The sequence below is a fragment of the Macaca fascicularis genome, chromosome 19 (assembly GCF_037993035.2).
Source record: "Macaca fascicularis isolate 582-1 chromosome 19, T2T-MFA8v1.1".
Taxonomy (NCBI): Eukaryota; Metazoa; Chordata; class Mammalia; order Primates; family Cercopithecidae; genus Macaca; species Macaca fascicularis.
This window is the reverse complement of record NC_088393.1, coordinates 17,923,668-18,026,876: the sequence shown is the minus strand read 5'-3', so window position 1 is coordinate 18,026,876 and position 103,209 is coordinate 17,923,668. Positions and strand designations below refer to the sequence as shown.

At 51.9% G+C, this 103,209-nt stretch overlaps 1 protein-coding gene across 10 annotated transcripts; it reads left to right on the top strand.

The window, feature by feature from the left end:
- Positions 1-4,006: 4,006 nt before the first annotated feature.
- Positions 4,007-96,768, top strand: UNC13A (unc-13 homolog A). 10 transcript variants are annotated; one of them, XM_065535183.2, is made up of 43 exons: positions 4,007-4,189; positions 16,329-16,358; positions 17,614-17,713; positions 19,665-19,782; positions 23,578-23,701; positions 25,602-25,675; positions 28,008-28,062; positions 31,166-31,201; positions 37,829-38,036; positions 40,304-40,816; positions 41,318-41,426; positions 43,574-43,620; positions 47,216-47,294; positions 47,818-47,889; positions 48,150-48,369; positions 49,436-49,663; positions 50,795-50,936; positions 51,063-51,232; positions 54,132-54,247; positions 55,567-55,730; positions 56,460-56,610; positions 57,218-57,286; positions 57,581-57,670; positions 57,885-58,019; positions 61,035-61,168; positions 64,288-64,373; positions 64,570-64,696; positions 67,053-67,149; positions 67,517-67,660; positions 68,481-68,561; positions 69,801-69,878; positions 70,145-70,233; positions 70,877-71,029; positions 72,623-72,746; positions 75,705-75,743; positions 76,850-76,879; positions 78,894-78,950; positions 79,353-79,433; positions 80,005-80,152; positions 81,393-81,449; positions 86,575-86,667; positions 88,325-88,484; positions 91,760-96,768. In XM_065535183.2, the coding sequence occupies exons 1-43, from the start codon at positions 4,168-4,170 to the stop codon at positions 92,058-92,060; spliced, it is 5,151 nt and encodes a 1,716-aa protein (XP_065391255.1). In that variant the 5' UTR covers positions 4,007-4,167; the 3' UTR covers positions 92,061-96,768. The 10 variants fall into 10 exon arrangements, with proteins under 10 accessions (XP_065391255.1, XP_065391254.1, XP_073882448.1 ...); XM_065535182.2 differs by having other exon boundaries at positions 68,481-68,564; XM_074026347.1 differs by having other exon boundaries at positions 16,048-16,358; positions 68,481-68,564.
- Positions 96,769-103,209: the final 6,441 nt, after the last annotated feature.

Below are 103,209 nucleotides of genomic sequence, written 5' to 3'. Positions count from 1 at the left end.
GGATCACCTGAGGTCAGGAGTTTGAGACCAGCCTGGCCAACATGGTAAAACCCTGTCTCTACTAAAAATACAAAAATTTTCACTGCAACCTCCGTGGCCAGGCGGGGTGGCTCATGCCTGTAATGCCAGCACTTTGGGAGGCCCAGGTGACCAGATCACCTGAGGTCAGGAGTTCGAGACCAGCCTGACCAACATGGAGAAACCCTGTCTCTACTAAAATTACAAAAAAATTAGCTGGGCATAGTGGCACATGCCTGTAATCCCAGCTACTCGGGAGGCTGAGGCAGGAGAATCGCGTGAACCCGGGAGGCGGAGGTTGCAGTGATCTGAGATCGTGCCATTGCACTCCAGCTTGGGCAAGAGTGAAACTCTGTCTCAAAAAAAGAAAAAAAAAAAAATCCAGGCAAGGTGGTAGGCACCTGTAATCCCAGCTACTTGGGAGGCTGAAGTAGGAGAATCGCTTGAACCTGGGAGGCAGAGGTTGCAGTGAGCGGAGATCGTGCCACTGCACACCAGCCTGGATGACAGAGTACAGCTCTGTCTCAAAAAACAAACAAACAAACGAACAGACTAGTAAAGAATGTGAACAAGGTCAAATGAGGTGGCTCACACCTATAACCTCAGCACTTTGGGAGGCCAAGGCAGGCAGATCATTTGAACCCCAGAGTTCAAGACAAGCCTGGGCAACATAGTGAGACCCTCATCTCTAGGCAGGCATGGTGGTGCATGCCTGTTGCTCCAGGTACTTGGGAGGCTGAGACCGGAGAGGATTGCCTGAGCTCAGGAGCTCGCACCACTGTACTACAGCCTGGGTGACACAGTAAGACCTTGTCTCAAAAAAGTAGAAACGTGCAAGAGGTAACCATGTATTGTTTGCTGACAAGCATGTGGTAAACTATAAGGAAAAGGAAGGAAATGAAAAGCAAAATTTGTGCTAGTTCTTCCATCTGCAGAGAAGGATGATGAGATTGGGGAGAGGCACACAGGGGTCTTCTATTTTTTTTTTTTTTTTTTTTTTTTTTTTGAGATGGAGTCTCGCTCTGCCGCCCAGGCTGGAGTGCAGTGGCCGGATCTCAGCTCACTGCAAGCTCCGCCTCCCGGGTTCACGCCATTCTCCTGCCTCAGCCTCCCGAGTAGTTGGGACTACAGGCGCCTGCCACCGTGCCCGGCTAGTTTTTTGTATTTTTTAGTAGAGACGGGGTTTCACCGTGTTAGCCAGGATGGTCTCAATCTCCTGGCCTCGTGATCCGCCCGTCTCGGCCTCCCAAAGTGCTGGGATTACAGGCTTGAGCCACCGCGCCCGGCCAGGGGTCTTCTATTTGATGGTAATGTTTTTTTATCCAAGGCTGTCTTTGCTGCTCCTTATAGTATACCTACATCTCATTGATGTTCAATAAAAATTTAAGACCGGGCATGGTGGCTCACGAGCCTGTAATCCCAACATTTTGGGAGGCTGAGGCAGGAGGCTCACTAGAGCCCAGGAGTTTGAGAAAGCCTGTGCAACATGGTGAAACTCTCTCTACAAAAAATAGAAAAATTAGCTGTGCTGATTTTTTAAAAATTTAAAGCAGTGACAGATACAAACATAGTTACTATTAGGCATTAAGATTACAACTGGGGCCAGGCGTTTTGGGTCATTCGTGTAATCCCAGCATTTTGGGAGGCCAAGGTGGGTGCATCACTTGAGGTCAGGAGTTCAAGACCAGCCTGGCCAGCATGGTGAAACCCTGTCTCTACAAAAAACACACAAAAATTAGCCAGATGTGGTGGTGAGTGCCTGTAATCCCAGCTACTCAGGAGGCAGAGGCAGGAGGATCACTTGGAAGTGGAGGTTGCAGTGAGCTGAGATGGTGCCACTGCACTCCAGCCTGGGCTACAGGTTGAGATTCTGTCTCAAAAACAAAAAACAAAACAAAACAAAAAACTGGTTTTCACATGTTTTGTTTGTTTGTTTGAGATGGAGTCTTGCTCTGTTGCCCAGGCTGGAGTGCATTGGCGCCATCTCCGCTCACTGCAAGTTCTGCCTCCCAGGTTCATGCCATTCTCCTGCCTCAGCCTCCCGAGTAGCTGGGACTACAGGCGCCTGCCACCATGCCTGGCTAATTTTTTTTTTTTTTTTTTTTTTTGTATTTTTTAGTGGAGATGAGGTTTCACCATGTTAGCCAGAATGGTCTCAATCTCCTGACCTCATGATCTGCCTGCCTTGGCCTCCCAAAATGCTGGGATTACAGGCGTGAGCCACTGCTGCCGGCCTACAACTGGTTTCATATGTTTTTTTTTTTTTTTTGAGACGGAGTCTCGCTCTGCCACCCAGGCTGGAGTGCAGTGGCCGGATCTCAGCTCACTGCAAGCTCCGCCTCCCGGGTTCACGCCATTCTCCTGCCTCAGCCTCCGGAGTAGCTGGGACTACAGGCGCCCGCCACCGCGCCCGGCTAGTTTTTTGTATTTTTTAGTAGAGACGGGGTTTCACCGTGTTAGCCAGGATGGTCTCGATCTCCTGACCTCGTGATCCGCCCATCTCGGCCTCCCACAGTGCTGGGATTACAGGCTTGAGCCACCGCGCCCGGCCTGGTTTCATATGTTAACTCATGTAATACCTCCAGCAACCTTGTGAGGCAGGACTTGTTATCATACTCATTCTACAGGTGGGGAAACTGAGGCACAAAGAGGTCACATGACCTGCCCAAGGCCATGCTGGTGATGAGAGGCAGAGTTGGGTTTTGAACAATGGCCTCACTCAACTCCATGCACATTCTGCATTTATGAAGCTCTTTCATGTGGGCTGGGGGCAGGAGGCCCTGTGGGGCTCAGCCTTTCTTACTATTTTAGGTGCCAGTGATACAGCGAGCAGGTTGCAGGGCAAGGGGCCCACATGGAACTGCCCAGTTAGGTATGTGGGGAGGGGGCCAGGCACGGTGGCTTAGACCTGTAATCCTAGCACTTTGGGAGGCTGAGGTGGGCGGATCACCTGAGGTCAAGGGTTCAAGACCAGGTTGGCCAACATGGGGAAACCTCGTCTCTACTAAAAATACAAAAAAAAAAAAAAAAAAAAAAAAAAAAAAAGCTGGGCATGGTGGCACGCTCCTGTAGTCCCAGCTACTCGGGGAGGCTGAGGCAGGAGAATCGCTTGATCCCAGGAGGCAGAAGTTGCAGTGAGCCAAGATGTGCCACTCCAGCCTGGGCTACAGAGGGAGACTCCAACTAAAAAAAAAAAAAAAAGAGGGGAGGAATGGCAGAGTTTCACTGGGGTCAGGGCCCAATCAGAGGAAGGGATAGGGGCTGGGGGACTCCAGAGAGGAGAAACAAAGGCTCAGCTTGGGGCAGTCAGGGAAGGCTTCCTGGAGGAGAGGATATTCAGACAAGACATTGATGGATGAATAGGAGTTTTCCAGTTACACAGTGGCATGAAGGGTGGGATCCAGTCAGAGTGTGGGTAAGGACCCATGGGCTGGGTGGCTTAGAGACACAGAGAGAGACCTAGACAGGATGCAGTAGACCTGCAAAAAGACTGTGCAGAGAGAGGCTAAGAGACACATGACTGAGAGAGAGCAGTGGACAGAGTCAGAGGAACAGAGACCCAGGGAGAGAAAGAGACCAGTCAGCAGAGTCAGAGACACCGAGAGGTAGAGACAGAGGAAGAGAGATACTCAGGAACAGGACGATCTGCTTCGTGCTGGTGCCGGGTGTACACACAAGAGCTTGCGTTTGCCTGTACTTGCTTGAGTATTGCAGGGAGGAGTTTGCCTAGGTTACCAGGGCAGGAATGTCCATGCATAGGTCGGGGGGACACGTGCACCATTTCAGTGCAGGTGGGGGTCTGCACGGGAGGAAACCTGCTTGGGGGCCGCCCTCGCCCCTTGTCCCACCTGCAACGAGGAGGTTTGGGGCGGGGCGCCCCTTTCCGGAGCCAGGCCCTTTAACGCCCCCCCAGCCCGCAGCGCCCCCGCCCCATCAGGCGTCCCTGGGCTCCGCCTGCCCGCCCCGCATCGGCGCCACGTCAGGCGCTGTCCGCGCCCCCGGTGCTGAACCAAGATGGCCGGTGGCGGCCGGGCCCCGGCGTGAGCCAAGCGCGGGCTGCAGCCGGGAGATGCCCCAGCCCAGCGGCCGCTGAGCCCGACCCGACAGAGCCGGCCCGGCCGCCTCCGGTCCGCCTGCGAGCCCGGAGACATGTCTCTGCTGTGCGTTGGAGGTAGGAGGCGAGGCTGGGGGTCGGGGTACCCGTTTGGACGCGGGCTGGGCTCGGGGTCCGCATGGATGCGGCTCCTAGGGGGATCCTGGGGGGTGGCCCGAGTCCAGGCGGCTGGACTTTTGAGAGGGGTAGCCCTTGTCGACGCAGCAGGGCCCCGGAAGGGATGATCCGTGTAGACACGGCAGGGCTCTCGGGGGTCCTGGTGGCCGCTGCTGGAGGGGTCGTGTGGATGCGGCTGAACGCGGAGGCCCGTGTGGACGTGGACGGGGATCCGGGGTTCTACCTGGAAACGATTTAGACTGGGGCGTCTGTGTAGACCGGGTTTTTAGAGGGTCAGTGAGGAAGAGTATGGGCTGGGTGGTTTGATTGAAGCCTGCAGGGGTACTTGGAAGGGATCTGGTGTTGTGGGCTGGGTTGCGGGTCCTCATGGACGCGGACCCGGCTGGAAATTCGAAGGAGAGTGCGGCGGGAGGGTTCTCCAAGCCGTGGGGATGTAAGATATGGGTAGAGGGGCTTGGCCATCAGGACATCCACGAGTTCTAGGACTCTCCCAGCCCTGGGTGTAAAGAGGACTGGAGTGGGGGGAGTGTGGAGACAGGAGACCCCTCCCAACGTCCAGAGAGGGCTGTGACTGGGGGTCTGGGGGCGCTTTTCCAGTTAACTCTTTGGTCTCCCGAGTGAGGGGGTTGGAGGAATGGCCAGAAGGTCTTCCCGCTCCCTGCCCCCTCCGGTTCTCCCAAACACGTTTCAGGGCCTTCTTGGCAGGGAGCCTACTTCTTGGAAGAGCAATGTCCCCTGGTCCCCCTCCCGGCCCATCCTCACCTCACCCACTTTGCGCTGGAGAGAGGGAGGGAGGGAGACGTGGGGTGGCGGGGGGAGCTATTTTGGGGCCAGAACGCCATCTGCACAGAGGCCCACGCCCAGGCCCACGCTATGCGTTGGGGTTGGGGGAGGGAGGGAGACGTGGGAGGGGCATGACCCCCTACCCCACACCTTTATGGCTCTGGGGTTGGGGAGAAGCCAGCCCACCCGAACCCAGGCGTTCTGGGCACTCCTGTTTGAGAACTCAAGCTCTGGGAGACCTTGGGCGGCAAGGGTGGAGGTGGACCGCCGTTCAACGCTTACAGAGCTCTGAACCCCTGGTTCTTAAGGACTGGGGTCCCCCCATCACTCCCACCTACTTCAAGAAGGCTGGGGTGGGGGAAGGGGTGTGTCGGCCAAGCCTGAGACGGCAGGCTTCGGGAGACCTGGAGCGACAGGAAGCGTGTGTGTGCTGAACTCCTGCTGCCTGGACCCAGGGTGGGCAGGCCTGGGATCCGGGAACCGCCCCCGCTGCCCCTCCTCCTCCCTCCCCTCCCCCTCGGCCGCTTCATTCACAAACCCTGCCCCGCCCGCCCGCTCCCCGCCGCGGCGGCTTCCGAGTGCAAATCAGGCCGGGATGGGCCGGCGTGGACGCGGGTGTTCTTAAAGGGACAGGGGCCTCCTTTCTCTAAGCTCGTTTCTGCTGGACGGGGCTGGGGGTGGTGGAAGAAGGGTCCCTAGAGTCAAAGGTCAACTCTTTCAGCCCCTAGCCTCCAGGCTTATGGAGTTAAGGGAGTAGGGAAGTGAAGGAGACCCCTAGGTGGCCTCCACCGCCTAGGCCTGAGGACGGAATGGGAGGAGAACTTGAATGTCCAGACCCCCTACTGACCTCTCCCCCTGCCCTAAGTAGCCGGGCTCTTAGAGGCGGCACTGGAGGAGGTTCCGACGTGGGTGTTCCTGGCAGACTCCTCTGTCCTCTCTCTTCTCCCCCCAGCATCCCGCCCCACCCCGCCTCACATCCTTCAAGTTGGGCTTCTCTGGAAGGTTTGCCTAGTGGAGTGAGGGGGGTGGGGATCTCACCCTTAACTCTGACGCAAACAGGAGGCTCGGCTGCGGGGGTGGCATTAAGGGGGGGCAGCAGGAGGCAAGAGGGATGAGGCTTCCAGAAACAGAGACGTGGGGGGAGGACTGTGCTGGATTCTGTGGACCTTATAGAGAGGGACACAGCTGAGTGGAGAGGAATTGCTGGGAGGGGCAAGGCTGGGGAAGAGGTTGACGGGGGTGGGAGGTAAGGCCCTGAGGTGTAAAGGGAGGTGTGAGGTTGGAGTGAGGAGGAGTAGGAGGCAGGGAGGGGTGGGGAGAAGAAGAAGTGCTGGGTGAGGCCAGTCTCCCAGGAAGAGGTGGGACGGTGCCCAGAGAGAGGAGGGGCTGGGATGGTTGAGCAGGAGAGATGGGGAGTGTTGGGGTGGGCTTGGCAGGAGTAAAGCTAGGCTGAGATGCGTTGATGTGTTGCCTGAGCTCAGTTGAGGAAATACCTGCCCCGCCTCCCCTCCACCGGGGACCCACAGGCGTTTGCCAATCCCTACACACATTCATACCCAGACTTGTTCCTGTGTGGACACAAACGCTTAGGATGCACGAAGGCTCCACGCAGACCACGTGCCTGGGAAGGCGCATTCCATAGGCACACGTGTGTACTCAAACGCCTGTGTGAACACAAGCATATACATGTATATAGGACACAGTCTGCCACTACAGATATAGTCCTGGCAACACATGTGTGAGTGTGTGTGTGTGTCTGCCAGCACGCATATAGATGTATCCACGTGTGTCTGATGAATGTTCACAATATACATGTCACATAAAGATCCATTCATGTCCAGCTGAGCGCAGTGGCTCAGGCCTGTAATCTCATCACTTTGACTTTGGGAGGCCAAGGTGGGCAGATCACTTGAGGTCAGGAGTTCAAGACCAGCTTGGCCAACATGGTAAAACTCTGTCTCTACTAAAAAAATACAAAAAATTAGCCAGGCTTGGTGGCGTGCTCCTGAGGAAGGAGAATCACTTGAATATGGGAGGTGGAGGCTGCAGTGAGCTGAGATCCTGCCACTGTACTCCAGCCTGGGCAACAGAGTGAGACTCTGTCTCAAAAAAAGAGATTCACTCATGTCCTAACGCTCAGACATGTACCCATAAATATCTGTTAAGGTCCCCAACCCCATGAAGCACACATATATTCATATAAGCATATGTCAAAGCCATGTGTGTACGCACATGACAACACTTGCCTGGACATTCAAACCACCCCCTTTCAACAAGTGGATGATGATGCATACAAGTAAATACACATTTGAGTATTTCATTGCACACAAGTGCATACATGTATGCATATAAACAAATACAGCTGCCACAGAACTGCATCCATGTACACGTGCAAACATCAATATGTGTGTTTTCCACCTATCACCCACAAGCTCACACACACCAGTGTGTCTCTGATGTAGTGACACCCCACTCCCAGACACACATGTGCAGACTCCCACCTGCACTGAAATGGTGCACATACCCTGCACACATGCACGCTCATATCCATGTACAGGCAGGCGCCTGCCTGCTCTGGTAAGATAAGCCAACTACTGCTGCAAATATCCAAGCAAGTATAGGCAAATGCAAGCTCTTGTGTATACACCCAGCACCAACACATAGCAGACCACCCTGTATGATTCATGGGCCTTATTTTTGCCCCCTTCATTTACTTATCCACGTGGAGTCCCGCTGCTCCCCAACATTTTAATCCACTCGCGAGGTCCTGGCAGGATCCTGAGGCTGTGAATGGCAAATGCTACCTGGTTCCTTCGTGGAGTCACTCATTTTATTTATGCAACAAGCATTAATTGAGCATCAACTGTATACCAGCCACTGTTCCTGGCTCTGGGGACCCAACCCTATTCCTATTCACCACCCATGCACCTCCCATGGAGTTAGAATGAAAGAGGTGAGGGAGGGCTAAGGGAGCTGAGGAGTGGGGTATCCAGGGCTCTCTTCCTCTGGGAAGCCTGCCCTGATTGCACCACCACCACCATTTATTTGAGTCTCAGAAGATGTGATGAGGGAGAGATTAGCAGGAGGGAGATGATGCTCTGGGTGGAGGGAACAGCATGAGCAAAACCATGGTGGTGTGAAAGGTCAGTTCCAGATCTTCCTATGTGCTTCACAGCATTTTGCACAGACCACTTGATGTTTTGTTTTGTTTTGAGACAGAGTCTCACTCAAAACTTGTTACTCAGGCTGCAGTGCAGTGGCACGATCTCAGCTTGCTGCAGCCTTGACCTCCAGGGCTCAAGCGATCCTCCCGCCTCAGCCTCCCAAGTAGCTGGGACTACAGGCATGCACCACCACACCCGGCTAACTTTTATTTTTATTTTTTTATTTTTTGCAGAAACAGGGTTTTGCCCTGTTGCCCAGGCTGGTCTTGAACTCCTGGGCTCAAGTGATTCGCCCTCCTCAGCTTCCCAAAGTGCTAGGATTACAGGTGTGAGCCACCACACCAACTGATGTTTTAAAGGCTCTATAAACATTTTATGAATAAATGACATGAACAAATCAGTGAATTTAGGTGAGGGCAGGTTTGCTTCACAACTTACAATAATATCAACAACAAACTCCATTTATCCAGCTTTTGTTTGTTTGTTTGTTTTGTTTTTTAGAGACACAGTCTCACTGTGTCACCCAGGCTGGAATGCAGTGGTGTGATTTCGGCTCACTGAAACCTCCACCTTCTGGGTTCAAGCGATTCTCCTGCCTCAGCCTCCCAAGTAGCTGGGATTACAGGCATGTGCCACCACGCCCAGCTAATTTTTGTATTTTTAGTAGAGATGGGGTTTCTCATTTCTACTAAAAATACAAATACATCTCTAGTGGCCAAGCTAGTCTCGAACTCCTGACTTCAAGTGATCCTCCTGCCTTGGCCTCCCAGTGTGCTGGGATTACAGGCTCGAGCCACTGTGCCTGGCCCAGCATTTCATAGGCACAATGTTGAGGATTTTTATGCCCATGCCCTCTTTAACTCTCACAGTAGCCCTATTGTACAGATGAGGAAAACTGAGACTCAGGGAGCTTTAACAACTTGCCTGGTGTAACAAAGCCAGAGGTGGAGCTGACTGACTCCAGAGCCTACTGGGGTTGGCAGAAGAAGGTTGAGCCTTCTGTCAGCCCCCAGGACCTGGGAGACAGCCAAGTCCCTTCTGTGGGGTGAGGATCTGCCCTGGGATAGCCTTCTTCTATTTATTTATTTATTTATTTATTTAAGAGAGAGTCTGGCTCTGATGCCCAAGCTGGAGTGCAGTGGCACAATTTCAGTTCACTGTAACCTCCGCCTCCTGGGTTCAAGCAATTCTCCTGTCTCAGCCTCCCGAGTAGCTGGGATTACAGATGCCCAACACCATGCCCAGCTAATTTTTTGTATTTTTAATGGAAATGGAGTTTCATCATGTTGGCCAGGCTGGCTTCAAACTCCTGTCTGTCAAGTGATCTACCTGCCTTGGCCTCCCAAAGTGCTGGGATTACAGGCATGAGCCACCGTGCCCAGTCAGGATTGCTTTCTTCTTTCATGCATCTAGTAAACAGACATGTCACAATCTCTCCATTCATCGGTGCTGTTCCCCTGCCCCTTGCCTAAGAAGCCTTCACACATCCCTCTGTTCCTGGCTACTCAGTCTCTGATACCCTCCAGGTAGGAGGAGCTGCATCTAGGTCTTAGCTTCTACCGTCCTCGTGGGATGCCCTCCAGAGTTGCATCTTCAGGACTGCAGCCTAACCCTTTCCCTAACCTGGCCTCACTTTTCTTCCACACACAATGAACCTCTTCTGCAAGGTGCCAATAAGGGCATTCTGGGTCCAGCACGCCTGAGTGTGAATTCCTAAGTCCACCACTTCCTGACAAGTCCTACATCCTCTGCATTCCTTGCTGTGCTCATCTGTGGAATGGGCACAGGAGTAACACCCACCATCTATGTTTGTCAGAACTCTCCAATGAGGCTTGCAGAGCCCTTGGCACGACGCCCAGCCTACGGGAAGGCCCAATAATCATGAGCAAAAGACATGAAAAATCAATGATGGGCCGGGCGCGGTGGCTTACGCCTGTAATCGCAGCACTTTGGGAGGCCGAGGCGGGCGGATCGCCTGAGCTCAGGAGTTCAAGACTACCCTGGGCAACATGGTGAAACCCCATCTCTACTAAAATACAAAAAAATTAGCTGGGTATGGTGGCGCGCGCCTATAGTCCCAGCCTTTCAGGGGGCTGAGGCACGAGAATCGCTGAAGCCCCGAAGGTGGAGTTTGCAGTGAGCCGAGATCGCGCCACTGCACTCCAGCTTGGGCTACAGAGTGAGACTCCTTCTCAAAAAAAAAAAAAAAAAAAAAAAAAAAAATCAGTGATGATGTTTTCATTAATGGGGACTAAAAGCTTTCTGGAAGGCGGTTCTAAGTGTAGGACATTTCCGAGAGTCCACTGCATTCTGCGGCCTTAGGAGCGCTCCAAGAGACTTCCCCAGGCCCACTCGCAGGAGGGAGCCAAGTTCATTGAGGGTACAAGGGCGGGGACCGAGCATTCAGCACCGTGGACAGCGCCTGCCGGGGCCACTGGCGGACAGCTCTTAGCTCAACCTCCCAGGGCTGCTGGAGGAGGTGACGTCATTCCTTCCATGAATTACTATTTAATGAGCACCTACTATAGGCTAGGCCTAGTTCTAAGTGGTACATGGTAAACAACACACACAGAAATTCCTGATTCCTGAAGCTCTCTGGAACTCCATGTTCTTGGTGTTTTTTACACTGAAGGCTCAGTCTGGCTCTGGTCTATTTGTGTCAACGGAGGATAAGGGTCCTCATTTAGTCTCTCCCAGATGCGAAACCAGCAGAGCTGAGGTCTTTTATCCTAAAGCCCATCCATCTCCCGCTGAAATGCCCTCCACCAACATCACACACAAAACGATCAAATCTCCTAGAATCTATTTCTGGATTCTCTACGCTTCCTCCCCTCCCTCAAGCTAATCCTGGGGCGGGTGGGCTTTCAGAAGCCCTAGACAGCTGGATCTCCACCTCCTGTCTCCCCACCCCATTCCACGTGGCAGGTCAGGGAACGAGTGCCCCCAAGAGTCCCTGGAGTCCCCCTTAATTAGAATCAGGGTCAATCAGCCATGTGGTTCATGCCTGTAATTCCAACACTTTGGGAGGCCGAGGTGGGAAGATCACTTGAGCCTTGAAACCAGCCATGGCAACATAGTAAGACCCCATCTCTACAAAAAAATAAAATAAATAAAATAAAAAGGAATAGCCAAGCATGGTGGTGCGCACCTGCAGTCTGTGTTACTCGGGAGGTTGAGTGGGGAGGATTGCTTGAGCCTGGGAGGTCGAGGCTGCAGTGAGCCATGATCATCACACCACTGCCCTCCAGCCTGGAGTCTGGGCAACAGACAGAAACCCTGTCTCAAAAAAAAAAAAAAAAAAAAAAAAAAAGGAGAGAAAAGAAAGAAAAAGAAAAGAATCCAGGGTGTTCAAATCCTAGAATCCAGGCCAGAGACACCTTTAGAACACAACCAAATAATAAAAACAGTAATGATACCAGTAATAATAATAGTAGTATATACGACACTACAATCATGATTCTGCAGAAGGGGTGAGGGAAGAAGAGGAGGGAAGAAGAGGAGGAGAAAGAAGAGGGAAGGGAGGTCAGCCACTCCGTCTCCCCATTTTCCAGATGCAGAAACTGAGGCGCCGAGCCAGGCTGCAGGGGTGTCCCGCAGCCTGAACTCCTGCTTCAGCCTCCCGGGTTCAGCCACTACATTCATCAGTCAGCGCTGCTGGGGGGCCCCAAAGACCTTTGAGGCCGCATGACGCGCTGGGGACGGCAGTGGGCACCCCCCTCGTCCCCGCCCCCCTGCCCGCCGGCGCGCCGCCCACGCCCTCCGCGCGCCCACGCTATAAATAGCCTCGTGCGTGTGACCCGAAGCCCGCTGGAGCCCGCTGGGGAAGGGTGGTGCTTCCGCCCCGCTGACCCTGATACCGCAACCCGGCGCGGGCGCGGAGGTGGCGGGATATGACGACGAAGACGGTGACTCAGGGACCATTTACTGACCGGGGAAGACGGGGAGAGAGAGTCGGTTCCTTCTCTGAGCACCCTTCCTCCTCCAAGCCCCTCCCCCGAGACCACCCTCCTATCTGCGCCTATCCCCTTTCCCGAATCCCCTCCCCCACCGCGAACCCCCTTCCCTCCTGAGGACCCTCTCTCCACTCTCGGCCCCCTTCCCTGTCCCCTTTTCCCTCTGAGACCCCTCTCCCACTCGGAGCCCCAGCGATGAAAAATCGTGGATGTCCTCACCCTGGACCTCGGCAGGGCGCTAAGGGCCGGAGCCTGGCTTCAGCTGTCAGAGGGTACAGCCCTCCAGCCGGTCCCCCACTGCCTGAGGACCCCAACGGAGATCATTCCCCTCCAGCCAAGAGAGGCTGCGGGAAGGAGCTGAGGCTTAGGGAAGAGGAGCCAATTGACCAAGGGAGGGGCACAAGAAGGGCAGAGACAGTCAGAGAGAGAACGGGAGAACAGAGAGGAAAAGAAGTCGACCAGAGTGGAGAGAAATAGAACAGGGAGGAGGGAGATGAGAGACAGGGATGGGGAAACAGAGAGAGGCTCACACACACAGAAAAGATCAAGGAGCTACTGGGCTCCCCTCTGAGCCTAAATCCATGGTTTATAAAACGGGGCACAGTTGGAGGAGCTTCAAGTGAGCCCAGCTCAGGCTAGACCCCAGTGAGGCCCCCCCAGAGCCTGTCACTTTCCCATCCCCATACGCATCCCCACCCTTCTCCCCCAATTGCCTCTCCTCTCCCCAGTGTCTCCTCCACCTGCCTGCCCCCCCAGTGGAAATCTTTCCCTCTCTCTCTTTTATTAATAATAATAAATAATATTATTTTATTTTATTTTATTTTATTTTTTGGAGACAGAGTCTCGCTCTGTCACCCAAGCTGGAGCGCAGTGGTACGATTTTGGCTCACTGCAACCTCCACCTCCCGGGTTCAAGTGATTCTCCTGCCTCAGCCTCCCGAGTAGCTGGGACTACAGGCGTGCACCACCACGCCCAGCTGATTTTTGTATTTTTAGTAAAGACAGGATTTCACCATGTTGCCCAGGCTGGTCTCGAACTCCTGACCTCATGTGATCCACCCACCACAGGCTCAAAGTGCTGGGATTACAGGTGTGGGCCACCATGCCTGGCCTCTTTCTCTCTTTTAAATTATTATTTTTAGACATGGGATCTTACGACATTGGCTAGGCTGGTCTTGAACTCCTGGGCTCAAGGGATCCTTCTGCCTTAGCCTCCCTAGTAGCTGGGATTACAGGCATGTGCCTCTATGCCTGGTGCTCTCGCTGTCTCCTTGTGTCTCTATTTCTCTCCATCTGTCCAGACTCTCCTCTCTTGCTTTCACGCCCATCATTTCTTCCTCTCTCCTCTCCCTATATGAGTCCCTCCAGCTATGGGGGCCTTTCTCAGCCTCTGTCAGCGTCCCCTCCACCCCCAACCCCGTCACCATTCTCCCTCCTGCCCCTTCCCCTGCCCACCCCTTTCACAGAGAGTTCCCACCCCTCCAGACTGGACCTCCTCCAGGAGCCTGGCCCAAAGCTCCTGCTGGGCTCATTCCTGAGTGTTCCTGAGCCTCTTTCAGTCCCAGGGGTGAGGTGCTGGGTGGGTGCGCTCCCTGGGGGTTAGGTGGAGCTGAGGATGTGAGAGAGAAAACCAGACCTAGAAAAAAAAAAAAAAAAAAAGACAGAGATGGAACCAAACTGAGATGAACCAGAGAGAGGGATTCACTTGCCTACGGTCACACAGCTCTGGAATCTGAACCCAGCTCAAACCAGCACTCACCTCTCTCGAGGCCCAGCCAAGGGCTGCAGTGCAGTTGCACAGTCTCGGCTCACTGCAACCTCTGCCTTCCAGATTCAAGCGATTCTCCCGCCTCAGCCTCCCGAGTAGCTGGTATTACAGGTGCGTGCCACCACGCCCGGCTAATTTTTGTAGTTTTAGGATAGACGAGGTTTCCCCATGTTGTTCAGGCTGGACTCGAACTCCTGACGTTAAGTGATCCGCCTGCCTTGGCCTCCCAAAGTGCTGGGATTACAGGCATGAGCCACCGCGCCTGGCCAGGAACAGACAGTCTTCACTGACATGTGTTTAGGGCCATCACACTTCCCCCGCTCTTCATGAGAATTATCTCTTCACTGGCTCCACTCAGGTGCCTTTTGTGAGACAGAAATTCAAGAGATGAGGACAGAGATACAAACCCGGGATGGGAGGCTGTGACATCTGCCCATAGAAACACAATTCTGTTTCTAGGAATTTATCCTTCAGCTCGCTAGTACACACTCTTCAAGACATACTGAAAAAACATGAAGGATTAGAACAGTGGGTGTCAAATGCTGCCATTTGTCTTGGAAATCAAGCAAGACGAACGTGGGTATGATTGCCGACGCATGGACCATCTCCAGTGGTACAAGGAACTGCCAACGTTGATTGCATCTGGGAGGGAGACGAAGAGCTGGGATGGAAAGAGCTTTATTCTCGGTGTCTAATCTTTTGGTTGTTTTGGATTTTACAACATGTGCATGCACTGCCTACACAAACAAAGACACTAGTTTGAAAAGGAAAAAGGGAGAAGAAAAGAGGGAAGAAACAAAAGGGGCAGGTGTGGTGGCTCACGCCTGTCATCCCAGCACTTTGGGAGGCCAAGGCAGACGGATCATCTGAGGTCAGGAGTTCGAGATCAGCCTGGCCAACATATAGTGAGACCCAGTCTCCACTAAAAAATACAAAAATTAGCTGGCCCGTAGTCCCAGCTAAATTGCTTGAACCTGGGAGGTAGAAGTTGCAATGAGCTGAGATGGCACCACTGTACTCCAGCCTGGGCAACAGAGCAAGACTCGGTCCATCAAAAAAAAAAAAAAAAAAAAAGAAAGAAAAAGAAAAAAATAAAGGAAAAGGAGGGAAGAGCTCAGTGTGGGAGAAGATTGGGGGTGGGAGTAGAGAATTAGTGGAGGAAAAAGATGTGGAGGACAAAAGCAAGGTGTGAGAGGTGTTGGCAGTGGAAACTGAATACCCGTTGAGAAGAGCCAGGATGGGGTGAAATGGCTTATGAATCTCTTGGGGCTGTGGGATTATGTGAAATGTGAGAAGACTGGACCTCGGCGGGGGCGGGGGGCGGTGCCTGACATATATTCAGGTTGCACTTCCCACAAGCAAGTGGGGCTGGACGATCTCTGTCAACCCTCCAGCCAGGACCCGGGTGTCTCCATGTGCATTACTTTTGGTTGTTTTTGAGACAGAGTCTCACTCTGTTGCCCAGGCTGGAGTGCAGTGGCATGATCTTGGCTCACTGCAACCTCCACCTCCTGGGTTCAAGTGATTCTCCTGCCTCAGCCTCCCGAGTAGCTGAGACTATTGGCGCCCACCACCACACCTGGCTAATTTTTGTATTTTTAGTAGAGACAGGGTTTCACCATATTGGCCGGGTTGGTCTCGAACTCCTGACCTCAGGTGATCCAGCTGCTTCAGCCTCCCAAAGTGCTAGGGTTATAGGTGTAAGCCACCGCGCCTTGCCCTCCACAAGCATTTTGACAGCCAGCTCTCTGGGTTGCTACGTTCCACCTCACCCAGCCTTCTTTGAGGCTTTCCCAAACCCTAGGAGCATTTGACATCGCAGACTGAGCTGGACAATTGAGGGAGAGGTCTTGCTGACCTGACAGGGCTGGTGGAGTCATCAGAGATTGTCTTTATCCTCGCCTTCTTCCTCTCCACCTCCTCAACTTCCCCTCTTCTTCTGGGGCAATCATGGAGGGCTTCCTGTAGGAGGCCTTTCCCACCATCTGCCCAGCTCTTTCTTTCTAATCTTGTTCAATTGTGGGTAAAGGCACAGCTAGTTGGGAGCTTGGGGAATTTGATGAGGACAGGGGATGCAGGGAGGGGACAGGTAGGGAATGCTCTCAGTGTCCAAATTTCCTTCCATTCTAGGGTTGCCTGTGCTCATCTGTCTGATGGCTTCTCTCTCTCCCTCTCATCCCTGCCTCCTCTTTCCTACCTCTCCTCCTCCCCTTGTCTCTGTCTCTGACATTGTTTCTATCTTTATCTTTTTTAACATCTGTCTCTTTTGCTTTTTATCTTTGCCTGTCTCTCCTCCGTGTCTCTCTCCTTATGTCTCTATCTTGATGTGTCTCTGAATCTCTCTGTATCTTTGCCTTTCTTCTCCCCACATCTCTCCCGTCTCCCTTCCCTATCTCTGTCTCTCTCCACAGTCAAAAAAGCCAAGTTTGATGGTGCCCAAGGTAAGTAGCTTCTTTTGCTGTCCTGTCCGGTGTTATCTGTCTGTCTGTCTGTCTCTTGGAGAAACTGGGGAGGGGGTCCCAGCCCAGACTTAGACTTGGGCTTTATGTCTTCGGAGCATCAGGAGAGGGGTCAGAGGATTAAATAGGGGGAGGGGCAGCCCTTGGCCTGGGGTCCCTGCAGTTTGTATGGGGGTCCGCGGGTCTCCCCAGCCATCCTTGGAGACTCTGTAAGGGGTGGGGCTTGCCCTGAGCCAATGGCTCTTCCCAGGGTCCTAAGAGGCAGAATGGGGACTCTTAGATGGGGCTACAGGTGGGAAAAATGAAGCTGAGAGTCGAAAGGAGTTTCTTTCTTTTCTTTCCTTCTTCTTCTTCTTCTTTTTTTTTTTTTTTGAGACAGAGTCTCCTTCTGTTGGAGTGCAGTGGTGTGATCTCAGCTCACTGCAAACTCTGCCTCCAGGTTAAAGCAGCGATTCTCCTGCCTCAGCCTCCCAAGTAGCTGGGATTACAGGCGCCTTCTACCACGCCCAGCTATTTTTTTTATTTTTAGTAGAGATGGGGTTTTGCCATGTTGGCCAGGCTAGTCTCAAACTTCTGATCTTAATCCGCCCGCCTCGGCCTCCCAAAGTGCTGGGATTGCAGGCGTGAGCTACCTTGCCCTGCCTTTTTTGTATTATTATTATTTTTATTTTAAATTTTTATTTTTTGAGGCTGCAGTGCAGTGGTGCAATCATGCCTTACTACAGCCTCAACCTCCCAGGCTCAAGCGATCCTCCCACCTCAGCCTCCTAAGTAGCTGGGACCACAGGTGGGTGCCACTCTACCCAGCTAATTATTTTTTGTATTTTTAGTAGGGATAGGGTTTTGCCAAGTTGCCCAAGCTGGTCTCGAACTCCTGGGCTCAAGCAATCCTCCCGCCTTGACCTCCCAAAGTGCTGGGATTACAGGCGCGAGCCACCGTGCCCGGCCTGCCAAGGGGGTTTCTTACGGTCAGTGTTGTTCCCCTTTTCTGGGACCTCAGTCTTTTTAGCCGAAAACCAATGACATGGTCATTTCGAAGCAGCTGGATGAAGTATCCCAAAATTCCACGTCTCCCGGCACTGAGGCCCCTCCCTTGTGCCCTGAGGGTTAGGGTTGTGGGTTAGGGGGTGAGTGGCCCAGAAATTCCCGAAGAGATCATAGCAGATCGTCTAGAGCTTGGGAAGGGCATTGGAGAGTCCCTGAGCCCCAGCGCTGACTGCTGCTCTCACTGCCACAGAGAAATTCAACACGTACGTGACCCTGAAAGTTCAGAATGTCAAGAGCACGACCATCGCGGTGCGGGGCAGCCAGCCCAGCTGGGAGCAGGATTTCATGTTGTGAGTCTGCAGTGTCTGGCATGACCTGGGCCCCTGGCACAGCCCAGCACCTCGCTGGCCCCTCAGGCCAGAGCTGGACACCAGGGAATCCCGGGCGACTCCCCTCTGTCCTCCCTCTTCCCATGTCCACCTTATCACCCTCGCCTCCAAAGCACATCCCCAATCCAATCCCTTCCCTTGGTCTCCGTGGCCACCAGCCAAGTCCCCGCTGCCCGCCAGCCTCCGCCCTGGCCTCCTGTGCCATCCACCTCCTACAATCTGTTCTCCAGGCAGCCAGGGGAATATTTTTAAAACTGCAAATCACATCCTGTCGCTCCCATGTTCCAAACTTGTCCATGGCTCATCGACCTCACCATAAAACCCACCGCCTTCCCCGCACTTCCCACCAGCTTCTCGCTCTGTCTCCCTCACCTGCCCCAGCCACACCCACCTCTGCCCCTTGTCTCCAACACCTCCCAGCTCGTTCTTGCCCCAGGGCCCTTGCACTTGCTTTCCTGTCCCCAGCTGGCTCTTCTCCTTCAGGTCTCAGCTTGTGTCACCTCCTCAGTGAAGCCCTCCCTGACCACCACCCCCCGAGCTACAACTTCAAGGCATCATGCCTTCCCAGGCCTTGCCACCAGTTTTGTTTGTTTGTTTGTTTTGAGGCAGAGCCTCACTCTGTTGCCCAGGCTGGAGTACAGTGGCGTGATCTCGGCTCACTTCAACCTCCACCTCCCAGATTCAAGTGATCCTCCTGCCTCAGTCTCCCAAGTAGCTGAGATTACAAGCGTGTGCCACCACACCCAGCTAATTTTTGTGTTTTAAGTAGAGATGGTGTTTCCCTATGGTGGCCAGGCTAGTCTCAAACTCCTGGACTCATGTGATCCGCCCACCTCAGCCTCCCAAGGTGCTGGGATTACAGACGTGAGCCACTGCGCCTGGCCAACAGATTTTTTTCCTTTTTTTTTTTTTTGTCTGAGACAGAGTCTCGCTCTGTCCCCCAGGCTGGAGTGCGGTGGTGCGATCTCGGCTCACTGCAAACTCCGCCTCCCGGGTTCATGCCATTCTCCTGCCTCAGTATCCCGAGCAGCCGGGACCACAGGTGCCTGCCACCACGCCTGGCTAATTTTTTGTATTTTTAGTAGAGATGGGATTTCACCGTGTTAGCCAGGATGGTCTCGATCTTCTGACCTCATGATCCGCCCGCCTCAGCCTCCCAAAGTGCTGGGATTACAGGCATGAGCCACCGCACCTGGCCTGATTTTGAATTTTTAGTGGAAACGGGGTTTCTCCATGTTGGTCAGGCAGGTCTTGAACTCCCAACCTCAGGTGATCCACCTGTCGCGGCCTCCCAAAGTGCTGGGATTACAGGCGTGAACCACCGCGCCCGGACATATTTTAAAAATACATTCTTTAAGATAAATCTTTGGTGAACTGTAAATTCAGTGAATCTCACATTTCACTAAGTTTCCTGCTCCCCCGAATCCACATATGTCTAGGGCGAGGCCTGTAGGGAAAGTGCTTGGAGGTGGGATTGTGTCCTCACCTCATTAGATGGAGATGACACTGCGAAGGACAGAGGTGCCCCCAATGTCCCTATCCTGGGGGTAAAGGGAGCTACGGAGGGTATTTGAGCCTCTTTCTCACTTACCCAGCATGATCAGGGTTGGAGGGCCAAGGAAGGGCTCAGAAAGATGAAGGTGCAGGCGAGGTCTAACATCTGTTCCCAAGCCGTCCTTCCCGGCTTTGAATCCTGGTTCTTTTGTGATACCCCGAGCTCTTAACTTCCCACCCCGGTCTCAGTTTCCCCTCTATAAAATAAGAACCACCATGTTACCCTACCACCTAGGACACTCCCAAGCCTAGGTTTGAATTGCAGTATGCTGTATGTTCTCAGGTGAATGAACTAACCTCTCTGGGCCCTCGTTTCCTCCCTCCTGCTCCCTCGATGCCCCTTCTCCTTTTTCCGCAGCGAGATTAACCGTCTGGATTTGGGACTGACAGTGGAGGTGTGGAACAAAGGTCTCATCTGGGACACAATGGTGGGCACTGTGTGGATCCCACTGCGGACCATCCGCCAGTCCAATGAGGTGAGTGGCGGGTGGCCTGAGGGTGAGGAAGGACGAGTGCCTTGCAGAAGCCCAGAGACCAGTGGGCTAAACAAGATGGACATTTAGGCCGGGCGCGGTGGCTCAAGCCTGTAATCCCAGCACTTTGGGAGGCCGAGACGGGCGGATCACGAGGTCAGGAGATCGAGACCATCCTGGCTAATATGGTGAAACCCCGTCTCTACTAAAAATACAAAAAAAACTAGCCGGGCGAGGTGGTGGGCGCCTGTAGTCCCAGCTACTCGGGAGGCTGAGGCAGGAGAATGGCGTAAACCCGGGAGGCGGAGCTTGCAGTGAGCTGAGATCCGGCCACTGCACTCCAGCCTGGGCGACAAAGCGAGACTCCGTCTCAAAAAAAAAAAAACAAGATGGACATTTATCTCCAATCCCCCGACAACATCAATGTAGACACTTGAGATTGCCACGAACCTTCCAAAGTCACCAGGACCTATACACCTTCCATTTTGCTCTGCCTCTCTCTCCTTGTGGCTTCCACCTTGTGGCCCCAAATGGCTGCTTTAGGCTCACCATTGCATCTTCATTCCAACCACAGAAAGGTGATGGTGGGGAGAAGGGGGGTGGTTCATGCACATCTCATTGGCCAGAACTTAGACATGTGGCCAACACCTAGCTGCAAGAGATTCTGGGAAATGTAGTCCTAGACTGGAAAATGTAGTCCTAGGTAGTGCAACCCTAGGCACAGCTAAAAATGTATTACCTTGGAAGGAGAAAAGGGGTAATGTAGGCAATTAGCATTTTGTGTCCCAGATGGGCAGCAGCAGGAAGGTTACACCAGCTCATAAGAAAGTGTTAGGTAACAAACCTGGCCCCTCAGCCTGTGCATCACGGTCAGCAGGTAGCAGTGATGTCTATTTTTTATTTAATTATTTATTTTTGAGACAGGGTCTCACTCTGTTGCCCAGGCTGCAGTGCAGTGGCACGATCATGGCCCATTGCAGCCTCGACTTCCCAGGCTCAAGTGATCCTCCCACCTCAGATGGGACTGCAGGTGCATGCCACCACGCCCCACTCATTTTTTTTTTTTTTTTTTTTTTTTGTATTTTCAATAGAGACAAGGTTTTGCCATGTTGCCCAAGCTGGTCTCGAACTCCTGGGCTCAAGCAATCCGCCCACCTCAGCCTCCCAAAGTGCTGGTATTACAGGTGCAAGCCACCACACCAGGCCGTGGTCATGTCTATTCATCTGTCCCCACAGCCCAATCCCTGGCCTCCTGACCTTAAGTCTCAACCCCTCCATGCTGACCCCAGGAAGGTCTTATTAGCTGGAGCTCTCATCTGTCCTCCCCTGTCCATCTGCCTTGGGAGGCCCCTCAGATGGCACCTGCCCACGAGCCTCATCTTCCCCCACACTTCAACCTCCACCCCTCCCAGATTGCAGCCTCTGAACCTTTGTATAGTGTGTTCCCTGAGCTTCAAGTGTCCTCCTTTCCATCACCCTCTAAATTCCATGTGCCCTCCTCCAGGGAGCCCTCTCTGACTTCCCTCTGGATCCTTTAGTCCTCCTTCCTCCCTCTGGGCTAGCTATGACCTCATGGGGCTGGGGGTGCCTGTGTCCAGCCTTGTTTCCCAGGGTTATGGGCTCCTCAGGGGCCAGGGTGATGATGGCTGGGGCCTCTTGGGGACCCTTGCATCATCCACTATGAACTAGGCATAGAGGAGGGACTGGGGACTGTTTTTTGTTTGTTCGTTTCGTTATTTTATTTTATTTTATTTTATTTTATTTTATTTTATTTTATTTTATTTTACTTAGAGACAGAGTCTCACTCTGTCACCAGGCTGGAGTGCAATGGCACAGTCTTGGCTCACTGCAACCTCCGCCTCCCTGGCTCAAGTGATTCTCCTGCCTCAGCCTCCTGAGTAGCTGGGATTACAGGCACCCTCCACCACACCCAGCTAATTTTTGTATTTTTAGTAGAGATGGGGTTTCACCATGTTGGGCAGGCTGGTCTTGAACTCCTGACCTCAAGTGATCTGCCCACCTCGGCCTCCCAAAGTGCTGGGATTGCAGGTGCCCGCCACCACACCCAGCTAATTTTTGCATTTTTAGTAGAGATGGTGTTTCACCATGTTGGCCAGGCTGATCTTGAACTCCTGACCTCAAGTGATCCGCCCACCTTGGCCTCCCGAAGTGCTGGGATTATAGGCATGAGGCACCACACCTGGCCAGTGAGTGTCTGTGTTTGAATGAATGAATACAGAGAGACGAAATGGTTGCAACAGTCTAGGCAAGTGAGTCTAAAAGGAAGCCTTGGCCGGGTGCGGTGGCTCACACCTGTAATCCCAGCACTTTGGGAGGCTGAGGCATGTGGATTGCCTGAGCTCAGTAGACCAGCCTGGGAAACATGGTGAAACCCTGTCTCTACTAAAAAATACAAAAAATTAGCTGGGCGTGCTGGCGCACACCTGTAATCCCAGCAGCTCAGGAGGCTGAGTCAGGAGAATCACTTGAGCCTGGGAAGCGGAGGTTGCAGTGAGCCGAGATCACGCCACTGCACTCCAGCCTGGGTGATAGAGTGAGACCCTGTCTCAAAAAAATTTTAATTTAATTTAATTTAAATTTAAATATATAAAAGGAAGCCTTGAGGGAGACCCAAAATTTCCTCAGTGGCCCTTCAAGTGTGAGGGGGGCCTGGTCACCTGGGGCAACAGAAAGTGGATTCCGCCGAAGATCATTCCATTTGAATAATGAACAAACTGAGGTTCAGGGTGAACCCCAGTTGCTCAAAGGCTCACATTCCTGAGCCAGGGGAAATGGGCTCGTTGTCCTGGGGGACTTTCTCCCTGGATGCTGGGAGGCTCCAGGGTTTTTATCTGAAGTCAGAGTCTCATAACCCCTTATCAGGGGTGGGGAATGACCATGCCGGGCTGGGACTGCCCTTACATAACCCCAAGGGACTCCCCCTCTGGGTCCTTTGCTTTGGGTTCCCCTGACTCACCATGTGGCCCTGGACTGAGACCTTCTCCTCTCTGAGTCGCAGTTTCCTCATGTGTAACATGGGACACAGCCAGGCACAATGGCATGTGCCTGTAGTCCCAGCTACTGGAGGCTGAGGCAAGAGGATCAGTTGAGGCCAGGAGTTTGAGATGAGCCTGGGCAACATAGTGACACCCCATCTCTAAAAAGAAAGAAAGAGAGAGGAAGAGAAGGAAGGAAGGGAAGGAGGGAGGGAGGGAGGGAGGGAGGGAGGGAAAGAAAGAAAGAAAGAAAGAAAGAAAGAAAGAAAGAAAGAAAGAAAGAAAGAAAGAAAGAAAGAAAGAAAGAAAGAAAGAAAGAAAGAGAAAGAAAGAAAGAGAGAGAGAGAGAGAAAGAAAGAAAGAAAGAAAAAGAAAGGAAGGAAGGAGAGAGAAAGAAAGAGGAAAGAAAGAAAGAGAAAGAAGAAGGAAGGAGAGAAAGAGAAAAGAAGGAGGGAAGGAAGGAAGGAGAGAAGGAGGGAAGGAGAGAAGGAAGGAAGGAAGGGAGGGAGGGAAAGAAAAAAGAAGGAAAGAAAGAGAAAGAAAGAAGAAAGAAAGAGAAAAAGGAAGGAAGGAAAGAGAGAAAGAGGAAGGAAGGAGAGAAAGAGGAAGGAAGAAGGGAAGGAAGGAAGGAGAGAAGGAGGGAAGGAAGGAAGGAAGGAAGGAAGGAAGGAAAGGAAGAGGGAGAGGAGACACGACTTTTGTTTTGGGGTAGGGGTGAGGGGGATGTCTCATGTGAGAGTAGGGGCCCCAGGGACCAGCGTAGCAGATGCCTGACCCACATACCTCCTCCACTGACCTCCAGGAGGGCCCTGGAGAGTGGCTGACACTGGACTCCCAGGTCATCATGGCAGACAGTGAGATCTGCGGCACCAAGGACCCCACTTTCCACCGCATCCTCCTGGACACGCGCTTTGAGCTGCCCTTAGGTGAGTACCCAGGCACGGGACATTCACCCAGCCTGGCCCCACTTCTGGACTCACTCAGCTATTCCAGGAGAGTCAACAGGCTGAACCTGCTGCGTGCAGGCCATGACCCAGGCCCCGTACCTTCCCAATGAGCTGCAAATGTTTCACAAACCCACGGCGCTCAGGGCTGAGCTATCCTGGCGGTTCCTTGGTGATGCCTAAGGCTGCAACAGTGCGCTGGGGATAGGAGGAGAGACAGACAGAGAGAGAGACAAAGAGAGACAGAGAGACATGTAGACAGAGGCTGAGAACAGATAGTCCCCTCTTCCTTTCCGGAAGCACCTCGAGTCTCTCCACCTCATTCTTCTAAGAACCCATGGCTGGCCAGGCACAGTGTCTCATGCCTGTAATCCAAGCACTTTGGGAGGCTGAGGTGGGAGGATCATTTAAGGCCAGGAGTTTGAGGCCAGCCTGGGCGATCTAGTGAGATCCCATCTCTATGAAAAAGTTAAAAATTCACCAGGCGAGGTGGCTGCTGGGCGCAGGTGGCTCACGCCTGTAATCCCAGCACTTTGGGAGGCTGAGGCGGGTGGATCACGAGGTCAGGAGATCCAGACCATCCCGGCTAACATGGTGAAACCCCGTCTCTACTAAAAATACAAAACAATTAGCCGGTCTGGTGGCGGGCACCTGTAGTCCCAGCTACTCGGGAGGCTAAGGCAGGAGAATGGCGTGAACCTGGGAGGCGGAGCTTGCAGTGAGCTGAGATAGCGCCACTGCACTCCAGCCTGAATGACAGAGCGAGACTCCATCTCAAAAAAAAAAAAAAAAAAAAGAAAAAGAAATTCACCAGGTGCCTGTAGTCCCAACTATTCAGGAGGCTGAGGCGGGAGGATAGCTCGAGCCCAGGAGTTTGAGGCTGCAGTGAGCTGTGATTGTGCCACTGCACTCCAGCCTGGGTGACAGAGTGAGACCCTGTCTCTAAAAAATAAAAAATAAAAACAATGGGCATGGTGGCTCATGCCTGTAATCCCAGCACTTTGAGAGGCTGAGGTGGATGGATCACCTGACGTCAGGAGTTTCAGACCAGCCTGGCCAACATGGAGAAACCCTGTCTCTACTCAAAATACAAAAAATTAGCCAGGCGTGGTGGCGCATACCTGGAATCCTAGCTACTTAGGAGGCGGAGGCAGGAGAATTGCTTGAACCCGGGAGGCGAAGGTTGCAGTGAGCCACGATTGCTCCACTGTACTCCAGCCTGGGCAACAGAGTGAGACTCCGTCTCAAAAAAAAATTTTTTAATTTAAAAAAATTAAATAAAAACAATGGCTTCCCCACCCTCGTAAAGGCTAGGAACCATCTCCTCTCATCCTCCAACTATTTTCCATCCAGCTCTGGGAAGAGGGGCATCAGAGACACCACAGTACCTCCCCTTCATCTCCATCCATCCTCTTGAGACCCCAGACCAGCCCACCCCTACTTCTTTTTTTTTTTTTTTTTTTTTTTGAGACGGAGTCTTGCTCTGTCACCCAGGCTGGAGTGCAGTGGCCGGATCTCAGCCCACTGCAAGCTCCTCCTCTCGGGTTCACGCCATTCTCCTGCCTCAGCCCCCCCAGTAGCTGGGACTACAGGCACCCGCCACTTCGCCCGGCTAGTTTTTTGTATTTTTTAGTAGAGACGGGGTTTCACCGTGTTAGCCAGGATGGTCTCGATCTCCTGACCTCATGATCCGCCCGTCTCGGCCTCCCAAAGTGCTGGGATTACAGGCTTGAGCCACCGCGCCCGGCCGCCCACCCCTACTTCTGAGGCTTTGCCAAAGACCCCAGAAACCAGGGCCCGGCTGGAACTCAGTAGGCCTGGAGGATGGAGGCTGAGGGGCAGGGAGGAGCTTCCAGGCTCACGGACACGGCTCTGCTTGCAGACATTCCGGAAGAGGAGGCTCGCTACTGGGCCAAGAAGCTGGAGCAGCTCAACGCTATGCGGGACCAGGATGAAGTGAGTGTTGTGGTGGGAGGGGGCTGTTTTCTTCCTTGTTTCTGTCTCTGTCTCCCCACGATTTTCACTTACTGATACTGTTTCTCTCTGAGCTTGTCTTTCCCTGCGTCTCTGTTTCTAACTTTGTTAACCTGACTGCGTCCATGACCCATGTGGTCCAATCTCAAGACAATGATGGGGTCAAGAAACATGCAGAGGCCAGGCGCAGTGGCTCATGCCTGGAATTCCAGCACTTTGGGGGGCCAAGGTGGGCAAATCACCTGAAGTCAGGAGTTCAAGATCAGCCTGGCCAACACAGTGAAACCCCGTCTCTACTAAAAAAAAAAAAAAAAAAAAAAAATTAGCCAGGCTCAGTGGCTCACACCTGTAATCCCAGCAATTTGGAAGGCCGTGGTGGGCAGATCGTTTGAGGTCAGGAGTTCGAGACCAGCCTGGCCAACATGGTGAAACCCCGTCTCTACTAAAAACACAAAAAATTAGCTAGGCGTGGTGGCGGGCGCCTGTTTTTCCAGGTCCGTGGGAGGATCACTTGAATCTGGGAGGCGGAGGTTGCAGTGAGCCAAGATCACGCCACTGCACTCCAGCCTGGGCGACAGAGCAAGGCTCTGTCTCATAATAATAATATAGATAATAATAATAAAATAAAAAATTTATTTTCCATTCAGGGGTACATGTGCAGGTTTGTTACACGAATATATTGCATTATGGCTAAGGTTTGGAATTTCACAGCATTACTCAAGTAGTAAACACAGTACTCAACAGGTAGTTTATTCACCCTTGTCCTACTCCCTCCTTCCTCTGTTCTGGAGTTCCCAGTGTCTACAGTTTCCATCGCTTTTTTTTTTCTTTTTTGAGACAAAGTCTCGCTCTGTCACCGGGCTGGAGTGCAGTGGTGCGATCTCAGCTCACTGCAACCTCCACCTCCCGGGTTCAAGTGATTCTCCTGCCTCGGCCTCCCGAGTAGCTGGGACTACAGGCGTGCGCCACCACACCTGGCTAATTTTTGTATTTTTAGCAGAGACGGGGTTTCACTGTTTAGCCAGGATAGTCTCGATCTCTTAACCTCATGATCTGCCCACCTCGGCCTCCCAAAGTGCTGGGATTACAGATGGGAGCCATGGTGCCCAGCCTACTGTTTCCATCTTTATGTCCATGAGCACCCAATGTTTAGGTTGCACTTATAAGCAAGAACATGTGGGATTTGGTTTTCTGTTTTTGGATAGATTCGCTTTATACTGGCCTCCAGCCACCTCCATGTTCGTGCAAAGGACATGATTTAATTCATTTTTATGGTTGTGTAGTTCTCCATGGAGTATAGGTACCACATTAAAAAAACAAAAAGAAAATCCAAGCCGGGCACGGTGGCTCACGCCTGTAATCCCAGCACTTTGGGAGGCAGAGGTGGAAGGATCGCCTGAGGTCAGGAGTTCAAGACCAGCCTGGCCAACATGGTGAAACCGTCTCCACTAAAAATAGAAAAATTAGCTGGGCATGGCGGCATGCGCCTATAATCCCAGCTACTCGGGAGGAGGTTGCAGTGAGCCGAGATTACGCCACTGCACTCCAGCCGGGGTGACAGAGCAAGATTCTGTCTCAAAAAAAAAAAAAAAAAATCAAATCCACCATTGATGGGCACCTAAGTTTATTCCATGTCTTTGCTGTTGTGAATAGCACTGCCGTGAACATACGTGTGCATGTGTCTTTTTGGTAGGACAATTTCTTTTCCTTTGGGTATATACCTAGTTGTTTGTTTGTTTGTTTGTTTGAGACGGAGCCTCCCTCTGTCGTCCAGGCTGGAGTGCAACGGCACAGTCTCAGCTCACTGCAACCTCCGCCGCCCGGGTTTAAGTGAATCTCGTACCTCAGCCTCCCAAGCAGCTGGGCTTACAGGCGTGTGCCACCACGCCCAGCTAATTTTTTGTGTTTTTAATAGAGACAGGGTTTCACCATGTTGGCCAGGCTGGTCTCAGACTCCTGACCTCAAGTGATCTGCCTGTCTCGGCCTCCCAAAGTGCTGGGATTACAGGTGTGAGTCACTGCACCTGGCCCCTAGTCTTTTTCTATCTCTGTTTCTCACTCTTTCTCTGTCTCTGTCTCCGTCTTTCTCTCTCTCTCTCACATCTCTGTGTGTGTGTGTGTGTGTGTGTGTGTGTGTGTGTGTGTGTGTATCTTTCTCTCCTTTTCTCTCTTACTCCCTGTATCCTTCTCATAGTGGGGGAGAGAATTTGGGAGGCAGAGGGAAGTCGGGATGGGATGGAACAGAGGACTATCCTGGTCCCCTGGCCTTTGGCCCCTCTGAGATAAGCCCTTTCTCCTTCCCCCACCCCTTCAGTATTCGTTCCAAGATGAGCAAGACAAGCCTCTGCCTGTCCCCAGCAACCAGTGCTGTAAGTACCTCTTGATTCTTCCTTGGGCATCAGCTGAAACACTCATCCCTCCCCTACCCCATGACTGTCCTGTCTAAAGGCTCCTCCAGTCTGGAGATACAAGTCCTGAGAGTGCAGTGTCCACTTACAGTATATTAGAAATTAGCGTTCTGAGGCTAGGCATGGTGGCTCACCCCTGTAATCCCAGCACTTTGGGAGGCCGAGGTCAGGAGTTCGAGACCAGCCTGGCCAACAGGGCACAACCCCATCTCTACTAAAAATACAAAAAAATTGAACAGGCATGGTGGTAGGTGCCTGTAATCCCAGTTACTCAGGAGGCTGAGGCAGGAGAATTGCTTAAACCCAGAAGGCAGAATCTGCAGTGGGCCAAGGTCATGCCACTGCACTCCAGTCTGGGTGACAGAATGAGACTCTGACTCATAAAAAGAAGGAAGGAAAGAGAAAGAGAAAGAAAGAGAGAGAAAGAAAGAAAGAAAGAAAGAAAGAAAGAAAGAAAGAAAGAAAGAAAGAAAGAAAGAAAGAAAGAAAGAGAGAAAGAAAAGAAAGAAAGAAAGAAAGAGGGAGGGAGGGAGGGAAGGAAGGAAGGAAGGGAAGAGTTCTGAGACTTGGGCTTGATGAAAGACAGGGAGGAAGAAAGGAAGGAAGGAAGGGAGAGTTCTGAGACTTGGGCTTGATTCCCACCTTGCTATGTGGTCATGGGCAGGCCAGCGTCCCTCTTCTATATTTAGGGGCCCTCTCTTTGAAATAGTGCATCTGACAGCCCCCTCCCTCTAAGGGCTGTTGGAAGGATCCAGGACATCTAGAGATATGAAAAACACTTCGTAGATGCTTCACTTTCCATTCATCAGATCCTGGATGAGGGCGTATAACTCATTCCACAAACTATTCACGGGGCCAGCACAAACCCCGAGCAGCCTACAGTCAGATGGCGCAGACAGACACAGACAGAAGATCCTGCCAGCACATGTACAATGGCACACGTACAACAGATGAAGGCTGTTTCACTAACCCATTTTCTTAGATGGAGAAACTGAGGCCCAAGAGGAGATGTGATTTACCTAAGGCCACACACCCGGCAAGTGGCAGAGCCAGGATTTGAAACCAGGTCTGAGGGACTCCAACTTTGCTTCCCTTTCCACTGCACCTTGTCTGTTGATGATGATGATCACGTTTCTCTTCCTATTTCCATCAAGGCTGCAGTTGTCAAGATTTTTTTAATCTTCCTGGGCCCTGTCGACACTCAGATGCATCCAGACAAAGTCTTTTCATGGATGGAAGAGCTGTCTCCCTCCTTAAAATGACTTCCCATTGCTTTGTGGTGGAGGAGTAGCAGCAAATCATATAGCCTCAGGACAGAGCTCCCATCTGCTGACACCAAAACCCCACTTCACTCTTCAGCCAACTCCTTCTCCTTTCCATTTACTTTCTTTTCTTCTTCTTCTTCTTCTTCTTTTTTTTTTTTTTTTTTCTGGAGATAGAGTCTCCCTCTGTCACCCAGACTGTACTGCAATGGTACTATCTTGGCTCACTGCAGCCTCTGCCTCCTGGGTTTGGGCGATTCTTGTGACTCAGCCTCTTGAGTAGTGGGGATTACAGGCACATGCCGTCACGCCCAGCTAATTTTTGTATTTTTAGTAGAGATGGGGTTTTGCCATGTTGGCCAGGCTGGTCTCAAATTTTTTACCTCATGTGATCCACCCACCTCAGCTTCCCAAAGTGCTGGGATTACAGGTGTGAGCCACCATGCCTAACCCCTTTCCATTTGCTTTTCCATCTTCCTTTTTTCCCCCCTCACAGCTTTCCCTGTATCTGTGTCTCCCCCACCATGTATCCAGGAGGGTGGTAATGGAGGTGGGGTTGAGGGGGGCTTGGGGAACTCCAGCTGGAGTATCCTGTTTCTACACTAACTTGGGGTGTGATATTGAGAAAGTTCCTTGGCTTCCCTGGCCAGGGAGGAGTCATCACTGCCCCGAAGGAATTACAAACCCCCTCTGGGTGAATGGGGTCATTGAGAGGTTGCAATGGGGGTGGGGCCAGGCAGAGTGGAAGTGGCAAGGCAATGGCAGAGAGTCCCTGGGCAGATGGACTAGAGCCAGGGGCAAGTTCGATTTGGGAAGTGGAGACCACCACTCAGTATTTACCCACAAGTCCTTCCTGGGCGTATTTTGTCACCCCCATTTCCCAGAGGAAGCAGTCAATGGTCAGAGGAGCCAGGATTCTGGTCCAGGACATTTTTCTGAAGTGCCAGGTACTGCACATGATAGGCAAAGGGATTCTCGCCCTGGCCCTGATGCTCAGAGGCTGTGTGACTTTTGGCTGCTCACTGCATCTCTCTGAGCCTCATAGTTTCACCCGTAAAATGAGCAGACCACCCAACAGAGGTGTTTTAAACCTTAGGGTTTCCAATTTAGTGTGTCTTTCCTTATCCAAGAGCTGGGAGAGGAAAAGGGTGGAGACTGGGAGACTGTTAACCCCAGACTTCATAGTCAGAAAACCCTGGGCCCAGATACCCACTTTGTTACTTCCTGACTGAGCCTTTCCTCTCATTGAAAACTGAGCCAGGCTCAGTGGCTCATGCCTGTAAATCACAGCTACTCGGCCTCACATGAGACCAGGTGTTTGAGACCACCCTGGCCAACATAGCAAGACTCCATCTCTACACAAAAAAAACAAAAAGAAAAACCACCAAGAACCAAAACATTAGCTGAACATGGTGGTGGGTGCCTGTAATCCCAGCTACTCGGGAGGCTGAGGTGGGAGGATCACTTGAGCTTGGGAATTGGAGGCTGCAGTGAGCCATGATTGCACCACTCCACTCCAGGCTGGATGACAGAGTGAGACCCTGTTTCAAAAAACAAAAAAAATTAAAGAGAAGAAAAAAATAAACAAACAGGGATATCCCACCTTCCTCCCAAGGTGGAGAGCAGAGACACAGCAAGTGTCAACAATGAAAGTGATACTTAGGAAAGGTACTCAGGACAAGAGGGGCTCTTGGGGTGGGGGGAGCAGATGCAGAGAGTGAGGAGGACCGCAGGGGAGCCCGCTTCCTACACCCACCCCTTTGTCTGCTCCCTTTTATTATTTCTGCCCCTTCTCTTTGTAGGCAACTGGAATTATTTTGGCTGGGGTGAGCAGCACAGTAAGTACTCAGCCTGATTGATGTTCTGGGAGGCCCATGGGAAGGTGGGCACCTTGGTGATCCCAAGGCCCCTCCCCACTATCACACAGGGAAGCAGGGAGCCTGTGACCAGCACATGGGGGCCAGGGGGCTTGGCGAGACCCCTTTCAAGCTTTCCTGTACCCTGTTCGTTAGTGCCTGTCTTGGGAGGCCCGCTGTCTGCTGGGGAGTGGGCACCGTCGTTGGGGTGGGGGGGTTCAGCCTGGAGGAGTGGACATTTAGACCGACAACCTGCCTGTGTCCAGCTGGGTGCTGTGGCCTCCTCCCGCCACTCCCCTTGTATAACCTCACCTCCTCTCCTGTATCCCCTGCCTTTTGGTCTTCCTATCTTCCTTCTCCGCTTGGAAATGGGTCCAGTGTCACTCAGAGGGTAGTGGGTGGCCGGGGTCTCCAACAGAGGGGTGGGCCAGGAACCTCAGGGAGATGCACGCGGAGACCTCACCAACCCCCTAGGCTCCGCCCATACTCACACCTTACCTTTCATCTTCATTTGCTGTCCCAGGGAAGAAGGCAAGCCACGCCCTCCCTAAATTTAATGTCCATTTTTCTTTTTCTTTTTCTTTTTTTTTTATTGAGATGGAGTCTCACTCTGTCACCCAGTCTGGAGGGCAGTGGCACGATCTCGGCTCACTGCAAGCTCCGCCTCCCGGGTTCACGCCATTCTCCTGCCTCAGCCTCCCAAGTAGCTGGGACTACAGGCGCCCACCACCTCGCCCGGCTAGTTTTTTTTTTTTTGTATTTTTTAGTAGAGATGGGGTTTCCCCGGGTTAGCCAGGATGGTCTCGATCTCCTGACCTCGTGATCTGCCCGTCTAGGCCTCCCAAAGTGCTAGGATTACAGGCTTGAGCCACCGCTCCTGGCCAATTTTTTTGTATTTTTAATAGAGACGGGGTTTCACCATGTTGGCCAGGCTGGTTGTGAACTCTTGACTTCAGGTGATCCACCCACCTTGGCCTCCCAAAGGGTTGGGATTACAAGTTTGAGCCACTGTGCCCGGCCTCCTGTGAGAATCTAATGCCACCGCTGATCTGACAGGAGGCGGAACTCAGGCGGTAATGTGAGTGATGGGGAGCAACTGTAAATACAGATGAGGCCGGGCGCGGTGGCTCAAGCCTGTAATCCCAGCACTTTGGGAGGCCGAGGCGGGCGGATCACAAGGTCAGGAGATCGAGACCACAGTGAAACCCCGTCTCTACTAAAAAAAATACAAAAAAAATAGCCGGGCGCGGTGGCGGGCGCCTGTAGTCCCAGCTACTCAGGAGGCTGAGGCAGGAGAATGGCGGGAACCCGGGAGGCGGAGCTTGCAGTGAGCCGAGATCGCGCCACTGCACTCCAGCCTGGGCAACAGCGTGAGACTCCGTCTCAAAAAAAAAAAAAAAAATACAGATGAAACTTCTCTCACTCACCCAACCGCCGCCCACCTCCTGCTGTGCGGCCCAGCTCCTAACAGGCCACAGACCAGACCCGTGCCCTAAGGAGTTGCTCCCTTTCTCCCATACCCTGCCTCTTCTAGAGAGACCCAGTCCTCTATTCTCTTTTTTTTTTTTTTTTTTTTTTTTGAGATGGAGTCTCGCTCTGTCACCCAGACTGGAGTACAGTGGTGCGATCTCTGCTCACTGCAACCTCCACCTCCCGGGTTCAAGCAATTCTCCTGCCTCAGCCTCCTGAGTAGCTGGGATTACAGGTGCATGCCACTATGCCTGGCTAATTTTTGTATTTTTAGTAGAGATGGGGTTTCACCATGTTGGCCAGGCTGGTCTTGAACTCCTGACCTCAAGCAATCCTCCTGTCTCGGCCTCCCAAAGTGCTGGGATTACAGGTGTGAGTTACCATGCCTGGCCAGTCCTCTATTCTGAGGATAAATCTGCCTCCTTCTCTCTTCTCCACCAACTGGGAAGTCCTTCACTCCTTCCTTATATCCTGGTGGACAAACCTATCTCCAGGACCAGTGAAACTGTTGACAAACACTTTGGTCCACCACAATTTATCAAAAACGAGTTGGTTAAAAATCAATTTAGGGCCGGGTACGGTGGCTCACGCCTGTAATCCCAGCACTTTGGGAGGCCGAGGCGGGCGGATCACGAGGTCAGATCATGATCTGAGCTGAGATCGCACCACTGCACTCCAGCCTGGGCGACAGAGCGAGACTCCAACTCAAAAAAAAAAAAAATCAATTTAGGCCAGCCACAGTGGCTTACACCTACAATTCCAACACTTTGGGAGGCTGAGGCGGGAGGATTGCTTGAGCCCCAAAGTTTGAAATCAGCCCGGGCAACACAGCAAGACCCCACCGCTACAAAAAAAAAAAAAAAAAAAGCCAGGTGTGGTGGTGTGCCCCTGTAGTCCCAGCTATTCAGGAGGCTGAGGCGGGAGGACTGCTTGAGCCCAGGAGGTCAAGGGTGCAATAAGCCATCATTGTGCGGCTGCACTTCAGCCTAGGCAACAGTGTGAGACCCCATTTCTAAAAAATAAATATATTAAAATAAATAAATAAATAGATAAATAAAATCAATTTCACCAAAATGAATGCTTGGCAGACAGGGCAAGCTTGATAACAACCAACTTGCCACAAACGAACAGTATGGTCAAAAGCAAAGACAGGCCAGGCACGGCAGCTCACGCCATAATCCCAGTACTTTGGGAGGCCAAGGTAGGCAGATTACTTGAGGTCAGGAGTTTGACACCAGCCTGGCCAACAGGATGAAACCTGGTCACTACTAAAAATACAAAAACTAGCCAGGCATGGTGGTGCATGCCTGTAATCCCAGCTACTCGGGAGGCTGAGTCAGGAGAATCATTTGAACCTGGGAGGTGGAGGCTGCAATGAGCTGAGATTGCATCATTGTACTCTAGCCTGGGTGACAGAGCGAGACTCCTTCTTAAAAAAAAAAACCCGGCCGGGCGCGGTGGCTCAAGCCTGTAATCCCAGCACTTTGGGAGGCCGAGACGGGTGGATCACGAGGTCAAGAGATCGAGACCATCCTGGCAAACACGGAGAAGCCCCGTCTCTACTAAAAAATACCAAAATAACTAGCTGGGCGAGGTGGCGGGCGCCTGTAGTCCCAGCTACTCGGGAGGCTGAGGCAGGAGAATGGCCTAAACCTGGTAGACGGAGCTTGCAGTGAGCCGAGATCTGGCCACTGCACTCCAGCCTGGGCAACAGAGCAATACTCCGTCTCAAAAAAAAAAAAAAAAAAACCCTTGGCCAGGTGCGGTGGCTCACGCCTGTAATCCCAGCACTTTGGGAGGCCGAGACGGGCGGATCACGAGGTCAGGAGATCGAGACCATCCTGGCTAACCCGGTGAAACCCCGTCTCTACTAAAAGATACAAAAAACTAGCCAGGCGAGGTGGCGGGCGCCTGTAGTCCCAGCTACTCGGGAGGCTGAGGCAGGAGAATGGCGGGAACCCGGGAGGCGGAGCTTGCAGTGAGCCGAGATCGTGCCACTGCACTCCAGCCTGGGCGATAGAGCGAGACTCCGTCTCAAAAAAATAAATAAATAAATAAATAACCCGGCCGGGAGCGGTGGCTCAAGCCTGTAATCCCAGCACTTTGGGAGGCCGAGGCGGGCAGATCACGAGGTCAGGAGATCGAGACCATCCTGGCTAACACGGTGAAACCATGTCTCTACTAAAAATACAAAAAAATTAGCCAGGCATGGTGGCGGGCGCCTGTAGTCCTAGCTACTCGGGAGGCTGAGGCAGGAGAATGGCGTGAACCCGGGAGGCGGAGCTTGCAGTGAGCCGAAATCGCACCACTGCACTCCAGCCTGGGCGACAGAGCGAGACTCCGTCTCAAAAAAAAAAAAAAAAAAAAACCCAAAAACCAAACAAACAGAACAAAACACCAATGCAGCTAAAGCTGATAGATAATTGGGTCAAAAAGGAAAGACAATTGAGCTAAAAACAGACCACTGGGTCAAAACAAAAGTGGTTGAAAATAGCCAGAAGCAGGCAATTTAGTCAAGAGCTACTTAAGAAAGCAGAGCCTGGGCAAAAGCAAAAAGAATCCAATTCAAAGTAATTTACCCTTCATAAGCAGATAATTTGTCAGGGGGAAAAAAAAAAAACTGGGTGAACATGTGCACAGCCTCATGCAATTTGGCTGGAAACATCTCAGCCCGGTCAAGGACAATTGGGTAGAAAGAATGCTGGCCGGCCAAGGTGGCTCATGCCTGTAATCCCAGCACTTTGGGAGGCTGAGGCGGGAAGATTGCTTGAGCCCAGGAGTTCAAGATCAGCCTGGGCAATATAGCAAGATCCCATCTCTACAAAATAATAAGTAAATAAAATTAGCTGGGCGTGGTGGTGTGTACCTGTGGTCCCAGGTACTCTGTAGTCTGAGGTGGGAGGATCTCTCGAGCCCAGGAGGTCGAGGCTTCAGTGAGCTATGAAAGTGCCACTGCACTCCAGCCCAAGTGAGAGAGACTCTGTCTAAATGAATGGATGAATACAGCAAAAGTCTGAAGGTTTCACTCATTGCTCTGAGACTTTGGGGTCTGGGCGTTTCTTCATTTTTTTACATCCTCTTCCCCTACCCCATACTTCTCATGTTTTCTTCATGGACTACTTTTTTTTTTTTTTTTTTTTTTTTTTGATACAGGGTCTCATTCTGTCGCCCAGACTGCAGTGCAGTGGCGTAATCATAGTTCACTGCTACCTCGATCTCCTGGGCTCAAGCAATGCTCCTGCTGTAGCCTCCCAAATAGCTGGGACTACAAGCGCCCACCACCACACCCAGCTAATTTTTAAATTTTTTAAAGAGATGGGGTCTTACTCCATCCTGGCTAACACAGTGAAACCCCGTCTCTACTAAAAATACAAAAAATTAGCCGGACGTGGTGGCAGGCGCCTGTAGTCCCAGCTATTCTGGAGGCTGAGGCAGGAGAGCTTGCAGTGAGCGGAGCTTGTGCCACTGCACTCCAGCCTGGGCAACAGAGTGAGACTCTGTCTCAAAAAAAAAAAAAAAAAAAAAAAAAGATGGGGTCTTGCTGTTGCCCAGGCTGATCTTGAACTCCTGGGCTCAAGTGATCCTCCTGCCTTGGCCTCCCAAAGTGCTGAGATTACAGGCATGAGCCACTGCACCTGGCCCATGGACTACATTTTACTTTACTTTTATTTTATTTTGTTTTTTGGAGACAGGCTCTGTGTCACCCAGCCTGGAGTGCAGAGGTGTGATCTTGGCTTGTGGCAGCCTCCGCCTCCTGGGTTCAAAAGATTCTCCTGCCTCATCCTCCCAAGGAGTTGGGATTACAGGCACCTGCCACCACACCCGGCTAATTTTTGTATTTTTAGTAGAGACAGGGTTTTGGTATGTTGCCCAGGCTGGTCTCGAACTCCTGGCCTCAGGTAATCTGCCCGCCTTGGCCTCCCAAAGTGCTGAGATTATAGGTGTGAGCCACTGTGCCCAGCCTTTGCTTTACTTTTATCATTCTTTTTTTTTTTTTTTTTTTTTTTTGAGACGGAGTCTCGCTCTGTCGCCCAGGCTGGAGTGCAGTGGCGCGATCTCGGCTCACTGCAAGCTCCGCCTCCCAGGTTCACGCCATTCTCCTGCCTCAGCCTCCCGAGTAGCTGGGACTACAGGCGCCCACAACCGCGCCCGGCTAATTTTTTGTATTTTTAGTAGAGACGGGGTTTCACCGTGGTCTCGATCTCCTGACCTTGTGATCCGCCCGCCTCGGCCTCCCAAAGTGCTGGGATTACAGGCGTGAGCCACCGCGCCCGGCCCTACTTTTATCATTCTTTTTAATTAAAAAAATTAAAAAGATTGCATTATTGAAATCTTTTTTTTTCAGAAGGTACAGCAAAGAATAAAGAAGAAAATGTACAATCCCCAATTATGCCACCACCCAGACATGTGGCTTTTAGAATTGGAATTTTTTTTTTAGGATTTAGAAAACAAACTGTTCTTTTTTCTAAGGAAACCAAACTAAACCAAAATATCTTTTAGTTCTTATTAAACATGAAGTTTGGCAACTCTACCATATTCCATTTTAGCAATAGATTCTGAGTGTGTGGTGGTTTTGCCAAGCTAAGAATCTAATCCTTTTTTGAAACAGACAGAACCATGTCTCAGCATCTTCTTAGTTCTTGTACATGTAAGTTCAGGTCTGGGGTCCTCACCCTCAGATATCAGGAAATCTCTAAGGGTTAAAGGGCATTCCCTCCACCTTGAACTCCTGATCGTCCTCCAACTTCCTCCTGTTTGTGTGACTCCTGTTATGGAAACTAACTGTCCAGCGGAAAAAAATCCTATCTCATTTTCAGAGATCCTGACCTTGAACAAAGCTGTTCCTCTCATTTGAGCTGAAGGATGCCCTCTATTTTGTCCCTGTTTTCTTCACCTTGGAGAACCGACACTAGCACCTAGACTGTAGGTCCAATTTGACCCACATAAAGCAAAGTAGGGTTTTCACCTCCCTTGCTCTGAAGCCTAAATCTCTATTAACATGACCCACAATTCTTTATCCATACTAGTAAAAAATTCTCTTCTTCAGTAGCAGCACCCTAAGTCTGGGAAACTATATTGGCCCCCATCATGTGCACTCTTTCTTCCTCACCCTCTTCCCATACCTCCTCTCTCTTCCAGACGATGACCCCGACAGTGCAGTGGATGATCGCGACAGTGACTACCGCAGTGAAACGAGCAACAGCATCCCGCCGCCCTATTACACTACGTCGCAACCCAACGCCTCAGTCCACCAGTATTCTGTTCGCCCACCACCCCTGGGCTCCCGGGAATCCTACAGCGACTCCATGCACAGTTATGAGGAGTTCTCTGAGCCGCAGGCCCTCAGGTAGGTGCCGTGGAGAGCAGTGTGCACGTGTATGAGGGTCCTGCTGTGTCTCCTGGAGTAGAGAGAGAGGTTGGGGGCTGGACGGAGCTGGAGGTGGAGTTCCAGGAGGGCAGAATTCACATTTTCTTGTGGGAATGAGCCCTTTTTCTCTTTTCCTTTTTTTTTTTTAAGACGGAGTCTTGCTCTGTCACCCAGGCTGGAGTGCAGTGGCACCATCTCGGCTCACTGCAACCTCCGCCACCCAGGTTCAAGCGATTCTCCTGCCTCACCTCCTGATTACAGGCACACGCCACCACCAAGCCTGGCTAATTTTTGTACTTTTAGTAGAGACAAGGTTTCACCATGTTGGTCAGGCTGGTCTCAAACTCCTGACCTCAAGTGATCCGCCCACCTCGGCCTCCCACAGTGCTAGGATTACAGGGGTGAACCACTGCACCCAGCCTCTTTCTTTTTTTTTATTTTTGTATTTTATTTTATTTTATTTTTTTTTGAGACGGAGTGTGGCTGTGTCACCCAGGCTGGAGTGCAGTGGCCGGATCTCAGCTCACTGCAAGCTCCGCCTCCCGGGTTCACGCCATTCTCCTGCCTCTGCCTCCTGAGTAACTGGGACTACAGGCACCCGCCACCTCGCCCGGCTAGTTTTTTGTATTTTTCAGTAGAGACGGGGTTTCACCGTGTTAGCCAGGATAGTCTCGATCTCCTGACCTCGTGATCCGCCCGTCTCGGCCTCCCAAAGTGCTGGGATTACAGGCTTGAGCCACCGCTCCCGGCCCAGCCTCTTTCTTTACCCAAAAGCTTGCAAGAAAATTCTACACAGCCAGGCATGGTGGCTGGAGTGCAATGGCACCATCGTGACTTACTGCAGCCTTGAACTCCTGGGCTCAAGCGATCCTCCCACCTCAGCCTCCCCAGTAGCTGGGACTACAGGCACAGGCCACCACACCAAGCTAATTTATTTTTATTTTTTTGTAGAGATGGGGGTCTTGTTCCATCGCCCGGGCTGGTGTTGAACCCCTTTTTATTCCTCTAGCATCCCTACGGCTGGCCAGGGAAGAGGGTCCCAGGCACTAAGATTGGAGGAGGTATCTAATCAGGAGATGATAAAGTTTGTTGAGTGACTAAGTGAATGATTAGAAGAGGGCTGAGTGGCGGCCCCTATGTTCCCCTGCCTGCACTTAGACAGAGACAGATATTCCTATTGATGCTGAGCACGATCCTGGGTTCATATAAGCAGCATATAACCGAGGGCCTGACCTGGCCAGAGAATGGGGGGCATTCGCACGAGTAAGTGATGTTTCAGTGGGTACCAGAGGATGGGTAGGAGTTTTCTAGATAAAGCAGACAAGGAAGAGACCATGGCAAGTACACAGGTTTATGGTGTTGGAGAGACAATGACGTAGCCAGTGTGGCTGGAATGGAGGAGGTGGGGAGAAGTGGAGGGAGGTATGCAGGGGGAGTTTGGAGGGTATGGGCCACGCAGGGCTAGCACAGATTTTATTGCAAGGCACTAGGGAGCCATGGTAGGATTTAGAGCAGGGGAGGGAGGTGATTGGATTTACGACTCCCTGTGGCTTCCAAGGGAAGCAGGAACTGTGGGGACAGCATCTGGTAGAGACAGCAGAGGCTGGCCTGGGGTGGGGCCGAGGGTACAGGGAAGTGAATGTATTTTCTATACTTTTTCGAGGTGGAGGCCAGGAGACGTGCTGCAGGGCTGTGGTGATGGCGCTGACCCTGAGTTCCCAGCACAGTCAATTGCCTGTCTTCCACAGACCGCAAATGCCACAAAAGCGGGGAATTTTTTTTTTTTTTTTTGAGATGGAGTTTCACTGTTGTTGCCCAGGCTGGAGTGCAATGGCATGATCCCAGCTCACTGCAACCTCCGCCTCCCGGGTTCAAGTGATTCTTCTGCCTCAGCCTCCTGAGTAGCTGGGATTACAGGCATATGGCACCACGCCCAGCTAATTTTTTGTATTTTTAGTAGAGACAGAGTTTCACCATGTTGGCCACGCTGGTCTTGAACTCCTGACCTCAGGTGATCTGCCCACCTCAGCCTCCCTAAGTGCTGGGATTCCAGGCGTGAGCCACTGTGCCCGGCCAAAAGGGGGAATTTTTATTTTTTCTGATCATGGCTGTGTTTTCTGGCCCCTGGAGCAGGACGTGGCACAGAGTAGGTACTTAATCGGTGATGAGTCAATGCCTGTGTGACTGGGGCTCAGGTGGGCAGTGACTCGGTACCCCAGCGCCTGAACCCTGTTTCATCCCCACAGCCCCACAGGTAGCAGCCGCTACGCCTCCTCAGCGGAGCTGAGCCAGGGAAGCTCTCAGCTGAGTGAGGACTTCGACCCCGACGAGCACAGCCTGCAGGGCTCCGAGATGGAGGACGAGCGGGACCGGGACTCCTACCACTCCTGCCACAGCTCGGTCAGCTATCACAAAGACTCACCTCGCTGGGACCAGGATGAGGAGGAGCTGGAGGAGGACCTGGAGGACTTCCTGGAGGAGGAGGAGCTGCCTGAAGACGAGGAGGAGCTGGAGGAGGAGGAGGAGGTGCCTGACGATTTGGGCAGCTATGCCCAGCGTGAAGAGGTGGCTGTGGCTGAGCCCAAAGACTTCAAACGCATCAGCCTCCCGCCAGCTGCCCCAGGGAAGGAGGACAAGACCCCATTGGCACCCACCGAGGCCCCCGACACGGCCAAGGTGGCCCCCAAGCCAGCCACACCCGAGGAGGTGCCTGCAGCTGAGCAGATCCCTGAGGCTGAGCCCCCCAAGGCTGAGGAGAGGTAACAGGAGGGGACCAAGGGGCCAGAGGGGCTGCCAGAAGGTCACAGGGTCAATAGGGCTGTGATGGGGTCAGTGTGAACCTGGGCAGTTGCCAGGGCTGAAGTTGTCACAGGCCCTTGGGTTTCTTAAAGGGATCAGAGGTGACAGAGCAGAGTACAGGGGTCAAAGAGGGTTCAGGGGCGTCATGAAGGGGTCTTAGAGGTTGTGACCTTAGGGGTTGCTGGGCTCAGGGAGGTCAAGATCCTGGGTAAATGGGGTGCCAGAGGGACTGGGCTGGTGAAAAGGAAGCTGGGGAACAGTGAAGTGTCAGAGAAGCGTTGGGTGTGTGGGAAGGGGTGAGGGGCACCGAGGTGGGCCAGGGGACACAGGTGGGTCCCCATGTCTTTGAGGGGTCAGAGATACCATGGGGAGCCGTGCATCACTTTCACAGCTGGAGGGTCGAGGGAAGGTCAGGAGTCACGGAGAGCCAGCCCGGAGCCTCATAGCGTTCCCTGCCTCAGTTTCAGGCCGAGAGAGGATGAGGAAGGCCAGGAGGGGCAGGACTCCATGTCCAGGGCCAAGGCCAACTGGCTGCGTGCCTTCAACAAGGTGCGGATGCAGCTGCAGGAGGTGAGTGACACGCCCAGCCATGCCCCTGCCACACTCAGCCAGGCCATGCCCAATGCCACGCCCACACATGGTTTGGCCACACCCACACCTAAATTGGCCACGCCCAACACCCCACCTGCACCCAAGCCTAGCCTGGGGATGCCGAGTGCAGTCCGCACACTGTGCCCATGCAACACCCACCCTGACCCTTCCTTAGCTACGCACGCACACAGCCCAGGGTATCCCCATGACCTGTCCACACTAGCTTGGCTATGCCCACTCTCAAACCCCACACCAAGTCTGGCCCCACCCATCCCCAGCCCAACCTCCTCCCCAGTGTCAGCCTGGGGTTTCTAAGTCAAGAGGGAGGAGAGAAAACTGGGGCTGAAACAGGGCTGAAGTCATGGTTAGAGATCAAGGTCAGGGTTAGTTCAGCTATCAAAGATCAGAGGTCAGGGTTAGAATTGGTGTTAGGCAAAGGGGTCAGTGCTTAGGGTCAAATTGGAAGTCATCGTCAGGGTTAGGGAAAGGTCTGGGGCCGGGTCAGTAGGGGAGTAGGAATCAAGGGAAGGAATTAGCATCAGGGTCAAGGTGACTGTTCAGATGGGCAGCAGGATTGAGGCCATTGATTTATTCTTTCATTCAGCTCACCCTGGGCTGGGGACAGCTGTGTTGCTCTCCAGGGTTACCCTCCAAACTGCAGTAGGCTTGGCAGGAGGAGATTCTAAACAGGCTTCCAGAGGTTTAGACCATCAAATATCAGAGCCACAAAAATACCAAACGAAATTTCTCATCAGTTTTAAAATAGAAATCTATTTTTTGACTCAGCGATACATACATATGGTTCTAAATTAGACAGATGGAAGAGTACACAGTGAAAAGGCTATTGGATAACTTTCACTAAATTGAAAAAATAGCAGCTACTACTGGAACTATGTGATATACAAGAAAAACAAACTATGGAACTAGTAATATGACAAGAAAAAGACACATGGAGGGCTCTCTGGGTTTCATAGGAAAAGCATAAAACTAATCCAAGGCAATCAGGAAAACTCCCTGGAGGAGATGACACTTAAGGAAAAGTGACATCCAAAATATTTCAACAATATTTCAGGAGCTCACGCCTGTAATCCCAGCAATTTGGGAGGTTGAGACGGGAGGATCACCTGAACTCAGGAGTTTGAGACCAGCCTGGGCAACGTAGTGAGACCTCATCTCTAAAAGAAAAAAAAAAATTCAGAGCTGGGCATAGTGGCTCACGCCTGTGATCCCAGCCCTTTGGGAGGCTGAGGTGGGTGGATCACCTGAGGTCAGGGGTTCAAGACCAGCGTGGCCAACATAGTGAAACCCCATCTCTACTAAAAATACAAAAAATTAGCTGGGCGTGGTGGTGGGCGCCTGTAATCCCAGCTACTAGGGAGGCTGAGGCAGGAGAATCGCTTGAACCCAGGAGGCAGAGGTTGCAGTAAGCTGAGATTGCACCACTGCACTCTAGCCTAGGCAACAAAAGGGAAACTCCATCTCAAAAATATTTCGGGAGCTGAGTGTGGTGGCTCATGCGTGTAGTCCCAGCTACTCAGGAGGCTGAAGCAGGAAGATATATGAGGCCGGCAGTTCAAGACCAGTCTGGGCAATATAGCAAGACCCTGTCTTTAAAAAAACCAAACACACCCTCAATATTTCAGAACAGAAGAGTACTGCCTGTCTTCCTCATAGGACTCCCCCATGTTAACCCTTTAGTTACAAGATGGAGGGAAGGTAGGGGGCATAGACCCCGGCTCTATGCTGAGACCTGAATGATAAATAGAGGCTGGTTGGCTGCAGAAGGTGGAAAGAGGTACAAGCTGAAGTCACAACTCCTGGAAAGGGCCCGGGGCCAGAGAGCAGATGAACAAGTGAGACTGTAGGGGGTTTAGGGAATAAGCAATGAAGAGACAGGTCCATTGAGGTGGTTGAAAGAAGGGAGCTTCTTTCTCCCCCAGCCCATCTGACAGATGGACAAACTAAGGCCCAGAGATAGCCAGGGAACTTCCTAAAATCACTCAGCCAGGACTAGGACCCAGGCCATCTGACTCCCAGCCCAGAGGGGAGTCAGAAGTGGGTGTGGAGCCTGCTCTGGGAAGGGGAGGGACAGCCACACTGACCATATCTGTTTGTCTGTCCTGCAGGCCCGGGGTGAAGGAGAAATGTCCAAATCCCTATGGTTCAAAGGCGGGTAAGTATTGGAACTGTGAGCTGTGGGTGGAAGATTTGAACCCCGAGCCCAAAGCTGGTTTGCGCCTGAGCCTCAGCCCAGAGAGGATGGGGAGGGGTTCCATTTAGACAGAGGACAAATTGAGCTTGGGCAAAATATGTCACTTTCATAAGGTACACAACCACACGTAGACGCAAAAGACAGTAATCTTTGAAGATAGGGCCGGGTGCAGTGGCTCGTGCCTGTAATCCTAGCACTTTGGGAGGCCGAGGCAGGAGGATCATTTGAGGTCAGGAGTTCAAAACCAGCCTGGCCAATATGGTGAAACCCTGTCTCTACTAAAAATACAAAAATTAGCTGGGCGTGGTGACAGGCACCTGTCATCCCAGCTACACGGGAGGCTGAGGCAAGAGAATTACTTGAACCCAAGAGGCAGAGGTTACAGTGAGCCGAGATCGCACCACTGCACTCCAACCTGGGTGACAGAGCGGGATGCTGTCTCAAAAATAAACAAACAAATACATAGGTAAATAAATGTAAGATAAAGCAGATACTATTAGGACTAGACATTATTGGGAAAGATACACTATACATTTGGAATCCCGGAGCAAAATTTTTGCTTTGATTTCTATTTTTAAATCTCTTTGATGATTGCTACAGTTGTGGGCTCTTTAATTAAAGATAGTTGTTTAGTCTTCAGTGGAGCATGTGGTCACATCTAACCTCTTATGTTATGGATTTTCAGGTTAGAGGATGCACAAGATATTTTAAAAATATGTTCAGGTTTTAAAATAGCAGCACGATAGTGACCTTCCTTGTACGTCCTTGGCAAACAGGCAGGGAGACAGCAACTGGGATTGCTTAATAAATGAGCAGGTGCCCCAGCTTGAGAGCCTTGGATGCAGGGCCTGAAATGGGGATTCCTGTGCACGTGATTTATGAAGGATGTGCTCTCAGGAGAAACCTGTCAGACAAGGGAAGGCTGCCGAGAAAAGATGTGGTTTTTTTTTTTTTTTTTTTTTTTTTTTGAGATGGAGTATCGCTGTGTCGCCCAGGCTGGAGTGCAGTGGCGCCATCTCGGCTCACTGCAAGCTCCGCCTCCCGGGTTCACGCCATTCTGCTGCCTCAGCCTCCGAGTAGCTGGGACTACAGGCGCCCGCCACCACGCCCGGCTAGTTTTTTGTATTTTTAGTAGAGACCGAAAAGATGTGGTTTAGGAGTCTCAAAGCCTCAGGTGGCTCCTGCAAAAAGCTTTGTAGGTTGAATAGCCCTGCAGGGCTTGTCTGGAATCGTTGGCTGCAGGCACCTATCTCACTGGCCAATGAAAACATTTTGGGGCCAGGCGTGGTGGCTCACACCTGTAATCCAACACTTTGGGAGGCTGAACTCCTGAAGCCTGACGTCAGGAGTTCAAGACCAGCCAGGCCGGCCGGGCACGGTGGCTCACCCCTGTAATCCCAGCACTTTGGGAGGCTGAGGTGGGCGGATCATGAGGTCAGGAGATCGACACCATCCTGGCTAACACGGTGAAACCCCGTCTCTACTAAAAATACAAAAAATTAGCCGAGCATGGTGGCAGGCGCCTGTAGTCCCAGCTACTTGGGAGACTGAGACAGGAGAATAGTGTGAACCCAGGAGGCAGAGCTTGCAGTGGGCCGAGATCCCGCCACTGCACTCCAGCCTGGGCAACAGAGCGAGACTCCGTCTCCAAAAAAAAAAAAAAAAAAAAAAAAAGACCAGCCAAGCCAACATGGTGAAACCCCGTCTCTACTAAAAAATACAAAAATCAGCCAGGTGTCGTGGTGCATGCTTGTAACCCTAGCCACTTGGGAGGCTGAGGCGGGAGAATTGCTTGAGGCTAGGAGTTCAAGACCAGCCTGGGCAACATAGTGAGACCCCCCCGTCTCTACAAAACAAATTTTTTTTAATTAGCTGCGTGTGGGCCGGGTGCAGTGGCTCATGCCTGTAATCCCAGCACTTTGGGAGGCCGAGGCGGGTGGATCACCCGAGGTCAGGAGTTTGAGACCAGCCTGGCCAACATGGTGAAACCCCATCTCTACTAAAAATATAGAAAATTAGTCAGGTGTGGTGGTGGGCACCTGTAATCCCAGCTAGTTGGGAGGCTGAGACAGGAGAATTGCTTGAACCCAGGAGGCAGAGGTTGCAGTGAGCCAAGATCATGCCATTGCATTCCAGCCTGGGCGACAGAGCGAGATTCCATCTTTAAAAAATAAATAAATAAATAACTAGGTGTTGTGGCGTACACCTGTGGTCCCAGCTACTCAGGAGGCTGACGTGGGAGGATTGCTGGAGCCCAGGAGATGGAGGCTACAGTGAGCCGTGATTGCGCCACTGCACTCCAGCCTAGGTGACAGAATGAGATCTTGTCTCAAAAGAAGTCTGGGCACGGTGGCTGACGCCTGTAATCTCAGCGCTTTGAGAGGCCAAGGTGGGCGGATCGCCTGAGGTCAGGAGTTTGAGACCAGCCTGGCCAACATGGTGATACCTTGTTTTTACTAAAAATATAAAAATTAGCCAGGCACGGTGGTGGGCACCTGTAATCCCAGCTACTTGGGGAGCTGAGGCAGGAGAATCGCTTACACTTGGGAGGGGGAGGTTGCAGTGAGCCAAGAAAGGTTTTATTTTTTATTTATTTTTTATTTTATTTTATTTTATTTTATTTTTGATACAGAATCTCACTCTGTCACCCAGGCTGGATTGCAGTGGCACAATCTCAACTCACTGCAACCTCTGCCTCCGGGGTTCAAGCAATTCTCCTGCCTCAGCCTCTTGAGTAGCTGGGATTACAGGCACGCGCCACCACGCCCGGCTAATTTTTGTATTTTTAGTAGAGACGGGGTTTCACCATGTTGGTCAGGTTGCTCTCAAACTCCTAACCTCAGGTGATGCACCTGCCTTGGCCTCCCAAAGTTCTGGGATTATAGGCGTGAGCCGCCACACCCGGCCTCATCTGTATTTTAGTATATTATTTAGATTTGCCTTAATTCACGTTTTCATTCAAGGTGGGCAACTACATCATCTGCCCATTTTTCAGATGAGGAGGTTGAGGCCTGGTGTCTCCATTTCTTAGGACTGCTATCACAAAGTACCACAACCGGGAGGCTTAAAACCACAGCAATGTATTCTCTCGCAGTTCTGGAGACCAGAAGTCTGAAATCAAGGCATTGGTAGGGCCACGCTCCCTCTGAAATCTGTAGAAGAGAATTCCTCCGCTGCCTCTTCTAGCTTCTAGTTTGCTTGAAATCCTTGGCCACTGAGTATTGGTTTGTAGATATGTCACTCCTTGCCTCAGCCGTCATGCAGCCGCCTTCTCCCCATGTATCTCTTCTTCTAAGGGCACCAGTCATATTAGATTAAGCATCTACCCTACTCCAGTATGACCTTATCTTAACTAATTCATCTCCAACAACCCCGTTTCCAAATAAAGTCACCTTCTGAGGTAGTGGGGGTTAGGGCATCAACATATCTTTTTCTTGCGGGACCCAATTCAACCCTTTAACACCTGTGGGGGTTAAGTATTGTCTCCAGGGCTCGAGTGATGTCTATGTGAGGAATAGGGACATCTGGGCCCTCAATGTCCCTCTGTGTCTTACAGCCCAGGAGGTGGTCTCATCATCATCGACAGCATGCCAGACATCCGCAAGAGGAAACCTATCCCACTCGTGAGCGACCTGGTAAGCGCCCTCGTCCTTTACACCCCGAGCAGAGCACGCCTGCTATAAGCAGTACACAACCTGTGGAACTGCCCATGGTCAACCTGGGGTTGGGGGCTAGCTAGGGATTCTGTGAGACTAATGTAATCTGATTTCTACCCCCACGTGCTGCATGGACACTTCAGGCCATGGTGAGTGATGATGACATGGGCGCCTTGGGGTCTTCTCCCCAAACTCCCCCACTGGGATCTTCTAACAGGCCCCCAATTCATGGATTCTGGGGGAACTTTGCTGTGTCCCACTGTGTTGCATGTTGTGAGTCAGGGGTGTGGGGCTGCTCACTTTCCAGGGTCCCTTCTAACTCAAAGCCTCTGTCACCTCCTAATTCTTTGTTGGGTCTGGCCCGGATGCCTTCGGTGACCTGTTTTCAATTTGCGGTTGTGGCTTCAAAATGTGGCTGCTGGCCCCATCCGTGGCTGTGAACTCTCCCGGTGGTAATCTCATGGATGTCAACCCCCGACTCCCTCTTCTGTGACCTCCGTAGTCCCTGGTCCAGTCCAGGAAAGCAGGCATCACCTCGGCCTTGGCCTCCAGCACGTTGAACAACGAGGAGCTGGTGCGTGGGGCACCCGTTTTTGCCCGGGTCAGGGACGGACTGGGCTGGGAGCTTCTGGAATTGTCCAAGCCTCTGTGGGTCCCTGGGAAGAGGAGGGGTGTGTGTGTGACACAGACTGGCAGAAGGCAGCGGGGATTCCGACAGCGTGGAGGCCGGGGAGGGGCTGGAACCTTACCGCGTTCAGTGCTGGGGCGGAGTGGGGCAGGACAGGGACAGCGCCAGGTTAGCCTCCACAAACAGCATCCCCTCCCTCCCTGCAGAAAAACCACGTTTACAAGAAGACCCTGCAAGCCTTAATCTACCCCATCTCGTGCACGACGCCACACAACTTCGAAGTGTGGACGGCCACCACGCCCACCTACTGCTACGAGTGCGAGGGGCTGCTGTGGGGCATCGCGAGGCAGGGCATGCGCTGCACGGAGTGTGGTGTCAAGTGCCACGAAAAGTGCCAGGACCTGCTCAACGCCGATTGCCTGCAGCGTGAGCGCAGGGCCTGAACGCAGGGTCGTGGGTTGGCGTGGGGAGCCCCCGGGCTTGCATGGCGGGGAAAGGCTGAAGGGGCAAGGCGATGGGTAGGGCACCATGGGGCGGGGCAAGGGGCGGGGCGTCGTGAGGCAGGGGAGGAACTGGGGGTGGAGTTAAAGAGGCAGGACTCTCTGGGGGCAGGGCTAGGGGGTCGAGCGATGGGGAAAGAAACTGGGAGGGTGTCAGAGAGGAGTGGGGCAGGGCTCAGGGACTAGCTAGGTTGTGCAAAGGACAGGCTTAGTGAGAAGAGGCAGCTCCCCTGGATAAAATGGGTTGCTAGGGGTAGCTCTGAGAGGAAGGGGGCCTCAGAGAGGGAAGGGGTTCAGACTGCAAGAGGACTGTGGAGGAGGGGGGTTGGAAGGGGGAGGGGACTCAGAGGAGGTGGGACCAAGAGAAAGGGAGGGGTCTCAGAGAAGGAAGGGGCTCAGAAATGTGGAGGGGACTCACAGGGATGGAGATCAGAGATGCGGAGGGGATTCAGAGGAGTGGAGCTCAGACAGGCAGCGGGACTCAGAAGGGTGGGACTCAGAGGGGGCGGGGACTCAGAGGGGTGGGGCTCAGAGAAGGGGCGGGGACTCAGATGGGGTGGTGCTCAGAGAGGGGGCAGGGACTCAGAGGGGTGGGACTCAGAGGCGGCAAGGACTCAGAGAGGGGCCCGGAGACTCACAGTTGTGGGACTCAGAGAGGGGGCGGGGACTCGGGTGGGACGCAGAGAGGGGGCGGGGACTCAGAGGAGTGGGGCTTAGGGAAGAGGCCTTAGAGGAGTGGGGCTCCAAAAACCTGTGGGGACTCCAAGGGGTGGGGGGCAGAGAAGGGACATGGGGACTCAGAGGAGCATGGCTCCGAGAGGAGGTGAAAGGGTGAAGGGTCTGGGTGGGGGGTACAGAGAGTAAGTAGGAAACCGGCTTCAGGGAGTGACACCTGAGTCCCCGCAGTTGATGAGTGGGGGCCGGGCTCTCACCTTGGTGAGGAGCCACTAGGCAGAGGCGCTGGGGTCAGCGCCGGCCTCGGGCGTCCTCAGGGGCTGCGGAGAAGAGCTCCAAGCACGGGGCGGAGGACCGGACGCAGAACATCATCATGGTGCTCAAGGACCGCATGAAGATCCGGGAGCGCAACAAGCCCGAGATCTTCGAGCTCATCCAGGAGATCTTTGCGGTGACCAAGACGGCGCACACGCAACAGATGAAGGCGGTCAAGCAGAGCGTGCTGGACGGCACGTCCAAGTGGTCCGCCAAGATCAGCATCACCGGTGAGGGGACGTGGGCCGTCACAGGGCCCCTCCTTCTTCACCCTCTGAGACCTGTCTCATGCCCTGTCCCATGGCCAGGTCCCTCTCCTTTGCAGCGTGCACTCAGTCTCGTGCATTCCATCCCATCTCTGCCTGTGCACGCATGTGGGGGGACATGCGTGCCTCCAAACGCCTGTTCAGGGCACTGTATCTGGGTTCGTCTTGGATGGTGCCTTCCAGAGTGAGACCCCAAGAAGAGGAATTGAGGGTGCATAGTTTATCTGGAAAGTGACCCCAGAAAGTCCTGGTGAGGGGCAAGGACTTGAGACAGGGATGGAAGGAGTCCTGAAGGCGATGCCTTTAGCAGACAATGCTATGGGCAACGGGCTCAGCCCATCATGGGGCCGTTGGTGAGAACGTCGAGCATGCAGCTCAGTGTGACCCCACTCAGGGGTGAGGATACTGGCATTTCTCCACACCCAGCCTCATGTGGGTTTCCCCATAAACAGACCCCAGGATGAGGATTTCAGGGTATATGGGTTATCCAGTGGGTGACCCCAGGATGGAACTGGGGTGGTGACTTAGGAAGGGAAGGCACCCTGCAGGGGGCGCTAACGAGCAGGAGCTATCGGGGACAATGGGTTCTTGTGAGTGTCTGACCTCAGAGAGTTCACACCTGAGAGAGGTCCTATCCATGCGGGAGGCAGCTGGGGCACCTTCCCATCCTTCATGGGTTGGGGGCTCCCTCCCTGCACTTTGGGAGGCTGAGGCTGAGGCAGGTGGATCACCTGAGGTCAGGAGTTCGAAACTGGCCTGGCCAACATGGTGAAACCCCATCTCTACTAAAAACGCAAAAAAATTAGCCGGACACGGTGGCACGTGCCTGTAATCCCAGCTACTTGGGAGACTGACGCAGGAGAATTGCTTGAACCTGGGAGGCAGAGGTTGCACTCCAGCCTGGGTGACAAGCAAAACTCAGTCTCAGAAACAAACAAACAAAAAACCTCTCTAGCAAGCCCAGCGTGCCCTGCCATTGCTCTCCAGCCATGCTGCAGGCGTCCCAATTATTGGCCTGTAGCGTGTGGCAGTGACTGTTCCCAGCATGCCTCGCTCCTAGAGTGCACACCTGTGTATGCCCTCTGTGTCTTCCAGTGGTCTGCGCGCAGGGCTTGCAGGCAAAGGACAAGACGGGATCCAGTGACCCCTACGTCACCGTCCAGGTTGGGAAGACCAAGAAACGGACAAAAACCATCTATGGGAACCTCAACCCGGTGTGGGAGGAGAATTTCCACTTGTAAGTGCCTGGCTAGGTCACTGGTCCCGTGTGGGGCGCTCTGCTGGGGCAGCCAAAAGAGGGCTCCAAGCATAGGACTCACACTGGCCGCCTGACCCCCGCCTCTGCCTCCTCCTCCTGCCACAGTGAATGTCACAATTCCTCCGACCGCATCAAGGTGCGCGTCTGGGACGAGGATGATGACATCAAATCCCGCGTGAAACAGAGGTTCAAGAGGGAATCTGACGATTTCCTGGGGCAGACGATCATTGAGGTGCGGACGCTCAGCGGCGAGATGGACGTGTGGTACAACCTGGGTGAGAGAAGCTGGGTTCTGAAGGGGGTGGGGACGGGTCCCAGGGATCCAGCCAGAACTGGAGCCCATGAAGAGCGGAGAGATGCATTCTTAGGAGGAGTTTGGTCGAGGACCATAATCTGATGGGGAATCCAGGGTCTAGGAGCCCAATATGATGGGAGCAGGAAGCACCCATGCCAGGAGGGTGGGCAGAGCCCAGAAACCTCTTAGTTCAGCTTAGAAGGGAGGGTGGGGACAGAATCTCCATGTCCTAGTCTAATGGGGGAGGCAAGAAGCAAGAACTGGGAATCCTAGTCTGAGGGGAGAGACAGAGACCTAGGAACCAAATCTAAGAAAGAAGATTGAGCTTTAAGAATCCTGGCTGGGGCCAGGCATGGTGGCTCACACCTGTAATCCCAGCATTTTGGGAGGCTAAGGCAGGCGGATCAGCAGTTCGAGACCAGCCTGGCTAACATAGTGAAACCCCGTCTCCACTAAAAATATAAAAATTAGTCCGGCGTGGTGTTGGGTGCCTGTAGTCCCAGCTACTCGGGAGGCTGAGGCAGGAGAATCGCTTGAACCCAAGAAGACGAGGTTGCAGTGAGCTGAGATCGTGCCATGGCACTCCAGCCTAGGTAACAAGAGCAAAACTCGCTCTCAAAAAAAAAAAAAAAAAAAAAGAATCCAGGCTGGGTGCGGCCAGTCACTTGAGTCCAGGAGTTTGAGACCAGCCTGGACAACATAGTGAAACCCCATCTCTATAAAAGATACAAAAATTAGCTAGGCGGGGTGATACTCACCTGTGGTCCCAGCTACTCTGGAGGCTAAGGTGGGAGGATCACCTGAGCCCGAGAGGTGAAGACTGCAGCGAGCTGTGATCGTACTGCTGCACTCCAGCCCCGGGGAAAGACCCTTTCTCAAAAAACAAATATAGCCGGGTGCAGTGTCTCACACCTATAATCCCAATAGTTTGGGAGGCTGAGGCAGGCAGATCACTTGAGGTCAGGAGTTTGAGACCAGATTGTCCAACATGGCGAAACCCTGTCTCTACTAAAAATAACAAAAATTAGCCGGGCATGGTGGCACGTGCCTGTAATCCCGGCTACTGGGGAGGCTGAGGCAGGACAATCGCTTGAACCCAGGAGGCAGAAGTTGCAGTAAGCCGAGATCAAGCCATGCACTCCAGCCTGGGCAACAAAGGGAGACTCCGTCTCAAAAAAAAAGAAGAAAAAAAAAGAATCCAGGCTGGGCATGGTGGCTCCCACCTGTAATCCCAACACATTGGTTGGGTGGCTGAGATGGGAGGATCACTTGAGCCCAGGAGTTCGAGACCAGCCTGGGCAACACAGCAAGGCCTTTGTCTCCATTAAAAAAAAAAAACATAGCTGGGTGTGGTGATGCATGCCTGTAGTCCCAGTCACTTGGGAGGCTGAGGTGGAAGCATCATTTGTGCCTGGGAGGTTGAAGCTGCAGTGAGCTATGATCATGCCACTGCACTCCAGCCTGGGTGATGGAGCGAGACTCTGTGTGCCCCTGACCCCCCACCACAAGAAAAGAATCCAGTCTAAAGAGGGAGGTATTGTTTGGGAATCCTAATCTGAGATGGCTGCTACAGATCCAAGAACCCTGTGTAAAGAAGTTGAGGCCAGGCGCGGTGGCTCACGCCTGTAATCCCAGCACTTTGGGAGGCTGAGGCAGGCGGATCACGAGGTCAGGAGATCGAGACCATCCTGGCTAACACGGTGAAACCCCATCTTACAAAAAAATTAGCCGGGCGTGGTGGTGGGCGCCTGTAGTCCCAGCTACTCGGGAGGCTGAGGCAGGAGAATGGCGTGAACCCGGGAGGCGGAGCTTGCAGTGAACCGAGATTGCGCCACTGCACTCCAGCCTGGGGGACAGAGCGAGACTCTGTCTCAAAAAGAAGTTGAGTAGAATCTGGGGAGTCCAATCTAATGGAGAAGGCAGAGTGTATGAGCCTAATCTGAGGGGGTAGAAAGGACCTAGCCTGAGAAAGGTGAGCAGAACCTCTTAGGTTGGAGGACATCTAGCTATCCATTCTGATGGGGGAGGCGGGAGAAAAGACCAGGGGTCCTAGTCTGAGGAGAGAGGGACAGACCCAGGAACCATGTCTAAGATGTATAGTCTCTGGGGAGTATGATTTGATGGGGGAGGCAGGGCCTGGGAGCTCAGACTGGGAAAGAAGCAGGGCCTAGGGCTGCTAGTCTAAGGAGGGAGGCACCTACCCAGGAACTTAATCTGAGTGAGGAAGCAAGGTCTGGGATCCTTGTTTGAAGGGAGAGACAGGGCTTAAGGAATTCTAGCCTAAGCGGGGAGACTCAAGCCTAGGGAGCCAATCAGAAGAGAGACACCAAGCCCTTAGCTTCCGGAAGTCTGGGAGGACTACAGAATCGTGCATCTATTAAAAATTGCCTTGGGAGGCCAAGGAGAGCGGATCACCGGAGGTCAGGAGTTCAAGACCAGCCTGGCAAACATGGGGAAACCCCGTCTCTACTAAAAATAAAAAATTAGCTGGATGACGGATCTCAAAAAAAAAAAAAAATTTGCCCACAGCTGGCCGGGCGCGGTGGCTTATGCCTGTAATCCAGTACTATGGGAGGCTGAGGCGGGTGGATCAGCTGAGGTCAGGAGTTTGAGACCAGCCTGGCAAACATGGTGAAACCCCATCTCTACCAAAAGTACAAAAATTATCCAGGCATGGTGGCAGGCACCTGTAATTCCAGCTACCCGGGAGGCTGAGACAGGAGAATCGCTTGAACCCAGGAGGTGGAGGTTGCGGTGAGCCGAGATCGCCCCACTGCACTCTAACCTGGGTGACAAGAGCAAGACTCCGTCTCAAAAAAAAAAGTTGCCCACGGCTATAGTGGGAAGTTCTGACGCTGTCATCCTTTTCTGCCCTGCAGACAAGCGAACTGACAAATCTGCTGTGTCGGGTGCCATCCGGCTCCACATCAGTGTGGAGATCAAAGGCGAGGAGAAGGTGGCCCCATACCATGTCCAGTATACCTGTCTGCATGAGGTGAGCTTCATTGCTTGGCCCCTCCCATACCACCTCCACTCACCATTCCTGCCTGCCCGGCTCTTCCTCTTTCTGGCCACACTATCCACACTCTCCTGGCCTTCTGAAACTGCCCACCATGCCATTCCCTTTACCTGGAAAACTCCTCACTATCCATCAGGGTCCAGATTCAGGGTCACCTCCTCTGAGAAGCCCTCCTTGGCCTCCAAGTTGACTCTCACTACTCACCGTCAGGTTCTTCTTTCTATTCCAGCCCTAACCACTGAGGATTGGGCTGTTTGTGTCTGGGTATGTCTCCTCCAGCTGCCTGGGGTTCCTGGAAAGAACTGTATCCCCAGGAACTAGTTTGTTGAATGAATGCTGGTGAATGAATGAATGATTGAGTAGATGAATGAGTGATGAGTAGATAAAAGGATGGATGGAGAGATGGGTGAGTACATGGATGGATAGATGGATGAGTAGGTAGATTTGTGGCTAGATGTATGATGGATGGATGATCAGATGGATGGATATGTGACTGAACTATTGGAAGTATAGATGTGTGGAAGGGTGAATGTGGGGGTAATTGCTAGATGATGGATGGATATAGATGAATGATGGATGGATAACTTGATGAATGGATAGATTGCTGGATAGATGGTTGAATGGGTGGATAGATGAGATGTTGGATGAGCAGAGTAAGATGTATTGGACGGGATGGATGGAAGTGTGGTTGAGTTATTAGAAGGAAGATTTAGTAGATAGGTGAACTTGTTGATAGTCGGATGGGTAGATAGGTAGATGGATGGATGGATGGATGGATGGATGGATGGATGGATGGATGTACAGGCAGATGGACAAATGGATAAATGGGTGGGTGGGTGGGTGGATGAATGGAAGGATGTGTGGTTGAACTATTGCAAGTATTGATAAGTGGGTTCATAATTTCTGAGTATTTAGCTGGATGGTTGTGAGTAGTTGGTGGACAGATGAGGAATAGATGTATGGATGGATAAATTGATGGGTGGGTGGATGGATGGTTGGTTGTATGGAAGAATGCATGATTGGACAGGTGGATTAAGTTATGGATCAATGTATGAGATGGATGGATAGATGGATGGGTGGATGGATGTGTGGTTGAACTACTGAAAGGTTGGAAGAGTGGATGGGTGAAATTTGGGGTAGTTAGATTGGTGGGTGTGTGGATGGATGAAACAGTAGATGAATGAATTAATGAATAAACAGGCAGATGGATGACATAAGCTGCCCCAGACCCTGGGACCTCTGACCCCTGGCGACCACTTGCACTCTCCATGACACTTTCTTTCCCATGGTGGCAGAACCTGTTCCACTTTGTGACCGACGTGCAGAACAATGGGGTTGTGAAGATCCCGGATGCCAAGGGCGACGATGCCTGGAAGGTTTACTACGATGAGACAGCCCAGGAGATTGTGGACGAGTTTGCCATGCGCTATGGCGTTGAGTCCATCTACCAAGCCATGACGTGAGGCTGCAGGCTGGGGTGCAGGAAACAAGAGGGAGGTCACCAAGTGGGCACTGGCAGGTCTGGGGTGGGAGGGATTCTCAGGGGGAGGATCCAGAGAGGAAGTGGGCATGGTGGAGGGGGGGTGTTTTGTAATTCCCCTGGAGATCAGGACGGCGTTGTGGTTGACATCTGGAGTGACATGGAAGAGAAGGAGGAGTTAGAAGCAGAGATAGAGGCTGGGCATGGTGGCTCAAGCCTGTAATCCCAGCACTTTAGGAGGCCGAGGTGGGCAGATCACTCCAGGTCCAGGAGTTCAAGACCAACCTGGGCAACATGGTGACACCTCATCTCTACTAAAAATACAAAAGTTATCCAGGTGTAGTGGCGTGCGCCTGTAATCCCAGCTACTCGGGAGGTTAGGGTGGAAGAATCGCTTGAACCCAGGCGGCGGAGGTTGCGGTCAGCCGAGATTGTGCCACTAAACTCCAGCCTGGGTGACAGAGTGAAACTCCATCTCAAAATAAATAAATGAATAAATAAATAAGAAGCAGAGTTAGAGCAACTCAAATGGATATAAAGATGGAGGGGAGAGGAGATGCAGAGACCCAAAGGACAGAATCAAGCAGGGGATGGCTTGGGAGGTGACGGAGACCCACTCACAGATGCTATCTTGGAGGCATTCTAGGGGGAAACTTGGTCCATCCCAGCTGGACCCCTGGCCCAGTGCCTCCTGCTCCCTCTCTCCAGCCACTTTGCCTGCCTCTCCTCCAAGTACATGTGCCCGGGGGTGCCTGCCGTCATGAGCACCCTACTCGCCAACATCAATGCCTACTACGCGCACACCACCGCCTCCACCAACGTGTCTGCCTCTGACCGCTTCGCCGCCTCCAACTTTGGGGTCAGTCCTGGGGACTGGGACTGGAGAATGAGGGAGAGCCCAACTTTATGCCGGTCAGATCTGATGTGACTCCTGGGTCCCCAGTCTAGACCAGACTGCTGTGTGACTTTCCACCAATCACTACCCATCTCTGAGCCTCCATTTACTCCTCTGTAGATTGCTATAGAATGGAGGCTGGGTGCGGTGGCTCACGCCTGTAATCCCAGCACTTTGGGAGGCTGAGGCGGGTGGATCACCTGAGGCGAGGAGTTTGAGACCAGCCTGGCCAACATGGTGAAAACCCGTCTCTACTAAAAATCCAAAAGAAAATTAGCCAGGGGTGGTGGCCTGTGCCTGTAGTCCCAGCTACTTGGGAGGCTGAGGCAGAAGAATTGCTTGAGCCTGGGAGTCAGAGGTTGCAGTGAGCCAAGATTGCGCCACTACACTCCAGCCTGGGCAACAAAGCAGGACTCTGTCTCAAAAAAAAAAAAAAAAAAAGAATACCATAGAATGGAAATGGACATTACGAGGGTGGTGGATGAGGTATACTTGGTGTACAATAGGCGCTCAGCCAGTATGGCGGCCATGTCCTGCTCCATCCATCCTCCCTCCTCCCCTTCCTCCTCAGAAAGAGCGCTTCGTGAAACTCCTGGACCAGCTGCATAACTCCCTGCGGATTGACCTCTCCATGTACCGGGTAGGAAGCGCGTGCAGGAGGATTTGCTCACCCTGTGCACGTGTGTGTGCCTGGAGGGGGAAGCTACCAGCAGGTGTATGCATGGGAGGATGCATCTTCACGTGTACGGTGTGTTCCTCCGGCGTGTGTGCACCTAATGTGCTTGGTGCATCCAAGCAGATCCCCAGTTGCTTCGAGGTGCTCTAATCAACCCCAAGCCTGAAACCAGGAAGCCTTTGTATCCCCCTGAAAAGCAGTCTCTCATCCTCCCCCAACCTTCTTCCATAACCCCACCTCTCTTCCTACTTCCCACAGAATAACTTCCCAGCCAGCAGCCCAGAGAGACTCCAGGACCTCAAATCCACTGTGGACCTTCTCACCAGCATCACCTTCTTTCGGATGAAGGTAGGAAAGGATCCAGTTGCATTTGCCCTCCAAGGAGGGTTCTCTAGGGTTCCCAGTTCCAGGACAAGTGACATTCCTCCTGGAGAGCGGCAACCTTTCTCAGTAACCTTCCTTCATACCGCTTCATTTCCTTAAATCCAAAATGACTTGCAGTCACTTCCTGGGGACCTCCTGTCGCAGCTGTGGCCGCCTGTGCCTCTCTCCCTCCCTTCAGGTACAAGAACTCCAGAGCCCGCCCCGAGCCAGCCAGGTGGTAAAGGATTGTGTGAAAGCCTGCCTTAATTCTACCTACGAGTACATCTTCAACAACTGCCATGAACTCTACAGCCGGGAGTACCAGACAGACCCGGTGAGACTCCAGATGGGTCGAGGGAACAGTGACGCCAACTAGACACAGGCTTAAGTCCCAGCACTGCCCCTTCCCGAAGGATTTAACTCTTCTGAACCTCAGTATCTTATTCTATAAAATGGGGTCATTAACCCACATCTCAGGATTAGGGAGAAGAGTTCATGAGCTTTAAGTTTTATTTATTTATTTATTTATTTATTTATTTATTTTTTGAGATGGAGTCTCGCTCTGTCACCCAGGCTGGAGTGCAGTGGCGTGATCTCGGCTCACTGCAAACTCCACCTCCCGGGTTCACGCCATTCTCCTACCTCAGCCTCCTGAGTAGCTGGGACTACAGGCGCCCGCCACCACACCCGGCTAATTTTTTGTATTCTTTGGTAGAGACGGGGTTTCACCATGTTAGCCAGGATGGTCTCGATCTCCTGACCTTGTGATCCGCCCGTCTTGGCCTTCTAAAGTGCTGGGATTACAGGCGTGAGCCACCGCGCCCGGCCGTGAGCTATAAGTTTAGATAAAATATAGTAGGCACTCAGTACACTTGGCTGCGTAGTTGAGTTTGGCATAAAAAAAATGGTTTTTTTGAGATGAGGCTTCACTCTTGCTGCCCAGGCTGGAGTGCAGTGGTATGATCTCAGTTCACTGCAACCTCCGCCTCCCAGGTTTAAATGATTCTCCTGCCTCAGCCTCCCGAGTAGCTGGGATATTGGTGCCCACCACCACGCCTAGCTAATTTTTTGTATTTTTAGTAAAAACGGGGTTTCACCATGTTGGCCAGGCTGGTCTCGAACTCCTGACCTCAGATGATCCAGCTGCCTTGGCCTCCCAAAGTACTGAGATTATAGGCATGAGCTACCATGCCCAGCCTGGCATAAAAATTTATGTCTGGCATACAGTCACTGTTCAGTAAATGTTGAGTTAAATTGAATTTATTTATTTATTTATTTATTTATTTATTTATTTATTTATTTTGAGATGGGGTCTCACTCTGTTGCCCAGGCTGGAGTGCAGTGATGCAATCATAGCTCACTGCAGCCTTGACCTCCCAGGCTCAAGTGGATCCTCCCACCTCAGCCTCCCAAGTGGCTGGGACTATAGGTATGCGCCACCATGGCAGGCTAATTTTTGTATTTTTGTAGAGATGGCATCTCACTATGTTGCCCAGGCTGGTCTCCTGGGCTCAAGTGATCCTCCTGCCTCAGCCTCCCAAAGTGCTGAGATTACAGGCATGAGCCACCACCTGTAAGGAGCTTATAGCCTATCATGAGGGAAAGATGTACGGACTGGAAATTTACAAACAGGGATGGTTAGTATTGCGATAGTGGGATCTCAGGAGGCTGTGGGAGCTGGAGGCAGCCCCTACCTAGGTTCTGATAGGATATAACACATAAGCTGTGTTCAGTTCAATTTGATTTCATTCTTTTCCTTTACATTCAGTTGACTAGAGTTGGAATCAGTCTCGCTCTCATTTGAACTGAGTTGAGGTGAACTGGATTAAATTAGATTGTTTACTTCAACCATAATCAGTTTAGTTCTATTTATTTCTATTTGGTTGACTTAAGTTAAAATTGTTCTTGACAAATTAGTGAGCCAGGCTGGGCTCAGTGGCTCACACCTGTAATGTCAGCACTTTGGGAGGCTGAGGCAGGAGGATCCCTTGAGGCCAGGAGCTCGAGATCAGTTTGGGCAACATAACAGGACCCTCTCTTTGCAAAATATACAAAAATTAGCCAGGTATGGTGGCACACGTGTAGTCCTGGCTACTTCGGAGGCTGAGGTGGGAGGATCACTTGAGCCCAGGAGTTTGAGTCTATGTTGAGCCATGATTGCACCACTGCACTCCAGCCTGGGTGACAGAATGAGACCCTGTCTCTTGAAAGAAAAAAAAAAAATAGTGAGCGGAACTAAGTTGGTAGATTGCGCTGAGTTTTACTGAGTACAAATTCATTCATTTCCATTTAGTTCATTTACAGTCAAGTCAGGTTGTTCTCAACTGGGTTAAATTGTCTTGAGTTAGGATGAACTGGGTTGTTGGATTAGATGCAATTGATTTCAGTTGAATTGAGTTGAATTGGGCTAATTTCAGCTGATTACACTCATTTCCATTGATTAACGAAAGTTGGGTTGAATTGCCCTGCGTATGTGAGGTTGGATTTAGATAGGTAGAATCGGATTGGGTTGACTTGGGTAGAGTTCAGTTCAAGTTGATTTATTTCCATTATTTTGATTTGAGTTGATGTTGATCTCGGACAAGTTGATTAGGTTCAATCCAATGGAGTTCATTTGAGTTTAATTCAATCTAGTTAGGTTGAATTGCACTCCATTCAGCGTAATTGGCCCCAGTTCAATTCCATTGATTTAACTCTGAGGAAGAACTTACTTCCGTTAAGCTAAGTGGGCTTGATTTGCATTCATTTCATTTCCATTTGGTTTAGTGGAGCTGGATTTGTTCAACTAAATTTGATTTCATTTATTTCCATTCAGTTTTAGAGTGGAGTCTAAAAATCTTAAGCTTTATCAAGCTGCATTGACATGAGCTCTGGGCCAGTTTATGAGTTCAGTTCCTCTCTATATAGACTTCTTACCTGAACCATATACATGTTAATAGGATGCATTCCTCAACAACCTCTTGGCCGGGCGCGGTGGCTCAAGCCTGTAATCCCAGCACTTTGGGAGGCCGAGGCGGGCGGATCACAAGGTCAGGAGATCGAGACCACAGTGAAACCCCGTCTCTACTAAAAATACAAAAAATTAGCCGGGCGCGGTGGCGGGCGCCTGTAGTCCTAGCTACTCAGGAGGCTGAGGCAGGAGAATGGCGTGAACCCAGGAGGCGGAGCTTGCAGTGAGCCGAGGTCGCGCCACTGCACTCCAGCCTGGGCAACAGCGTGAGACTCCGTCTCAAAAAAAAAAAACAAAAAAAACAAACAAAAAAAACAACCTCTTGTTCTTCAGTAATAAACTGACCGAGACACCAACCTTTGGACCCCCTATAACCGAGGTCTCCACTGCCCATTTCAGGCGAAGAAGGGGGAAGTTCCCCCAGAGGAACAGGGGCCCAGCATCAAGAACCTCGACTTCTGGTCCAAGCTGATTACCCTCATAGTGTCCATCATTGAGGAAGACAAGAATTCCTACACTCCCTGCCTCAATCAGTGAGTTGCATATCTGTGTAGTTTAATTATCTGGGTTTATCATCATGCGTTTGTATACAACTTTGTGTCTTGCGTGTCAAGGTGATTTTCTCTAATTACACAAATGTGCACCTGGGGGTAATTGTGGGTCTGATTGTGCCTGTGCAAAATTCAAATATGGGTCCAATTTGCAAACAGAAATATAAAATTGTGTGTATGTTCACAATCACTGGTATAATCAGACATGTATTTTGTATGTATTCATTTGCATGAATAACAGTGTGTACATATGTATATAATTTTGTATGTGTGTGTAGGTTAATTAATAATAATGTTGCTCAAGTATTACTATGTGCTACCCTAACACATATCATATATTTAAATTGCATTATATCTTACACATGTGGATGTAAGCAATTTTGTATATTATTGTGGTCAATGGGTTTTGGGTTTAATTTGTATATGTGTAAAATTGTTGAATGCACTTCAACATACAATATTGTACAATATACAATATTGTGTATTGTGTATGAATATGTGCACTGTTTTCGTTTGTGGATTTATATGTCTGTAGCATTTTCATCTATGTTAGCTGAATGGGTTACTGTGTTCTATTTATCCGCCAGATGAGTGCTAGAGAGGACTCAAGCTTTGGGGTGTTAACATATCCTGGTTAGGGAATTAAGATCAGGGATTTGGGCCGGGCGCGGTGGCTCAAGCCTGTAATCCCAGCACTTTGGGAGGCCGAGACGGGTGGATCACGAGGTCAGGAGATCGAGACCATCCTGGCTAATATGGTGAAACCCCGTCTCTACTAAAAATACAAAAAAAAACTAGCCGGGCGAGGTGGTGGGCGCCTGTAGTCCCAGCTACTCGGGAGGCTGAGGCAGGAGAATGGCGTAAACCCGGGAGGCGGAGCTTGCAGTGAGCTGAGATCTGGCCACTGCACTCCAGCCTGGGCGACAAAGCGAGACTCCGTCTCAAAAAAAAAAAAAAAAAAAAAAAAAAAAAGATCAGGGATTTGGATGGATTGAAGTGTGGGTGGATGAATGGATGGATTAATAAATAGATGGGGTCAGGCATGGTGGCTCTCACCTGTAATCTCAGCACTTTGGGAGGCCAAGGCGGGTGGATCATTTGAGTCAGGAGTTCGAGACCAGCCTAGCCAACATGGTGAAACCCCATCTTTACTAAAAATACAAAAATTAGCCGGGTGTGGTGGTACATACCTGTAATCCCAGCTACCAGGAGGCTGAAGCAGGAGAATTGCTTGAACCCAGGAGTCAGAAGTTGCAGTGAGTCGAGATTGTGCCACTGACCTCCAGCCTGGGGTGACAGAGCAAGACTCCATCTCTAAATAAATAAATAAATAAATAACAGATGGACTGATAGATTGGTAGAAGGATGACTGTGTGGATAAACGAATGGATGGGCCGGGCACGGCAGCTCACGCTTGTAATCCCAGCACTTTGGGAGGCCGAGGCAAGAGCATCACCTGAGGTCAGGAGTTCGAGACCAACCTGGCCAACGTGGCAAAACCCCATCTCTACTAAAAATACAAAAAATTAGCTGGGCATGGTGACTCATGCCTGTAGTCCCAGCTGCTTGGGAGGCTGAGTCACGTGAATCATTTGAACCAAGGAGGTGGAGGTTGCAGTGAGCTGAGATTGCACCACTGCACTCCAGCCTGGGTGACAGAGTGAGACTCCATCTCCAAAAAAAAAAAAAAGGGTGGATGGATGATGGATGGACAGATGGATGGGTAAATGGATGGGTGGATAGCTGGATAAGTGAGTAAATAAATGGATAGAAGGATGGATGGATAAGTGGATGGATGAATAGATAGATGGGTCATTTAATGGATGAGTGGATAGTTGTATGAGTGGGTGAATGAATGGATGGAGGGATGGATAAATAAGTGGATGATGGAAGGATGGATGGATAGATGGACGAACAGATAGATGGGTAGGTGTATGGATGGATAGTTGGATGAATGGGTGGAGGGATAGATGGATGAACAGATAGATGGGTGGTTGAGTGGATGGATGAATATTTGGATGAATGAGTGAATGAATGGATGGAGGGATGGACGGATAGATGGATGAATAGATAAATGGATAGGTGAACGGATGGGTGGATAGTTGCATAAGTAGGTGAATGAATGCATAGAGGGATGGACGGATGGATGGATGGATGAATAGATAGATGGGTAGGTGGATGGATGGATAGTTGGATGAATGGGTAGAGGTATAGATGGATGAACAGATAGATGGGTGGTTGAGTGGATGGATGAATAGTTGGATGAATGAGCAAATGAATGGATGGAGGGATGGATGGATGGGTGGATGAATAGATAGATGGATAGGTGAACGGATGGGTGGATAGTTGCATAAGTAAGTGAATGAATGGATAGAGGGATGGATGGATGGATGGATGAATAGATATATGGGTAGGTGGATGGATGGATAGTTGGATGAATTGGTAGAGGGACAGATGGATGAACAGGTAGATGGATGAACAGATAGATGGGTGGTTAGGTGGAAGGGTGAATAGTTGGATTAATGAGTGGATGGAGGGATGGATGGATGAATAGATAGATGGATAGGTGAGTGGATGGGTGAATAGTTGCATAAGTAGGTGAATGAATGGATAGAGGGACGGATGGATGGGTGGATGGATGAATAGATAGATGGGTAGGTGGATGGATAGATAGTTGCATGAGTGGGTGAATGAATTGAGGAAGGTAGGATTGGATGGGTGGATAATGGGTGGATGGATGAATAGATAGATGGGTACATGGATGGATGGATAGTTGCATGAGTGGGTGAATGAATGGATAGAAGGATGGATAGATGGATGGATGGATGGATAGATAGATGAATAAATTAGTTGTTGAATATATGGGTGGATAGTTGCATGAGTGGATGAATGAATGAATGGAGGGACAGATGGATGAGTGGGTGGAAGCTCAAAGAGAAGCAAAGCCTTAGTGCAGAGTCAGTCAGCAGTGGCTATGAGGGAACCGGAACCCAAATCCCTCTACCCTACCCTACACTCCCCTGTGGGGCAGGGAAGGACAAAGCAGCCCATCCCATCTGCCTTCTGCCTGCCAAAGTTTTATACTTCCATGACTTTGCCAGGTTTCCCCAGGAGCTGAATGTGGGTAAAATCAGCGCTGAAGTGATGTGGAATCTGTTTGCCCAAGACATGAAGTATGCCATGGAGGGTGAGTTGCCCACCCCAGTGTTCCCCAGCCTGGCCAAACCAGGTGGCTGCACCTCTGTGTCCCCTCCAAGGCTGTGAGTGCCCTGTACCCTCATGCCTGAGTTGGACATCAGTGATGGCCAGAGTGGGCAGCCTCTCTGCCGAGACACAGGGTGGCAGACCCTTCCAGCTGTGCCACCCTCTTTGTCCCTGGCCAGAGCACGACAAGCATCGTCTATGCAAGAGTGCCGACTACATGAACCTCCACTTCAAGGTGAAATGGCTCTACAATGAGTATGTGACGGAACTTCCCGCCTTTAAGGACCGCGTGCCTGAGTACCCTGCGTAAGTCCCCTGCCCCAAGCCCAGCCCAAGCCAGAACTGAAGCGCTGACAGCTAGAAGGAAAGCCAGAGAGGAGGACTGACCTACTCAGGGTTACCTGGGCATCAGGGGCACGGGTGGGGCTTGAATCCAGTGTTCTCCGCTCTCAGCCATTGAGCAGTTGACTCCTACAGCCCAGAAAATTCATAGTCATAACAGCAGCAGGAACCATGTGACTTTCTCATTTTATCCTTTTGACAATTCTATGAGTTAAGGTGGGATCATTTTAATTCCTATTTTGCGGAGAAGAAATTGGAGAGTTAAAGATGCCAAATGGCCAGGCACAGTGGCACATGCCTGTAGTCCCGATAATTTGGGAGGCTGTGGCAGGAGGCTCACTTGAGCCCAGGAGTTCGAGACCAACCTGGACAAGATCGTGAGATCCCATCTCTGAAATGAACAAATGGGTCAGGCGCAGTGGCTTGTGCCTGTAATACCAGGATTTTGGGAGTCCGAGGCGGGCAGATCACCTGAGGTCAGGAGTTTGAGACCAGCCTAGCCAATAGGGCAAAACCCTAGCTCTACAAAAGTACAAAAATTGACCAGGCACAGTGGCTCATGCCTGTAATCCCAGTACTTTGGGAGGCCAAGGCAGGTGGATCATCAGAGGTCAGGAGTTTGAGACCAGCCTGGCCAACATGGTGAGATCCTGTCTCTACTAAAAACACAAAAATTAGCCGGGTGTGGTGGCAGGTGCCTGTAATCCCAGCTACTTGGGAGGCTGAGGCAGGAGAATTGCTTGAATCCAGGAGGCGGAAGTTGCAGTGAGCCGAGATCACACCAGTGATCTCGGGGCGGCAGAGTGAGACTCCGTCTCAAAAAAAGAAAAAAAAACTGGCCGGGTGCGGTGGCTCACGCCTGTAATCCCAGCACTTTGGGAGGCCGAGGTGGGTGGATCATGAGGTCAGGAGATCGAGACCATCCTGGCTAACACCTTGAAACCCCGTCTCTACTAAAAATACAAAAAATTAGCCGGGCGTGGTGGCGGGCGCCTGTAGTCCCACCTACTTGGGAGGCTGAGGCAGGAGAATGGCGTGAACCTGGCAGGCAGAGCTTGCAGTGAGCCAAGATCACACCACTGCACTCCAGCCTGGGCAACAGAGCCAGACTCCGTCTCAAAAACAAAAAAAAAAAAAAAAAAAAAAGGAAAGAAAAAAAAAGTATCCGAGTGTGGTGGCACACGCCTGTAGTCCCAGCTACTCGAGAGGCTGAAGCAGCAGGATCACTTGAACCCAGGAGGCAGAGGTTACAGTAACGGAAATAGTGTCACTGCACTCCAGCCTGGGCAACAGAGTGAGACTCCATCTCAGAAAATAAATTAATATAAAAATGGAATGAATGAGTGAATAAATGCCAAATGCCTTGCCCAAGGTGACTCCTAGTACAGGACAGACCCGAGTTCAAATCTCTGACTCCTGGGCTGTGTGTTGGAGAATAGTATGGTACCACCAGTTCCTGAGAATTGTGCTGTGTCGTTCACTGCTCCCAACAGCACAGACGGATAGTCTTCTGTTGTACAAGAATGAAAGCTCTGGCTGGGTGCGGTGGCTCATGCCTGTAATCTCAACATTTTGGGAGGCCGAAGTGGGAGGATCACTTGAGGCCAGGAATTCAAGACCTGCCTGGGCAACATAGGGAAATCCTATCTTTACAAAGAAGACAAAAAAAAAAAAAAATTAGCCAGGAATGGTGGCACGTGCCTGTAGTCCCAGTTATTTGGACTGAGGTGTGAGGATCACTTGAACCCAGGAGGTCAAGGCTGCAGTGAGCTATGATCGCACCACTGCACTTTAGCCTGGGCAACAGAGCAAGACATGTCTCAAAAACGAAAAAAAAAAGAAAGGAAAAGAAAAGAAAGGAGGGAGGGAGGGAGGAAGAAGGAAGGAGGGAAGGAAGGAGGGAAGGAGGGAAGGAGGGAAGGAAGGAAGGAAGGAAGGAAGGAAGGAGGGAAGGAAGGAAGGAAGGAAGGAAGGAGGGAAGGAAGGAAGGAAGGAAGGAAGGAAGGAAGGAGGGAAGGAAGGGCGGGCTCAGAGAATAAATTCATTTGCCACAGGCAGTTTATCTGAACTAGGATTCCCGCAGGCCTGGGCCCTCCTGTAAAAGGGGCCACTCGTTCTATTTCATGAGCAAAGTAACTAAGGTTCAGTGCAGGAGGCGAGCAGAGGAGCAGCCACTCAAGGCTGCAGGGAGAGCTGCAGGGAGAGCTCCAGGGAGAATAGGAGCAGCCGTAGCTCCACTCATTAGTGGGTCAGAACCAGGCAGTGCAAAGGTTGAGGAGGACAAGAGGTGGCAGAGCCCCACCCTGGCTCTTCATTCCAGATGGTTTGAACCCTTCGTCATCCAGTGGCTGGACGAGAATGAGGAGGTGTCCCGGGATTTCCTGCACGGTGCCCTGGAGCGAGACAAGAAGGATGGGGTAAGAAGGTCAACCCACAATCAGGTTCCTAATCTTCCCACTGGGGTCCAATTTCAGGGGAAATTTGCTCTTGGGATGAGGCCAGTCTCTGGTAGGTGTCCGCCATCTTTGTCTTGCTCATGATTTTTAAAAATCTTTTGTTCATTCATCAACTATGAAATGTGAGTTCCATCAAGCCAGACACCTCCATGCACCCCATGGCTTCTGCGTCCACCTCTAGAGTTGACTCTAAGTCAACCTCGCCCTCTGTCCATCTCACCCTGGGGAAGTTGGTCTCTTGCTTTCCCCATGGAGAGTGGGAGAGTCGGGCTCTGGGGCTTCTCTGGTGCTGATCTCCTCCTTCCTCTTGGCCTGCTTCCCCCTGCAGTTCCAGCAGACCTCAGAGCATGCCCTATTCTCCTGCTCCGTGGTGGACGTCTTCTCCCAACTCAACCAGAGCTTTGAAATCATCAAGAAACTTGAGTGTCCCGACCCCCAGATTGTGGGGCACTACATGAGGCGCTTTGCCAAGGTGTGGGAGAGTGGGTAGGGTTGGGGCTAGGGAATGGGGTCAGGGAATTGAGGTCTGAGTTGGAGATGGGCTAAGGTTGAGGCTGAAGTTGGAGTTGGTGATGTTATTGAGGTTGGGGTTGAAGTTGGAGTTTGGGTTGAGGTTGGAGTTGAAGTTTGGGTTGAGGTTGAGGTTGAAATGAGGTTGGAGTTGAGGTTTGGATGGAGGTTGGAGTTGGGATTAGGGTTTAAACTGAGATTGGAGTTGAGTTAGGGTTGGAGTTGAGGTGTAGGGTAAGGTTGGAATTGAGGTGTGGGTTGAAATCAGGGTTGGAATTGAGGTCATTAGTGCGAGTTGGCAATGCTGTTTGGTTGGAGTTTGAGGTTGGGTTGGGTCTTGATCTGGGATTGAGGTTGCAATGAGTGCTGAGATTGATACAGAATTCGAGTGAGTCTTGGGGTGAGTTTGAGGGTTGGGATCATTGGGGTTGAGGTTTGATTGATTGGCATTAGGCTGTGTTGACCTTGGGGATTACAAGTAGGAACTGGCTTTTGATTTGAGATGAGGTCATGCTTGTGGTTGAGACTGGGTTAATATGATGCTTGGTTGCTCTGAAAAAGAGCTGGGTCTACATAAAATGATCGTCTTCATCGAGCGGTATCTCCTCTAGGTCTTGATGGTCATCTTGGGTGGAGAATTTGCCTAGCCCAAGGGCCCATCTTAGGTGCTATTAGGGTTTGAGTTCATCACTGATCTCTCTAGTGGCCTTGATGGGACCTGGTGACTGGGGCCTGCCTTGGTCCCAGCCTTTCTTCTCACCCACATGCTGTGTCTTCCCCAGACCATCAGTAATGTGCTCCTCCAGTATGCAGACATCATCTCCAAGGACTTCGCCTCCTACTGCTCCAAGGAGAAGGAGAAAGTGGTGACCTGAGGGAACCCCTGACCTATCCCCCTCCTCAGCCCCATTCAGCATCCCCAGGACTCCCTTCTCCCCAGAGCCCTGACACCTGGGGCTATGTATGTCCACCTGTGTGTGATCTGACTGGACTGTGTGTGTGTGTAGAGGTGCTTGTTTGAATGTGTGTGATTGGAGTGTATCTAGTTGTGTGTGTCTGAGTGTATGGGAACTAAGTGTATGTGTCTGATTGTGTATTGTCTGTGTTGACTGGTACACTGCACGTGTGTGTGTGTCTGTGCACATCTGAGTGTGCGTGTCTGATCATATGTTATCTAGCTTTGTTCAATGGGTATCTATGGCATGAATGTGTGTGTGTCTGACTGTGCACGTCTGAGTGTGCGTGTGTGATTGTATTTCGTCTGGCTGTGTTAACTGGGTATAACATGAGTGTGTGTGCCTCTCTGTGTGTGTCTGTACATATCTGAGTGTGGGTGTCTAGCCGTGTTTCATCTGTGTTAACTGGGTATAGTGTGAGTGTATGTATGTGTGAGTATGTGTGTTCAACCATACACATCTGGGTGTGTGTCTCATATTTTATCTAGCTGTGTTAACTGGTTATAGTGTTAGTGTGTGTATGCTTGTGTGTGTGTCCAGCTGTGCGTGTCTGGGTGTGTGTGACCATGTTTCGTCTGGCTGAGTTAACGGCATATAGTGTGAGTGTGTGTCTATGTATGTGTGTGTGTGTGTGTGTGCACGTCTGGGTGGGTGTGTCTCACCAGGTTTGGTCTGGCTGTGTCGAATGTGCATGGTGTGAGGGTGTATCTTTGACTGTGTCTGGCTGTGCATGTCTGAGTTTGTGTATCTGTGGGGGGGGGTCTCGTGTGTATATCTGGGGGTGAGGGCACACGCCTTCAGTGTGTTGCAAATGAAGCCTTCGTTGTGCGAGCTGCAAAGCTCTGGACCCCTGCAGGAAACTCTGCTACCCCCAGTGTTCCCAGCCCCTCTCATGGACCCACCAGGCCTGGGGTTGTAGGATTACTTGAGTCCTCCTTGCCCCCACCAATCCCCAGAGATGCTCCGGCAACAACATGCCCGGAAGCCTGAGCCCAAACACTGCCTTCCATTTGCAGGTGACCCCTCGGGACCCCAGCTTCCTCCAAACTCACACCCTGAAACCATCCCTAGGTCCCTGGCGGTGGGTAGGGGAGGCTCTGGGGAGAGGTCCTGAGGCCTGACTCCTCTCTCTGTTCCCATCCGCAGCCCTGCATCCTCATGAACAACACTCAACAGCTACGAGTTCAGCTGGAGAAGATGTTCGAAGCCATGGGAGGAAAGGAGGTGAGGCAGGGCCAGGGCAGGGCTGGAGAAGGGAAGGGGGCACCCCCACCACTGTGTCCCTGCAGGCCCCTAAGCTCATATGCCACCAGGCCTGGGGATGAATTCCAGCTCAACCATGCTCTTAAACCCAGGCTTGCAACACAACTGTCTGTGCCTCAGTTTCCCCTCCAGCCCCTTGGGATCCCTTTCCCTGGGTCAGATGAGAAAATGCCCAGTACATGTGGATACTTACTGACCCTGGCCTGATGTCCCTTCTCCCCTGTTAGCTGGATGCCGAAGCTAGTGACATCTTGAAGGAGCTTCAGGTGAAACTCAATAACGTCTTGGATGAGCTCAGCCGGGTGTTTGCTACCAGGTGGGAGCATCTCCAGGGCTGGGGGCAGTGGGGAGGGAACAGCCTTCAGCCCTCTGAGCCTGGGGCATCTGGAGGCTCAGCAGATGTAGTGGTGAAGATTGCAGGCTCAGAGTTAGACAAGGCTGAGTTCAAATCTCGGCTTTACTGCTTACTAGCTGTGTGGCCTTGGGTGAGTCACTTAACCTCTCTGAGCCTTATATATTCTTTTATTCCTCTGTAAAGTTGGGGTGATGACAATAATAGTACCTGGGTAGGATTTTGAGAATGAAATGAGCAATGTGGGCAAACATCGTATCCCTTTGCTGTTATTATTTTCCACTCTTTTTTTTTTTGAGATGAAGTCTCATTCTGTCTCCAGGCTGGAGTGCACGCCACCACACCCAGCTAATTTTTGTATTTTTAGTAGAGACGGGGTTTCACCATATTGGCCAGGTTGCTCTCAATCTCTTGACCTCATGATCCGCCCACCTCGGCCTCCCAAAGTGCTGGGATTACAGGCGTGAGCCACCATGTCTGGCCTGTTCTCCATTCTTGCTCGGTTATGTGCTGTGATGCTAATGATATGACCTCGAGGACCAAAGATGAGCATCTGTGTCCTCATCCAGCCCTTCCTGTGGTCTGAGCCTTTTCTTTCTGTCCCCAGCTTCCAGCCGCACATTGAAGAGTGTGTTAAACAGATGGGTGACATCCTTAGCCAGGTTAAGGGCACAGGCAATGTGCCAGCCAGTGCCTGCAGCAGCGTGGCCCAGGACGCTGACAATGTGTTGCAGCCCATCATGGACCTGCTGGACAGCAAGTGAGCCGGGCCAGGTGGACTGGGCTGGCCAGGGAGGTGCTGGGGCAGGGCCATAGAGACCCAGGGACTGGCTGGAGAGGGTGTGCAGGGAATGTTTGCCGCGTAGTCACTGGATAGTTGGATGGCTGAGTAGAGGGTGGAATGAAGGGGATGGAAAGTTGGGTGGGCAAATAATTGGAAGGATCGGTGAGTAAATACTTTTGTGGATGAATGAATGGTGGATGAATAGGTGACATGAGGGGTGGATAGGTGGGTGGATGCATGGATTAAAAGATAAATGTTTAGAAGGCTAGATGGAGGATAGATGTTTTAAAAAGATGGATGGGTGGATAGTTGGGTAAATATTTGGATGGATGAATAAATGTTTTGATGCATAGATGGATTGATGCATAGATGGATGGATGTCCGGCAGGCTGACTTGATGAATGGTTGGATGGACGGATGGTTGGATGGACCAATGGATGGATGGATGGATGGATAAATGGATGGATAGGTGGATAAATATTTGGATGGATGAATAAATGTTTTGATGCATAAATGGATGGAAAGATGGGTGGATGGATGAATAAATGGATGGATGGGTGGGTGGATGGATGGATGGATGGATGGATGGATGGATGGATAGGTCAATAGATATTTAGATCATTGAATAAATGTTTTGATGCATAAATGGATGGACAGATGGGTGGATGGATAAATAAATGGATGGTTGGATGGGTGGGTGGGTAGATGGATGGACGGTGGATAGATATAGGTGGATAAATATTTGGATGGATAAATAAATATTTTGATGCGTAAATGAATGGACAGATGGGTGGGTGGGTGGATGAGTGGGTCGATGGATGGATGGATTAATAGCTGAGTAATATTTGGATGGATGAATAAATGTTTTGATGCATAGATGGATGGACAGATGGATGAATGGATGGGTGGATGGATAAATAAATGGATAAGTGGATGGCTGAGTAGAAGGATGCATGGAAGGATGGATGGATGAACAGATGGACAGATGGATAGATAGAAAAAGAAATAGAGAATTAAGGACCACTGGAGGAGGGATGGATTGGTGGGTGACTGGATCAGTTGGCAGATGGATCATGGTGGACTGCCTGTCTCCTTCAACCCCTATCCATCCAACCACGATTTCTTTGCTGTTTTCTCTTTCAAGTCTGCCCTCTGACCATTCCCCTCCTGTTCCTCCTGGGCATGGCCTTCTCCCTCCTAGTCCCTGATCTCCATCCTTCCTGTTTCAGTTCCTCCCCCACACTGTTCTTTCAAACATGAAAGTCTGGCTGTGTCTCCCTCTTGAACACTCCATGGCTCCCCACTACCCCTATCCTCATGATAAGGCCTAAGCCTTCCTCGCAGACATTGAGGCCCTTTCCCATCTGGTCCCTGCTGACCAGTCCAACCACCACTCACTCTTTTCTTCATGCATCAGATATCATAGCCCCATCAAACCGCCCAGGGGTCCCTGTACAGGCTGTGGGCCCTCTTTCCTATCTGTGGAATGCCTTGCCCACCTGTTAAGGGAAGGGGATCTGTGGGTTGGGGCCAACTGGGCCCTCTCTCAGACCTGCCCCTCGTCCCCAGCCTGACCCTCTTTGCCAAAATCTGTGAGAAGACGGTGCTGAAGCGAGTGCTGAAGGAGCTGTGGAAGCTGGTTATGAACACTATGGAGAAAACCATCGTCCTGCCACCCCTCACCGACCAGACGGTGAGACCTGCAGGGGGCCCGTGGGGATATTTGGGTCACATCCCTGGGGGGAGCCCAGAAAACTTGGTGCCTAGAGGCTGGGGGTTGAGAACAAAGGCATCCGGTCTCAGAGAGGTCATCCAGGCTCAAGGGCCATCCAAGGGTCATGGAAGCCACCAGAGGTCAGTGGGGGGCCATTCAGAGGTCAGAGAGGTCACATGGGGGTTAAAGATCATCGAAGAGTTAAAGAGATCATTCAGAGTCCATTGTGGTTTCTCCAGGGTCGAAGAGATCAGGTAGAGTCAAGAGACCGCTAAAGTCATAGAGGTCACATGTAGGTCAAAATAGCATTCAGAGGTCAGAGGTCATCTAGAAAACAAGTCAGCTTCAGGATCAAGGTTATCCTTGAGTCACGGAAGGCCCACATTGGCCAGGCACTGTGGCTCATGCCTGCAATCCCAGCACTTTGGGAGGTTTGAGGCGGGCAGATTGCTTGAGGTCAGGAGTTTGAGACCAGCCTGGGCAACATGGTGAAATCTCATCTCTACTAAAAATACAAAAATTAGCTGGATGTGGTGGCGCATGCTTGTTTTCCCGGCTTCTTGGGAAACTGAGGCACGAAAATTGTTTGAACCTGGGAGGTAGAGGCTGCAGTGAGCTGAGATGGTGCCACTGCACTCCAGCCTGGGCGACAGGGTAAGACCCTGTCTCAAAAAAAAAAAAAAAAAGAAGGCATAGACATCAATGGGTTTTTCTAAGAGCTTTGGGGCTCATTCAAAATTAGCCAAAGAAGGGGGATACCATGGACTTCAAAGATCAGAGATCAATAGACCAGGGGGCTCCTGGAGGTCAGCCAGAGGTCATGGAGGGCATCCAAGGTCAAAGAGGTCAAGCAGAGGTCAGTGGCCATCCACAGACCAGGACCGATAGACCAGAGGTCATAATCTCCAGGGACCAGGGGGACCCAGACATCTGTAGAGGGATGTAGCTGGGCGTGGGTCCCTCCGGGAGGCGTCAGGAACCTGAGGACAGCAATGGCACTTGGGCTGTGGGCACGTTGCGGAGTGGGGAGGTCTTTCCCAGGTGGACCACGGAGGCTTGGGAAGGGTGCGTGGGGGCCATAGATAGGCGACGATGGTGGGGGAGGCTCGGACTTCCCATCCTCCCGTCTCCTCTAGGCTGGGCTGGGGTAGGGGTCTTGCCCCTCCGTGCTGCCATCTCTGCCCCCTCCCTGGCCTTCCCGGGAGACTCATGGTACCTTATTCCCCCCTCCCCCACCGCCCCGCCCCCATCACGGCTGACAGATGATCGTAAGTAGAGGCCCGTCTGTCCGTCTGTCTGTCCGTCCTCTCTGTGTCTGGACTCAGCCCACCGCGTCGCTGCACCCCTCTCCCCACCCACCCAGCGCCCCCTCCTCACCCACCATCCTCCCTCCCGCCTAGATGTGCCTGTGTCTGTCTGGGGCGGGGCATGGGGTGGGGGCGGGGCTGGGAGGGAAGGAGACCACGCCTACCCTCTCTGTTCCATTGAAGTCCAGAGGAGCCCCCTTTACCGGCTTCCAAACCCAAATCCCAGCTCCTCCTTCGCAGCGGACCTGCCATCTAAGGGTAGAATCCAACCTTGCTCCTGGGCCCAAATGTCACCAGATGCCTTGAAGCTAGAAAGAGGATCAACCCCAGGATTCCTCTGACCTCCTCTTTGGGCTCTGAACTGTCAGCAGCTTCTCAGAATGCAGGTCCCCACCATGAGGGTCTCTACTTCTGATTCTTCTGCAATTCCATGTTCCAGACCATTCCTTGGTGCCCCAACACCCTGCCTACCCAACTCCCGCCATCCACACCGGCACACACCAATCCCAGACATACACCCAGTTGACCAAGTGGGAGACTTTTGTCATGGCTTTGAGGTCAGGCAGATTTGGGGTCAAATCCTAGCCCAGCCACTCTCCCTCTGTGACCTTGGGAAGTCACTTGACCTCCCAGCCTCTGTTTTCTTGTCTGGAAAATGGGGCTCATTGTGTCACCTCCCTGAGGGTAGTTCTAAGAACCAACTGGCATGATGCATTAAAATACTCATCTCAGTATTGCCTGAACCCATGAAGTGGAGGTTGCAATGAGCTGAGATCCCGCCACTGCACTCTCAGTGACTGGCCCAGAGGCAGTGATCGCTAAATCAGAGCTAATGGTGGTGGTGGTGGTGATGGTGGTGGTGATATGCAGACATGTATGAGAGCAGAGACAAAACAACTTCAGATTTTCCCTTTGTGGGCAAGACAAGGCTGTAACAAGATTTCACTTTGTCAAAAGTTTACAAGTGCTTACTTCCTGGTAGCTGCAGCCTGGGTCTTTGGCTATAACCACTTGGTGGCAGCATACCTGACCACAGGCAATGCATTTGTAGGCAGGGGGATAAAGGAATTCACATTTAATGACTCCGCATATGCCAGACCTTCTTATAGCCCCTGTTTCAGCTCACCTTCATGATTACCCTTTGAGTGAGGTGGATATTATTATCCCCATTTTGCAGATGAGGAAAGCTGAGGCTCGGAGAGGAGTCACTTGTTCAAGGTCATATAGTAAATATATGCCAGTCAGGATTCAAATTCAGATCTGTCTGAATATGCAGCACATTTGCTTTCCTGTTAACCCAAGAACCAAGGGTCTCATGTGTACAGTAAATGTAAATGGATTTTATTTTGGCAGTGACTTATTTCCCTTCTTTCTGGCTTTCTCTAGCTCTGTATCTGTATCTTTCTCTCTCTCTTTCCTGTCTCTAACTCACACCATTTAAGAGTCAGTCATTAAAGTGTGCCCACACGTGCACACACACACACAAACACACACACTATCCCCATGCAACCCAGTCAAGTCCCCTGTGCTGTGTGGATTCCCCCATCCCCGTGAATATTCCTGTGAGCATCCCAGGTTCCCACCCTGCACGACGTGCCAGGTTGATCACCCTGTAACATTGTCTCTGCAGGGGAACCTCTTGAGAAAACATGGCAAGGGATTAGAAAAGGTAATGAGGGCCTCGTCTCACTGAGGCCCTGAGCTCCGGTGTCTGGGCATGCGTGTGCATGTGTGTGTGTCTGTGCACCTAGGCAGGAAGGGCAGCTGGGGGTCATGGGTAGGAGATAGCTGTCCTAACCAAGTCCTGCAAATCCAGAAGTCAGAGATGAAGTGATTCTCCAGGGACAGAACATGCAGTGTGTGTGCACATGTGAACTAATGTGTGTGCACAAACAGCTCCCATCCTCCCACAGTAGTACCCACAGGGCTCATCTGAGCCCTGGGCTCAGCTGAAATTCTGTGACTTCTTGAGGAGCCTATATGCTGGATCGCCACCCTGGATTGAGACGTGTTGTTTTTTATGTAGAAATATTTTTTGTTGCTGTGCTAGTGCGTGCTTGTTGTTAAGGAGATGGGAGCTACAGCAACACGCAAGCAGCTGTCTTGCTGTGCACTTGTGCAGAAGATATTGTTGTACCTTTGTGCATATAAATGGAGTACATAGCTTTGTGAATGTGGGTCACAGGGATTCACACATTCTCTACTTTCTCCGCCAGCCCTCTGGGGGGCATATTCAGTGTCCAGGCACCCTATATGTGGATGTGAATCCGTGTGGGGTCAAGGGTGTGTGGGTTTATGTGTGTGATTGTGCACATGCCTGCAAGTGTTTAGGAGTGCACGTATGTAGTTTAGTGTATGGATTCTTCAGCATTGAGTGAACTTACAGTATATGTTAGTATGTTTTTTGTAGACTCGGGTGCTGGGATATAGGGGCAGCCCCTTAGGGAACGGAGGAGGAGAGATTCCTAGCCCTGTCTCATCTCCCCACCTCCCCAGGTGCCCCATCTTGGGGCAGGCTGACTGTGGGATGAGGCTGCTTCCAGCCTCCTGGGCACCCTGAGCATGTTCTGGCAGTCAAGGAGTCTGACCCCTAAACCCCCGCTGGGGGACAAGAGGAGGTGCTAGCTGGGGAGGGGGCCCACCATTAGACTCAGGACCTGGGGAGGAGCTCCTGGGCTGGGAAGTGAGACTGTGCTTTGAGGGGGCAGGGAAGTCCCACTGAGTATCCTCCCAGCAGTCACCAGAACTCTGACCTCCACCTGATTCTCTCCACAGGGCAGGGTGAAATTGCCAAGCCACTCAGACGTAAGACCGGCCTCTCACTGTCTGTCTGGCTCCCACCCCACTCCCCTCCACCCCACCCCTGTGCCCCCTTCCACCTCTGTGGTTCGTGCCGTCCGAGGGCGTACTGTGAAACTGTCTGTTGGTCTCTTCTTCCTTTGTCTGTCTGGCTTGCTCGTTTGGGGTGGCGGGTGGGGGGTTGGTGGGTAGGGCAGAGGGTACCCAGGAAGGCCCCTGAGCCCTGCCAGACTACAGGTGGGTCCAGCAGGGGAAACTGAGGCCCAGTTCGCTGGACCCCTGAATAACTGTGCCTTGTAAGAACCTCAGGATCACGACAAGAAATAAGAATAGTAACAGCCAAGATGATAATAATAATACTAGTAGGAATGACCAGGTGGCCAGCTGGTAGACTATAAACATCATTCAAATTTCCCCACTGTAAATGGGCCCCCTCCCCACATAGCCTCACCCAGGACCCCCAGACCACCCCAGGACCCAGTAATACGAGACTCGTTACCTCAATACTCAGCCCCACCCTGTCCCCCAAGTTACCATGGGTATCCATGGTAGCCAGGGTGGGAATTGAGGCTCAGAGTATTCAGGGACAAGACTGGGGCCATCCAACAGTGAGAGAGGGGGCTAGAGACATGCCTTCCAGGCTGGGACCCCGTCTCCCTTAGCATTGCCCATGACTTTGAGACCAAGTGATAATTAGTGAACACTGAGCAAAGACATGTTTAGTTCAGACTAAGCCACAAAGTGGATATGATTTTCCCCATCTAGATGGGAAAACTGAGGCTCAGAGAGGTTAAGTGACTTGCCCAGGGCCACACAGCAGGGCTGCAATTTGAACCCAGGCCCATCTGGCTTGTCAGAGCCATCACCACATCACCATCTTGCCAGTGTCTGTTTGGGAGTGGGGTGGAGGATGGATATGGAGGTGTTTGTATAGAGGGAGGATTTTTCCTTTAAGAGGTCAGACTGGGCCGGGCATGGTGGCTCACGCCTGTAATCCCAGCACTTTGGGAGACCAAGGCAGATCACGAGGTCAGGAGATGGAGACCATCCTGGCTAACACGGTGAGACCCTGTCTCTACTAAAAATACAAAAACATTAGCCAGGCGTGGTGGCAGGCGCCTGTAGTCCCAGCTACTCAGGAGGCTGAGGCAGGAGAATGGCTTGAGCCCAGGAGGTGGAGCTTGCAGTGAGCCGAGATTGTGCAACTGCACTCCAGCCTGGGCGACAGAGCAAGACTCCGTCTCAAGAAAAAAGAGGTCAGACTGGCTGGCAACGTGGCTCAAGCCTGTAATCCCAGCACTTTGGGAGGCTGAAGTGGGAGGATCAATTGAGCCCAGGAATTCAAGACCAGCCTGGACAACACAGCAAGACCCCATCTCTATGAAAAAAATTTCACAAATTAGCTGGACATGGTGGCTCACACGTGTAGTCCCAGCTACTGGGGAGGCAGGAGGATTGTTTGAGCCCAGGAGTTTGAGGTTGCAATGAGCTATGATCACGCCACTGCACTCCAGCCTGGGCAACAGAGGGAGACCCTGTCTCAAAAAAAAAAAAAAAAATCAGACTGAAAGTCCTTCCAGATTACAGGGGAAATTTCCCTGCAGAGGGGATGCTTCCTTGAGGAGGAAGTGTTTCACCAGAGCCATTTTCTGAAACCGCAGCCCGGCCTTTTGTTTTCCCAAAGCTCCCTTTCCCTGGGAAACCCTGTCCATACCCACAAACACCACCGTCTGAGGCCCCCCCAACCCACTGCCCCTCAGTCTGGTCCCTGTCTGTTTCTCCCATTACACAAGCCTGGTTGAGGCTGAGAGGGTGGGTACTATCCCCATGGGACTGGGATTTTCAGGGACAAGGTCACCACATCCTCCTCAGTTCTTCCTGGGGAATTCCAGACCTCTGTCCCTGGGACACAATTATTGCCCTGCCCAGAGCCTTTGGGCAAGAACCAAGATGGTCTCTGGGGCTGGAGTGTCAGCTGTAGCGCCCCTGCCCTCACCCAGCTGTCTGTTGTTACCCACAGGGAACCCAGATGATCTTCAATGCAGCCAAGGAGCTGGGTCAGCTGTCCAAACTCAAGGTGAGGAGTGGGGCTAGAGTATGGGGTGAGGGACTGCTCCCCAAACTCATGTGGCTTCCAGGTTGCCACCATCCTGGGGGAGGGTTTGCAGGATGATGACGTGCATTACAGGCTCAAAGGACAGAAACTACTCACTGAAGCACAAGATATTTGCTCCCCAGTGTGTCGGAAAGATGTGAATGGTTCAGCTTCAGGTACAACTTGATCAAGAGGGCAAGTCATTTGTTCAACAAATATTTGTTGAGCACCTGCTGTGTACCAGTCACATATTGGGTGCTGGGATGATGAAAACATAGACCCTCAGCCCAGCTCCTCCAAGTTTAACAGGGATGAGACCCATAAGCACAGATTCCGAAGGTGGAGCCCACTCCACCCACGTGGCCCCTCTCCCCATCCATCCAGGACCACATGGTACGAGAAGAAGCCAAGAGCTTGACCCCAAAGCAGTGCGCGGTGGTTGAGTTGGCCCTGGACACAATCAAGGTGAGAGGCCCTACCCCTCCCCATGCCAGGTGGGGGGTGTAGAGGGTGTGGCTGCTGTGGTCATGGACCTAGGTTTGCCTCAGACCCACATTAATTCATTCAATTGATAAACACTCCCTCATTCCCTCTTCTGTGCCAGAGCTGGGCTGGCTAATGCCGGAGCACTAAGGAGCCCCAGGTCAGGGAAGACGGCTGGATACAGACATCCTCAGCCTTGTAGGATTAGGCTTGGGGTAGAGGGAAGGATGTGGGCTGGGGGAGCCCAAGGAGTGAGAAGGTATAGAGGGAAGGATGTAAAGGACCTTGTGCCAGGCGTTTCTTGAGGTGTAGAAGGGTAGAGGGAAGGATGGGGGCTGGGTGAACCCAAGGTGGGAGAAGCCAGGGCTTCCTGGAAGAGGGCATGTGAGAGGTGGGTTCTGAGGAATGCATAGGAGTTCACCAGGCAAAGCAAAGGAAGAGGTGAGAAAGTAGTAGCGGGAGGAATTGGGAGTGGTGACAGCAGGGCTACCCCGCCCTATGAGTGGGTAGAGCGTCCCACCAGCCTCACCTCTTCCCACCCTGTCCTCCCCAGCAATATTTCCATGCGGGTGGCGTGGGCCTCAAGAAGACCTTCCTGGAGAAGAGCCCGGACCTGCAATCCCTGCGCTATGCCCTGTCGCTCTACACACAGGCCACCGACCTGCTCATTAAGACCTTTGTACAGACGCAATCGGCCCAGGGTAAGGGCGCCCAGACCCCATCACCCTTTCCCGCTCCGCAGAGACAGCCCCGCCCCAAGCCTGAGCGGCTGTGCGGCTCACTCCCCCTGTGATCTCATGGATGGGGCGGAATTGACATCTCTGCACCAAGTCCGGGGACCAATGAGTGATCAAAGGTTCGTGGGGGCGGGGCCTCTGACGTCACAGGCCGGGAGGTGATTGTCAGCTCCTGGGAAAATCTGTGATGTCCTGGAGCCAGACAATGATTGGCAGCTCTAGGATGGAATGTCTTTGACATCAAGGACCAGGGCAGGCTTGATGACTCTTAGGTGTGGAACCTGTGACTTCGTAGGGCCACAAGGTGATTGTCATCTCCCGGGAAAATCTATGGTGTCCCAGGGCCAATGAATGATTGTCAGCTCCTGAGGGACCTGGACAGTCATGGGTCCAGGGAGTGGTTGACAGCTCTGGGAGACTTCAGGAGTGATTGACAGCTCAGGATGAGCAGGACCTCTGATGTCAAGGGGTCAAGGAATGATTGGCAGGTCCACGGGTGGGACCTCTGACTTCATGGTCCCAGGGAGTGGTTGAAGTCCCCTGAGGAGGGACCTCTGTGACGTCATGGGGCTAAGGAATGATTGACAGCCCCGAGGGTGGGAGGGACCTCGACTTGGTGGGGGAGGCTGGACGGAGAGGGAGTTCCCATTTCTCAAACTCTCTCTCTCTTTCTCTCTGTCTTTTGCTTCGGTCTCCTGTCCCTCTCTGAGTGCACACACACGGCAGCTGGGGCTGGATGGAGGGCGGGATTCCTTGGGGACCGCCCCCCTTTTCAAAATTGGTCCCAACAAGGGCAAGAAGTTTGGCAGCTTGACCTCAGGAGGGAGAGGGAGAATCGCCATCGACACCCAGCCTGGGGCGAGGGGAGTAAAGGCCTGTGGCCTCCGACGGCCCCCTTCCCCCCGGATCCAGCCAGCCCAGGGCCCTCCGTGGGCGCTGGGTCTCTGAGCTCAGCTTCCCTTCCAGTCCTGGCTGCTTTTAGTGTCTCTGGTGTCCGTGGAGCAGGAGGCTGTCTGTCTGTCTCTCCGTCTGTCTGCAGCTGACGTTTCTCTCTCTCTTGTTTTTCCTCCCTCTCACTCGCTGTCCCCTCTCCGCGCCTCCCTTGCCCGCTCCACACACACTCCTCCATCCTCACCTCTCACTGGCTCGTCTCTCCCCGCTCCCCATGCTTCCCACCTCTCTCCCCTCTCCACCCCCCAATTAGTCCATGGTGGAAAAGGTACTAGGTTTACCCTTAGTGAAGACATTTATCCTGAGAAGGGTACGTGCCTCCGCCGCCCGCCCGCCCGCCCGCCCGCCGCCCGCGCCTGGTGCCCGGTGCCTGCGCCCCTCCCGGCCCCGGCTAGTAAAAGGATCGTCCTTCTGCCTCAGGGGCCTGCAGGGCTGCCGCCCAGGCCTGAGCAGCTTGGAGGGCCCAGGCGGGTGAGGGGGAAGGACGATTTGCTGGTTCTACATGGGGAAGAAGTGATTCCAGTGAGAATCCCAGAATTCATTTCTCCTGAAATGACACATTTTTTTAAGCCAGATCCTGGGACCCCGGGACAGGCACCTGTCAGATTAAGAGCTGGGCTGTGATTCCAGCCCAGCCACTCCATGGGTAGGCACCTTGGGCAAGAATCTGATTCCCTGAGCCTCAGTTTTCTCATCTGTAAAATGGGGACAGTCAAGGACCCTACTTCATAAGATTATTGTTATCGATATTATTATTATTTAGAGACAGGGTCTCCTTCTGTCACCTAGGCTGCAATGCAGTGGTGCAATCACTGCTCACTGCAGCCTCCCTCCTGTGCTCAAGTGATCCTCCTGCCTCAGCCTCCCGAGGAGCTGGGACTACAGGCACATGCCACCATGGCTAGCTAATTTTTAAATTTTTTTTGTAGAGAGGGGGTCTCACTTTGTTGTCCAGGCTCATCTTGAGCTCCTGGCCTTAAGTGATCCTCCTCCTTGGCCTCCCAAAATGCTGGGATTACAGGTGTGCGCCACTATGCCAGGCTGAGGAGATTATTTTTAGGATTGAAGGAGTTACATTTAGAGCGATTTCTGGCAGATAGTAAGATCTCAGCAATTCCTCACTGTTATTATTGTTCTTTCATTCTTTCTTTTTTTTTTTTTTTTTTTTTTTTGAGATGGAGTTTTGCTCTTGTTGCCCAGGCTGGAGTGCAATGACGCAATCTTGGCTCAACCTCCACCTCCTGGGTTCAAGCGATTCTCCTGCCTCAGCCTCCCAAGTAGCTGGGATTACAGGCATGCGCCACCACGCCCAGCTAATTTTGTATTTTTAGTAGAAACAGATTTCTCCATGTTGGCCAGGCCGGTCTTGAACTCCTGACCTCAGGTGATCCGCCCACCTCAGCCTCCCAAAGTGCTGGGATTACAGGTGTGAGCCACCACGCCCGGCCATTATTATTGTTCTCATTAATATATTTGATGTCACATTTCCTAGCATAGAAAACAGTGAACACTTATCAGGTTCTAACGCTGAGCAGGACCTTGTGCCAGGCATTTCTTGAAGAATCTATGTTTGGTTTTGTTGTTGTTGTTTGAGACAGAGTCTCACTCTGTCACCCAGGCTGGAATGCAGTGGCGAAATCTCAGCTCACTGCAACCTCCGTTCGCCTCCTGGGTTCAAGCGATTCTTGTGCCTCAGCCTCCTGAGTAGCTGGGATGACAGGCCTGCACCACCACACCTGGCTAATTTTTGTATTTTTAGTAGAGACGGGGGTTTCGCCATGTTGGCCAGGCTGGTCTTGAACTCCTGGCCTCAAGTGGTCCACCTGCCTTGGCCTCGGCCTCCCAAAGTGCTAGGATGACAGGTGTAATCCCAGCACCTGACCAGTTTGTTTTCAATTTGAGGCAGGTGCTGTCACCCGGGCTGGAGTGCAATGATGAAATCTCAGCTCACTGCAGCCTCCACCTCCTGGGCTATGTTGCCCAGGCTGGTGTCAAACTCCTGGCCCCAAATGATCCTCCCACCTCGGCCTCCCAAAGTGCTGGGATTACAGGCATGAGCCTCCGTGCCTAACCTTCTTGGGGAATCTGAAACAGATTTCTTTAACTGCCCCACGAGGGGTCCATCATTCCACAGATGAGATGCTGAGAGCCAAAGGAGATTCAACCACTTGTCCGAGGAACCTTCACCTGCAGGAGTCCCGGGACTTGGGGAGTGGGGAGCGGGGTTGGAAGAAGCACTGAGAGGCCCAGGACAGACCCTTCCTCACAGAGCCAGCAAAGCATGGGATGGGGGCACCCAGCACTGCCCCCCTCCCCCCTTCTTACTAGCTTTGGCCTTGGTCTGACCCCTCACCCGACCCACCACTGTCCAATTCCCCCCGGCACCCCAGTCTGGCCCGGATTGAGCTTGCTATGAAGCATTGGCCTGGGGGAGGGCAGGGCGGCTGAGCATGTGACTGGTGGCGGGGGGCGGGGGTGGAATGGGAGCCTGAGGCAACAAGGCAACAAGGAAGGCGGCCTTGGGTGGGCAGCAAAGACCGGGGCCACATACCCCAGTCCTGGGGTGATGGGGGTTTCCAGGCCCCTGTGCTTCCCAACCCTCAGTCACTTCCTGTCCAGCGCGAGGTAACCCAATCAGCCTTGGACTGACCCAACTTCCCGCCCTCACCTCTGACTTTCCCCTTCTTCTCCCCGTGCATGGGGTGGTCCAGGAGTGGGGAGCTGCCTGGTAGGGGCTGGGGAGGGGCTGGTGGAGGTGCTGGCGGTCACAGGTCCACAGGCCCCACAGGATGCCCTTTTGAGTCACAGACGGCAGGACTGGGAGAGATTCTTATAGGCTGCCACATCCATGATCCCCATTGGAACCATGGAGGGCACGTGTGACCCCACACAGAAGCCCACCACACCACAATTCAAGCAGACAAGGGAACTTGTTGACTCCAGAACGGAAAAATTAGGGGTTGAGGCCGGGCGCGGTGGCTCATGCCTGTAATCCCAGCACTTTGGGAGGCTGAGTTGGGTGGATCACTTGAAGTCAGGAGTTTGAGACCAGCCTGGCCAACATGGTGAAACCCCATCTCTACTAAAAATATAAAAATTAGCCAGGCGTGTGGGTGGATGCCTGTAATCCCAGCTACTCAGGAGGCTGAGGCAGGAGAATTGCTTTACCTGGGAGGCGGAGGTTGCAGTGAGCCAAGATTGCGTCATTGCACTCCAGCCTGGGGACGGTGCAAGACTCCGTCTCAAAAACAAAAAAGAAGGCCGGGTGCGGTGGCTCACGCCTGTAATCCCAGCACTTTGGGAGGCTGAGGCAGGAGGATCACCAGGTCAAGAGATCGAGACCATCCTGGCCAAAATGGTGAAACCCCGTCTCTACAAAAAAATACAAAAAACTAGCCGGGTGAGGTGGCAGGCGCCTGTAGTCCCAGCTACTCGGGAGGCTGAGGCAGGAGAATGGCGTAATCCCGGGAGGCGGAGCTTACAGTGAGCTGAGATCCAGCCACTGCACTCCAGCCTGGGCGACAGAGCGAGACTCCGTCTCAAAAAAAAAAAAAAAGGAAGAAAAGAAACTTAAGATTCTGCACTAGAAGGGAAATACGGGTAAGAAAAATAAAATATGCTCCTACTAGCTGTCACATCAGGAGGGATGAGGATTCTGAGCCAGGTGATGCAATGAGGTGACCTGTGGGGCTGGGTCAGAGTTAACAAGGGCAAGAATGGGGTGAGTGGGGAGAGGTAATAGTAACCTACTGGAAAGGGCCACTATTGGAAGGAGTGTTGTAGATCGCAAAAACCACTTTGATTATTTCAGAGTGAGGTGGGAGCCATGGAAGAGTTTGTTTTTGCTTTGTTCTGTTTCCATTTTATACAGTCTTACTCTGTCACCCAGGCTCAAGTGCAGTGGCGGGATCATAGCTCACTGCAGTCTTAACCTACTGGGATTAGGCGATCCTCCTGCCTCAGTCTCCCAAGCAGCTGGGACTACAGGTGCACACATCACCACGCCCGGCTAATTTTCTTTTCTCCCTCTCTTTTTTTTTTTTTTTTTTTTTTTTTTTTTGAGACAGGGTCTCTCTCTGTCACCCAGGCTGTAGTGCAGTGGTTCAATCTCGGCTCACTGCAACCTCTGCCTCCCAGGTTCAAGTGATTCTCCTGTCTGAGCTTTCCAAGTAGCTGGGATTACAGGCGTGTACTACCACGCCCGGCTGATTTTTGTATTTTTAGTAGAGACAGGGTTTCACCATGTTGGCCAGCCTGGGCTCGAACTCTTGAACTCAAGTTATCTGCCCACCTTGGCCTCCCAAACTGCTGGGATTACAGGCATGAGCCCCCCAAAGTACTGGGGTTACGGCATGAGCCACCACTGCCCAACCCACGGAAGAGTTTTGAGCAGAGGAGGGACATGATCTGACTTTTAAATTTTATTTATGTATTTATTTTTTAATTTTCTGAGACAGGGTCTCACTCTGTCACCCAGATTGAAGTGCAGTGGTGCGATCTCATCTCACTGCAGCCTGGACACTTCTGAGCTCAAGCGTCCCTCCCACCTCAGCCACCAGAGTAGCTGGGGCTACAAGCACGCGCCACCATGGCCACTAATTTTTGTATTTATTGTAGAGATGGGGTTTTGCCGTGTTGCCCAGGCTAGTCTCAAACTCCTGGGCTCAAGGGAGCCTCCTGCCTCACTCTCCCAAAATGCTGGATTACAGCAGTGAGCCACCATGCCCTGCCGACAAGCTCTGACTTAATACGATTTTTCTGGCTGGTATATTGAGAGTCGATGAAAGAATGGAAGGAGGGAGACCAGTAAGGAGGCTAATGCGATAGTCCAGGCATGGGATGCTGGGGGCAGGTGTAGGATACAGGTAAAAGACATATGGATGTATTTTGAAGGTAGAGCTGGCAGGATTTTCCAGTTTATGGGCACCTAGGGAAGAAGTGAAGACAAAGAAGAGAGTCAAAGATTGAGGTGCAGGGTTAGTTTGAGGACCCACAGAGGAGAAAATGACAAAAGGGGGTTGGAAGGAGTGACAACTATGTAGGATGAGAATCTGGAGTTGGTGATGTTGTTGCAGCCAAGAGGACAAACAGCCACAGGAGGCCAGGGTGCCAGATGTTGCCAAGATGTAGTGTAACGTGAAGACTGAATTTTGACAACATGGCAGTCAATGGAATAAAAAAAAAGAAAAGAATTGCATTAGGCTCAGAGAGGTTAAGTGATCTACCCAAGATCACACAGCAAGGCAGTAAAAGGCCAGAACCCAGGATTCTTGGCTTCCCAAGAGCACCTCCCATCCCGGCCCCCCTCAGTGCCTCCCTGTCAGGGCTGATGACCTGGTGCCGCCAGCACGGGTGGGTGGGAGGCCGTCAAGGTCCCTCCTGGTGGGTGGGAAAGAACAGAGCTCATGCTGACCATCCTCCCCTGCCCTGCCCAGGCTTGGGTGTAGAAGACCCTGTGGGTGAAGTCTCCGTCCACGTTGAGCTGTTTACTCATCCAGGAACTGGGGAACACAAGGTCACAGTGAAAGGTGAGTGGTCTGAGGTGGGAGGGACTTGCTAGGTTCTAAAACAGAAATCAAATTCAAACTGGCTTAAGCAATACCCTTTTTTGTTGTTGTTGTTTAATGGTCCATGAAATGGAAATGTCCAGAGGTCACCACCTTCAGGCGTGGCCGGATCCAGCAGTGTAAACAGTGTTATAAGACTGAATCCCACTTTCTCCATCTCTCAGCCCTGCTTTCCTTTTCTTGTCTTTTGTTGACTAGAACACAGATTGGGTTGTTTTTGACGTGGCTTAAATAAGACAGAATTAGGCCAGGTGTGGTGGCTCAGGCCTGGAATCCCAGCACTTTGAGAGGCCGAAGCTGGCGGATCACTTCAGGCCAGGAGTTCGAGACCAGCCTGGCCAACGTGGTCAAACCCTGTCTCTACTAAAAATTCAAAAAGTAGCGGGGTGTGGTGGTGTGCGCCTGTAATCCCAGCTACTCAGGAGGCTGAGGTGGGAAGATCGCTTGAACCCAGGAGGTGGAGGTTGCAGTGAGCTGAGATCGCGCCACTGCACTCCAGCCTGGGTGACAGAGTGAGACTCCATGTAAACAAATGAACAAAAATGATAGAATTGGTTTCCTCTGGGGTAACAGTCTAAGAGCAACCAGCCTCAAGCTGATACGACAGCTTCGCGGTGCTGGTGATCTGTGCTGCTGACATCTTTTGTTGCATTTTCATCCCTAATGTGTTGTTGTTGTTTGTTTGTTTGTTTTAGAGGCCAGAGTCTCACTCTGTTGCCCAGGTTGGAGTGCTGTGGTGCAATTATAGTACACTGCAGCCTCAAACTCCTGGGCTCTAGCAATCCTCCTGCCTCTGCTTCCAGAGTCGCTGGGATTGCAGGCATGCAGCATCACACCTGGCTACTTTTTTAATTATATTTTTGTAGAGATGGGGTCTCACTCTGGTATCCAGGCTGGTCTCAAACTCCTGGCCTCAAGCAATCCTTCCTCCCAAAGTGCTGGGATTGCAGACGTAAGCCACCACACCTGGATTCAAATGTGTTTTCCCTCCACTGTAGGCTCATAAAGAGCTCAGCCCCACAAGCATTGCAGACTGCAGCTAGAGGAAGGGGAAAGTTTAGGGTTCACTCCCTGCCTTTTAAACTACAGTGGGGAAGTAGTACACATGATTTTTTTTCTCCCATCTCATTGGCCAAAACATAGTCATATGACCACACTTAGCTGCATGGGAATGCTGGGAAATGTAGTCTTTATTTCAGACATAGTTTTTGGTGGGCGCGGAAGCTGTTTTTGTTTTGTTTTTAGTTTTATTTTTTTTAGACAGGATCTTGCTTTGTCACACAGGCTGGAGTGCAGTGGCACAATCTCAGCTCACTGCAACCTCTGCTTCCCAGGCTCAAGCAATCCTCCTGCTTTAGCCCCACAAGTATGTGGAACTACAGGCATGTGCTACCACACCCAGCTAATTTTTGTATTTTTCGTAGAGACAGGGTTTCACCATGTTGCCCAGGCTGGTCTTAAACTCCTGGACTCAAGCGATCCACCTGCCTCCCGAAGTGCTGGGATTACAAGCGTTAGCCACTGCGCCCAGCCTTGGGGCAGGTTTTGAGAGCCACAAACATTTACTTTTTCCAACTGGGAGAACCTGACCTGTCTTACCCTCTACTTCCCCCAACAGTGGTGGCTGCCAATGACCTCAAATGGCAGACTTCTGGCATCTTCCGGCCATTCATCGAGGTCAACATCATTGGGCCCCAGCTCAGCGACAAGAAACGCAAGTTTGCGACCAAATCCAAGAACAATAGCTGGGCTCCCAAGTACAATGAGAGCTTCCAGTTGTGAGTTTGGGATGCTGCGAAGAGCATGGGGGCAAGGGCGGGGGCATCCGCGAGGTGAACCCCAAAGCCAGCTAGGCAGGAGGGATCTGGGATCTGGGCCCGAGAATGGGAGAGGCCACATTCTAGGTGCGGGTGCTGGAAAGGGAGACACCTTAGTAGTGCAGGAATGGCATCAGGGAGGGGACACGAGGATGGAGGTCACCTTTGGGAGCAGGCAGATCCCAGGGGAGGCAATGAGTAGAGTGGAGTAACTTCGTGATGAAGACTTGTGGAGGGGAGGGAAAGTCTGGGTAGGAAGTGCATGTTGGGCAGGGCCATTGCTGGGGCTGGAGACTCTGTCTGGTGAAGGAATGAGGGTGGCAGTGATGAGGCTTATGAGTGGGGGGCTGAGGGACCTGGGGACAGGACCGAGGTCGCATGGGGGTGGGGACTACTGGAGTCCACATTGAGCCTTGTCAGGACCGTCGGGGCAGCCCATCTGGAGGAGTCGGCTCTGGGGACAGGAGTGGAGTGTGGATGGATCCCAGGCATGGGGGTGGGGTCACACTGGATGGAGGTTCTCGGAGTTGGGAGTGGGCCTAGGCTGCGGGTATCAGGATAGGGTCTAGAGGATGCTGATGATGTGGAGAGCATAAAAATGTCTGCTCTGGCCTGGTGTGGTGGCTCACGCCTGTCATCCCAGCACTCTGGGAGGCCGAGGCAGACAGATCACCTGAGGTCAGGAGTTCAAGACCAGCCTGACCAACATGGTGAAACCCCGTCTCTACTAAAAACACACAAAAAAATTAGCCGGGTGTGGTGGCGCACGCCTGTGATCCCAGCTACTCAGGACGCTGAGGCAGAAGAATCGCTTGAACCCGGAAGGTTGCAGTGAGCCAAGATCGAGCCATTGCACTCCAGCCTGGGCAACAAAAGCGAAATTCCATCTCAAAAAAAAAAAAAGTCTGCTCTGCCCGAGCATGGTGGCTCACGCCTGTAATCTCAACACTTTGGGAAGCCAACTTGGGCAGATCACTTGAGGCCAGGAGTTCGAGACCAGCCTGGCCAGCGTGGTGAAACTCCATCTCTATTAAAAATATAAAATATTAGCTGGGTGTTGTGGTGGGCGCCTGTAATCCTAGCTACTCGGGAGGCTGAGACAGGAGAATCATTTGAACCCAGGAGGTGGAGGTTGCAATGACCCCAGATGGCGCTATTGCACTCCAGCCTGGGCTACAGAGCGAGACTCAAAAAAAATTAAAAATACAGAAATTAGGCCGGGCGCGGTGGCTCAAGCCTGTAATCCCAGCTCTTTGGGAGGCCGAGACGGGCGGATCACGAGGTCAGGAGATCAAGACCAACCTGGCTAACACGGTGAAACCCCGTCTCTACTAAAAAATACAAAAAACTAGCTGGGCAAGGTGGCGGGCGCCTGTAGTCCCAGCTACTCGGGAGGCTGAGGCAGGAGAATGGCGTAAACTCGGGCGGCGGAGCTTGCAGTGAGCTGAGATCCAGCCACTGCACTCCAGCTTGGGCGACAGAGCGAGACTCTGTCTCAAAAAAATAAATAAATAAAAATAAAAAAATAAAAATAAAAATACAGAAATTAGCCGGGTGTGGTGGCAGGCGCTGGTAATCCCAGCTACTCCAGAGGGTAAGGAGTATGAGAATCGCTTGAACCCAGGAGACACAGGTTGCAGTGAGCCATGATTGTGCCATGGCACTCCAGCCTGGGCGACAGAGCAAGAAGACTGTCTCAAAAAAAATGTCTGTTCACGGGGCTAGATGGTGGTGGTTAGCAGAGGTATAGTTGGGGTCATGTGGGCTGGATCCTTGGGTCAAGTGTCAGCCTCATAAAGCACTGGGGCAGGGCAATGTTGGATGTTCTTGGGGGACAAAAGTGCAGACAAAAGTAGTCCCAGCTACCTGGGAGACTGGGGCAGGAAGATCGCTTGAGCTCAGGAGTTTAAGGCTGTAATGAGCTATGATTGTGCCACTGTACTCCAGCCTGGGTGACCGACATAGCGAGACCCTGCCTTTAAAAAACCAAAAATCTATGAGCCAGGCACAGTTGCTGACGCTTGTAATCCTAGCACTTTGGGAGGCCAAGGCAGTGGATCACCTGAGGTCAGGAGTTCGAGACCAGCCTGGCCAACACGGTGAGACCGCCCCCAATCTCTACTAAAAATACAAAAAATCAGCCGGGTGTGGTGGTGCATGCCTGTAATCCCAGCTACTAGGGAGGCTGAGGCAGAAGAATCGTTTGAACCCGGGAGGCAAAGGTTGCAGTGAGCCGAGATTGTGCCACTGCACTCCAGCCTGGGTGACGGGAAGACGCCCGCTCAAAAAATAAATAAATATAATAAAATAAAATAAATACATAAAAATGCACAGAGGTAACGGTAAATCAGAGCTGGTTAGCTGGTATCATCTGGGGGGCTGGGAGCTCTTATGGGACAAGATTGAAGCCAGTTCCAGGTCATGTCAGCACAGGGCGCTTGGTCAGAAGGTTTTGGGGCGATTGGCCCCCTTAGGGAATACTCAGGAGGAGAAGCATGGTCTAGTGGGAGGTCAGATGTCAGCCAGGGTGGGCCGGAGTACTTCAGGGATAGAGGTGCAACCTGGGAGGGGGACAAGAGGGAGCAGCTGGGCGGCGTGGCCCTGTAGGAGGGGCTCTTATCCAGCCGGTGTCAGGGCAGGTCACTGGGACTGCTTAGGAGCAGGAGCACAGGTGAGGGGCATGCGGGCGGTGGTGTCACCCATGGTGAGGCACCAGGGCAAGCTCATGTCTGGAGGGCATCTTGGAAGTAAGAGGGGTGGGCTGGGGGTGTGGGGGGCTGGGGAAAGGGCCACGTCGTGGGTCTAGAGGAGAGCCTGGTTAAAGAGCTTCTGGATGGGACATTAGGGGCGGGGCCGTGCGGGCAGCAGTTCAGCCGGCAGAGGGCACAGGCGCGGGTATCTCAGGGTGCGGCCATGGCCTTGCGGGGCGGTGTCTGAGGAAAGGGTTAGAGGGGCGGGAGCTGGAGTAAAACTATGCGGTCATTTTTCCGTGGGTGGAAAAACGGGACAAACAGGCATGGGTATGGCCCAGCTCGAGATCAGCTGTTGTGGGCATGGCCAAGCGCAGGGTTGTAGGGCACGTAACGGGGCAGGGGCGGGGCTAGCGTAGCGTGGGAGGTGACAGGTGTGGGTACCCCGGGATCGTCCTCCCGGGCGTGGGCGTGGCCAGCAAATGCGGTGGGGGCGGGGCATCACTGTGGGTGTGGCCTGACTTTCGTTCCCCCCGCCCCCCGCAGTACGCTGAGCGCCGACGCGGGCCCCGAGTGCTACGAGCTGCAGGTGTGCGTCAAGGACTACTGCTTCGCGCGCGAGGACCGCACGGTGGGGCTGGCCGTGCTGCAGCTGCGCGAGCTGGCCCAGCGCGGGAGTGCCGCCTGCTGGCTGCCGCTAGGCCGTCGCATCCACATGGACGACACCGGCCTCACGGTCCTGCGAATCCTCTCGCAGCGCAGCAACGACGAGGTGGCCAAAGAGTTCGTGAAACTCAAGTCGGACACGCGCTCAGCCGAGGAGGGTGGTGCCGCGCCTGCGCCTTAGCGCGGGGCGGGCGGCCGAGCGGCACTGCGCCTGCGCGGAGGGCGCTGGGTGGGGAGGGGCTTGCGTCTCGGTGGGACCTCCCCAGGGGCGGGGCTCGGGAGACTTCACGCCGAGGGTGGGCTGCGCCTACGCCCTTGACTGAGCTCTCCCTTTTGGAGAATTAGGAATGGAGGATGCCCCGCCCTCTCGGGAGGCCACGCCCAAGGGCGCGATGAAGGAAGAAGCCACATCCCCAACTTGAGGCCACGCCCCCAGCATCTAGGGGGCATTTTGAGCTGGGATGGGGGAAACCTCGTCCCCATGGAGGAGGCCACATCCCGGCGCTCCGGTACTGGGAGGCACAGCCTCCTGTCCCCTGGAAAAGCCATAAGACGGGACCCAGACCCCTGGGACCCCAGACCAATTGCCAAGTATGGAAATCTCAGCTCCCTCAAGGGGGGGCCCTGGGCAAGGGATAGAGCTCCCTGGAGGGCCCCTCTAGGTGATCTGGGGACTGGAGGGACCAGGATTCTGGTTGGAGGGCCCCGGAATACCGGAGTCCCTTTAGATGTTTGTGCAAAAAATAAATGGGGGGAGGGGGGAGGATGGGATTTCAAAAGCACATGCGCCCTTGGGCGCCCAAACCCTGGGGGCCGAGGGGACGGCTCTGGGGCACCCACGCTGCCCCTACTTCCCTTTGGGAGTTTGCCTCTCCCTCTCCCCCAACAAACCCAGTCCTCATATCATAGATTTCAACACACCCATTTGACAGATGGCAAAACTGAGGCTCAAAGAGCTGCTTGAGACTTGGCCGAGGTTCCAGGTGCCATACCCTCTATTCCTCTCCCTTAGGCCTGTGTGCCCCATGAAAGGGTGGGCTGAGATCGGGATGACCTGACACAGCTCCCTATTGCTGCTAATTCCCCCTCGGGGGCCTCCTCCAAGGGGTGGGAGTTCCAGGCCAAGACCCCTACTTTGCCTTTCCTTCTCCGGCTGCCAAGCAAGACCCCTGCCCTCAGCCCTTTCTCCTGGCACTCCATGGGGGATGCCATGAGGACCTCCCACCACAAAAGAGAATTTGGGATCCCCTGGTCCCAGGTTTCTCCACCCCTTCTTCCTTTCCCAGAATTTTCCAAATAGGAAAGAACAGAAAGAAACCAGAAACTCTAGGGGGGAGAGAGAGAATGAGAGAGAGAGAAAGAGAGAGAGAGAGAGAAACCCAAACACAGTGAGAGCTTAGTCTCCAAGATCCTATTTATTGATTCAAACACCCAAGCCACAGGATACCTCAGATGGCCCTCTAGCCTGCTGGAAGCTTTTTCTCCAGTAAGCAAAGTTGCAGTGACTTGGCTGCAGTTAACCTTGTGCACACAGGACCTTAGGGGAAAGTTCAGTGTGGACCATATTTGCTCTGGGATCTGCTTTTCCTCGTGCTCGTATGGCACGCCTTTTTCTGCTGGATTGAGAAAGACAAGATTTTGCTGTGCTAGGGAGAAATGAAAACGGGGTGAGATGAGTAGCTGGGTTCCTGGAGGATGGAACATCAGATGGGGAGGCTTTCTGAGGTGAAGAATGAGAGGGAACCACTTACTAGAGAGAAAAGAGCTCCAGGCCTGGGAACAGCATGTGCGAAGGCCAGGAGAGAAGAACTGTTGAAACAAGGAGAAAGGTGGCACAGCTGGAGCTGAGCCAGCAAGGGGGATCATGAGGAGCCTTGGGGTTGGGGAGATCTGCAGAAGCATCAGACCAGGCAGGACCTTGTACGCTGTCCTGAGGAGTTTCACTTTTATTCTAAGACAGTCGGGGAGCTCCAGGAGATGTTTAAGCTGGGGAGAGATTGGATTCCAGCCTGCAAAAGCTGTTTTGTGAAGACTAAAACCAGTGAGGAGGGGTGGGGGTGCTTTGGAGACACTGAAATGGATTATTGGAAAGATTCTGAAGGCTGTATTGAAAAGACACCTATAACTGTGGACATGGCTATAATCCCAGCATTTTGGGGAGGCTGAGGCTGGTGGATCATTTAAGGTCAGGAGTTTGAGACCAGCCTGGCCAACGTGGTGAAACCCTGTCTCTGCTAAAAATACAAAAATTAGCTGGGTGTGGTGGTGCATGCCTGTAATCCCAGCTACACAGGAGACTGAGGTGGGAGAATTGCTTGAACCCTGGAGGCAGAGGTTGCAGTGAGCCAAGATCACACCACTGCACTCCAGCCTGGGTAACAGACCAATACTCCATTCCCTCCCCTCTACCCCCCCCCAAAAAAAAAAAAAATCCTGCGCTTAGATGAGCTCCATGGCTGCTGAGTACAGTTGTCCCAGTTGCACACTGCCCAAGGGTTTGGCATCGCTAAGAAGGCCACGTGCAAATCCTAGACATTGAGTGTTGTATGTTTATGACCTTGGTGTCCCAACATGTGAATGGCCCAAGTGTCTGGAAGAAGTGGCGCCACTTTCTAATTTGCTTGAAGGTGTTGCGTGTCCCCTAAATTCAGACAGATGCAGGTAACTGGAGGTTCTGAACCAAAGGCTAAAATGCAAATTCTCATAAAGGATTTGGGAAGCTGTAGCCAGGGATAAGCTTATGTGACTGTAATATGGGCTGAGGAGCAGATGTGAATTTCGGACCATGCCATGCCTGAGGGTGGGGGTCGGGTGGATGGATGATTCAGGGTTGTAACCCGTAGAGCCCAAAGGGGAAGTGATCTGTGACCTGTGGTGAGGGTGACCTGGAACATTTTTGGATGGCTGGAAAGAAATGGGGAAATTGAGCTGCCTGAGATAGTCAGGATATTTCCCAAAAGATTCCTTAGGAGTCTTTCTGGTCAAGACGTGTGTGTGTGTGTGTGTGTGTGTGTGTGTGTGTAGGGTTCCCCAAGAATGGCTCAGGCATGTGAAGGAAACAAGCTTCAGGGAATATTTGTTGAATGAGTTTTCCTGCCTCCCAGGCTAGAACTGTTTTTGCAATTTCCACCCTCTTTTCTTTCCCTCCCAGAGAACTCCTATTCATCCTTTGAAACCCATCATGAAAATCCCTCTTGGAGAAAACCCTCCTTCCTTCCCCTCAGGACTTTCCCAGCCTCCATCCCTCCTCCAGTCCAGCCTGATGCCATGGGACTGGGGTTTCTCTCTTCAGCTCTGTTTCTCCCAGACTGGGGTCTGAGGCCTCTCAGGACCCCCAACTTTACCTAGCACAGGTTGGGCACAGGTGGATGGCAGGGAGTCTGTGCCTAGTGGAATTATGTGTTGGGGCAGTGTCAGTGCGAGAATACACATCTGCATGTGTATCTGTCCATGTCTGTCCATACCAACCTTCCCCTTCCACACGGACCTGGGCACATAGGAGGTGTCTGAGCCCAACACATGGGACAGAGAGTGGACACGGCTGAGACACGGACAGAGACAAGACAAGGAGTCCAGGCGGCTGAAAGCCTTTTGAAATCAGGAAGTTCCTGGATTGGCAGAACAAAGCCCAGAGAGGAGCAGGGCTTTCCCCATCGCCACCCAGCAAGTGGCCACAGAGCCCAGCCTTGGATGACACCTCCAGGATTCTGAACCCTGGACCTCACTTTATGCAAGGAGCTGGCCGCAGATTTCCATGAATCAGGGAAACAGCACAAGAGGGTTGGCCTGTGGCAGGGCAGGGATTAAAGGGGTAACATTGAGGGATGCCTCAGAGTCAAAGTCCCCTGACCAAGAGGAATAGAGAAAGAGTAGAAAGCACAGAGAGGGTGAGATCACGCCCTGATGAGAACGGAGAGAGACATAGAGGTGGAAATATACAGAGAAAGAGAAATGCAGAGACCAGGGCAGGGGGTGTCGGGGAAAGTAAAGAGGGTGTCCCGAGGAAAGAAGGCTCTGTCCATTGTCACCAGTCTGTCCTCGAATGATTTGCATAAAATGAGGAGGTGCCTGTCCATGCCCCCAATTCCTCTCTCAGGTGCCAGAGCCTGAGACCTCACCATGCCCCCATCAGAGATGCAAAAAACTAAACACCCAACTAGAAATCCTTGGGACCTCTCTCGGCTGGGATCTTAGAGCCTTTCTGTCCCCGACCCCTACCCCATGTGCTGTCGATTTTGCAGATGGGGACAACCTGGGGCCTCCCGGAACTCTGCCACCCTGGGGAAGTTGGGGGGAGGGCGTTGGTCCCGGATCACAACCCCGTCTGCTCCCCAGAATCCTTTCCTAAGAATCGTTGAGGACCAAAGTCGTCTTTGCTGACACGTGTTGCTTTTCTCTTTGCCTTTTATTGTTTTAGAGAAAAATCAAGTTGACTGTGTCAAGTAACACCCCACCCCCTTACCCCCGTCCAGCCATAGTGGCTCTCTGGAGACACAGGTCACAGGCGGAGGGTCCCCTGATCATCCCTGACCACACAGCCAGGGGTGTTTGACCCCTGTCCACCCCTGTCTCGTGCTCCCTCAGACCCCCACAAACCGGCCAAGCAGTCCGGGGACGCTTCCCCTCCACACAACTTCTCTTAGCATGTGATTGCAGATGTGAAATCAAAGCGTTGTTTGTTTTTTGTTTTGTTTTGATTCCACCCCGTCGGTCTGGTGTCTGCACAGACGCCTTCATTTCTCTGTAAATATGTGACTTGGAACAAATGTTTAACACAAACGAGAAGTGGTCATGAATGCATGGTGTTGAGATGTTTTGCACTATTCTGACTTTTTGGTCTCTGTAAAAATATTTTATTAACAGCAGACATTAAAAAAAGAAAAACCACACACAGCCTCCGACACGTGGTTGCCTCCTCGCATCCCTTTATCAGCAGAAACAAACAAACAACAACAACGAAAACTCTCACGTACGTTTAGCACCTGCAGACTCAGTAGAACACACTGCTTGCCAGTGAATGTGGCTCATCCACGACTGGAGTCATCTCCATTTTTTGTTTGTTTGTTTGTTTTTGAGACGGAGTCTCGTTCTGTCGCCCAGGCTGGAGTGCAGTGGCTGGATCTCAGCTCACTGCACGCTCCGTCTCCCAGGTTCATGCCATTCTCCTGCCTCAGCCTCCCGAGTAGCTGGGACTACAGGTGCCCGCCACCATGCCCAGCTAGTTTTTTGTATTTTTTAGTAGAGACGGGGTTTCACCGTGTTAGCCAGGATGGTCTCGATCTCCTGACCTCATGATCCACCCGTCTCGGCCTCCCAAAGTGCTGGGATTACAGGCTTGAGCCACCGCGCCCGGCCTGAGTCATCCCCATTTTACAGAGAAGGAAACTGAAGTACAGAGCGATGAGATCTTGCTCAGATCACACAGCCAGGAAAAGATGGAGCTGAGATTTGAACTCAGGACATTTGCAACCATTGCTCTTTTTTTTTTTTTTTTTTTTTGAGATGGAGTCTCTGTTGCCCAGGCTGGAGTGCAGTGGCACAGTCTCGGCTCACAGCAACCTCTGCCTCCCAGATTCAAGTGATTCTCCTGCCTCAGCCCCCTGAGTAGCTGGGATTACAGGCGCTCGCCACCTTGCCTGGCTAATTTTTCTATTTTTAGTAGAGACAGGATTTCACCATGTCAGACAGGCTGGTCTCAAACTCCTAACCTCAGGTGATCCACCCCCTCAGCCTCCCAAAGTGCTGGGATTACAGGCGTGAGCCACCGCGCCTGGCCATCTGTTGCCCTTAAGGAAGTTAAGATACAAATGCTAGGAATACACGCCGTTGATTCAACCCACATCCCCATGCTTGTTTGGTTTTGTTGGTTTATTTGGGATTTTCTTGTCTGTCTGTTTTTGAGACAGGGCCTTGCTCTGTCACTCAGGATGGAGTGCAATGTCACAATCTCAATCCCTTGCATCCTCGACCTCCCAGACTCAGGCGATCCTCCCACCTCAGCCTCCTAAGTAGTGTGTGCCACCACACCTGGCTAATTTTTGTACTTTTTGTAGAGACAGGATGTCGCCATGTTGCCCAGATTGGTCTTGAACTCCTGGCTTTAGGCTATCCTCTCGCTTCAGCCCTCCAAACTGCTGAGATTACAGGCGTGTGCCACTGTGCCTGGCCATGTCTGTTTTAAATGTACCAGCTGGGAATCTCATTTCATAAACTCAAATGTGCAATGAATGAAACTCCATTTTCCAACAACTGAATTTAATTTCTGTTTTGAGTCCCCATCCCACGAGGAAGTAGAAATGGAATCTGATTCAGCCCAGTTTCCTCGGTAAATTCCGCAATTCACCTCCTAATGTCTAGGGTCATTTATACATTTGAGTGGACAGGACGGGGACTGTGGGATCCACCACCAGGAGTGGGTTCAGTGAGTGCTTTTGGTTGCAAGTAACAGCCAACAGGACTAAAACTGGGGCCAGACAGTGGCTTACGCCAGGAGTTATCCAGCACACAGCAATCCCGCTCCTGAGGGACTTCTTCCCCTCTGAGAAACTTGCACATGGGGGTGTGGTATCTTCTCAAAGAAGAACAGCATATAGCTGGGAAAACGGGACAAACCACAGCTGTCTGCATCCTGTCCCCAGAGTCAGCCTGCTGGTCTTTGAGTGCCCCTGCTCATTTTTGCTGCGTGAGCCAGACTGCAGGGCTTAGAGACCGAGCTGTTCCTGTACCAAAGTGCATAGGCTACACGCTGTGACTGATGTGGATCTATTTGCCCCTCGCTACAAAAAGCTTCCAAGTCTTTGATCTTGTGTCCTTCAGTGTGTGGGACCCATCGTGTTACCCATAGGGCTTGGGGACTGAGGCTCAGGACGGCTTGCTGGGAAATGTAACCCCTTTGTTCCAGAAAGGTAGAAGGAGTGGAAAATGGTCATTCGGGCTTAATGCAAAGTTTCTGCAACCCAACCCAATTTCCAGACTCATTTTGGTTACGATCAACACAGGGGTCAACAAAATTTTCTGTAAAGGGTGAGCTAGTAAATAGCTTTGCTGTGCGTGCCACGCTGTCTCTGTTGCAACCAACTCGGCCATTGTAGCCATGACAACATGCAAATGATGGGCATGACTGCATGCCAATAAAACTTTATTTAGAAAATCAAGCAGATATACTCAAACCTTTGGACATGCCTGTTCAGAACAGCACTATTCACAATAGCCAAAAGGTGGAAACAACTCAAGTGTCCACCAACAAATGAATGAATAAACATAACGTGGTCTATTCATACAATGAATATGATTCAGCCATGAAAAGGAAGGAAGTGGCTGGGCATGGTGGCTCACGCCTGTAATTCTAGCACTTTGGGAGGCCGAGGCAAGCGGATCACCTGAAGTCAGGAGTTCGACACTAGACTGGCCAACGTGGTGAAACCCTGTCTCTACTAAAAATACAAAATTAGCCGGGCATGGTGGCGCACACCTGTAATCCCGGCTACTCGGGAGGCTGAGGCTGGAGAATCATTTGGTTTTGGTGCTTCCCGCTTCCTGTCTCTATGTGTTCCCAGAAAGGGGTCCCGATCAAGACCCCAAGAGAGGGATGTTAGATCTTGTGCAAGAAAGAATTCAGGGCGAGTCCATAGAGTAAGTGAAAGCAAGTTTATTAGGAAAGTAAAGGAATAAAGAGTGGCTACTCCAGGCCTTTGAGAACCAAAGGAACCGGAGGTACATTTCCCAGCAAGCAATCTTGAGCCCCAGTCCCCAAGCCCCATGGGTAACACGATGGGTCGCACACACTGAAGGACCCAAGATCAAATCATTTGGCAGAGGTTACAGTGAGCCAAGGTTCTGCCATTGCACTCCAGCCTGGGCGACGAGAGTGAAACTCCGTCTCAAAAAAAAAAAAAAAAAAAAAGGAAGGAAGCACTGATCCATGCTACAACGTGACTGAAGCCCAAAACCATGATGCTGAGTGAGAGAAGCCAGACACAAAGGCCACATAGTGTGAGATTCCATTGACATGAAATGTCCAGAACAGGCAAATCCGTAAGTCAGAGGCGTCTGAACCAGAGCAACTCCATCTTGCCTAGCGGCTCAATAAAATGAGGCTGAGACCTACTAGGCTGCATTCCCAGACAGTTAAGGCCTTCTCAGCCACAGGATGAGATGGGGGGTCGGCACAAGATAATGACCTTGCTGATAAAACAGTTTGAAGTAAAGAAGCCGGCCTGGCCGAGCACAGTGGCTCATGCCTGTAATCCCAGCACTTTGGGAGGCCGAGGCTGGCAGATCACGAGGTCAGGAGATCGAGACCATACTGGCTAACACGGTGAAACCCCATCTCTACTAAAACACACACACACACACACACACACAAATTAGCTGGGCGTGGTGGCAGGCGCCTGTGGTCCCACCAGCTACTCAGGAGGCTGAGGCAGGAGAATGGTGTGAACCCAGGTGGCGGACCTTGCAGTGAGCAGAGATCGCGCCACTGCACTCCAGCCTGGGCGACAGAGCGAGACTCCGTCTCAACAACAACAACAACAAAAAAAAACGGCCCAAAGCCACCAAAATCAAGAATGGCGACAAGAGTGACCTCTGGTCATCCTCACTGCTACACTCCCCCCGTCACCATGACAGTTTACAAATACCATGGCAATGTTAGGAAGTTACCCTATTTGGTCTAAAAAGGGGAGGCATGAATAATCCACCCTTCATTTAGCATATCATCAAGAAATAACCATAACAACGGGCAAGCAGCAGCCCTCAGGGTTGACCCCTGTATTGATCATGACCAAAATGCGTCTGGGAATTGGGTTGGGTTGCAGAAACTTGACATTAGGCCTGGATGACCATTCTCACTCCTTCTACCTTTCTGGGACAAAGGGGTTACATTTCCCAGCAAGCAGCCCTGAGCCTCAGTCCCCAAGCCCCATGGGTAACACAATGGGTCCCACACACTGAAGGACACAAGATCAAAGACTTGAGACCCTTTTGTAGCGAGGGGCAAATAGATCCGCATCAGTCACTCTAATAGCTCTATGGAGTAGCCTTTTTTTTTTTTTTTTTTTTTGGGACGGAGTCTCGCTCTGTAGCCTAGACCAGAGTGCAGTGGCGCAATCTCGGCTCACTGCAAGCTCCGCCTCCTGGGTTCACGCCATTCTGCCTCAGCCTTCCGAGTAGCTGGGACTGCAGGTGCCCGCCACCACGCCCGGCTAATTTTTTGTATTTTCAGTAGAGACAGGATTTCACCGTGTTAGCCAGGATGGTCTCGATCTCCTGACCTCATGATCCGCCTGCCTCAGCCTCCCAAAGTGCTGGGATTACAAGCGTGAGCCACCACGCCCGCCCTGGAGTAGCCATTCTTTATTCCTTCACTTTCCTAATAAACTTGCTTTCACTTGCTCTACGGACTCGCCCTGAATTCTTTCTTGCACGAGATCCAACATCCCTCTCTTAGGGTCTTGATCGGGACCCCTTTCTGGGAACACACAGAGACAGGAAACAGATTGGTGGTGCCAGGGGCTGGGGGAGAGGGAGTGGGGAGTGACTGCTGATAGAAACGAGATCACCTTTGAGGGGGATGAAAATGTTCTGGAACTTGATAAAGGTGATAATCGTGCAACATTGCGAATGTGCTAAGTGCCACCAAATTGGACATTTTAATATAGTTAATTTTATGTTGTCTGAATCTTACCTCAATTAAAAATTTTTTTTTTCCAGATTCTTGTTCAGCCAAATAATTTTTGGGGTTTTGTTTGTTTGTTTGTTTTGTTTGCTTGCTTGTTTTAAGAGGGAGACTCGCTCTATCACCCAGGCTGGAGCGCAGTGGCATGATCTCCATTCACCGCAACCTCCACCTCCTGGGTTCAAGTGAGTCTCCTGCCTCAGCCTCCCGAGAACCTGTGATTACAGGCATATGCCACCACATCCAGCTAATTTCTGTACTTTTATTAGAGGCAGGATTTCGCCATGTTGGCCAGGCTGATCTTGAACTCCTGACCTCAGGTGATCCAGCCGCCTCGGCCTCCCAAAGTGCTGGGATTATAAGCATGAGCCACCGTGCCCAGCCTCAAATCTGACTTGTTTTTAAAAAATTTGGGGGAACTGAGTGCAGTGGCTCATGCCTGTAATCCCAGCACTTCAGGAATCACCAAACATGATGAAACTCCGTCTCTGCTAAAAATACATTAGCCAAGCATGGTGGCAGCATGCCTGTAATCCCAGCTACTTGGGAGGCTGAGGTGCAAGAATGGCTTGAACCCAGGAGGCGGAGGTTGTGGTGAGTTGAGATCATACCACTGCACTCCAGCCTGGGTGACAGAGAGAGACACCATCGCAAAAAAAAAAAGCTGGGTGACATGGCTCACGCCTGTTATCCCAGCACTTTGGGAGGCCTAGGCGGATGGATCACCTGAGGTCAGGAGTTTGAGACCAGCCTGGCCAACATGGTGAAACCCCATCTTTACTAAAAATACAAAAATTAGCCAGGTGTGGTGGTACACGCCTGTAATCCCAGCTACTCCAGAGGCTGAGGCAGGAGAATCACTTGAACCTGGGAGGCAGAGGTTGCAGTGAGCTGAGATCGCACCATTGCACTCCAGCTTGGGCAACAAGAGTGAAACTCCGTATCAGAAAAAAAAAAAACGGGCTGGGCGCGGTGGCTCACACCTGTAATCCCAGCACTTTGGGAGGCCGAGGCGGGTGGATCATGAGGTCAGGAGATCGAAACCATCCTGGCTAACACAGTGAAACCCCATCTCTACTAAAAATACAAAAAATTAGCCGGGCGTGGTGGTGGGCACCTGTAGTCCCAGCTACTCGGGAGGCTGAGGCAGGAGAATGGCGTTAACCCAGGGAGGGGGAGCTTGCAGTGAGCCGAGATTGCGCCACTGCACTCCAGCCTGGGTAACAGGGCGAGACTCTGTCTCAAAAAAAAAAAAAAAGTCAGATGTCAGATTTGGCCCTCATCCACAGTTTGCTAATCCCTGACCTGACCCCATTGTTCTTGAACTTTTTCCCCTGCTTCTCCTCACTTCTCTCAACCTCAGACTAAACTCCCAACTATTCTCATGCCCATCACTATCCTCCACTCTCACCTGAAACACCCCCACCCCAATCACCCTCTCATCCTAACCCCATTTGGCTCTTGACTTCTTCTCCCTCCACCAGCCAACCTGGCAGAACCTCCTGGGAACTTCAAAAAGAGGCATATTCCATTTCCTGGAGGGCGTAACACAGTTATGTCCTTGATGATCTGTCTGAGATTACATTTCATTATATAATTGATTATATTGCATGAGAATTACTCTGCTCCAAATCCTGCAATTACACGTAATGGT

Coding starts and splice junctions, on each gene's coding strand:
- UNC13A (XM_065535182.2), top strand. CDS start 4,168: ATGTCTCTGCTGTGCGTTGGAG. Junction 40,817..41,317: donor CCCCCCAAGGCTGAGGAGAG/GTAACAGGAGGG, acceptor TCCCTGCCTCAG/TTTCAGGCCGAGAGAGGATG. Junction 64,374..64,569: donor CATGAAGTATGCCATGGAGG/GTGAGTTGCCCA, acceptor GTCCCTGGCCAG/AGCACGACAAGCATCGTCTA.